The 144,179-nt window shown below is 43.0% G+C and overlaps 2 protein-coding genes across 6 annotated transcripts; one reads left to right on the forward strand and one right to left on the reverse strand.

The window, feature by feature from the left end:
* Positions 1-16,411: 16,411 nt before the first annotated feature.
* On the reverse strand, positions 16,412-21,575 carry DOK2 (docking protein 2). 2 transcript variants are annotated; one of them, XM_012435363.3, is made up of 5 exons: positions 21,228-21,575; positions 19,898-20,179; positions 19,580-19,667; positions 18,357-18,541; positions 16,412-17,473 (listed from the first exon to the last, which is right to left on the reverse strand). In XM_012435363.3, exons 1-5 carry the CDS (start codon positions 21,288-21,290, stop codon positions 16,856-16,858), a joined length of 1,236 nt encoding a protein of 411 aa, XP_012290786.1. In that variant the 5' UTR covers positions 21,291-21,575; the 3' UTR covers positions 16,412-16,855. The 2 variants fall into 2 exon arrangements, with proteins under 2 accessions (XP_012290786.1, XP_064224969.1); XM_064368899.1 differs by lacking the exons at positions 19,580-19,667; positions 21,228-21,575 and having other exon boundaries at positions 19,898-19,926.
* Positions 21,576-28,510: 6,935 nt separating this feature from the next.
* On the forward strand, positions 28,511-113,553 carry XPO7 (exportin 7). 4 transcript variants are annotated; one of them, XM_064368794.1, is made up of 28 exons: positions 28,511-28,637; positions 76,809-76,955; positions 79,089-79,182; positions 79,695-79,861; positions 81,372-81,464; positions 84,472-84,576; positions 86,153-86,318; positions 87,233-87,306; positions 88,910-89,029; positions 90,254-90,400; positions 91,212-91,384; positions 93,204-93,397; positions 94,155-94,260; positions 95,723-95,858; positions 96,364-96,437; positions 97,576-97,656; positions 98,617-98,680; positions 99,076-99,184; positions 100,115-100,221; positions 102,943-103,031; positions 103,757-103,864; positions 106,290-106,372; positions 106,626-106,840; positions 107,071-107,209; positions 108,516-108,676; positions 109,928-110,026; positions 110,603-110,730; positions 111,957-113,553. In XM_064368794.1, the coding sequence occupies exons 1-28, from the start codon at positions 28,620-28,622 to the stop codon at positions 112,048-112,050; spliced, it is 3,291 nt and encodes a 1,096-aa protein (XP_064224864.1). In that variant the 5' UTR covers positions 28,511-28,619; the 3' UTR covers positions 112,051-113,553. The 4 variants fall into 4 exon arrangements, with proteins under 4 accessions (XP_064224864.1, XP_021520790.1, XP_012290691.1 ...); XM_021665115.2 differs by having other exon boundaries at positions 81,372-81,437; XM_012435268.3 differs by lacking the exon at positions 28,511-28,637 and adding an exon at positions 75,858-75,970.
* The last annotated feature ends 30,626 nt before the right edge of the window (positions 113,554-144,179 follow it).

Below are 144,179 nucleotides of genomic sequence, written 5' to 3' on the forward strand. Positions count from 1 at the left end.
ACAGGGGCACTGGAGAATTGACAGGACTGTCAGGGAGCATGGAGGGTTCTGGGAGTGAGAAGAGCTCACACAGCTCAGGACCCTGCTCAGACAGGGGCCACTGGGCCACACCCTACCTTAGCCAGGAAGTCAGTTGACCCCAGCAGTCCACGTCATCTTCAAGGGTAAGAGCACTGACCCTAGAGCAAACTTCAGGGTTTGCAAATCCCTGCTCCCCACATACAAGCTGCATGACCTTGAATAAGTTGCTGAAGTGCCATGTTTCAGGCTCCCCATCTGAAAAATGGGGAAGTAAGCCAGGTGTGGTGGCTCAGGCCTGTAATCCCAACACTTTGGGAGGCTGAGGCGGGCGGATCACCTGAGGTCAGGAGTTTGAGACCAGCCTGACCAACATGGAGAAACCCTGTCTCTACTAAAAACACAAAATTAGCTGGGCATGGTGGCGCATGCCTGTAATCCCAGCTACTCGGGAGGCTGAGGCAGGAGAATCGCTTGAAACCAGGAGGCGGAGGTTGCAGTGAGCCAAGGTGGCATCATTGCAATTCAGACTGGGCAACAAGAGCAAAACTCTGTCTCAAAAAAAAAAAAAAAAGAAAAGAAAAGAAAGAAAAATGGGGAAGTAATAGCTATTACCCCTACCTCAAGGGGTTTTGGTGAAATTAGCCAGTTAACACATAGGATGAATTTAGAACAGTAAATGTCTGGCAGCATCAAATGCTCAGTAAGCAATTGCTATTGTTATTCTTTTACTAGAGCCACGGGGTGAGACTCTGGTTGGAGAGTCCTGGGGGCCAGGTTTCTGGTCCCCGCTCTGTAGCTGTGAGATCTGGAAAAATTCTCTTTCCTGCTCCAGGCCTGTTTTGCTATCAGTACAGAACGGGATTGGGGCAGATATCACTGGGATCCTTTTAGCCCTTCCCTTCCCTTGTCTAGTGCTATAGTCCCTTGACCCTGTGGGTTCTCATTAAGGACACTCCTGCGTCACCACCCCTGGGAAGCCTTCCTGGGTGCCCTGATAGAGTCAAGCCTCCTTCTTCTGGGCCCCACACCCCAGCACTGTGTCTGTGAGCCCCTGATCATCTAACACACCATACCTTGAATACCTCCCACCTCCCCACTAGATTCCTCCAGGCAGGGATACACCTCTATTTTGCCCAGGCTGAAAGTGCAGTGGTGAGATCTTGGCTCACCGCAACTTCCGCCTCCCAGGTTAGAGCAATTCTCCTGCCTCAGCCTCCCTAGTAGCTGGGACTACAGGCACGTGCCATCATGCCCAGTTAATTTTTTGTATTTTTAGTAGAGACGAGGTTTCACCGTTTTAGCCAGGATAGTCTTGATCTCCTGACCTGGTGATCCGCCTGCCTCGGCCTCCTCGGCTGGGATTACAGGCTTGAACCACCTCGCCCGGCTGCCTCTATTTTCTCCTCTGTCCCCTTTCCTGGAGAAGACCCTTGCCCTTCCCCAAAGAAGACCCTCAATAGTGGAATGAGGAAGGGAGAGAGGCCAGGCACCTTCTGAAACATACCCTTACCTACCAAGCCTGTACCCTTCCCACTCTAAATGCCTTCCGAAACTCCCACAGTCTATCATTTCCAGTCTGTCATTTCTTTATTCGGTCAATGATAGACTGGGTAAAGAAAATGTGGCACATATACACCATGGAATACTATGCTGCCATAAAAAAGGGTGAGTTCATGTCCTTTGCAGGGACATAGATGAAGCTGGAAACCATCCTTTCGCAAACTAACAAAGGAACAGAAAACCAAACACCATATGTTCTCACTCATAAGTGGGAGCTGAACAATGAGAACACGTGGACACAGGGAAGGGAACATCACACACTGGGGCCGTGTGTTGCTGGGGTCCTAGGGGAGGGGTAGCATTAGGAGAAATACCTGATGTAGATGATGGGTTGACGGCTGCAGCAAACCACCATGGCACGTGTATACCTATGTAACAAACCTGCACATTCTGCACATGTACCCCAAAACTTAAAGTATAAAAACAAACAAAAAAACAACATCCCAAGCCTCAACTTTCTGCTAGAAAGTGACCCAAGCCCTGCCACAAGGTTGTGCTTCTCTGTTCCCTCCTCATCTTGGTGTGAAACAAGAGAGCAATTGCCCAGAAATGAGCTGGGTAATAATCCATGTGTGGGAGCCAGCACTATGTTCCCCCGTAGTCTGGGCTGGTCCAGAACTTGCCAGCTGCACTCGCTCCCTCCTTCTGCTGGCCCAGGAAACATCTCCAGCTGGTGGTCTGCCAGGGGGCTGGCTCCCCACAGCCCACTCCACTGGGTTCCGAGAGTTCTCTGGCTGTTGGGGCATTGGGTGGAAGAAGGGAATGGGCAAACTCAGAGGGCAGGCCCCAGGGCACTCAAAGCTTCTGAGGGCCAGCAAGGACCCCCTTCAGTTCTGTGTCCTGGACACCTCGCCTACCTCACCCTAATCCTGGCACTTGCAGAGAAGAAAAGTCTCATCCTCCCCGGTAGCCAAGCCCGCAACCAGAAAGTCTGCTCCCTCCCCCAGTCATAACCTGTCCCTCCCCGTTGCTGTATTTTTCTCCGTAGCACTTACTGCCATCTGACATATCATAAATTTTATTTGTTTTTTGTGTATTGCCTTCCTTTCTCAAAAGAAAGTAAATTCCACAAGGGCAAAGGTTTTATTCTTTTTTTTCACTCTCTATCCCCAGGACCAAGAACACTGTTTAACGTTTCATTAGTACTTGATCAATATCAGTTGAATGAATGAAAAACTACATCTGTTGCCCTCAACCCAAACACACCACACACACACACACACACCACACACACACACACACACACACACACACACACACACACACACACATACACTGATTCTTCTATCCAGATCAAATTTCTGGCTGTTACCCATTTTCTACTGAAACGATAAAACTTGAGTTGTTGGCTGATAATGAACTTAAGGCATGACCACCACTTTATAGAGGTATTTGCATTTTACAAGGGAAGCCTTTAGAAATGATAAAATCTTTCTTGAGTCAGTGGAGTAAAGCTATAATGAGTGAATTATATGGGGAGGCTTTTGGGGAACCCTCTCCCCCCTGCTCAGAGTGCCTCAAAGCAGATCAGCACATAGGAGTCAGGCCCCCACATCACACAGCCACCAGCCACACCCCTCAGCCCAGTTCAGCTCTCCCTGATTCTTGGGAAGATGTATCAGCTGTCCTGACCACTGAAATCTCCACCTCACTCTCCTTCCCCAGCCTAGATCCTCCACAGAAGGACTTATTTTATCTTTGTCCCAGCAGTCAAGTGGGGCTGCTGAGCATGGACTTGGAACACTGGGAAGCATGGCTTTCTAGAGCAGGGATTCCCAGCTAGCGCCAGGGGTGGCCCAGTCCTCTGCCCCCAGAGGCCTCTGGCATTTCATGGAGGTGTTACTAGGCCTAGAATCTCAGGTGCCCACTTGGAAGAGCCAGGCAGCATACTGACACTCTGGGCATCAGACCCCGTAGCTTAGGACAGGATGATTAAGGATGAAGCAGGGGACTCTGCAGAGTGAAGGCCATCTGGGGATGATCGATGAAGTCATCGTTACCAAGCATCTAGCTTGTGCAAAGCATTTGGTTGGGGTCCAGGCAGAGGAACATCCCACAGCACAGGTCACCATATCCTACCCACATAGCCCTCATCAGCTCTGATCTGGTCAGAGTGTGGGCTGCTTTGGGGGAGCCAATCAAGAGGCTAGCCTTGAAGGCAGAGGGTGCTCTTCAGATTGTCCCTTTACTTTGGAAGGTCCCGTGTGCAAGTGGCAGTGAGACTTTTCCATCAGGGCCCCAGCCTGCTCAGCCAATTCTGTCCCTGCTTGGGAGTGTTCTGAGCAGGAGGAAGGGGTTCTCTGGAATGGGAAGCAGGGAGAGGACATTCTGAACAGATGCTGCTCCTGGGTCCAGACCTCCTGGAGCTGATGGCATGATGGGGCTGCCCCTTGAAGCACCCCCTCCTGGGGGCCAGAGGAAACCCCGAAGGCTCAAGGCAGCAGTGACCTCAGGGTGCCCACAGACACCAGCAATGACAAGACAGGGGATATTCGGATATGAACGCATCCAGACACTGCAATGAGAGCACACCCTCCCAACCCCACCTGCTCAGTGCTGCTGGGGCATACCTTCAGCGGCCAGCACATTTCGCTCTGATCACACAACTGCTCCCAAGGTCTTAGACAAAGCCTCCCCTGCAGTAGAGTCAGTAAGGAGGGTTTCTGGACTGTCCTAGAGTTAAGGTGAGGCTCCAGCCAGAACTGCTCTCTTCTGTGGGGGGCGGGGCAGCATATAATAGGCTCCAGGGAGCCCCTGTGCTCCCTTCCTGGCCCCTAAATGCAGCCCCTCCATCTAGATAGTCTCCATTGATCTGGAGATTTTGCAGACTGGTCAGTTCTCCATTCCATTGTTCTTGCAGCTCCAGTCCCCTCCTCCTCGGACCATCCATCATCTGTCCACCTGCCTAAATCACACCAGGGGTTGGAAGGGGCAGCCTCTTAAAGGAGCTGGGCCCAACCCTCGGGTGCCATATCAGCTGCCCACAAGTACCAAAGCCTCCCTCTGCCCTGGGACCTTTGCACTTGGTTCTGACGGTGCAGTCTCTGGAGAGCCCCAGAGGGAGCCGGCTGAGCTCACAGCAGGTGGATCTAAGGGTCTCTAGACTTTGTCCTCTCAGTGGGCCTGTCCTGTGTCCTATCCTCATTGTTCTCAGTCTGATGCCTCGTGGAAACTTCAATGACCCTGGAGATGTGAGTTGAGAAAAATGTAGACATTTGCTTGCCAGGCAGGACTCTGGAGGATAATCACGACTTATGATTCAACAGAGGTACACGACTTCCACTCTCATCCCAGGATCTTCTTTAAGCCATGTGACAACCCCATGAGGTCTACCTCATGTTTCTAACCCTATGTGACAGATGAAAGATCCCCGCTCAGAGCAGTGAGGTGACTTATCTAAGTCAGCGCAGCTGTCAGGGAAGAGTCCCTGGAGTTAGCTCTCTTGCCACTGCCCCTTGGAAGTCTTCAAATCACAAAGGAAGGAATCTCCCTGAGGGACAGTAAGAAGCAGCATGGCCAGCAGGCAGCCTGGCACACTGGGAAGAGCTTGCCCAAATCCCAGCTCAGCCATTTAGGAGCCCTGGCAGCCTGGGGCCAGTTATCCAGTTTCTGAGAACTCACTTTGCTCATCTGCAGAACACAGAGAGCATCCATGCCTTTCCAGAAAGGAACAAAGGAAAACGTGGGGTGTTCTGGATCTAAGAAGTCCTGTGCCCCAAGAGGGGCCAAGGCCACTGCACCCCCAGGAGGCCCCCCATGCCCAGTATTTGGGACAATGTGACATGCTGCAACAAAGCAGCCTCTGCAGCTAACTGTGGTTTCCATAAACAGAAGCTGCTGTTTCACTTCCTCCTGTAAGAGAGACCTCTGTGTCCATAACTCCCTTTGTAAAAGAAACAAAGGACAGGCACCGTGGCTCATGCCTATAATCCCAGCACTTTGGGAGGCAGAGACAGGCAGATCGCCTGAGGTCAGGAGTTCATGACCAGTCTGGCCAACATGGTGAAACTCCATCTCTATTAAAAATACAAAAATTAGCTGGGCTTGGTGGCAAATGCCTGTAATCAAAGCTATTCAGGAGGCTGAGGCAAGAAAATCACTTGAACCCAGGAGGCAGAGCTTCTAGTGAGCCAAGATCATGCCACTGCACGCCAGCCTGAATGACAGAGTAAGACTCCATCTAAAAAAACAAAAGAAAAAGGAAGAAAGAGGACCAGGCCAATGACTCAGAGGAGAGACAAGAAAGAAAGCTACATGAAGCGGGCAGGGCTCAGGTCAGGGATAATTCACACTTAGAGACAGCCGTTCCTGGTAGCTGAAGCAGGTGAACCCGGCTGGGACCCAGCCCAGTGGGGACAGGAGGGAGAAGAGGCAGCTGGACTGGGAGATGGCTCTAAGACCAGCTTCCCAGGAAGAATGAAGCCGGATTTTACAGCCACTTGCAGGCGCCGGCTAATGAAGGACCCCAGTCCATGAAAAGTGCCTCCCAGGTATTTGTGGCTGTCCCCAGGGCCTGGCTCTGTGTCTTCTGGCATTGGTGCCATCTCCACCAAGACCTCTGCTTCTCCACTTTTGTGTTCACTGGGTGCCACCAACACCCAAACTCTTGAGGCTGACAGTGCTTGGCATCCTGTGGCAAAGTGAGGAAATTGTCCCATTCTCTGCTCTGTTTCAACGTCGACTAGATGAATGCCCAAATGTGCAGTGAGTGTCCAAAGGCCTTAAGAGCTCTAAGTGAAAGAGGCATGTTGAGAGAGAAGTCCTAGAGGTAGATGTGCAGAGGTGACTCCACTGTGGTCTAATGGTGCCACCTGGACTAGGTCAGTGCACATCCTGTGCAGCTGTCCATGATATGCCAGTAGATACTACACCATCCTCAAAGTACCCCATCTACCTGACAGCTTGCTCTTTTGCCTTGGTCAAGTTTGTTGTGCTTGCCTAAGCCCTCATTATAAATGGCATCTCCTAAGTTTGCTCATTGCTCAAGCTGCATGAGCTTGCACAGAGAACCTGCAGTGCAGTCTCCTTCCTTCAGGGTCAGTTCTGTCCCAGGGAGCTCCTCTGTCCCTCATGCTACTGGACCCATCCTACCCTTTCTCTAGACATAGCTGACTCCCAGAAGTGAGCCCCACAAGGTTTAAGTTAAGACTTTGAACCTATATTTGCCACATTCCCTCTTGGCAAAATCATTTCTGCTGTCTTGCTATCCTGACAATTTCCCCCAAACGAAAGACAATAAAATTAATGGGAATTTTGAAGATCTTCTGATCCAGGCCTATCATTCTGCAGTTGGGAGAATAAGGCCCAGAGAGGGAAGAGACTTGCTGGACAGCCCATGGGCAGTTAGTGGCAGAGCTGGAATTAGAGCTCCTGGTTTTGTTCCCTGTCTAGTATCCATTGTCACAGACCTACCGAGGTTATGGGTTGATGAACAAACCAAGATGCCCAAGCACAGTGCCCTCTGTCCTACTGCTGGGCTCACCTGCCTTCCCCATCAAAGAAGTCAAAGACCAGCCTAGCCAACATGGTAAAAACCCATCTCGACTAAAAATCCAAAAATTAGCCGGGTGTGGTGGCAGGTGCCTGTAATCCCAGCTACTCGGGAGGCTGAGGCAGGAGAATCTGGAATTGAACCTGGGAGGTGGAGTGTGCAGTGAGCTGAGATTGCGCCACTGCACTCCAGCCTTGGGTGACCGAGCAAGACTCCGCCTCAAAAAAAAAAAAGTCAAAGGTGACTATTTTTTTAGGAGGCAGCTCTATTTTGTCTACTGGGGAACGGGGCCCTGTGCTGGGCCAGCCACGCCAGAAGTCAGGACCAAGAAAACGGAGATTGGCTGTCTGGAGGGTCTGACGATGACTGACGATCCAAATGTCCTGCAGGGCGGTGACCCAGTCTCTCCTGTAGGTTCAGGCTGGGTTTGCTGGGCGTGGCTGGTCAATTCGGCCCAAGTGGCCATGAGGGCCCCAGACACTGAATGTCTGGCTCTGGGCACCAGTTCTTACTTCCAGCAAGGCTCATCTCCAGCCTGCCAGGCTTGCCCACAAAAGCCTACTGAGTGCTCTGTGTCCAGTCCACCCTGGCTGGCCAAGCTTCTGTGAGCCCCCAACCTCTCCTCCATCCCCCCTCCCACCCCAGAGCCAGCCAGGTTCCCATTCTCTTTCCGCCAACAGTCTTTGAGAAAACCAAATTGTTTTCATTGCTTCTGGGCCATAATCCCCAGATTCAGACAAACCAATCTTTTTTTTTTCTTTTTTCTTTTTCTTTGTTTTTTTGGAGACAGAGTTTCGCTCTTGTCGCCCAGGCTGGAGTGGAATGGCCCAATCTCGGTTCACTGCAACCTCCACCTCCTAGGCTCAAGCCTCAGCTTCCCAAGTAGCTGGTATCATAGGCATGCACCACCACACCCAGCTAATTTGCATTTTTAGTATTGACTGGGTTTCACCATCTTGGCCAGGCTGGACTCAAACTCCTGACCTCAGGTGATCCAGCCGCCTCAGCCTCCCAAAGTGCTGTGATTACAGGCCTGAGCCACTGTGCCCGGCCAGACAAATGAATCTTGCAGGCAGCTTAGCAGGGCTACACCCTGGCTTCGGTAACTGCTCCAGCCACCTCTTGAGACTTCTCCTTGCCCTGTGGTCCAGCAGGGTCATCGTGTCCCAGCTGCCCTCCCTCGAGCCATTCCTAGATGAACCCTCATCACCATGGAACCTCTGGTTCCTTTGCTAGACCCTGCCTCTGGTTGTTTCTTCGTGTGTCCCACTCCCTCCCCTTCAACCAGACCCATCCCAGTTCACTTCTGCATCCCATCAGCCCTAAGCCTGTATGGCCTCGTGCATACTCATGGGCCAAGTGGTTCTTGTCTGTAGGTGGAAGCAGGAATCGGAGCCCAGAGTTGGCTGCTGGGGAAAGCTACCCCTCAGGGATCAAGGTCAATGGTAACATAGAAGGAGTTGACATCAGAGGAGGATGGAAAGGGAATAGGTCCTTCCAGCATGGGCAGCAAGGTAACCAGCAGGAAAAGAGCAGCTCAGTCTCAGCTGCCTGTAATTAACCGGGGCCCCATGCTCACTCCCCAGTGCATTTGCTCAGAGCCATGCAGTGGTGGCATTAGGGAGGGGAAGAAACCCTTGCTCAGTGATAGTGGCCCTTGCAGGAAGGTAGAACAGGGAATCAGAAATCTCCTTCCCTTTTGCTCTCCCCCATCTACATTAAAGGTCAAAAACCATTTCCCATTGGCCGGGCGTGGCGGCTCATGCCTGTAATCCCAGCACTTTGGGAGGCCGAGGTGGGCGGATCACCTGAGGTCACAGGTTTAAGACCAGCCTGGCCAACATGGTGAAACCCCGTCTCTACTAAAAATACAAAAATTAGCCGAGTGTAGTGGTTCATGCCTGTAGTCCAAGCTACGAGGGGATGCTGAGGCAGAAGTGCTTGAACGAGCGGAGGTTGTAGTGAGCTGAGATTGCGCCACCTCACTCCAGGCTGGGCAACAGAGTGAAAGACTCTGTCTAAAAAATAATAATAAAGAAAAAAAAACCTCCCTGTGGACGAAGGAAGCCCTGACATTGGTGACTGAGTCCGTTGCCTGAAGCACAACCATAAACAAATTCTCATAAAATGTAAAACACCTGAGAAGGATTCAGAAATTAACTTGGCCTCAGTTTCCAAAAGTACGAAAGTTACGTAAGGCTGGAGTGTTGTTAGGACTCTTTCCGGATCGGACATCATGCTGCTTGAAATCTCTGTGGTTAGGAGTTTCTCAGCCCCTGGGGCTCCCAGAAGGCCCCAGCCCACACAGGATGGCGAACGAGGTGAGGACATAGGCACAGGGAGAGAGGTGGGCATCAACGGAGGGAAGACAGGGCCCATACCCAGGGCTCTGTCTCTACCTCCATCTGCAGGCCTGGCTGCCAGGTTTTGAGAGCGCGCGCCAAGCAGCCCCCAACCGCAGCTCTAGCTCAGGGCCATTCTCACCCTCTGGGAGCCCTGGAGACCTCATTCATCCCAGTGATGCCTCACCCCACGGCATCTGCATTTAAAAAGAAGCCTGCTAGGAGAAGGAGGTGGGATTCTTGGCATGGGCAAAGGGTGTATTTCTGGAGAGGGAGTCCTCCCGAGGGCCACAACTCTTTACACACTGGAGATACCTGTGTAAAAGGCAAAGTGGGCTTCTTTTATTCTTCCAATCAAGAAACAGTTATGTGTGCCTACCTCGCACCAGGCGTTGTGTTAAGTGTTGGGAGTGGAACAATGGACCCGGTAAAGTACGAACCCTGCCCTTTGAACATTTGCAGTCTAGGGGGAGAGATGGCAAACTCCTGAATGTTCTCTTGGCTCCTTTCTGCCCACCTCCTCCCCAGCTTCCTCCTGAGTAGTTACTGTTCCCAGAGCTCCTCTGTGGCTGCAAGGCAGAGGCCCTGGGGGTCTGTATTGATCACACCAGTTGGTGAGCCCTGCCAAATGAACCATGTGCTCCTCCCAGCAAGGAGCCTACCTCTGCACCCGGATAAGCCACCTGCTGGGCCGTGTGTGGATGTAGCAGCTCAGATGAAAGGAGGAAAGCCCCCTGTGGCTGCCTGTTCTCCAGCCTTGCCTGAAGCCAAAGGTCTTCTAGTCTATGAAGCAGCTTCCTTTCACCGCTCTCCCATGTCTGGGCATAATAGGCCGCTGGAGCATTGCTCTGCCCAGGTGTGCAAATTCGCCCCCGCTCAAGACCCCCTGTCCAGCATCTGAAAGGCCATTCATGCTGCTCTCTTCACCTCTCCTGAAATACTCTTCTGCTTTTGTGCCTTCCTATCAAAAGCTTAGCTCCTTCCCAACCAAGTCCTTCCACCCGCAAAGCCTCAGTTCACCCTCCGAAGGCAAGGGCGTCTCTGCTCCCCTATGCCTCCATTGTCTTGTTGGTAAGACAGAGATGTCTTGCCTTGCCCGCCTGGCAGAGCTGTTGGAGGTGAAATTAGATCATGAATAATCTCGGAGCTCTGTGTGTGGCAGGCACTGTTCTCCGAGCTGGGCATTTATTCACTCATTTCATCCTCACCACAAGCCTCTGAGACACATATTATCATCATCTTCATCTTTCACATGTGCAAACAGATGCAGCTGCCCAGAGACACAGCTAGCAAGTTGCAGAAGCAGAATTTGGACCCAGATAGTCAGGCTACGGTCTGCGTGCTTAACAGTCCACACTCAACTGCCCCCAAAGCAGTTTGGAAACAGAAAGTGCTGTGTAAACTCAAGAACATTCTTATCCTAAATTCGGGTGTCCCCTAGCCAAGCACTAGGACCCCATCTCCCTCGCAAATCTATCGGAACCCAGTACTTCCCCATCTGTTCCCCTACCCCGCCCCCGACCAGCCATCTCTGGCCCAGGGATCCAGGAGCTAGGCTTAAGAAGAGAATTCTGACCAGGCGCGGTGGCTCACACCTGTAATCCCAGCACTTTGGGATGCCGAGGCGGACGGATTGCCTGAACTCAGGAGTTCGAGACCAGCCTGGGCAACATGGTGAAACCCCATCTCTACTAGAAAATACAAAAAATTAGCCGGGTGTGGGAGGCTGATGCTAGTGAATGGCTTGAGTTCAGGAGTATGGGACAAGCCTGGGCAACACGGCGAAACCCCATCTCTACAAAAAAATACAAAAAATTATATGGGTGTGTTTCATAGCTGAGTATGGTTGACAGGTCTGTCCTGTGGTCCCAGCTACTTGGGAGGCTGAGGTGGATGGTCACCTAAGCCCAGGAGGTCAAGGTTGCAGTGAGCCGAGATAACGCCACTGCACTCCAGCCTGGGTGACAAAGCGAGACCCCGTCTCAAAAAAATAAAAAACAGAGGGTTCCAGAGGCTGCAGGGAGGCAAAGAGGAGAGAAGCAGACTTGGCCAGGGCCTGGAGATTGATGGCTTCTGCTCCGTGCTGGCCAGCATAGGATCCGCCTGGGAGCTGAAGATGGGAGCAGGGCAATGATGAACAGCCTCCTGCCATGGGGAAGCCAGCTTGAGGCCTAATCAGATCAGATCCCCCCTCCCAGCTCCTCTGGCTCCTTTCCCTCCTCCTCCCAGCTCACCGACCTCCCACTCTTACTTCCCAGCCCTACCCAGCCTGAGGTCTCCAGCCACCCCAGTTGCTTTTATAAATGGCCCTCGCAGGCAGTGGGCACCTTGGCTAATTGAGTCAGCACCCAGGAGGCAGGAGGCAGGAGGCTGGTTAGCATCACAGCTCAAAGGCAGTGGCAGCAACCACTTGAGTGGAGTCGTCAGGGAGGAGCCTGCGGGAGCAGAGAGCGCCAAGGAGCTGGGCCCTTGTAGATTCTGAAGCTCCAGGGTGATAACTCACGGGGTGGGGATGGCGGGGCGGCCTGATCACCCACCCCCGGTCACAGGCTGACACCACAGACCACTGGCCAACATACACACACACACACAAACACACACACCATTCCTATGCTTTAGAAAAAGAAAATCCAAGGGGAGGCAAGAGAGGCAGAGAAGAAAAGGAGCGGGAAGAATGATGTTGTGTGCTGTACGTGCACACCTCTGTGCTAGCTGCCAGTCATGAAGCCATCCTTACCTGCCCCAGTGTCACCTCTGCATAATAATTAGCAAATCAAACCAGTTTCTAGGCGTCCTGGTCACAGCAAACCTTCTCATGGTGTCAACAGTTATCTGACTTCAGACTTCGGAGCCTTCAAGGGACCCTTCTGGGTGGATCAGTCACTTGCTATGATATTGTCATTTGAGGGCAGCTGATTCCTTACCTATGAATTTGTCCCTGGGCAGCCTGGTGGCTTAGAAGCCCTCCAAGGAGGCCAGCACAATGGCCCATGCCTATAATCCCAGCACTTTGGGAGGCTGAAGCAGGTGGTTCACGTAAAGTCAACAGTTCGAGCCCAGGCTGGCCAACATGGTGAAACCCTGTCTCTACTAAAAATACAAAAAATAAGCCCGGTGTGGTGGCAGGTGCCTGTAATCCCAGCTATTCCGGAGGCTGAGGCAGGAGAATCATTTGAACCCAGGAGGCGGAGGTTGCAGTGAGCCAAGATCATGCCATTGCACTCCAGCCTAGGCTACAAGAGAGAAACTCCATCTCAAAAAAAAAGGAAAAAAGAAAGAAACCCTCCCAGGAGGATCTGACCTCTGCATGTCTGTTTGAGGAGGGTGATCCCTCAAGCAAACTCCTTCATTCCTGCATTCAGTGAGCATCTGGTTGCCCACTCCACCCCGAAGGCCCCTCGAGGGTGGGGATGGGTCCGTGCGGCTCCCCAGCTCCTAGGTGAGGCTGGTCCATAATCAATGCTCCATGTCATTTGGGTTTCTGTTGTTTTTGCTTTTGACCAGGGCCTCACTCTGTCACCCAGGCTGCTGTGCAGTGGCTCAGTCACAGCTCTCTCTAGCCTCAACCTCCTGGACTCAAGCAATCCTCCCGCCTCAGCCTCCCTAGTAGCTGGGACAACAGACAAGCACCACCATACTCAGCTAATTTTTAAATTTTCTGGGGAGATAGAGTTTCCTCATTTTGTCTAGACTGGTCTCAAACTCCTAGGTTCAAGTAATCCTCCAGCCTCAGCCTCCCAAAGTGCTGAAATTACAGGCGTGAGCAGCCGTGCCTGGCCCGTGGCATTTGTTGAATGAAGGAAGGTACACATTGCAGATGGCCGTGGTGCACTTGAGGCCGGAGTGGCACTGACACCATTCTCCGGAGGGTGGCCCGCCCCTCAATCACATCTTCTGAGAGGGACCCTGATGGCATGATCAGCATTTTCTCAACAACTGTCTTAAGGACTTTCATTACCCCTCCCAACTTCCCCAAACACTACTTCCCCTGCCTCTCCAGCCCTCACGCCACCTTTCCCGAGGGCCCCAATCAACCACTTCCCCTTTTGAGGCACAGAGAGCAACAGAATGGAAGAACCCAAGTCCCTAGATCTGGAAAGTGACAAGAGAGGGGACGAGGGAGCAATGTTCAACTTAGGACCCCGCACTTCTTGGAGGCAGGGTCCACACATCTGGGAGTGGGATTCTGAGGCTCTGAAGGGACGCTCTGACACACAGAGTCCTCAAATTATCCCCAAGCCCTTCGGGTAGTAAATGGCTTCCTTCGGGCCAAGCCCCCGAGCCTGGCAGTGGCGAAGCTCCCAGTGGCCTTTTCCACAGGCTAACACTGCCCCCTGCCGGGCTGAGGCAGGACGGCCACTTCAAATGCCGCCTTAGGAAAACCGAAATGTGGCTGCCTTGCCAAAGAGAACCCCCAACTCCCACCGCTGGGCCGAAGAGGGGGAAGAGTAAAAGCCTTAAGGGCAGCGGGTCCTTCCAGCCTTCAGTGATCCTGAGGCTGGGAAGGGATGGTGCCGGGGGCAGCCCTTCTGCACAGACAGGAAGGCCGCCACTGGCTCTCCCCAGGCAGCTCATCCATTGCTCAAGTTCCTTCAACAAGGGAAAAGGCCACAGTGAGAAGAGAAACAGAGGCCACAGCACACCTGGGAGATGGACGTCCATGCCTAAGTCTATGCCCCTCTCCCTCCTGAGCGCTAGTTCTTCTGTCCAGCTCCAGGACTCGTCTTGCTGGATCAATGCCAGCCATCTCCCTCTCAACACATCAGAAACTAAGTTCATCTCGTTCTCAAGTCCCAAGTCTCAGGACCGGCACGGGGGCTCATGCCTATAATCTCAGCACTTTGGTAGCTGAGGAAGGCAGATCACTTGAGGTCAGGAGTTCGAGACCAGCCTGGGCAACATGGTGAAACCCTGTTTCTACTAAAAAAAAAATACAAAAATTAGCCGGCATGGTGGCTTACACCTGTAATCCCAGCACTTTGGGAGGCTGAGGCAGGGAGATCACCTGAGGTCAGAAGTTCAACACCAGCCTTGCCAGCATGGTGAAACCCCAGCTTAACTAAAAATACAAAAAATTAGCCAGATGTGGTTGGTGCACGCCTGTAGTCCCAGCTACTCCGGAGGCTGAGGTGGGAGAATCACTTGAACCCGGGAGGCAGAGATGGCAATGAGTCAAGATCGCACCACTGTACTCCAGCCTGGGCAACAGAGTGAGATTCTGTCTCAAGAGAAAAAAAAAACAAAAAACAAAAAAAAAAAACCAAGTCTCTCTAGAAACCCTCTTTCTCTGTGTTCCACATCGAGTATGAGTCCAAGAACTGCAGGGCTAGCTCTATACCATCTTTTGAATCCAGTCCTTTCTGAATTCTCCCTTCCTTCTTTTTTTTGAGCCAGGGTCTTGCTCTGTTGCCGAGGCTAAGTGATTCTCCAGCCTCAGTCTCCCAGGTAGCTGAGACTACAAGTATGCACCACCACACCTGGCTAAATTTGTTTTTATAGAGACAGGGTCTCACTATATTGCCCAGGTTGGTCTCAAATTCCTGGGCTCAAGTGATCCTCCCACTTTGGCCTCCCAAGTCGCTGGGATCACAGATGTGAGCCACTATGCCCAGATGAATTTCCCCTTTTCAGTTTAGTCCCAATCCACCCCTTCCTACCCCAAGTCCATCCTCCACAGGGCTATCGGGTTACTGTCCTAAAGCTCAGCTTTTATGGGACTCACTGTTCAAAAGCCTTGAGGCGTTCCACCTTTCCCTCTAATTAGGTACCAATTCCCCCTTAAGACAGTCAGAACCTGCCTTCCCAACTAGATTGTGTCACCTTCCCCGCGCTCTGGGAGTAGAACTCCGTCCTGAACGCGACACATCCGTACATCCCCGTGGTTTCACCCACACTCCCATCCCTAGCCAAGATGCTCCTTCACACCCCCGAATCTCCCTGGAACTCCTTCCCATCTGTAAACGCGCACCTGAAATGGTACCTTTGATATGAAGCCTTTCTTGTGCTCCCAGCAAATAGTTATCTCTCCGGCACTCACGGCCCTGTCTGGCCCCTTGTGGCACTCACACTCACTGTGAGACAGACACCTGCGCCCTGTCTCATCTCGTCCAGGCAGTCTACAGCCTCCCACAAACAGTGCCCATGCTTTCGGCAGACTACGCTGATAGCAGAAGTCCATGGACACACCCTGCCAGGAAAGCAGGTTTGATCAGAGGACCAAGCACAAGGACATAGGCTGACCTGCAGAGAAATGAGTGTGTGGGGGCCTGGGAGCCCAGGGCCAATGGGAATCACAGAGCTGGAAGGCTGCTCTGTGCCCACATGGTGCAACCCCCACATTTTACAAAGTTGTACACAAATCTCAGGGAAGGGAAAGAGCCTAGGACCACAGAGCAGGTGACGCCCAGTCCTGGTGTGTAAGAAGCTCCATCAATCCAATGCTTTCCTTTCTTGCAGTTCAGCTTTCCCCTGTTCCCCAGTGTTTCCCCTACCATTTCTCTGACGTTGACCTTATCCCAGCAAATGGGAGACATGCTTAAACACTGTTCTCAGGGTACCCTGACTTCTTTTTTTTTTTTTTTTTTGAGATGGAGTCTCGCGCTGTCACCCAGGCTGGAGTGTGATGGCACAGTCCCGGCTCACTGTAACCTCCGCCTTGCAGGTTCAAGCAATTCTCCTGCCTCTGCCTCCCAAGTAGCTAGGATTACAGACACCTGCCACCATGCCTGGCTAATTTTTTAGAGATGGGGTTTCACTATGTTGGCCAGGCCGGTCTTGAATGTGTGACTTCGTGATCCACCCAACTCAGCCTCCCAAAGTGCTGGAATTACGGGTGTGAGCCACCACACCTGGCCTGGGTACCCTGACTCCTATGGGCCTCTGTGAGATTACTGGAGCCCAGCCTAGGCCCCGGGGGCACCTTGCAGCTGGGAGAGGATGTCATCAAGAGTGGTCAGTTGGAGTCTTCACCCCCACAGCATTCATGCCACACAAAAAATGTTTCCAAAATGCTTTAATGCCACTGAGAAATCTGAAAGCTGAGGAAGCTGCCGCCACCCACCTGGGTGCCTGGGCCGGGGCTGTCCCTGAAGTGGCCATCAGCAGTCAGGAGGCCTGCACAGCCAAGCAGCTCAGGCAACTGCTGACATCCTTTTATCCTCTGCCCTAAATGCCCCAGGTTCCCCCTCAGCTGGGGAAAGAAAGAGGAGGAAGTGGAAAAAGAGTGGGAGGAGGGTGGGTCCTCCAGGGCACCCTTCCTGCTTTGGGATGGTGACTCACCCAGCAGGCCCTGGGAGAGGCAGTGTTTCAGCCCCAAGGAAGGCAGGCCAGGCCTCGGGCTCCAGAGAGGCAGAGGAGGGTCTTCTGATGCTGTGGCCATGAGGAGTCACCAGCAGAAGCCAGGGATGGGAGGTGGTGGGTCATCCCTCTGCTGCCTCTGTCACTACGGGCCTTTCTTAAGTACAACATTGTCATATTCGGTTCCTGGCTGCCAGCCAGAGGCAGAGAAATCCTGCCCAGCTGGGTGGACATGCTGGAGGCCACCAGCGTCCCTTTCAGCTGTTGCCTGCCTCCTCCAGGCCTCACCCTGGGGCTCCTGCGGGCTGTCATACAGGGACAGGGCAGCCACTCCCTCGGGCTCATCATATATGTGGTCGGGTCGAGGGGGCGGGGGCTCCTCAATGCTGTCGTACAGAGGGTCAGCCAAGAGCCGCGGAGGGACTGCCAAGATGCCCCTGAAGTTCTGTCCCAGGGAACGGGCCACCGCATCGAAGGGCACGGCATACTCCCCCTCCGGGCCCTGAGGCCGTGGAGCAGGCACCAGTGTGGTGGGTGAAGGCAGCGGCAGTGAGTCATGGGGCCGGGAGTAGGGGCTCTCAGGCCGGGGCAGTGCGGCGGGGATTGTGGCTGGCTGGGGTTGGGGTGCAGCGGGGGTGGCATTCTTCTGGGCAGAGATGGCCTCTTCCAGGGCCAAGAAGATCTCATTGCCTTGCCGGGTTTCAAACTCAAAGTTGCCCTCTCCAGAGGCGCAGCGCCGGCCTGCCTCGAAGGAAAAGGTTACCTAGGCCAGGGAGAAAGGAGGTTATCGGCCAGCTACAGGGCAGGGATGCTTTCTTTCTTTCTTTCTTTCTTTCTTTTTTTTTTTTTTTGAGATGGAGGGTCATTCTGTCACCAGGCTGAAGTACAGTGGTGTGATCTCAGCTCACTCTACCTCCTGGGTTCAAGTGATTCTCCTGCCTCAGCTTCCTGAGTAGCTGAGACTACAGGCATGCTCCACCATACCCGGCTAATTTTTGTATTTTTAGTAGAAACAGGGTTTTGGCATGTTGGTCAGGATGGTCTTGATCTCTTGACCACATGGTCTGCCCGCCTCAGCCTCCTAAAGTGCTGGGATTACAGGCTGAGCCCCCGCGCCTGACCCAGGGATGCCTTCTTAAACCCTATCTCTAACCCAAGCCCTGGGACCTCCAGCTTCCCTTCACCGGAACTGCTGGAGCCTCCTCTGCAAGCCCTCTGTGCTTTTCCCTACAAGCAGAGACTTGGCTCTCTCCTCTCCTGTCTCCAGGCCCTTCCTGCTCACTGCCCCCCATTCAAGGATGGAGCCAGGCACTAGTTCAGCCGCTGTTCACCCCTCCACGGTCTCTCCACCTCTTCTCATTCTCCTTCCTACTCCCTTCTCCTCCACTTCCACCACCTTGTCACTCTCCTCTTCTTTGCTTCACTCCGTCTCCCTCTCCTGGTCTCTCCCATCCCCTCGATGCTTCTCTTCCACTGGCCTTTATTCTCTGCCTTTGCTTCCTCCCGCCTCCTCCTCGCCACCATCCTCTCTACCTCTGATGGCTTCCTCGGACTCGTCTGGCCTCCTCTGCCTCTCCCTGATCACCCACTTTTATTTCGTAGCTTATCCTTTCTCCCAACCCAGCCCGATGCAGCTTCCCACTCACCTTGTCCCGCCCAAAGCGCCGCAGAAACCTGTAGGGCCAGTCGTATAGCTGGGTCCCTGGTTCAGGCCCACCCCACAGCTCCAGGGCACTCTCCCCCACGCGGAGGGTGTAGGACCCCCGCAGGTGGCACCTCTCGCTGGCTTCTGTAGATCTCATGGTCACAGCAAATTCCTTGCGGGGGCCAACTGGGGAGAAGAGAGAGAAGGCGGAAGCAGTTAATGGGCAAGAGCTGGGCTGCCTCACCACTGCCCCGTTCTAAATGAGTGTGCCAGAAGTTTTCTAGAAAGAATATTATCCACATACTCATGACCTCCTGTCTGGGTCTTGGAGGCTGAGCTGCTCTGTGCCAGGTCATACTCCCCAAAAGGCCAGGTACCTCCACCCCCTACCCTAGTAGGCCTCATGCCCCTACCCACATCCACCCCAACCTCATGCCCACATCCTTCCTGCCCCCTGTTGCCAGAGCCACAGTCTTGTCTTCCCCACCCCTTCTGTCACCCCAAACCAGTCACCTCCCCAATCCCTACGGTCAGAGCTGCAGGTGAAGCCTGGCCCTGCCCTCCCATTGCCAGGGCCCAGGGTGGTGGAGCTTAGATGGAAGGCAGTTGAAAGCTTCTTCTCCCTCCAGCAGCTCCTCAAAAGCAGCACCTGGGCCGGGTGCGGTGGCTCATGCCTGTAATCCCAGCACTTTGGGAGGCCGAGGTGGGTGGATCACCTGAGGTCAAGAGTTCAAGACCAGCCTCATGAACATGGTGAAGCCCCTGTCTCTACTAAAAACACAAAAAAATGAGCTGGGCGTGGTATGCACCTGAAATTCCAGCTACTCAGGAGGCTGAGGCAGGAGAATCACTTGAACCTGGGAGGTGGAGGTTGCAGTGAGCTGAGATTAGGCCATTGCACTCTGGCCTGGGGTACAAGAGCAAAACTCCACCTCAAAAATAAAAATAAAAAGGCAACACCTGGGCCCCTAGCCTTCCCCTCTCCCACCAGCAGGCCCTAGGTAAGATGGGATGAACCAAGGGAGAGACTCAAGGCAGGCCAGGCTCCCCTATGCTGGGCTGTACCCGGAAGTGAAGCAGAGAGGCTGATAAGGTGGCTGGCCCCAGCTGGGGGTAACCACAAGGCAGGAAGACTCCGGGCCAGCAGCTAGCTGGCCCACACCTCCTCTTCACCTCACCCTGGGGAGAGCGCCCGGAGACAGCAGGGCAGCCCCCGCCCCTCACCTGTGGCCGCGCAGCTGTACAATTCATTTTCCTCCATGCACGGCCGGCTCTGCTTTCCCTCTGGCCCCGAGAGCTCCTTCCTCTGCCCCTGGGAAGGAGGCCCCAGGTCTCACCACCTTCCCCGATCCCCAGGCCCCCCTCTGACCCAGGCCTCCTTGCAGGGCACCCCAGCCTGCTGGCTCTATCTGCGCACTGGGTTCAGGTCCCCCTCTCAAGGAAGCACCCTGACCTTGACTCCTCTAACACCTGCCCACAGGAAGCATCTAACACCCTGGCCTGCACGCCCCCTTGCCCCTTCTGCACCCCAGGGTGACTCACGGGGAAGGCCAGGAGGCAGATGGCCTGCACCCAGTCGCTGCGCTCCGCAGTGGGGGCCGCCAGCAGGTACAGGCGCTCCTTGGTCTCCAGGAAGAAGGCATTGGTGTCCCGGGGGCTGCTGGCCTCTCCGCCGGCCTCGGCCACCCGCAGGCAGTCATTGAGGCGAATGACCTTCCGGGCAGCCTCACCCCGACGTGGCTTCTCCGGGCCCTCCTGCAGCTCCAGCCGGGCCAAGGCGCAGTCTGACTCTCCATACAGTGCGGCCCCGAAGCGGCGCCATTTCTGAGCCAGAGGCGTGGGAGGCGAGGGCCCAGAGGGGGCCACCCAGAGACGGGGGGAGATCGTGACTCAAGGGGAGAAGAGGAACAGTGGGAGGGGGACCAGGGCAGCCACGGGAGATGGGGAGAGAGAGGTGAAGATCACAGGAGACCCAGGGAGGCAGAGAAGAGGACAGAGACTGCAGGAATCAGAAAATCGGAGATCAGCCGCCAGCCCTGAGAACGAGGTCCACGAGCAGGAGCACAGACTGCCCAGGCAGAAAGCAACACGGGAATAAGCCCAAAGCAAGCTGCAAGAAGCCAAACGGGCCAACCCCAGCGGACTCCAGTCCCAGGGAGGAAAGCCGGGCAGTGGCCAAAGCCCAGAGGAGGGAGTGAAGAGGGCAGCATGTGGCCTGGCCTGGAGACCACATTCTCCTTCTGTGCCAAGTCCTGAAGAAGGCCCCATACTCCAGCAATGTCTCTCCACCCTCCTGAACTTTGCTGCCTCACTGCTTGATAGGTTGGGCCATGAGAGAGAGACAGGTGTGCCCCTAGTGTTGGTCAGCTGGGGGATGAGGACTTCCTGGTTCAAGGAGGCCAGGGAAGGAGAGAGAGGATGGACAGCTGGCTGGGTCCCGGCCCCCAGAGGCCCCATGCATGAACACCAGCCACATGCACCCCACTAGAGTGGGGAAGGAACCACTCCCGTCATCCTAAACTGTCCCTCCAGCTGCCCTTCCCATTCCTTTCCAAGATGTCCTGTGAAAAGAAGCCAACACAGAGTAAAAGAGCAAAAGAGGCCAGAGATGAAGCCAGCACATCCCCCCTACCCCCACCCAGGGCAAACAGCCCTCAGCAAAGAGCACAGTTTGGGACCTGGTTGGGGCCTGGTTCAGGAGACAGCGTCTGGTAGGGAAAGAGCCCTCCCAAGGTTGAGCTTTGAGTCTGACTTGGTGGGTGCACAGTCACACCTATAAGGGTTTTGAATATGAAACTCTCTGCACCCCAGGAATTTCTAGCAGCCCTCCAGGCCCACCCCCTCCCCAGCCCCAGCCCAGCCTCACTCCTACCTTTCCAAACGTCTGCTGCTGCTGAAGATACAGGAAGCCCTGCTTCACTGCCCCGTCTCCCATCCTCTGACCATCTCGGAGCCCCTGGCTTCAGCTCTCTCCTTCACTACTGCCCTCTCCTCTGTCTTCTCAGCTGTGTGTTCCCCTTCTCTGAAGTTCATTTCCTCTCTGCCTAGAGTTTTCTACACTATTCTAGTCTGCTCGATGACGACAGGCTGATAGGCCCTGTGGTTTCTTCTGAGTGTGTGTGTGTGTTTTTTCTGAGTGAGTTTTATACTCAAGCTTCCTGCATTTCCAGTGAGTTACAGACAATTTCCAAAAATGCAAGTGCCAGCTCTTCAGTGAGCAACAATTCAGGTACAGAAGTTGGCACAGGGAGGCACCAGCAGAGAGGCTGGCCTGCTGGAACAGAGACCCAGAAACCAAATTAGACAGTGAAACCAACAGCAGAAGGGCCCCACCTCAAGCTGTATGCAAGTTGGAAGGGACAAACCACTAAGTTACATATAAGGAAACCGAGGCTGGGAAAGACTGAGGAACTTATCTGAGGCCACAAAACCAGGCTTCTCAACTCTAACAGGTGAACCACACACACGACATGGCACAGAGACACATAAGACAGCTCATGTGGGCCTAACCAGACACCACTTTCCCATACATACATACACACACACACACACACACACACACACACACACACAGAGAGAGAAGTGCCACCATTTAACTACATGGGAGCACTCCCTGCCTGCCAAGAGCGCACACTTACACCAACCCTGTAAAGATTGTAGAAACATGATCATCTCCGAGAAGTAACTGACTCCCCAAGTACACCTCAACTGCTAGATTTTTGCCTTCTTTCCAGCATTCTTGAGCATTAGAAAGGTGCTTAGGTTTCATCTGCAAATTATCTTAAGTTTCAATAGCAATCATTTTCATATATATTTTGAAAATGCCTCATAGTTGCCAAAAATGCTTCATAGCTCCCAAAGTTTCCAGGCCCACACTTTTATCAGCCACTCTATCCCTTGACAAAGGCAGGGCAGGTGTGAACACACTTATTTGCATCTTGCCTGAGGTCACAGAGCTAGTTCAGCGGCAGAGGAAGAAGGAGAGACCAGGGCTCCTGATTCAGCATTTTGCAGGCCCCTAAATGGAAGCCAGATCCATGCAAGAAGACCCATTGCTTTAGGGAAATCCAAGCTGCTCAGAGAAGTTTAGCTTAAAGCCAGATGGTTTAGAGAAGCAATCTGCATAGAGGCACGGTGCAGAAATGCTGGAAAAAACTGAGGCTCAGACCAGCAGTTCATTCTCTTGGAGTTCATTCCATAACAAGTGCTTATATACACAGGCCCATTTCCTCTCCCACAAGGGTTCAGTTACCCTGGCAAGGAGCGAGAGCACCGTGCACAGCTCAGGCCTGCTGTACATGCCGTGGAGCAAATCAGCTTGAAAAGATGAATGTCACGAGCTCTGCGAGGACAGGGCTGAGTCACTTCAAGCTCACCGCCCCCCACCCTGATGCCTGGGTTGGAAGAGGTTGATCTAAAGCTCAAGGGAGAACCAAGGATGCTGTTTTGGGAAAAGCACACCTTGGAAAGTGGGTAGTTGTATGGAAATGGGATGTGGCCTAATCTTCCTCTTTAGTCCATAAGGAGAGTCAACTCTGCCTGGGAGCTGCATGGTCTCTGGCTCAGGGAGTGAGAAGAGGAGGGCTTTAGGGCCACCCTGGGGGCTGCCAGAGCAGTGCCTTCCAAACTCTAACATGTAGATCTTGTTAAAAGTCCAGATTCTGGCCTGGATGTGGTGACTCACACCTGTAAATCCCAGCACTTTGGGAGACCGAGGCGGGCAGATCATGAGGTCAAGAGATCGGGACCATCCTGGCCAACATGGTGAAAACTCATATCTACTAAAAATACAAAAATTAGCTGGGTGTGGTGGCGCACGCCAGTTGTCCCAGCTACTCAGGAGGCTGAGGCAGAAGACTGCTTGAACCCGGGAGGCGGAGATTGCAGTGGGCTGGGATGGTGCTACTCCAGCCTGGCGACAGCAAAACTCCAACTGAAAAAAAAAAGTGCAGATTCCAATAAAGTAGGTCTGGAATGAGCCCTGAGATCCTACTGGTGGTGAGTGGGCCAAACCACACTGAATAGCAGAGAATGTCCCCTGCTACTCTGATCGCCTTCCCTGAAGGTAAAACAGACACATTCCACTCGGAACCACAGGGGGGCACCCCAGCTTACCAGATTACTTGAAAGCTATTTAAACCCAGAGGCCGGAACCCCAGGCAATCCAGACACCCTATGTCATCCCTTGCCTATGGAAGCTGGAGAAGTTCTCCAGTTGCCGTTGTCTGCAGAAGATAGGGCGGCAGAGCATATACCAAGAGTAACACCCTTGCAGTCCTTCTAGGCCCCTTCAACTGTCCCTAGCAGGATTTGTGGGGACCCTGAAGTAGAAGCAATAACCCCAGTACCTTCTGCCTAGCCACAGGGAAACCCTTTGAGCAGGAGCCCAGAGACATTGCTCCAAGACACAGAAGAAACGCAGAGAATTATATGCCCTGAGGATCCGCAGGCACCAGATGTGTAGAAAAAGCATTGTATGCCGGGCGCAGTGGCTCACGCCTGTAATCCCAGCACTTTGGGAGGCTGAGGCGGGCAGATCACCTAAGGTAAGGAGTTCAAGACCAGCCTGACCAACATGGTGAAACCCTGTCTCTACTAAAAATACAAAAATTAGCCAGGTGTGGTGGCAGGCACCTGTAATCCCAGCTACTCAGTAGGCTGAGGCAGGAGAATCGCTTGAACCCACGAGGCAGAGGTCGAACTGAGCCAAGATCGGGCCACTGCACTCCAGCCTAGGGGGACAAGAGCGAGACTTTGCCTCAGAAGAAAAAGCATTGTAAAGGAGTTTAGGATGCCTCTTGGCTTCCCTTTGTTTTTAAGGAAAGGAAGAGGCACTCCAAACCCCACCTGTGGCTCATTCTAAACCACTGGGACCCTGTCCTTTTCAATGGTTTCTCTCAGCAGGAGTCAGGAACCACAGCTCCAAGAACTTTGCAACTTTTTGTTACTATTATGCTGCAGTGATTAGCAACCCAATCCTAACATAAGAGGGCTTGGGACCTTGTCTTTGGGGCAAGAAAAGAAGAGGAGGCTGTGTCTGACTCCTTGGGCAGGCTTGGTGATTAGGTAACCCTCAAATGATATGCAGGTACAGAAGCTAGCTAAGGGGTAGCTCTGGGCACAAACAGGAAAGTAGGTACAGGACGGGCAGAGAAATGACGTGGCCCTGAGAAGGGTAAAGGACGGAGCGAAGAAATCAGTGAGCATGTATTCTGAAGGATCCCCTCCCTGCCCCTTCCATCCTCAGTAGTCCCTGACTGTGGGGGGAGGAGGACAATGCCAGTCTCTTGAGTTTCATTTGTAGCCCCTACCCTTTCTCCATTAAGTCTATCAGTTTTCTGCTAGGCGTGGTGGCTCACACCTGTAATCCCAGCACTTTGGGAAGCCAAGGTGGGTGGATCATGAGGTCAGGAGTTCAAGACCAGCCTGACCAACATGGTGAAACCCCGTCTCTACTAAAAAAATACAAAAATTAGCTGGGTGTGGTGGCACATGCCTGTAAACCCAGCTACTCAAGAGGCTGAGGCAGGAGAATTGCCTGAACCTGGGAGGCGGAGGTTTGAGCCAAGATCGTGCCACTGCACTCCAGTCTGGGCGACAGAGTGAGACTCCGTCTCAAAAAAAAAAAAAAAAAAAAAAAAATGTCTACCACTTTTCTCAGTACTAAGGAAAGGGAGAACCTAGTTCTAGAAACCCTCTGAGAGGAAGGGCCTGTAACATAATATAACATAATGTAATGTAACTTAAACATAATAATTATGTTACCTAACAGTAACATAATATTTAGAACACTTTATGTCTTCATATGAAACCCACGTGCACCCTGGAATGAGACACAAAGAAGCTAATATATTCCACAATTTTTAAAATTTATTTTATGTTTTGAGATGGAGTCTCACTCTGTCGTCCAGGCTGGAATGCAGTGGCACGATCTTGGCTCACTGCAACCCCCATCTCCTGGGTTCCAACCATTCTTCTGCCTCACCCTCCCGAGTAGCTGGGATTACAGGTGCGCACCACCATGCCCAGCTAATTTTTTTTTTTTTTTTTTTTTTGAGATGGAGTTTCACTCTTGTTGCCCAGGCTGGAGGGCAATGGCATGATCTCAGCTCACCACAACCTCCACCTCCCAGGTTCAAGCGATTTTCCTGCCTCAGCCTCCCGAGTAGCTGGGATCACAGGCATGCACCACTATGCCTGGCTAATATTGTATTTTTAGTAGGGACAGGGTTTCTCCATGTTGGTCAGGTTGGTCTCAAACTCCCACCCTCAGGTGATCTGCCCGCCTCAGCTTCCCAAATTGCTGGGATTACAGGTGTGAGCCACCTCGCCCAGCTAACTTTTTTTATTTTTAGTAAAGATGGGGTTTTACCATGTTGGCCAGGCTGGTCTTGAACTCCTGACCTCAAGTAATCCACCCACCTCAGCCTCCCAAAGTGCTGGGATTACAGGCGTGAGCCACCATGCCTGGCCTCAATGATTATTTATTGAGCATCTACTCTGTGCAGAGGTGCTAGGGATACAACATAAACAGAATCCTTGTTTACACTATATCTGCTTCTAGTTGAAGAGACTGACAAAGAGGAAATATGTAGTTTTGGATAGTGATCAATGCTGTGATAGCGATAGGCACAGGGGACAACTTTCAAGAGGGTGGTGAGAAAAGCTTCTCTGAGGAGGTGACAAGTGAGCTGAAAAGTCCTTGAGGAGAGTGAACCAGCCATTGCAAGATCTGAAGGAAAACCAAACCAGGCAGAAGGTACTGCAAGTGTAAAGCCCCTGAGGCAGGAAGACCCTGGCTTTGCAGAACTGCAAGGCCGGAATGACCACAGAACATTTTGCCAGCGGGGGCTTGGTACAGATGAGGTTGGCTCATATGTACCTCTCGGGCCACAGCAAGGATTCAGATTCTAAATGCAACGTGCGGCCACTTAAGGATTTTAAGTAGGAGTGTAAATTATCTGAATTATGATTTTAAAGCCACTGGCTAGGCCCAGTGGCTCACACCTGTAATCCCAGCACTTAGGGAGGCTGAGGCAAGCGGATAACCTGAGGTCAGGACTTCCAGACAAGCCTGGCCAACATGGTTAAACCCTGTCTCTACTAAAAATACAAAAATTAGCCGTGTGGTGCTGGGCGCACGTAATCTCAGCTACTGGGGAGGCTGAGGCAGGAGAATTGCTTTAATCGGGGAGGCAGAGGTTACAGTGAGCTGAGATTGCACCACGCACTCCAGCCTGGGTGACAGAGTGAGACTCCATCTCAAAATAAATAAATAAATGTTCTGCAGCCACCTATGTGGAAAATGGATTATCAAGAGGCAAGACAGGAATCAGGGAAATTAATTAGGAATCTGTTACCAGAGCACGGGAGAAATGTAATGGTAGCTTGGATCAAGGTGTTAACAGTGGAGATGGATGGAGAAGTGGTCATATTTGGGTATACATTAGATATAGATTCAACAGGACTTGGTGACTTGCACATTGGGGACTGATAAGACTTGAAGAATCAACTCTTGAGTGTGTATTTGGAGCAACTGGATGAATGGTGGTATCATTTACTGAGAAAGGGAAGACACAGGGAGAAACACGGGGAGGTTGGGATGCAGGGGTGGAGGGGAAGTGGGGGTGGACAGAAATTTGGGCCTGGCCCACCGTGAAACTGTTACCTCTACCCAGTCCAGTAGGGAATCCAAAGAATTTCCATTGCAATTGTGACTCTGAGAATATACCATTTCCCGATGCCAGGTTCAGAAAGCCACTGACCCCACCACCCTGCCTCTTTATACTTGAGAGCTAATGACTGGACACTAAAAGGTTTTTGGGAAAAACAAAAACCCAACATCTCAAAAGGTCTATCCTTGGTAGAAGCAACAGTCAAAAGCTCTGCCTCTTAAATCTTCTCTGAGTCAGCCTAATTGGAAGAGCTTAACTTGCATACAGAACCCTAACTGCAAGGAAGTCTGGGAAACGTAGTTTCCAGGTGCCCTACCTTTGCAAACCAGGAAGACCCACCAGGAGGACGGAAGTTGAAATGAATGCTGAGCACTGGTCCACCACATCCACGAAGGGTGTGTAATTCACTACCACCATCATTTGCATATGATGGTAGCCCCCAGTAAATACAAACTTCAAACAATCAATGCTCTCTGAATCCAGCTATGATCTAATCTGGGGGCCTTGAATGGAAGCCACAGTGGAATCCAAAAGAAAACGGGAACCGGCATTATCTAACAGATAATTCCTAGTGAGAAAGACTGGAATTGGCCTCAGCATACAGGGCTGACCTCATCTGACCCAGAGAGATGGCTTCCCCACTCATACCTCCACATGGCCGAGCCTAGGGGTCCTAACCACCAGCCCCGCCGCCTCTCCCAGCATCTGACCCCTCTCGGGTGACAGCCTAGAGTATTGGTGACGATAACAATGTTTTTGGGAGATAGGACTGTGTCTTCGTATGTTTTGATCATCACCGCTATTCGGTGCTTATTTCCATGAATGTTTATCAAGGACGAAAGGACAGAAATGAAAAACACGAGATCAACCACTGGGGTTGCTGGTGAAATACAGACCAGAGAGCAATGGCTCTGGTCCAGAAAGCGAGACAGACAGAAGCACAGATTTGGCCCCCGCTGAGAAGATGGCACTGGAAAGTAAGGAATCCCGCAGACAGCCTAGGTGGGGTAGGGGCGCGGACGCCCCGGAAGACCCCTCCTGGGTGTGGGGTCACCGTAGCCACACGGTGGGGTGGGGGTGGGAGGCGTCCAGGAGCGAGTCAACCGGGAAGACGGTTGGGAAGAGATGAAGCCACTGGGTGCAGGGGTCCCGGGGCGGGGACAGAACCCGGCCCCCATCCAGGAGTCCTCACCACGCAGACGAAAAGAAGGCAGCGCCAACTCCCACTCCAGCGGCCGCCAGCCGGAGCGAGCGCGGTCCCTTTAAAAACCATGTAAACAAAGCTTTGTTCCCCCAACCACCCCTCCTTCGCGCTTCCCCGGCCCGCTCCTTCCTCCCACCCGGCGTCTCCGGGCCGCTGACGTTGCCCGCGCCTTTACGCCGTCCCAGCGGTGCTGCGCATTCTCCAACCACGGCCCGGGCCACCTGGGCCTGCGCAACCGAGAGGCGCTACGCCACGAGCGTAGCGCGACGAGCCCCCAGCGCGCAGGCGCAGCGGCGACGGCGTCGGCGGCGGCGGCGGCAGCGGCCCCGGCCGAGGTGCGCGCTGGGGGGGAGGGGGGGCCGGAGAGGAGCATGAATGGAGCAAAATGGCGGATCATGTGCAGGTGAGAGGAGCCGCGGGGGGGAGGGGGCGGCCACGGAGAGCGGGGAGTGGAGTGGGGGGCTCACGCGGCCCACAAGGCGCCAACCGGCTCGGGGATCGCCAGGCCCGCGCCGCCGCCACTCGGGGCTCTGGAGCCGCCGCCCGTCCCGGAGCCACGGGGCCTTTCCCGCCTCCCGGGCCGGGGGCCTCCTCCGTCCCCTCCCACCCGGTCCCACGCCTCGCGCCCGGGGTGCAGGGGCAGGAGCTGGCATCCCAGCGCGCGCAGCCCTTAACGCTCGTCAGTCACTGTCTTCGCGCCCGGGGGAGGCCTCCGTCAAGTCCTCGGGACCCCCGCGCCCCACGGTGAAGCAAGGGGAACCCCCTTGCTGACTCTGTCCTGCGGGGGACGCCCCCATGACGCCCGCCATCCCTCAACAGATAACAAAAAGGAAACCTAGCTCTGATAAACCTCTCTCTCCGGAGTCTTTCCCGCCGCCTTCCTTTCACGCCCCCGAATACGAGAGACGCCCCCCCTCCCCCTCGCAACGCCGGCCTCCTTCTCCCTCCCACGGATGCGCCTCCGCTCCGACACACCAAATCGCACAGCCCGAAGGGCCGAGCTCCCCGGTCCTCCAAAATGGGTGCTGAGGCCTCGGCCCGCCTCCCCTCGCGTCCCCCTAGCCACAGTGAAGGAGTTGAGCACCCACACCTCCTATGAAACACGGGTTGGAGGGGGGTGTGTCTGAAATGAGAGATCCAGGGTTGGGTGCAGACGCTGCTCGGGAGGGGCTTGATTAGGCTCTAGAGCTGCCCCGAGCGTGCTCTGGGGCCAGGCCACTTGCCTTAAAGACAGGCACAGGCCCTAGAAAGGGGCAGCCCATACCGAACCCAGTAGCAGCTGGAGGACTGCAGGGTTAATTTCTTGCAAGCTAAAGTTTTTCCTATCTCTGCCGGAGATCTGATATTTTTATGACAGTTATTGATGCACATCCATTGTGGGGAACCTTCCAGTTTTCTAGGTAGCCAGCTGCACAGGTTTTGTGTTATTAAGTAAAAATTACAGGGCAAGAAGTGCCGCCTTTATACTCTGTGGCATCATTCCTCAAGTAAAAAGAATGATCTCATTCCTAATATGTCTACAAGAATCTGGAGTGGTGTGACTTCTGTCCCTTTCTTTGATTGGAGAGAAGGGACTAAATGAAACTTAATTTTCTGGCGAGAGATCAGTAGAGTAGATCTTCTTAGTGTGCGGGACAAGTTGTCAGCAAGAAACATAACCACAGATGAAAAAACCACGGGATTTGTGTTTTAAAGCCAGCATCCTGGCTTAATTCAGAAGTGGCAATAAAGGTTGATACAAGGTGACAATAATATTAGTGTAACACCATGAGTTTTATAGCAGCCATTTCTAAGAAAGGTGAGAGATTTTATGTGATTTTTAAAAATTTCCTGCATCTTGAAAGAATCAGTAGGCAGGAGTTACTTCTGTCATTTAAAGGAACAAAAACCAAAGCACAAGAATGATAATGAGATTTGCTTAAGGTAAGGCTAAGTGGCCCAAAGTCTTTGGAGTTCAGGTCCAGTGCGCTTCCTTGCTGGGGGTGGGAGGGTGTCTATGAGCATTCTGGAACAAGCTTTGAATAGATAGCCTTTCCGAACAATGGTCTGGAATGCAGAGGGAGTCTGTACTTTTATGAACATACATCGTGCTATTTGCTATTTCCTGTAAAGAAATATCTCTTAATGTGATCTCTCCCATATTTTTGAAGCAAAAAGGTTGTTATTCCTGTTAAAGTCAAGATGCATTAAAGCAATCTTCACAGCATTTGTTGCTCCAAGGAAGGTCTGTCTTATTTTTAGTAAGATGTTCTCCCACTCACCCAAAAATCTATGAAAGTAAGAATTTATTAGCTTTTCAAAACAAAGGGGAGCACGTTGATCAGTGTTTTATTTGTACTCTTTATTTACTTTTAAGAGCTGTAATCTGTTGGTCTAAATTAGTACTTGGTGGTCTTCATATCAACAGGGTTAGTTTGTGAGTGAATTTATTTCTCTTTAGGGGAGAATGGGATACTGCTTTTCTTTGTTAGACCACTAAGTGTTAATAATATGGGGCACTCACAGACTTTAAAGTGGTACTTTATTGTGGCAGAAAACCTTCCTTTGAAAAAGATACACCTTCCCTAGGTAGAATGAGTAAATAAAGGATTCATTAAAGACCAGTCGGCAATGCATTGGGAGAAGAGTGGGGGGGAGGGGATATTTTTCTCATAACACTGATCAAACGTGAAGTTTATAAAAGTGTCTTACAGATTCATGACAGTGATTATTTGAGAGTTGCATATGTAGAACTAAATAGTTGAGTCATTATGTATCTAGTGCTTTTCTGAACCACCAGGGTGAGCAGTTTTTTCATAATTGAGGCTGAGTGTCATATGATTCTCAGGCTCTCTCCGGCTGATGTCTTGGGTATCTCTCTTCTAAGGATATGTGTTTTATGAAGATTTCAGTGCTATAAAACTTTAGTAATGGGAAAATTATAATATTTGGTTTCCATTTTAGCTCTGTTGATGTCATAGGCAAGTCTGTAGAAGAGTGGCCTTAAGCAGCTCCTCGCTGTGATGGGTTTCTTATTCTTGGTCTTAGATGACCTTATCTAACTTTCACCCTGAAAACAGGGTGGTTACAAAGCTTTGCCTGGGAGAAAAAAAAATCAAACTTATTTGTGTTTAATTATCTTCAGTGCCCTTCCTTCCATTTTTTTTTTTTTTAAACATATCTAAAGTTAAATGAAGAGAAGGAGAATTCAGTATCTGAATAGGCAAGTTACTGTAAAGAGATGAAGACAACGCTCAGTGAACAGTCGTGATGCAAAAGATTAAGAAGAATCAGATGTTAACTTTAATAATGCTAGCTGGTGTTCAGGAGCTCTAGAGGAAAAGGAAGGAATATAATTTATACATCAAATATGCTATTTAATATGAATTATATTAACTATACTATAATGGAAACGAAGACTGATTCAGGATTTTCTTGGAATTACTATGTTGTGCTGAGTCTTATCCCAGATCCTAAAGTGTTATTCACTGGGCTCTGCATTATGACTATACTAGCAGAATGTACTATTTACAAAGAAGTCATAGTTTGTTTTAAATTCCAGGCACAGTAATTAAATATTGACTGCCAATGTAACTCTGGGGAGTTGTGAAGAATCATTACAGCTGTCAGGTTAAATTTTAGCAGGGTGCAAAAATTCGGCCTGATTATAGCAAAAGTGATGGTAGTTTTTTCAGCTTCTAAAAATATGCAAGGAAGTAAGTGCTATGGGTAGTCCATTTTGAGAAGGGAGTTCCATACAAGTTTTGAAAATTTTAAATAAAAAAAACAATAACTTTCCTCTTTTCCAGTTCATCTAATACCAGAATGCTTAGTGTGTGCAAGGCTCTTGCTGTGCTGGGCACTGCAGAGGATTCAGAATGAGAAAGACACTGGAGCCAGACTGCTGAAATGTCAAAATCTGATGCGGTCTTGTGGCAGGCTTCAGGAGCACACACATAGATACAAGAAAGAATACACTGATTTCAAAACATGCTACATCTGTGTTGGGTGATAAGAAATAACTGTATCCCCTCACCCACTCCCACCCTGATATACCTCTTTTGTGGGTTTATGTAAATCATACTTGTGTATTTTATTTCATTTTTTTTTACTCCTATTCAACACAACATTGAAAATGTCTGTATTTAAAACATATATATATATATTTACTTGATTACTCTGACTTCAGTATATTTCCTCTGAGAAGCCTTGAGAAAAATTAAGGGATGTATATGTACATGTGGGATCATTCAAACACGTAACACAATAAAACAAAATACAGTACAGTGATGGAAGAATCTCTAATTTAGAGAGAGGTGTAGAAAGAAATATCAGGAACATCTCTGTTCTATATCTTACGGAGAAATTAGCTTCCATTTGATTCAGAAATTGATGTTCATAACCACCAGCTGTATTTTCTTTTTTCTTGGTTGGGTTTTGAAAGCAATATTGTACCACAGTCTTTCAAGGTGGGAAAGTTGCCAATTTAAACCAATAAGCTAAATGTCTCTCTGTAGGTACAACTACTGAGGCTACTTTACCCACTTCAGTATGTGCAAGGAAGAGAGTATTTTGAAACTGCATCTTTTTTTTAAACACCTAACATTTATTATCTCACAGATTTTTCTCAGAGTTAGGAATCTGGGTGTGGCTTAACTAGATGGCTCTGGTTCAGGGTCTGTAATTTGCAGTCAAACTCTCAGCTGGGGCGGCGGGCTGCAGTCAATCTCAGGGCTTGACTTGAGGTTAAAGAATCTTCTTTCAGGTTTACTCATGTGGGCCTCGTCAGGCCTCAGTTCCTCACTGGCTTCAGTTCTTTACCACCTGGGCCTCTCCTAGTGCATCATATTTAAGGACTTCATTAAATTCCGTAATGATACATACTTGTATAAGTGACCTATCTTCGTTTTTTTTTTCCCCAAAAACTTTTGATTGAAATATGTACCTGTAGACAGATACAGAAATCGTTAAGTGTTCACCTTGATGAATTTTCACAAAATGAATACTCCTTCATAAACACCACCAAATCAAGCCAATTTTATCAGTGCCCCAGAAGCCCCCTGATACCTTCTCAGCAGCTACCGGTAGCCCACCACCCTACCCCACTAACCACTATCCTGTCATTTGATTTTTAAATCTGCTTTTAGAACTTACGCTGAGTAACTGGAGAGTTTTAGCTTCAAAGCCAGGGGGAGAAGCAGTACAGAGCAGTGATTATACAGCTTTGGGGGGATTTATTTCAGAATGTGATGGAAGCTATGTTGCTGCTCTCTCTGGTAGGGGTGGGGAGAATGTGTCTACACAAAATTGTACCTACAATTTTAGGCCATTCATAAACCTTGTAACTAGAGTTGAGAGATGGGCTCCTTTTTAGATGAAATGCTCACAGCATTTTATTGAGAAACTGATTTACAAGTATTTCTTTTTTGACTGATTTGAAAGGGTAGTTCAGGAACATGATAGGTGTTCCTGGAGAGTTACATGCAAACTGAATTTTTAAATAATTAAATTCTCGAGGATGATTAATAGTGAACACTTAAGCATCTGCTAATATCCAATTTTTGTTACTGTGCAGACACATAGAAAGAAATACAAGATATATTTATACAAGGACCTTACATTGAATTGAACATCATAACAGGCCTGGTCATTGAGTTGTGAATTTGTGAATTTGTAATGAGACTGGTTTTGTCAACATGTCCCTGAATGAGGGGGTGGTCACTACCCCATTATCTTTTTCCCTCATTCCAATACATCTGAAGAATACATTCATTCCTCACATTTATAATGACTCATTAACAGGAAATGCTCAATGGAATGGGATTGGTACCCAGGAGACATATCAAAATCTTGGGAAGGGAGAATTATAAAAAAAAAAAACCTAGATCCTAATATTTCTGTTATTTGCTTCAGTGGCTGTTCACCCCTTCAGACGTGTGTGTATGCACACAGGGACACACACACTCCTGACATAAAATGGGAAGGATTTGTTTAAGAGAAGGCAGAATTGGAAAGTTCATCCTAACATTAATTGATCTCCTTTAATGCTCACCAAAGCAAGGTAACATAGGTATAGAGATAATAGTAATGGAATTTTCCTTGAAATAAGCTGAAAGACCTGGTATCCCTGGAAGACTGGAGAACTCAATGTTGGAAGATTTAGATGATATTCATGGTGGTGGTGATTATTGTAAGACATACTGGAGTGTGACTTGGTTGGGCTTAGGGAAGGGGGGATGCCAGTATTAACTGAGTGTCTGTTATATGCCAGGCACCGTGCTAAGCCTTTTATAGTGTTATGCCATTTAATTGGGAAACTCGTTTGGTCTGTGAGCCTGGATTAAATGATCTGTGAAGTCCCTTGTACTTCAGGCATTCTGGATAGGATTTCCAGTTATTCTTCTTAGATTCTCTCCCCAGTATACCACCATGTTCTCAATTCATATGTACATATTTGTAAAGTTTCTTAAAATATTTATGCTCAAACTAGTATTTCCATTTTACCTATCTTATCTTCCTCTCCTTTACCCCCAGTTTCTTAAACTCCCAGAGTTTTTTTCTGTAAGATCTAGTCATCTGTAGCACTTCTTGCAAATTGAGCTCTTTTAATGACCCAAACAGTAACAAAAGAGGTCTCTTAGTTGGACAATAAGCAGTGAAAGACATTTCTTATGGGACAAGAAATTAACCTTATTAGTCAAATGTTGATGCTGGTAGGCTGAGAAATGATTCTCACTTAAAAGCCCCTGGGTTTTAAACCTCTCTTAGAAAAACATTTGTTAGATGAAAAAAATCAAAATATTTTACCCTGGAACACAAGGTTCCTCTGAAAACAAGCAAATAATTAAAATATCCCTTGTACTACTTCAGGAAATTGTAATCTATGACTGTGGTGGCCTTTTAGCTTTTAAGTATATGAACTTGTGTTGGACGCATGCTGATCTCATTGGTACTTTGCATAAGAAATTGTGATATTTAAAGTGTGCAGTCTCAGAAAGAATTGAGAGTTCTGCTACACATTTGCCCCAAAGTTTGAGTCAATATATGGTTTAAAGGGGTGTATTTAAGGCAAGAAAAGGGAAATGAAGGGTTTTCTTAGGATTTTTTCCAATTCTATTTAGAATTGTTTGCAAAATTTTGAAAGCATGTGTCATGAGTTTGGCAAAAATTATTTCAAAGTTTGGTTTTTTTTTAACCTCATTCACCTCCACTAACTCCTGAACTTGGTGCTTTATTTCTGTCTTCCAAAAAGACATTGCCTAAAATCAGTCATGAAATTTAACTTAACTCTAAGAACCTGTAACATAGTTTGCTCTGAAAAAGATCTGGGAAACATGATGTATATTTCACATATCTATACATGTTTACTCAGTTGAAAAAAAAAATCGTCTAAATTTTGTCCAGTATATAGCCACAAATTATTTAGGATATAATGTTTTGTGTTAGTAGTTGATATTTTTATCTTCAGCTTGTCATTGACCCATCTGAGGATCCCTGTGAGGTCTTGTCAAAAGCTAGTCTGGGGCATTCCCAAGAATTTTAAGGATTAAATAAAACTTACTGGAAAATGTGACCTTGTTTTCCTTAGTCTTAGTATTTTGAACTGATAATGTTCCAGAACTGAGCAACTTTCTTTAAGCCTTCATAAAACCAATATTAAATTGTTTTTAGGCCAATTGAACCTGAGCAACAGGGAGTATTTAAGGATAAGCCAGGCATGGGCACACATGCTTGTAGTCCCAACTACTGGGGAAGCTGAGCTGGGAGGATCACTTGGGTCCTGCAGTTCAAGTCCAGCCTGGGTAACATAGCAAGACCCCAATTCAAATAAAATAAGGACACTATCCCAAAGGTGTTACAAATGAAAATTTGTTGTAATGTAAAGGATTATTTACTAATTCTTGGAATTGTGCAGTTAGCCACACTCCAAACAGGGAGAGCAGAATGTTGTGAGCAGGAAGTTTTAATTTCACAGAATTCCTAAAACCTGTCCATTCAGAGCAGTTTGGTTTAGGTTACTATTTATGTACCCTGGACGTTGCCAGAGGCACATTTCACATCAACATTGATAGCATTTATTGGGTGAGACTTAAAAACTAACTTTTTTTTTTGAGACTAAGTTTTGCTCTTGTTGCTGAGGCTGGAGTGCAATGGTGCGATTTCGGCTCTCCACGATCTCCACCTCCCAGGTTCAAGCAAGTCTCCTGCCTCAGCCTCCTGAGTAGCTGAGATTACAGGCATGCACTACCATGCCCTGCTAATTTTTAGTAGATACGGGGTTTCTCCATGTTGGTCAGGCTGGTCTCGAACTCCTGACCTCAGGTGATCTGCCTGCCTCAGCCTCCCAAAGTGCTGGGATTACAGGCATGAATCACCACACCCAGCCAGCCCAACTTATCTATTCCCCCCATACCCGTCACCTCAAATGTAAACAGCACTCACGAAAGTGGATATTTGGTTCATAAAGATTGTTGTTGGGTAAATCTGATGCCAGTGGAATCAGATCTTTTCTTTTTACTCAAATTTTATATGTACGGTAAACTGCATCCATTTTAAGTATGCAAATTGACAGATACATACACGCGTGACTCCTTCACCGGGATCAAAATATGGAACATTTCCTTCTCTTTGCAGTCTGTCCCTCCCTCCCTCAGTTCTCAGCCCCACACAACCCTGTTTTGCTTTCTGTTGCTATAAATTAGTTTGCGTTTTCTGGAATTTTATAGAATGGACTTAGTTTTGTGACTTCCTTCACTCAGCACAGTGACTCTGAGATTCATTCTCATTGTTGCATAATAGCGGTGCTTGGTTACTTTTCATTGTTGACAAGTATTCCTTTGTATGAATATATTACATTGGATGTATCCATTCACTCTTCTGGAGACATTCAGGTTGTTCCCAGTTTTTAGTCCTTGTGAATAAAGGTGCTGTGAATATTCATATACCAGTCTTTGGATGTGTGGGGTTTTTTTGTTTGTTTGTTTGTTTGTTTGTTTGTTTGTTTTGAGACAGTCTTGTTCTGTCTCCTAGGCTGGAGTGCTGTGGCGCCATCTCGGCTCATTGCATCCTCTGCCTCACGGGTTCAAGTGATTCTCCTGCCTCAGCCTCCCTAGTAGCTGGGACTACACACGTATACCACCACACCTGGCTAATTTTTTGTATTTTTAGTAGAGATGGGTTTTCACTGTGTTAGCCAGGATGGTCTCAATCTCCTGACCTCCTGATCCGCCCACCACAGCCTCCCAAAGTGCTGGGATTACAGGCATGAGCCATCTCGCCTGGCTGTATATTTTTATTTCTCTTAAGTACCTGGGAGTAGAATGGCTGAGCCTTATTGTGTATATTTACGTTTTTTAAAGAAACTGTCAGTTTTCTAAGATGACTGCCTCGAGTTATTTCATAACTTCACCAGCATTTAGTATTGTCATTCTTTTGCCATTCTAGTAGGATCTTGTGTTTTCAGTTTGCACGTCTTTGATGATTAACATGTTGAGCGTCTCTTCACATGCTTTATAGCATTTGTATATCTCAGGCTTGCAAACCAGGCTGGTGTTTTTGGTCTGACAGCTTATTTTTGTATGGCTTGCACTCTGAGAATAGCTTTTACATTTTAAATCATTGAAAACATCTAAAATAATACTCCATGTTGCATGATAATTATATGAAATTCTGATTTCACTGTTCATAAATAAATTTTAATGGAACATGGATTCATCTATGTATCCTCCATGGCTATTTTTGTACCACAGTGCCAGAGTTGAATAGCTTTGTCAGATATTTTGGCCTAAAATACTTACTTTCTGGCCCTTTACAGAAAACATTTGCAGACTCCTGATAGATCATCTTTGGTGATGTATCCCTTCAAATCTGTTGCCTGACTTTGGGATATGTTTCTAACCCAAGCACAGTTTGACAGGAACCGCATCAGACTCTGAAATTACTTGATACATTTTGTTGGCTGTGGCATTCTGGGATCTCTACTCCATTGTCCAAAATGGTAACCACTAGCTACATGTCACTCTCTAATTTAATTTAAAATTAAGTTCTTCGGCCATACTAACCACATTTCAAGTGCTCAGTAGCCACATGAGGCTAGTTGCTACCATGTTGCATAGTGCTGATATAAAATATTTCCATTAACATGGAAATTCCTATTGGACAGTGCTACTCTAGAATAAACTTCCTGCTGAACCAAATGGATTAGAAGCAAAGTGGAGCATAGGTTATAGGATTGCTTTCCTGGATGTCAGTAAAAATAAGCTAGATTTTCTTCCTCTCAGATGTGTGTGAATGCAAATGGGTATATTCTGTTACCCACGTATGTTCTGTTCTCTTGGCCAAGTGATGAGAGGAAGCATTTAACTCATAAATTCAGAATTTGACTGATAGGAAATAAGTGTTTTAAGGGGAAAATACAAGTGTTAATGTATTACCTCCCAAAGCCTTTTGCAAAGAAAACTGCTTCTAAAATTCACACATGTTTGTAACTGTTTTACAGATGAGTTGGAGAATATGGAGGGAGATACTAAACCATGAAATCACTTTTTCCTGGTGCTAAGTCCTGATACACTAGCAATCCTGGTCTCTTCAGCTTCTGATTTTAAAATATTATTTACCATAAAGTTTTTAATAATAGCATGAGCTTTGAAAATAATTCAGAAATATTCTAAGTTGAAATGGCTAAGATAGCCTATTTTGAGATTGAATTTAAAGGGTATTTTTCACTGAAAACTGTTTTGTGTAACTGCACTGAGGGGCAGGCAAAACTGAATATAAAGAGTGAAGTAGAAGTCAATAAATCTGTGATTACATAGTCATTCTCTTTGGCAAAAATATTATATAATTATGAATTATTTTGTTCTTAACATAGAGATGTTTGTAAGTTTTTGGTGATTCATCACTTATGTCAATATCTTCCTAATCCATCCTAGAAATAAGTGTTTTGCTGAAGTAGGAATCTAAATATTTGCACTAGCTAACACTGAGAACGTGGAGGAAATATGTAATGAGTGGATGTTTTAGAGGCATCCAGAAAGATATGTTTTAAAACAACTTCTGCCATTTCTGGTTTTAAACATTGTTTTTGTCACATTCTCTAATTGACCACATGTATTTTGTATGCACCCTAAATGTTCACCTAGTGTATTGTTTAGAATAGTATCATCCTCCTGGTTATTTGGTGAGATCCACACATCAGTAAACATTCCCTCATTTGGCTGGTATTGTTTGGTCATGTACTGTGTGCCATTGTTAGGCAATGAGAATATAAATGAATAAAATACAGTGTCCATTTTCAAAGACCTGAATAGCTAGAAATATATACCAATAAGGGTTATAGAGGGAGATCAGTGATAGGACACGTCTCTGCATAGAGTATAAGACACACATGTCAGTCCTCCCTTGGAGATCCAGGAAAGCCTTCTTACAGTGGTGAATGAAGAAGACAGATCTGAAAAGGCCTGCTGTTCTCCAGGTTGATAAGAGCACATCAAGCAGAGTACCATAGATAAAGCTATATATATGTTCACATAACATTCCAGGAAAGCAAATATGTCTTCTGTTTAGGAAATCAGTGGAATCGTAGGAAGAGACCAGAGCATGACGTGCTTCTTGTATCAAAATAAGGAATTTGTACTGTGGTTGTGTAGTTGAAGGTTTTTAAGTAGAGTGACAGAATAATTACTGCAACAGGGATATAGGGAATTGATTGTTTGTTATCAAGTTGAATTAGAACCCACATTTTTTTCATAGTGAAATTCCATTTTAGTAGCCTTTAGATGTTGTAAATATGTCAGATGTTAGCTGCTGTGTTGCCCAGGCTGGAATGCAGTGGCGCAATCTCCGCTCACTGCAATCTCTGCCTCCTGGATTCAAACAGCTCTTCCACCTCAGCCTCCCAAGTAGCTGGGACTACAGGCATGCACCACCATGCCCAGCTCATTTTTGTATTTTTTGGTAGAGACAGGGTTTCACCGTGTTGGCCAGGTTGATCTCAAACCCCTGACCTCACGATCTCCTCACCTCAGCCTCCCAAAGTGCTGAGATTACAGATATGAACCACTATGCCCACTCCATGCCTACCTTATTTCTTATTCACTTATAGCAACTGCAAGACTTGAGTGAAACACTGATACGTTAGTCTGTTTTGTTTGCTGGAACAGCCTCAGATTCTGTTACCACTGACGAGAGTAAAATGTTTTTTGCAACCGGCAATGAAGTAGGCATGCATTTAATTTATTGGCATGCATTTAATTTATTGGCATGCATTTAATGCAAAAAAGAAGAGGTCTTAGTCTCAGGAGTTTGAATAAATCATGAAATATTGACTACTCTGGCCACCGATACCCCTTAAAGGTTTCTACCAATTCTACTTTATCTACCCTTAGTCTGTTTTGTCTCTCTATCCCATGTTTTAACTGTTGGAAAACCAGATTAGTTTTCCTTATCCTCTATCAACTGTTGTTTCAAGGGTATCCAGAAAAGACTTCTAAAAGACTTCTTTTTTTTTTTTTTGAGACAGTCTCGCTCTGTCGCCCAGGCTGGAGAACATTGGCGCAATCTCGGCTCACTGCAACCTCTGCCTCCTGGGTTCAAGCGATTCTCCTGCCTCAGCCTCCTGAGTAGCTGGGATTACAGGCACACGCTACCATGCCCGGCTAATTTTTGTATTTTTAGTAGAGACAGAGTTTTACCATGTTGGCCAGGCTGATCTCAAACAGTTGACCTCGTAATCTGCCCGCCTTGGCCTCCCAAAGTGTTGGGATTACAGGCGTGAGCCACCATGTCCGACCCAAGAGTTCTTTTTTTAAAGTCTTCTATTCTGTTAGAAGATTCTTTTATTTATTTATTTATTTATTTATTTATTTATTTATTTATTTTGAGACCGAGTCTTGCTCTTGTTGCCCAGGCTGGAGTGCCATGGTGCCAACTTGGCTCATTGCAACTTGCAACTCCGGAGTTCAAGCAATTCTCCTGCCTCAGCCTCCTGAGTAGCTGAGATTATAAATGCCCACCACCATGCCTGGCTTATTCTTGTATTTTTAGTAGAGATGGAGTTTCAACATGTTGGCCAGGCTGGTCTCGAACTCGTGATCTCGGGTGATCTGCCCGCCTTGGCCTCCCAAAGTGCTGGGATTACAGGCGTGAGCCACTGCATCCAACCAGAAGATTCTTTTAAATATGCTATTTGCCTAATCTTCCATATTTGCTGACTTGATTAATAAAAAGCATTTTTCATAGTTGATATAGCAGTGTGAACTTGAAAAGCAAATTGATATTTTACAAAACTGTTACGGGAAAATGATTTAGAATTCCAGAGAATAAGAAAACCAGCAATGTGTGGGACATGTATGTCAAAACTTCTTAAGAAACATTTACTTAATATTCCTTTTTACTTTTTTTTTTTTTTTTGGTCAGAGGGTGAATATGAAATCCTGAATTCTTTGCTTCTGTGAATCAAAGTTCCGGGTTCTAAGATTAAGTATTGTGATTGCTTTTATCTTTCTTCCCTTTAATGTTCTGTTTTGAATTTCTTATGCTTCTTTCTTGCTGAGTCTTCTAAAGGAGTACACACAGTGTTGAGGGTTTTCTTATGGGAAAAGAGATAAAGGGAGTGGAATAGCTTTCTTTTGAATTTTTATGCCAGTTAAAACTCTCTGTCCTCTTCCTTTGTGCCCTTATTTCATATCTCTTCTTTTATTATATCTAACTTTTAAATGTTTATATAATAATTGGATTATGAGTCAGTAGGCCAGAGGGGATGGATGCTAAATGTTAATGCACTCTAGCCGCTAGTCATACACTATAGGCTGTCCATTGTTTATACCTGTGATACCAAGGTGTATACATGAGTAAAGAAATAATACAAAATGGGGGCATTCAAGGGAAGTTGGCTGTAGTGTATATTTAACATTCACATTGACCTCTGTTAGAGAATCAAGGGTATGTTTCTACAGGCAAGAAAGTATTCATTGGCATGTGGTATACTGTAATAATTTACTGCCAGGATTATAGGCATACATTACATTCTAAGATTTTAGAACATGATGGAAATTTCCCTCTCCTTTTGCTGATTTTACAACGTTATTGTTGTTACTGTTGTTTGATAGGTAATATAGTAAAGTTTGAATATTTCTCTAATTTTACACTTCAAGGCTATATATATCATTAGTTTCCCGAGCATGTGTACAAGTCTGTTTAACATTGAAATATTACCCTAACTCTTGTTTTTAAACAGAGACAGTGTTATTCTTTTAACAGTGCAACATGTTTTATATTACATTTTATTTATGTGGTGGGTATATTAAGAAAGCATTGTTTTTATTTTTGGTTTTTTTTGGAGATGGAGTCTCACTCTGTCACTCACACTGGAGTGCAGTGGCACCATCCCGGCTCACTGCAAGTTCCACCTCCCCAGCTTCAAGAGATTTTCCTCCTCAGCCTACCCGGTAGCTGGGGTTACAGGCACGCGCCACCATGCCCAGATAATTTTTTTTTTTTTTTTGTATTTTTAGTAGAGATAGGGTTTCACCATGTTAGACAGGCTGATCTCGAACTCCTAACTTCAGGTGATCTGCACGCCTCAGCCTCCTAAAGTGCTGGGATTACAGGCTTGAGCTACCGCTCCTAGCCAGCATTGTTAAACTGGTTAACATTTCTCTACCAAGTCTACCCCTATTGTTTACCCATAGCTGAATATTTGTAATGTTTCACTTGTGAATGCAGTAATTTTACTGTGTGTCCATGGTATTCAGAATAGTACTGTTACCAGGTTAAGTGATACTAGAATCACATTGTTTTTAAGCTAGAAAAAAGAATCTTAGAGTGTGATTATGCAGTAAAAATAATTCATATACCGTTTTTATAGAAGGTAGCTAACTGTATATTGTTTGTTAGATATAATATATGAATTTTAACTTTTCCAACCATTAAAATCTTAATTTTGTTATGTTAGCATAATTAAAGAAAAAGTACAAGTAAACGTGCTTAAAGGTTAAACTAGAAAATGTTTTTTTCAATTGTATATTGCTATGGGGTAAATACTGTGCTATATACTAGAGATAAAGCAGAGAACAAAATAGGAATGTCCTTGTTTTCATAGTCCTTATAGATTCTTAGTAAATTATACCAATAATTATATTTATAAATTGCAATGAGTGCTGCGAAGAAAACCTTAATAAAATATTTTAAGACAGAGAACTGATTTCTTATTTTGGGGTGACAATATTAACAGAAAGAAGGGGACAGTGTACCAGACCAAAAGAAATGACATGTTGAAAGTTCCTGAGGTGAGAACGACCTGGAGGAACTGGAAGAAGACACCCTGACTGAAACTCAGGGAGCTAAGGAGGCAATGAGGCTCAAGAGATTAGTGAGAACTAGAATATGATGGATTGCTGTGCAGGCGTTCAAGCCAGATTTCCAGAGATTTGAGTCATTTATTGAAATACTCATTCCATAAATTAAGTAGAAAAAGCACGGAGTGAAACCTTGTGTAACATCTCGACCATGATTTTCAGTTGCAGGGCCTCCAGCAGGGTGGATTGTAACAGCAAAACAGTGAAAGTACACCGCAGAGCAGGTGGCGACATCTGTGTGATCAATGAAGAAAACACTTCATATGTTTTCAGTTTGGCTATTTGTTGGAATTAGGTCATGAGAAATGATAAAGTAAGGACATTTACATCGTATGTAGGCATGACCAAGACCAAAACCAACACTCCCTATTTGCATCAGGACATTCACAGAGGAGCTTTCATGCTTACCACTCTGGGTTTTTTAGTTCTCTTAGGTTTTGGCCCTAGCTGATTTTGCCTACTCTTTAGCCAGGCATCTAAAAGGACTTTTGTATTTAAATAGCAGCTGCAGATACTTGTGGCAGGAAGGTTCGATGCTAACTAGTTTGCCATATTGCTAGAACTAAAAGTCTCAACCTAGTTTACACAGTGTTTTCAAATGCATTATTTCTTTTGATTTTTATATCAAGGTGCAGGCTTCTTTCAGATGAACAAACTAATTGGAAATTAAAGTAATTTGGACATTTTGCCTAAAGTCCTATGAACAGTGAGGGTCAGAATTGAAACTCTAGTTTTAAGCTTCACGTTCAGGTATCTTTCCAGTACTTCCTCCTTTCTATTAAATACAGATAGTATTAACTCATGTATTTGGTGTGTGCATTAGTTTTCACTTGCTAGCTTGACCTTTTGCTTCTTTCTCATAGATAGGACTTTAAGAGGAATTTATTAGACCAAATTTGGGGGGAGCATTGCATTTTGAAGTAAGATCTAAATTTTAATTCATTTAATAGTAGTGTGACCTTGGGCAAATAACTTTAACCTTCAGAGCTTTAGTTTTCTTATATGTAAAATGGTGTTGGGCTTCCTACTAAAATTAAATTCATGGCCCTTCTCCTGCCCATGCAGAGTCCACATGAGGGGTAGCATGGGGCAAAATCAGTCTCTCTCTCTCTCTCTCTCTCTCTCTCTCTCTCTCTCTCTCTCTCTCTCTCTCTCTCCCCCCCCCCCACCCTCCCTCTCTCCCTCTCTCCCTCCCCCTCCCTCCCTCCTTCTCGCTCTCCCTCCCTCCCTCCCTCCCAGCTCTCTCTCTCCCCCTCTCTCTCTCCTGCAAATCCCACAGACTCGATCAGCTTTTCTTGTTTTTTTGGTGGTTGCCACTGTATATTTTTCTGTCCCTTGAGGTTTTCTTTTCTTAAAACCTTTTTGTGGAGTATTTCTCTCCAAAACAACCTCATTTTCCCCCATAATAGTTTTACTCCTAATCACTACCTGAAAGATCAACTGGGCGTAACAATTACAACAGTATTTATTGAGCTCTTGTCACATATCAGACATTTTGCTAAGTGCAAATTTCTATAGTCTCTAGTCTTTCAATGTCTGCTAACCCTACCTCTGTTAAAATCGCCTCAACCAACTGAATCAAGGTTTGATTGTGGGATGTTAATTTTTTTTTTAAGATCAGCACCCCCAAATGATTACAATTAGCAGCCATTTATAGATCACTGATAATTATTCTTTCTACCATGGCCTCTCTCTGTGTGTCCCAAGATAAAATCAATCAACAGAACAATTTTTCCCCTTTTGTTTAATAGTTGTAATTTGAATCTCATAATCTTCAGTCTTGCCCAGTATCCAGGTCACTAGATTTCTGCCCAATGTTACTATATGTATAAAATGATACATATTCTAAAGATAGTCTCAAAAGATTAATCTCCCAACTTTGATGAATCTTCAAATTTTGTGAAACCACAAAAGCAGCATTTCCTAAGTATTTTGTGGCTCATTGGTCTATCACCTATTGCACACAACAAGGATTATTTTTTCTTAAAAGTTGGAAACTACATATTGTATCTTTCTCTTAGAAATTCATAGTATATAGTAGTATACTAAAGACACTTAAGAGTTCCTCTGTTTAAAAATGATTTTACTTTGGTTAACTGGGCAGTTCCTAAACTGGAATTTTTTAAATCATATAATTCCCATTAGTGGCCAGTGTGAAACACTCACTACTCTGTAGGTAAAATTTTCTGGGGGTTTTTCTCTTCTTTTTTCATTTGAAAAAGAGGAATAATATATAGGGTGGTTTTTGAGGGTGAAATGAGAGTTGAGGGGGAAGCATTGTTGAGAGGTTAACTCAGCAACCTACTACTGACCTAAGTGCCTTGCTATTACATACTGGCCTTGCAAGATAAAAACTCACTCTGCTATCAACCTTTAGATCACTCTTGACAGACTCAGACTTTGACTAATCAAATCTGTGAGTTCCAAAATTATACCTTTTTTTTTGAAACTGAGTCGCCCAGGCTGGAGTGTAGTGGCATGATCTTGGCTCACTGCAACATCTGCCTCCCGAGTTCAAGCAATTCTCCTGCCTCAGCTTCCTGAGTAGCTGAGATTACAGGCATGCACCACCATGCCTGGCTAATTGTTGTATTTTTAGTAGAGATAGAGTTTCACCATGTTGTCAGGCTGGTCTCAAACTCCTTACCTTGTGATCTGCCCGCCTTGGCCTCCCAAAGTGGTGGGATTACAGATGAGAGCCACCACGCCTGGCCTATACCTTGTTTTTAATGCATAGCACAGTAAGAGGTCAAAAATGTCAAAACTGCCTATCTTCTGGAATTTTCAGCATGGCTAGAAAATGTTTAGAGTAACATATAATTTATATAATCATTGGTAGATAATGAATGACCACCATAGAGCATACACAAATACATATTAGTTGAATAAATGAGTCAAGTCTTATTTGGATGTGTTAAATGTATTTCCAAAACACACTTGAGTTCAGTCATTAGACTGTTTGCTTTTTAAAACGTCTTGGGGCTGGGCGAGGTGGCTCATACCTATAATCCCAGCACTTTGGGAGGCTGAGACAGGCAGATCACGAGGTCAAGAGATCGAGACCATCCTGGCCAATGTAGTGAAATCTCGTCTCTACTAAAATACAAAAATTAGCTGGGCGTGGTGACACATACCTGTAGTCCCAGATACTCAGGAGGCTGAGGCAGGAGGGTTGCTTGAACCTGGGAGGCAGAGGTTGCAACGAGCCGAGATCACGCCACTGCACTCCAGCCTGACGACAGAGCGAGACTCTCTCAAAAAAAAAAAAGAAAAACTAAAACAAACAAAAAAATCTTGATCTGTTATGTTTAAGCTGAAGCACTTTTAATATCTTATGGTAATAGTTACCAAGAAGATTGAACCTCTTAGTATTCATATAATAGGGAAGACTTTTAATTGATGTTGTGCTTGCAGACTCCACAGGAGCTGAGTTTAGTATACTTTTCAGACTGTGTCTAGTTTCCTAGGATTCTGAAGTAGCTCATGACTGTTTCCCTCTGTTCCCATCACTGCTCCTGTCACTGCAGTGTCCCCATTTACAACAGCTGCCATTTGTCAGCACAGGAAGGTATATTTCTTTTTGGAGTTAGTTCATTAATTATTAAAAGGTTCACTAAAATCACCATAAGCAGAAATTGAAGTACCCTGTACCAGCAAGGAAATCGGTACCTGATTCTTTATATCTTTGTTCCTCTTTTGTAAAAGCAATATATATTTGTTAAGCAGATATTATGTTCAAATTGATCATCAGCTTTTGCAAGTAGAAATGTTACATGAGTAAATGAGAATCTTCAAAGGTTTTGGAGTAATTTATAATGTAGATATAAATTTTGTATTAAACTCCCACTTTCATTAAACTTTTATTACTAAGGCTTCGAGAAATAACATACGGATAATATTGATGAGTCGGTTTTTTTCAGACTTTCTTAATATATAGCCCCTTTTTAAATGGCTAATGGTGTCTCACAAGCCCTCCAGTATTGATTTAAATTGTTTTGGTTTTAATGTAACATATTAACAAACATAAAAATAGATGTAAATTCCTCAGGCTTGTCTTCTCGTGCAACTATAAACTGATTTACAAATTGAAAACAAACCACAAAACCAATTACATTCAAATTAGCAACATATATTTAATATGTTAAATGATAATGTCTGTAATACTGACTGGTATACCATACTTTCTTTTCTTTTATATTTTTGTTAACATTTACATAACATGAAACTTAAAATTTGAAAGTTATGCAATTCATTGACTTCCAATACATTTGCAATTGTACAATCATTAGCACTACTGCCTAATTCAGAACATTTTCATCACCCCAAAAAGAAACCCTGTACCCATTAAGCAGTCACTGTAAGTTCCTTTTTGAGTTCAGTGTATCAGGACTGCTGGTATGCCATGTGATGACCCAGTTTTTTCACCATTTTTCTGTATTCAAGGCACTGAGAAACTCATTCATAATGTAGTTTGGCCTTCGCTTGATAGGATGCATCATTTACATATTAAGTTCACCTCTGCTTTTTTTTATTAGTCCTCAGTGATTAAATTATAACCACTTGACAGTAGTACACCCCTAAACAGGAATGTGAATACCAAAATCATGATGCAGTACTAGATATTAAGGTGATCAGCCAGATGATTCCAAATATCCCTTTTATTTATTTATTTTTTTTGAGGGAGTGTCACTGTCACCCAGGCTGGAGTGCAGTGGCACCATCTCGGCTCACTGCAACTTCCGCCTCCTGGGTTCTTGCAATTCTCCTGCCTCAGCCTCCCGAGTAGCTTGGACTACAGGCGCATGCTGCCACACCCAGCTAATTTTTTGTATTTTAGTAGAGAAGGGGTTTCACCATGTTGCTTAGGCTGGTCTCGAACTCCTGAGCTCAGGCAATCCGCCCGCCTCGGCCTCACAAAGTGCTGGGATTACAGGCGTGAGCCACCGTACCTGGCCAAATATCCTTATATTAACTTTTTAACAGTCATAGGAATGAAAATACATCATTAAAAAAAAATCTTACAGAGAACTCATGGAGCACTGAGACTGTCTCAAGATCCCAGATTGAGAAATGTTGCTATAAGTGATTCTTGAGATTTTATGTGTGCTGCTTAATGAAAATGAGGAGCCTGGGCATTTTAAGTCTCTTATTATACTTTTAAATGTTTAGGATAATTGCCCTTGTGTCTGAAAATTATCTTTTTGGGAAAGTCTTATTCATATCTCATTTGGTAACAACGAGATTTTATTTACGTAATTTTTTTTCACTGGGAATATGAAAAATACTCCCCTTCGGAAATTTCAAGTTGATAATAAAATGAAATAATTTCGTTTTTAGCTCTTCTATTCTTATTTTGTTCTTTATATATTCTTTGTATCTTAAAAATAGGTATAGGCTTTGCCTGTGGAATATACCCATTGTTTTCAAGCAATAACTTGGTTTTGGATTTTTTTTTTTTTTTTTTTGAGACGGAGTTTTGCTCTTGTTGCCTAGTCTGGAGTGCAGTGGTGCAATCTTGGCTCACCACAGTCTCTGCTTCCTGAGTTCAAGCAATTCTCATGCCTCAGGTTCCCGAGTAGCTGGGATTACAAGCATGCACCACCACGTCCAGCTAATTTTGTATTTTTAGTAGAGACAGGGTTTCTCCATGTTGGCCAGGCTGGTCTCAAGCTCCTGACCTCAGGTGATCCGCCTGCCCCAGCCGCCCAAAGCGCTGGGACTGCAGGCATGAGCCACTGTGCCCGGCCAGTAGTCAGGAATTTTGATCATCCTATATAGTCTTGCCGAAAACACTACTTGTATGTAATCATGCCTGAGGCGGGGTAGAACCTCAGTCTGATCCAATCTCTGAATCCATCTGTTTTCAGGAAATACCCAAAACAGAGGTACATGCTGAAGTATACCAAGCATATATAATCAGCATAACCTAAACCTAGGGAACTCTATATAGGTCAAACAGCCTGTGTTCTTCAATAGGTAAACTACAGTCATGCCTTGGTGTCTGTGGGGAATTGGTTCCAGGCCTCCCCATATATTTACTTCTGAGGCTGCTCAAGTCCCTGATAGAAAATGTATTAGTATTTGCATATAACGAGCGTATCTTCCTCTATGATTTTTTTTTTTTTTTTTTTTGAGACAAGGTCTTGTTTTGTCTTGCAGGTTGAAGTGCAGTGGCACAATCATGGCTCACTGCTGCGTTGACCACGCTACAACCTCACTCCCTGGACTCAAGCAATCCTCCCACCTCAGTCTCTCTAGAAGGTGGGACAACAGGCCCACGCCTGACTAGTTAAAAAAAATTTTTTTTTTTGGTAGAGATGGGGCTGGCCCTGTTGCCCAGGCTGGTCTCAAACACCTGGGCTCAAGCAACCCTCTCGCCTTGGCCTTCCAAAGTGTTAGGATTATAGGCATGAGCCACTGCACTCAGCCTCATATGCTTTAAATCATCTCTAGATTACTTATACTATCTAATACAGTGTAAATGTTATATAAATAGTTGTTATATTGTTTAGGTAATACTGACAGAAAAACAATCTATACATGTTCAGTACTGATAGACAAAATTTTGTTTTCCAAATACTTTCAATCCACGGTTGGTTGAGTCCATGGGTACTGAACCCATAGATACAGAAGGCCAACTATATAAGGAAGTGAAAGGGATGCTGGAGAAACCTATGGGTTAAACTGAGACCTAAAAGGTGTTTTGGGTTTTTTTTGTTTTTGTTTTTTTTTTTTGCAGACTATCTTCTAGGCTTAAGTGATCCTCCCGCCTCAGCCTCCCAAGTACTAGCTGGGACTACTGGCGTGTGTGTCACCACGCCCAGTGAATTTTTAAAATTTTTTATGTTGTTGTTGAGTCGAGGTCTCAGGATGTTGCCTAGGCTACCTTTTTTATGGAAAATAAATAAACTGATATCTAGGGAAGGAAGCACACATAGATGGTAAAACCATAAAAAGAAAATGGTGGCTGGGCGCAGTGGCTCATGCCTGTAATCCCAGCACTTTGGGAGGCTGAAGTGGGTGGATTACGATGTCAGGAGTTCGAGACCAGCGTGGCCAACATGGTGAAATCCCGTCTCTACTAAATTGGCTGGGCATGGTGACACGTGCCTGTAGTCCCAACTCCTTGGGAGGTTGAGGCAGGAGAATTGCTTAAACCTGGGAGGCAGAGGTTATGGTGAACCGAGATTGCGCCACTGCACCCCAGCCTGGGCAACAGAGCGAGACTGCATCTCAAAAAGAAAAAAAAGAAAATGGTAAAGAAGTGGTTACCATAAAAGTCGGTAATGGTTACTTACAAGGGAGGGTGTTAATGTTTGATATAAGGCACATGGAAAGGGCTTCTAAGGTAGGTGGGCAAAGTTCTGATCCTCGACTTGAATAATGTTCTTATTAATATGCCCTTATAATACCATTGGTCATACATTGCAATATTGGAGTAGATACACAGATAGCAAATAGTATTCCTAAGTAAATAAGATGAATCAGATCATTTGTAAGTCCTACTGTGTGTAAAGTGGAGCAGGACTCCCGGGGGAAGATTTTCATCATATCTCAAACTTTTTGGTCTCAGGGTCTTTTTACACTTTTTAATATTTTCAAGGACCTCGAAGAACTTTTATGTGGCTTACAGCTAAAATATTTACTGTAGAAATTAAAACAATTTTTAGAATATGTGATTCATTTAAAATAACCATCTTAAACCCATTATAGACATTATTGTGAAAATTTTCAGGACAAAGCACAAAATTTTAGAGCATTTTTAAAATAATTTTTTGTAAATTTCTTTTATATCTGCCTTATTAGAGTATAGCTGGATTCTCATAGTTACTTCTGCATTCAGACCATTTGTGATACATTGTTTCAGTTGAAGTGTGTGATAAAAATGCTGTCTCAACATAGATACATAGTTGGAAAGGGGAGGAGTGTTTTACTAGCCTTTTAGTTAATTGTGGATGTTCTTCAATGCTTCTTCAACAAGTGAGAGTTTTGTAAAGGTTAATTGCAATTTGGAATCTGAAACCATATCTGAACTTTCCTTACTCTTACATGAAAACCCCTTCATATGCAGCAGAAGTGTTTATTTGTACTTCCTATTTTGACACATGGAATAGTACAAAGATGTGTCCTCAAGTTGAGATTTAGTAAAAATAATAAGTTTTCTGCTTCTTTATGGAGGGCAGTCTTACATGAAACTGGCTGGGTTTTTGTTTTAAATGAGTGTGTGGCAGTGAAGAATATAATGACTCCCGGTACACTTTGATACCACTGCTTTAGTTTGTGCTAAAGTACCAGCTGTTTTATCCACCATCACCTCTGTAGCCTTGGTGCACTGTTTGTGCAAATGTCAGTACAGCAGAGTGTATAAATAATGTCTTGGTATTGCTATGAAAATAGCTTAGCTCTTACAGACCGTCTTAGTTTCAGTAACCCCCAGGAGCCCATGGATCACATTTGGGAACCAGTGAACTAGAGAACTTCATATATTCTCACTGGTTGTTATATTCAGCACTCTTGGGTTAATTTTTTAGATAGATGAAAATAACTTCTTGGATTTTTAAGGAATTGGCACACAATTTGGCTTTCCCTGGCTTGTCAAGAATTAAGAACTTGATATTTTATGGCAGTTCCTTTTGGATGTCATGAATTGAATAAAATATTTAGGACTGGTGTTAGGATGCTATGGTGATTGACAGTATGTTTCAAAATATTCTAATTCACATAATCTGAGAAATGTATTGCCCCCTTTTATTCTTTGGATTACTGTAACTGAATACATTTCTCTCACAAGTGTTTCTTGCCATAATTTATTTGAAGAAATTTAGATTTAAGGATATAAAAGCAGATTTTGATAGTATTAAAGGGTGAGTCATTTTGTTAAACCCATAAAACATTCCTTTTTTCCTTCCTTTGAGAGTAACTAAATACAGAATCCTATTTCTTCCTTCCTATTTTCCCACTAGTGAGGGTAGGGCTAAGATGAGAATTCTCATTTTCTTGCCCAGCTATCTCACACATTTGAAAGATATCCTACTATTAAAAGAATAGTTATTTACTGACTGCTTGCTGTATGTTCAACACTGTTGAATATCATGGGAAGATAAGTTATAATCTTATTAAACAGTCAAAGAGAAAAAGGCAGGATATGGTTAAAGTATTTAGAAAGTATATTGCTGAATTCAAAGTTGTGCTAGAGTAGTATGGTCTAAATATTCAGAAAAGCTTTATGAAGGATTTAAGACAAGCTAATAATGTTTGAAGAAAAGGGAAATGCTATAGACAAAATGTATCTGGATTTCAACAAAGCATTTGATAAAATCTCTCTGAATACCCTCATAGACATTAGGTAATTGACTATAATGTAAAATGTAATACAGTCTCAAATATTCGTTGAGTCATTGAGTAACTAGTTGAATGGCCATACCCAAGAGTGGTAATCAGTGAATCATTGACAGCTAGGAACAAGGACCAGGGCCCAGGACTCTGATCATGAGCTTGTCCTAATTTTTCCTGATAAAAATTTTTTTATCAATAACTTAGGTAAGGACATTCATTCAGTATGCCTTTATTGAGTACCTTCTGTGAGTTATACATTCCACATGCCATCAAAACTAGAAAACAAGGGCCAAGCACAGTGGCTCACTCCTGTAATCTCAGCACTTTGGGAGGCCTAGGCCAGCAGATCACCTGAAGTCAGGAGTTTGAGACCAGCCTGGCCAACATGGTAAAACCCCATCACTACTAAAAATACAAAAATTAGCCTGGCATGGTGGCGCACACCTGTAATCCCAGCTACTCGGGAGGCTGAGACTGGATAATCACTTGAAGCCGAGAGGCAGAGGTTGCAGTGAGCCGAGATCACACCACTGCACTCCAAGCCTAGATGACAGAGCAAGACTCTGTCTCAAAAAATAATAATAATAATAATAAGGAATATTCTATCCTTTAATCTCAAAGGAATTGTCCTTTAATCTCTAATCTCAAAACCCATAGAAAACTGCTAGAATAGAAATCTAACATGCTGGGCATAGACAGAGGGGGTAGATTATTTAATAAGAGCTAGAAAGACATCTAAATTAGACTAGAACAGATCTCCAAATCTGACAAGATAAAATTTTGTACAGATAAATATAAATGCAAGATCCTACAGGTAGCTACGGAAAAACCACATAGGTATAAAATGGGAAAGATATAGTTTAACAACATGTTTGAGAAAAAATAGGTCTTCTGAAATTGTTAACATGTGGCACGTATGTTATCTGAAAATCCTCCTATACAACACCCAGAAATGCTTAGTAAATAAAATATTGAAACAAATCCTTTTAAATACATAGTCAACCTTACTCAAAGTAAGGAAAATCCCTTGGGAGCAAAAATGAGTAAGAATTCTATTTCCTATTGTATGGCAAACCAATTACCCTAAAGTGCCTTATCACTAATATAAGTAGATGCTCTTTACATTTGAATAAGTCTCCTTTTTTAATCCATTGACAAGCTTGTAAGAAATAAGAAATCTCAATATCCCCTACTCCCATTAATTAACTTAAATGAACCTATTTAAACTGGAGTGTTGGGAATAATGAAGTCAAAATTGCTGTAGAGTCAAATACCGAAATGTAATGCTTATGCCCTCTGCAAGATGAGGAAGCTGAAGCTGAGACTTGAGGACCCTAGAAAGTAACTTGGAGTTGTTAACTCTCCATAGGCAATAGCAGAAACAGGAAAATGGAGGTACTCAGGATTTCCATAGATTTATGTCAACATATTATGAGCTTATAAACAAAAACTACCATGCACACATGTATCTGCATGGAAAAAGCCACCATAGATGAGATTCAGCACAAACTGTAAGTAGCAGGTTTAGGTTACCCCACCCTCCCACACTTACACATCAGATACTGACTTCAGATACTGGAAAATCATCAGATACAGAATTTAAAATAAGTTACATATTAAATGCTTAACAAAATAATATTTAAAAGGAAAAATAAGCAACTAAAAAGTGACCATCAAAAGTAACAAGGCATACTTGAAAAAGAATCAAATCAAAGTTTAAAATATAATAGTTGAAATTTAAAACTCCATGAATAGCATATTATGTAAAGTGGAAGAAAGAGAACTAGAAGATCCGAAGATACTGTTCAGATTACAGCATAGGGCAACAAAGGACATAATTAAAAGACATGGAGGGTAGGCTATCACTAAATAACTAGAAAGAGAATGGAGGAGAGGCTTTTCTAGAACTCAAAACAAAACAAAACAAAACAAAACATGAATTTAAGCTAAAGGAGTTACAAATGTACAAAACAGGATTTTTTTTTTTTTTTTTTTTTTTTTTAAAGACAGAATCTTGCTCTGTTACCCAGGCTAGAGTACAGTAGTGCGATCTTAGCTTACTGCAACCTCTGCCTTCTGGGTTCAAGCAATTCTCAAAACAGGATAAATGTTTAAAACTCATACCTTAACACTTTATAGTAAAGCCACAATTTTTTTTTTTTTTTTTTTTTTTTGAGACGGAATTTCGCTCTTGTTACCCAGGCTGGAGTGCAATGGCGTGATCTCGGCTCACCGCAACCTCCGCCTCCTGGGTTCAGGCAGTTCTCCTGCCTCAGCCTGCTGAGTAGCTGGGATTACAGGCACGCGCCACCATGCCCAGCTAATTTTTTGTATTTTTAGTAGAGACGGGGTTTCACCATGTTGACCAGGATGGTCTCGATCTCTTGACCTCGTGATCCACCCGCCTCCGCCTCCCAAAGTGCTGGAATTACAGGTGTGAGCCACCGTGCCCGGCCCAAAGCCACAAATATTAAAGAGAAAACATCGTATCAGAAAGAAGGCATCACCTGCAGAGTACAGGCAGATAAAGACATCTCAACAGCAAGCTGGAAGTCAAAAGCGAGAAATGAATGTCAACCTAGTATTGTGTACCCAACACAATTATCTTTCAAGAATGAGGGCACTAAAAGTCATTTTTAGATAAACACAAACTGAGTTTACCGCCAGCACATCTTTACTTATGGAACTTCCATAAGGGATAGTCTTAAAGAAGGAAAATGCCATAGAAGTGTTTGGTTATAGAAGAAGTAAAGATAACCAAAGAAATTGGTAAGCATAGGTAAATCTAAACATTGTATGACATAATAGTACTGTCTAATTTTTAGGGCTACAGAGAGGAATCCAAAATAAGGGACAGTAACAGTATAACACAGGAGAGAACTGATTTAAGTTTATCTTCTAAGGTTACTGTTACTCAGGAGGCAAGGGATAAGATACTGCCTAATTTTTGATTTTTTTTTTTTCTTGAGATGAAGTCTTGCTCTATCTCCAGGCTGGAGGGCAGTGGCATGATCTCAGCCCACTGCAGCCTCCGCCTGCTGGGTTCAAGCGATTCTCATGCCTCAGCCTCCCGAGTAGTTGGAATTACAAGCGTGCACTACCATGCCCAGCTAATTTTTGTATTTTTAGTAGAGATGGGGTTTCACCATATTGGCCAGGGTGGTCTTGGTCTCCTGACCTCTTGATCCGCCTGCCTCAGCCTCCCAAAGTGCTGGGATTACAGGTCGAGCCACTGCGCCAAGCCTGGACTTTTTTTTTAGAATGTGTGATAACTAATACTAGGGAGAAAAATGGAATTCAAAAACAAGCAAACAATATTTTTAAAAAAGAAAAATTAGACAAGATTGCACAAAGAAAGAAGGGACAGGAGTCTGAGGTATATTAGTAATCACAAATATTAAGTAACCTCAAAATGAAAAGCCAGTTTGCGTGAATTGAAAATAATACTATAAAGTAAATTAAACCTTACCAGTACCATCACCACTACCCCTGCAACATAGAAACACATCATATACAACGCTTAACAGGCTTTTTGATCTTAAGGTGAAAACAAAAGAAACAAAGTTCTTAAAGATAATTTAAAAGAAGATGCTTATGACTTTAGGATAGGAAAAGATTTCTCCAACAGGGCAAGCAAAATACTAATCATAAAGGAAAATAATAATAAATTAGGCTGTGTTAAAATTAAGAATGTATGTACATCAAAAGATGACTATACGAGGGAAAAAGCAGTCTACAAAGTAGGAGGAAAGATTTATAACACATTCTGACAGAGGCCTTTAGGGATCACAAGAGTCACTAAATAACAAAAGATTCAGCTCCTCGAGTTGTATGTGCTTTTGCAAAATAGCTTCAGAATATATACAGTAAAAAGTGATAGAACTATAGGATAAAACTACAAAAAAAAAAAAAAAAAAACCTTAGCAGGCCTGAAAGCCCAGAGGAAGAAGGAGCACAGTAGATTTGAAAACCAGAGAGACCAGAGGATTCTTATTGAAGAGTAACGGGAGAGTAAGTTTAGAATAGATGAATTCCAAGTCAGATTACTTACCAAATTTGTAATAGGTCTTAACTCTCATATATCGACCTAAAAGTGAAACCGAATCCTTAATTAGAAGCCGAATGCAGATTTCAGTGTGCACTCATGCACTGAATAGTGACATTTTGATCAACGATGGGCCACATATATAATGTATTTTAAAAATTCCTGTTGCGTAGTAACATAGCCATTGTAGTACCACATTACTTTAAACATACCTGCTTAAATATGTTTGGATACACAAAGACCATTGTGTTAGAGTTGCCTAAGGTATTCAGTACACTAACACTCAGTACAGGTTTGTAGCCTAGGAGCAGTAAGCTATACCATATAGCTTAGGGGTATTGCAGGTATGCCATCTAGGTTTGTGTAAGTACACTGATGTTCACACAGCAGTGAAATTGCCTAAGGCTGCATTTCTCAGAATGAATCCCCATCATTAAGCAAGGCATGACTATACTCTAAAGGATTTGTAAAATGTTTTTATGTACTGGGTTGACCCACAGAAAATTGTCATTTTTACAGGTCAAAAATATTTGGATATTTGGCATTTTCATGTGGTTCAACCTAATATAAGATGAATAGTTGAGCTTTTCTAGTTTTGTTATTTTTAAATTCACCCTTCTCCAGAAAAATAAATATTGAGAGGCCAGAATTCAGCATTCTATCAAAAGCATCTATGCCAGAATCTTCCTGAATTCATTTAACATTTTACACACCAGAAGGCATCACAGGTTTTAAGAATGACACATTCCCAGACTAGAGAGATGTGATATTATTTCATAGAAACCATTTGGTTCCTTCAAGGATCCTTTAAAAAGTCACCCTAAAGAGCATGGCTACTGAATGTGTAGACTCATCCATAGTTGTTTGAATCGTTACCAGGAAATGTGCCTCTCAGTCTGTGGGCTTCTGGCAGCAATCGCAAGTTATGGGCCCTGAGAGGAGAGCAGATGAAAGTTTCCACAAATCAACTTAGTTTTCTAAAGGTTTGCTAATCTCTCTGTTCAAATGATAACCCTGCTTCTAGTTTCTGTTTTACTGTTGAATCACATTTTTCAGAAAAATCTCATGAACTGACGCATTAGTTCCAGAAATTAACATTGTAGGTAAAATTGTTTATTCTTACTCTGTGAAGTTTAATTTCTGCATTTTACTTACCCTAGGAAGTAATTTTACTTCCAAGGGTAGCACAAGTGTTGGGGATTCTGTTGTTGCTCTGCTAGCTGTCAAAATACTGACCCAGACATCCTTAGCCCATTGCCTGCCTAGAGGCAGTTGCCCACATAGCTGCTCTTCTCTCAAGCCTACATACTGATAGCATGGCTCTGGTAACTCTTAATTCTTACTATGTGTGATACTTCTCCCATTATTGCCATTCAGATGGAACTTCTTTTTATGCATTAGTAGTGTCAGGGTAGTTACAGAAAGGGTTAGCATTTAAGATTAAAGTTAAAAAGCAATGTGGTGGGGGAAGAAATTTCAAGAGTGATATGGTGAACACTATAGGAGCATTACCTATAGTGTTAAAGGCCACGTGCTTCATGACTTTCTTTCCCCTATGTAACAACAAAGGCATGGCAGCCACTGCTCTCTGCCAGGAGTCAGGTGAAGCTCAGACATGCCCAGGCTGTTTTTTATGTTGTTGCTGTTGTTTGTTTTTGAGGTAGAGTCTCGCTCTGTCACCCAGGCTGGAGTGCAGTGACACAGTCTTGGCTCACTGCACCCTCCACTTCCCAGGTTCAAGTGATTCTCCTGCCTTAGCCTCCCGTGTAGCTGGAATTACAGGGGCACACCACCCAGCTACTTTTTGTATTTTTAGTAGAGACAGGGTTTACCATATTGGCCAGGCTGGTCTTGAACTCCTGACCTCAGGTGATCTGCCTGCCTCAGCTTCCCAAAGTGCTAGGATTACAGGCATGAGCCACTGCACTCAGCCCCAGGCTATGTTTTTTTTAATTTTATTTTTGAGGCAGAGTTTTGCTCTGTCGTCCAGGCTGGAAGTGCAGTGGTGCATTCTTGGCTCACTGCAACCTCCAACTCCCTGGTTCAAGTGATTCTCCTGCCTCAGCCTCCCGAGTAGCTGGGATTACAGGCACCACCACCACGCCCAGCAAATTTTTTTGTATTTTTAGTAAAGACGGGGTTTCACCATGTTGGCCAGGATGGTCTTGATCTCCTGACCTCATGATCCGCCCACCTCTGCCTCCCAAAGTGCTGGGATTACAGGCGTGAGCCACCCCACCCGCCCCAGGCTGTGTTTTTAAAAAGCACTTGGCCTCAATGTTTTCAGTCTCGAGCTCATATATTATTCGGTTCCGAACTTGAGTGAACACTGTTGGTCATTTTTGGTAGAGATTTGCAGGTAGGCATTTAATGTATTGCAGTTTGGGAAATCTTTTACGTTTCTGAAGAAATTTGTGGGTAGTTGTAAGGACTTAGCTTTAAACCTAATCACCAAAGCAGGAACAGAGATTTAAGTCCCAAGATAAATTTTTAAGGTCGTTCTTAATCTTACTTGTTTCATAGACATTCAAGGACATTTTCAAAGAAACACTTACCTGAGGATTTAATTAGCTTTAGTGCCGTTCATTGATGGAATATTTTATATTCCTAAACTTACAGGAGCTAGTTTTTGTTATTCTGAAGAAAACAAAATGAGAATTATTCTCTCCATCAAATGAGTGAGATTTGTTGGTGAGGTTATGTTGTTGACATGTTTAGGTTGCATCATGTCTGTTTTGGGGAACATAAATGGTATTTTCACTTAAGCAGCTAGACTGTCAAATTAGTTTCAAGTTATCTTTATTAGTCTATAAATAATATTACATGGATGAATTCAAATTGAGATATCTTACAACAGATGATTGTTAATTTAACTTTAAAAGAGTTCTATGAATTAAAAACATATAGTATATACACATATATTCCTATTAGTTTTTCAGAAGCCTTTCCTTGAATTAATTTATGTAAAATTTGTATTTGCCTTTTACATCTTAAAAAATGAAACTACCAATGGGATTTCGATATTCTACCATAAATTTATATAGAAAATGAGGTGAATATAGAGTACCTAGGGCCTGCCACGGTGGCTCATGCCCATAATCCAGCACTTTGAGAGGTTGAGATGGGTGGATCACTTGAGACCAGGAGTTTGAGACCAGCCTGGCCAACATAACAAAACCTTGACTCTACTAAAAATAAAAAGATTAGCTGGACTTGGTAGTGCATGCCTGTAATCCCAGGGAGGCTGAGGCACAAGAATCGCTTGAACCCAGCATGCAGAGGCTGGGATGAGCCAAGATCACACCACTGTACTCCAGCCTGGGTGACAGAGCAAGACTCCATCTCAGAGTAAGTAAATAAATAATGTACCTAGCACAGGGATCAGCACGTAGTTGGTACTCAGCAAACTGGCAATCTTTCCCTTTTGAGGACATGGTGGGCATTATCCAGAGAGAATCCTTGTTAGGTGACATAGGTAGATATGCTCACATATTTGACTAAGTATCTCACCTTCGAAAACTTTGGGCTCTTGTTTTTTTTCTTTTTAACCTATGAGACCTGCCTTAATTACCCCATTTAATACTGCAACCTGCGCCTCTCTATACCCACATATATTCTTAGTCTTCCTTACTCTTCTGTTTTTTTCATAGTATTTATCACCTGCTAACATACCCTATAATTTATTATAATATGTTTAGTCAACCATTTAGAATTGTGCTTGGCACAAAGAGACTCAGATATTTGTTGTTGTATGGATTCTGTTTCCCATGTAATGGAATAGAAACATTCAAGAGTTAGGGGACTTCTGAGTCACATAAATAGTTTAGAGCAGAACTGCACATAAAACTACCAGTTAAAACCCTTTTCTGATTTGCACGTTCAGTAGCCTGCTTTTCTGCCCATTTTGTTTGAATATTATTGCATGTTGTCAGCATCTGGTCATATTTAGAAGACCCAATAGCCATGTAGGTGTGTTGTCAACTGTTTTGTTATGGTCTCCAACTATTGCTAAGGATTTTCAGAGCCTCGTGTTCTCAGCTCAGTATTTCGGAAAATTCTTGCTGAAGAGTATTTATGGTACTGGAATTTACATTAAAGTCTTACATTAATTATAAGTTGTATGGCTGTCAGTCCTGATGCTGTCTCTACAGTGTGAATCCCTAGAAGTGATGGAGACACAGCAGTTCAAGATAGGAGAGATTGGTGATAACCAGCCCAGACTCAGCAAATTTCAGTGAAAATCCAGTTACCATCCCCACATGGTGGAAAAATGTCTCTTTGGCGTTAATGACCTGTTCAGCGGTTGTCAACTTCTCTCCTTTCCTAGGATGGCCTGCCTTCTTCCTTTGGGAAACTTTGGCTTAAAAAACATGCCACTTTAGGATGTGAGGGATGGTAAAATACCTATAGTCATTTCCTGCAACAAGCTTATAAGTGAAAACTATTAGGAATGTTCAAAAATAAATGTATTGATATGTTGCACACTGACTTTTTTGTTACACAGTTTGCTAGGTAGATGTGTAGCAACAAAACTGCTGCAGGTTACTATCAACCCTGTTCTTCAGGTGAATGAGTGTTGTACGCTTTTTTTTTCTAATGGAAGCAAATGCTTGATTGAGCTGCAGGAAAATGTTTTTAACTGTTTTCAACTTTGAAGTATGTCAGAATTGTATTCAGAATTTTGAAAGGAGGGTAGAACTCCAGAGTTGCTATGCAAAATAAGAGACCCATACAGCAAACTAAAGTATACTTTGCTGACCTATCTATAGAGACATATGTTTGGATGGGTGGTGGGCAATAATTTAGAAAAGTAACAGTAGGTTATTTATTATGAGTATTACTTTGAACTGGCTTTATAAACCTAACTAATTGAAGGACTTTCTTCTATATAGATCCTCTAGCAGAAAAATATTTTATACCACATAGGTACAGTATGAATTCTAATTTAGAATGGCAGAGAGCCACACTCAGTACATTGGCTTTGACAATGAATGTCAGAACTGTAACACCCGTGTTTTCAGCTAGAGAATTATAACCATTCTACTGCCCCGTCAGGTATTAGGGAGTTGGGTATGAAAGCGAAGCTGTAAAATGTCATGTTTTAGTATTACACATTTATTAGTAAACCAGCCAGTGTTAAGATAATACTCTGAAATAATAGAACTTCTTAAACTGTCAAATTCGATGTTTTCACTAGACTTTATTTTTAGAACAGTTTTAGATTTATGGAAAAATTGAGCAGAAAGTACAGAGTTCTCACATACCCTGTTATGACCCCCATTAACAGCTTGCCATTGGCATGGTATATTAATAGTTGATGAGCCAATATTGATACATTATTAACAACTAAAGGCCGCTCAGTGTTGTACTCTGTGGGTTTTGACAAAGATACAGTGACATGTATCTACAATTATAGTATAATACAGAACAGTTTCACTGCCTTAGACATCCCTTGTGCTCTGCCTCTTCATCCTTCCCTCCCTCCCTCTGTGACCACCATTCCTCCCCGCGGCAAACTCCCTGCTCTTGCTGCTATCTCTATAGTTGTGCCTTTTCCATAATGTCAAATAGTAGTTGGAATCATCCAATGATGTAGCCTTTCAGATTGGCTTTTTAAACTTAGCAATATGCATTTAACTTCCTCTATGTCTTTTTGTAGCCAAGTTTGGTAATTATGAATAAAGTGCTATAAACATTTGTGTACAGGTTTTTGTGTAGACATAAGTTTTCAAGTCATTTGGGTAAATACCAAGGACCGCAATTGCTGGATCATATGGTAAGAGTATGTTTAGTTTTGTGAGAAACTGCCAAACTGTCTTGTAAAGTGGCTGTACCATTTTGCATTCTCACCAAACAGTTCCTGTTGTTCCACATCTTTGCCAGCATCGGGTGTTGTAAACGTTTTGGGTTTTAGCCATTCTAATAGGTGTGTAGTAGTATCTCACCGTTATTTTAATTTGCAATTTCTTGTTGATAGATGATGTAAACCATCTTTTCATATGCTTATTTGCCATCTGTATATCTTTGGTGAGGTGTCTGGTCAGATCTTTTGACTATTTTTTTAGTTGGGTTTTCTTATTGTTGAGTTTTAAGTGTTCTTTGTATATTTTGGGGATCAGTCCTATATCAGATTTTTGTGAATGAATGTTTTCTCTCATTCAGTAACTAGCCTTTTCATTTTCTTAAGCAAATTAGATTCTGTTTGTAAATGCAATTTCTATCCTGGAGATTGTAAGAACTAGTAATGTAATACAGAAAAAAGATGGGGACTGAGGAATCCAAAGATTGCTGAAGATCCTTGATGTTCTCTGGGTCAGTTTATGTATTTGGCCAGCCTAATAATATACCTAGGTATAATTGCTTGAATCTGAAATCCTTTTTATCTCGTCATTGCAAAACATAATGATGGAGCTTATTGTTTGGTGGCCTCAGAGAATTGGTGATTGTGTGTTTCTGATTGCTTCCTTTGCTCTATTATATGTAATACAGTGTGTAAATGGAAGTTTTAATAGGATTATTCACAAAATACACCCAATAATCTGGTTTGAATATTGTATCAAATAGATACTAAAAACATGAAATAATAAATGTGGGCCAGGCACAGCGGCTCATGCCTGTAATCCCAGCACTTTGGGAGGCTGAGGCAGGTGGATTATGAGGTCAGGTCACAAGACCAGCCTAACCAACATGGTGAAAACCCGTCTCTACTAAATATACAAAAATTAGCCAGTGTGGTGACACATGCCTGTAATCCCAGCTACTCAGGAGACTGAGGCAGGAGAATTGCTTGAACCTGGCAGGTGGAGGTTACGGTGAGCTGAGATTGCGCATTGCATTCCAGCCTGGGCGACAAAGCAAGACTCTGTCTAAAAATAAATAAATAAATAATAATAAATGTGCACTGGCCCAACAGTGTCACTCTGCAGTAAAGCTTACATAAGAACTCCAACAAATAGCCCTTGGAAATCAGAACTTAATGAAGTGAGTTTATACAACTCTTTCTCATATTTTGACTCCTTTAATATCAGGCAGTAGGCTATAATTTCCAGAACTTTAGAAGTCAATTGTTTGACCTTGCTTACTGTGTGATAAACATCACTATTTATAAGGAAAAAAATTGACAATCTCAAGACAGTTATCACATCGATTTAAGTTATTTGAGATGTTGGTTAACATTCTTAGGAGTATTGAGCTATTATAGGATTGTTCTCCCAGCATGGGAGATAAATAAACTGCTTATAAAAATGTAGTTTCTAGGGAAATGGTAATATAGCAGAAAAGTTTATTTACATATGTGGTTGTTTCACACTGCAAATTTGGGTTCTCAAATAGCTGGGTATTGGCATCCTTTCTTCAAGTGATCTGACTGGCCTGTATAATCTTTTATACTCAGCCATTTTCATAGCGGAATGCATTGTTTTGGTCTTTTAATATTGTCCATGCAGAATCAAGTTCCATGAAAGGCATTAAACAACCTTCCTTTTTATAAAGAAGTAAGTGAAGGTGGCAAAAGCCAGGCTTATGGGTTTTTTTTTCCTCCTTATCAGAACTCAACTGCCTCTTGTCTTTGGAACATTTGTTAAAAATGATTGTGCATCTTTGTAGAAAAACTTTCCAAATTTAAAATACAGTGGTTATTTTGTCAATTGAGGGCTTTTCTGTACACTAAACTTCAACCTGGATTAAGATTAAATCTTAAATGAGAATTCTCATCCAGGTATTCTGTTCTCAGGTCAAAGTGGGCAGTGGTGGCACAGATCTTGGTGATAATTCTGTGAATATGATTTGTCCCTTAAGCCACAGTGGTTGAATAAGGCCTGGTTGCTCTTTTTTTGTTTGTTTTTGAGACGGAGTCTCGTCTGTTGCTCAGGCTGGAGTGCAGTGGCATGATCTCAGATCACTGAAACCTCTGCCTTCCGGATTTAAGCAGTTCCCTGCCTTAGCCTCCCAAATAGCTGGGATTACAGGTGCCCGCCACCACGCCTGGCTAATTTTTGTAATTTCAGTAGAGACAGGGTTTCACCATCTTGGCCAGGCTGATCTTGAACTCCTGACCTTGTGATCTACCTGCCTCGGCCTCCCAAAGTCCTGGGGTAACAGGCGCGAGCCACTGCACTTGGCCAGGCCTGGTTGCTCTTCATGGCCAGCTCACAATTGTTGCCCTGAGATTTCCCTTCACCATCCTTTTAGGGGTTTCCTTGAAATCCCTCTTCTCTGTTGGGTTTCATAGGATCAGCATGACCATAAAACTCGTGTCTCATATTCTGTGTTTACCTTATTTTCTTTTTTGACACACAGTCTTGCTCTGTCTCCCAGACTGGAATGGAATGGTGTGATCTTGGGTCACTGCAACCTCCACCTCCCAGGTTCAAGCGATTCACCCAGCCTTCAGAGTAGCTGGGATTACAGGTGCCCACCACCACGCCCGACTGATGTTCGTATTTTTAGTAGAGACAAGTTTCACCATGTTGGCCAGACTGATCTCAAACTCCTGCTCTAGGTGATTCACCTGCCTCAGCCTCCCAAAGTGCTGGGATTACACGTGTGAGCCACCATGCCCAGCCCATGCTTACCTTTTTATGGAATTACACTTACTTTGGTGTGAAATATATTCCTCAGTAGCTCTTAGAAAAGGGGAGCATGGAAGATAGATTTTTGTGGCTTTTTTTTTTTTTTTTAAGATGGAGTTTCACTATGATGACCAGGCTGGTCTTGAACTCCTGACCTCAGGTGATCCACCCATCTCGGCCTCCCAAAGTGCTAGGATTACAGGCGTGAGCCACTGCGCCCGGCCAATTTTTGTGGCCTTAAACTCCCAAAGATAGTTTTGTTCTATTCATATGTGATTCCATCCTTGGCTGAGTATAGCCTTCTATGCTGGAGCTTTTTCTTTAGAGGATTTCGCAGAAATTGTTCTGTTGGCTTCTTGTTTCCAGTGTTGCTTTTGTGATGTCCAGAGCCATCTGATTCCTGATCCTGTTGTTTTGTTTTGTGTGTGTTTCTCTGTCTGCTAAAAGCAGCTTATAGAATCTTCTCTTTGTCATCAGGTTTCTGAGGTTTCACAGTAGTGAGGTTGACTTTCATGTGTTCTGCTCGCATTAGGTGGACACTTTCAGTCTGGCAGCTTATGTTCTTCAGTTCTAGGAAGTTATTTGAAATTATTTTGTTGATAACTTCCTTTCCTTCACCATTCTCTGTTCTCTATGTAACTCCTGTTAATTGGATGTTAGACCTATTGAACTGGGCCTCTGATTTTTTTAAACTTTGCTCATTCCATCTTAGTCCTTTTGCTCTGTTTGCGAAATTTTAACTTTATTTTCCCACCTTTCTTTTTTTTTTTTTTTTGATATGGAGTCTTGCTTTGTTGCCCAGACTGGAGTGCAGTGGTGCAATCTCAGCTTACTGCAACCTCCACCTCCCAGGTTCAAGCGATTCTCCTGCCTCAGCCTCCTGAGTAGCTGGGGCTACAGGTGCCTACCACCATGCCCAGCTAAGTTTTGTATTTTTATTAGAGATAGGGTTTCACCATATTGGCCAGGCTGGCCTCGAACTCCTGACCTCGTGATCCACCCGCCTCAGCCTCCCAACATGCTGAGATTACAGACGTGAGTCACCACGCCTGGCCTTTCCCACCTCTCAATAGAATATTTTGTCTCTGTCATCATGTGTTTATTTTCTAACATCTCTATATGTTCTTTGAATGTTTTTTTTTTAGAGCATCCTATTCCACATCTTTCATCTTTTGTTTTTGTGGTCAAGTTTTCTTCTCCCTATATAGTTTTACTTGTTCCAGATTGCTTTCTGCTTGTTTAGCTGTCTGTCTTCCATGTTAAAGGCTTTCTTCAGATTATAATACTTGATTATTTGCTCATGATCAAGATTAAGAGAATACAAAGCTGACTGGAAGCTCTGAAAGCATGGTGAGGCTTGTCTGCTGAGGCATCACAAGAGGGTGATCGGGTGTGCAGTTTGTGGGGTAACCCACATATTAGTGTATCTGCAACTTTTTGCTTTGTAACTCATGAGATTCTCAGGGGAAAATCTTCTAAACTCCTACCTAAAGAGTGTATCTACATACTGAAATTTCTGTGTGGAACCCAGTGAGGGAGGACTGAGCGGCCTCCTGCTTCGTCAGCCTATTTGCTACAGGGTGCCCATAGCTTCAGATGTGCTTTTGACTGGCTTGATTTCTCCCGGTCTGAAGACAAGGACAGTTACTGAGAGGCGTACAGTGAAGAGGACTATCTGGGAATCTAACTTCTCAGATACTTTCACCCTGTTTCTCCTTGTTTGGGCCACCCCACTTCACCATAACATCTGAGTAGGTAGCATAAATGAGGTTTGTTTTCAGCTTTCCTCACTGCTAGCTAGGGATTTGGTTTTCTTAGGTCATCTAAGTCAGTTAACATTGATTTTTTTTTTTTGGATTCTAAAATTACGTTGTTCCTTTTCCTTTCTTCCCTATCTGTCCTTTGGGATCTTGAGGGTTTAGGGGTTTTCTTTTGTTTTCAATACCTTTAGTACTTTAGTTGAGTTTTGGAAGGGAACAAAATTAGATATGTGATCGATCTCCCATTTTAAATAAGAAGTTCCTTTGGAAGCTTTAAGAGACTTACCCAAATGTTAAGACATTCTTATGAAGCGCCTACTGTGTGCCAGACAGTCTTGTACTTTCCATTTCCATCCTGTGCATGCACTGTGCTCTAGTACTAAAGTTATAGTACTAAAGTCATAGTATATGCATAATTAATACAAATGGTGATTTAAGAAAACATTTGAGACACAGACATTAATATGGAAATTATATCGGCTAATAAATACTTCTATTTGAACAAATCCCCTTAAAGAGTGGCATTAAATATAGTTACATGGGGAAGTATGTACTGAATCCCACCCAGTGATGCCAGAAATGGAACTGATCCTCATTATTCCTGTTGTCATGTTCTAGAAAGTCGCCAAGAACACCGAATTAGGAAATACTGACGCATTGCTCCTTGGGGAAATATAGGGTTAGATTCAGACCAGCCTCTGGTCACAACATTTGCATCAAACAAGCAATATACAACCTTGTTTTATTTGTGTTTTTGTTTAAAGATACTTTATTTAATACATGTTGTTGATTTATTAACATTAATGACCAAAAGCACAATAACTCGTGCCTGAATTATTTAACACACACAATTTTGCTGTAAGGTACATCATAGCCTTCTTGAAGTTAGGAGCTAGACATAGACAGCACTTCAGCACTCTGTGGGCCATTTTAAGCAGTGGAATTACCAACAAAAAGCACAAAACTGCAAGAAACATGGCAGTTAAAAAAAAAAAAAAACCATAAAGGACCTTACACTTGCTTACAGTGTGAAAGCTGAAACAAGAAGGCAAAGCAAGGCCTGCATGGTTGCTCACACCTGTAATTCCAGCACTTTGGGAGGCTGAGGTGGGTGGATCACCTGAGGTCAGGAGTTCAAGGCCAGCCTGGCCAACAGTGGGAAGCCCTGTCTCTACTAAAAATAGAAAAACGAGCTGGGCGTGGGAGGCTGAGGCAGCAGAATCACTTGAACCCGGGAGACAGAGGTTGCAGTGAGCCGAGTTCGCACCACTGTACTCCAGCCTGGGTGACAGAGCAAGACTGTCTCAAAAAAAAAAAAAAGAAGGGAAAGCATGGCAGTGTTCAGCCTCAGCTGGGAACGTGTAAGTCAGGTGACTCAAATTGTTGACCACTCTGTCCATGTGCGTGAATGACTGCGGAAGCGCCCTGAGCAAATATTGATTTGATAGTTACATTTTAGTGAGTAGTTGAATTCACAAAAACAGGATCTTGGAATAATGAGGATGAATTATATATTTTATCCCCAGTCCTCCTGGCCCTACAGGGAAAGGGCATTTATAATCCCCTTAAAAGAAACTGCAGATTTTGTGTGCTTTTATGCAAGCAATATAAAAGCTGCTATTCTCCAGAGTTTTGGGTAGCCAGTAGAATCGATAATAGCCAGTAATGGTTAGCAATTTACACACATTACTTCATTGACTTTTACAACCTTGCGAAGTGGGTGTTATTTGTGTGTAAAAGAAGGGAACATGTTTGAATGATTTGAGTAACTTAATCATGCTCCTACAGTAGATGAAGGAGTAGGGATTTGTCTGCCACCTAAAATCTTAACCATTACTCTGTATTGAATCAACTTCAAAAGAAACCTTATTCCTGCTACTAGGTAACAGAAGTTGTTTTGTGGGTAATGATCCTATGCTACAATCACAGGGACGTGAGTGTTACCCAATTTATTTTTTAAAATGTCATTCTCACATTAAAAACAAATTGTCCTAATCATCGTTTTCATGATCATTTTAATATTTGTCTACTTGGAATTCTGATTCACTAATATAGTTAAAATACGAAAGATAGTATATTACAATCAAAGAATTTTAGAACTGGAAGTGTCTTTTAAAAATTATGTAATAAAAGCTGGGTGCAGTGGCTCACGCCTGTAATCCCAGCACTTTAGGAGGCAGAGGTGGGTGGATCACGAGGTCAGGGGTTCGAGACCAGCCTAACCAATATGGTGAAGCCCCGTCTCTACTTAAAAATATAAAAATCAGCCAGGCATGGTGGCATGTACCTGTAATCCCAGCTACTTGGGAGGCTGAGGCAGGAGAATCACTTGAACCTGGGAGGCGGAGGTTGCAGTAAGCTGAGAGCACGTCATTGCACTCCAGCTTGGGCGACACAGGGAAACTCTGTCTCTCACACACACACACAAATATATATATATTTACATATAAGAAAGTAAAGTTCCTGGAAGTTAACTCACCCAGGTCACACATTTAGGTAGTAAGACCCAGTATCTAACGATCCAGTATCAATTGAACTCTTTTTCTCTAAGTTTTATGTAGCTCTTTATGTTTAACCAAATTTTGTGAAGCAGTGGTACCCAAAGTTAAACCCAAATCTGTTGTTGTCCTATCACGCACACTACTTTTTAAGTTTGACCTTCTGGAATGAACCACTGATAAGAGAGACAAAATTGTAGGAGAGCAAGGGGAGACAACAGTTGTTTACAGAGGAGCCGTGGGGAACTAGAGAGAGCCTGCCCAGGAAAGCACTCCCTCTGTGCCCTTCAAAATGCAGGCCCAGTGTTTTCAGAGCTCTAATTTTTCATAGGAAGCTGGAAAACCAGATAGTATGAAATATTGTCAACTGTGTCACTTTAAAACCACAGTGCAAGACAAAAATCAAAAATCAGTATGGGCCAGTTTTAGGCTCCCAGATTGAAACCTCTCCTTTAGAGGATTCACCTTGTACTGCAGCTTTCATTCTTCTGCACTATTAGTGTGTAATGACACTTAAGTGACAACTTAAGTGAATTATTTTGGGTTAAACTTATAAGTCGGTGACTAGGTTCAGTATGGCTATTTACTTCATGAAATAATTTGTTTACATGTGTTTTGGCCACGTATTACCTACAACGCAAAGATCATCTGTGTTTATTACAAGTTAGAATTGATTAGTATTTTGAAATTAAATGTAGAATTTTGCAGTCTCATATGGTAGCAGACTTGCCATCCTTATCTCATGCACGCCAGGCTCTGGCATAGCCTTATCACTGCGGAAAACATGTATTTTATCTTGTTTTACCGCAGTAGACGTACACAGCATCTGCAACCAAAAACTGTTACTCACTCTCTTAGCCTTACCTTAGTTCTTCCCAAGAAACTAATGGGAGTCATGGTTATAAAAGCATTAAGTTTTGTAAAACTGGAACATTCTGAATCTAAAGTGCAGTTGTAGGTTGTTGATGAAAACTTCTTTCCATTAGTATTAAAAAGTAATCGATGACAATAAGTAACTAGAGAATTTGGTGGCATTCATCCATACATACAGAAAAATGAATTATAAATATACAAATAATTAAAATATGCAAATTAGAAATTCACAAACTCAGTGAATTTTCATAAACTGCACATGCCTGGGTAACCAGCACACAAATTAAGAAATGAAACACCCATACTACTATTGATGGGTATTTGGCTTTTTGTTTGGGAACTATTACGTTTAGTGCTGCCGTGAGTAAGCTTGGTACGCATCTCCACTGGATGTATATCTAGGAATGGAGTAGCTGGGTCATAGGGGGTGTTCTCTTCTTCCTCTTCCTCTTCTTCCTCTTCTTATTCTTCCTCTTCTTCCTTTTCTTCTTTGTCCTCTTCCTCTTCTTCCCTTTCTTCCTCTTCCCCTTCTTCCTCTTCTTCTTCTTCTTCTTTCTTCTTTCTTCTTCGACAAGGTCTCACAGTCACCCCAGCTGGAGTACTGTGGCATGATCACAGCTCACTGCAGTCTTGACTTTCCAGAATTGGGCAATCCTCCTTTCTCAGCCTCTTGAATACTTAGGATGACAGAGTCACCACTACCATACCCAGCTAATTTTTTGTTGTTATTTGTAGAGACGGGGTTTCCCTATATTGCCCAGGCTGATCTTGAACTCCTGGGCTCAAGCAATCCTCCCACCTCAGCCTCCCAAAGTGCTGGGATTATAGGTGTGAGCCACTGTGTACAGCCTCCATATGTGTACCTTTATACTGCCAGTTTTCTAATGTATTTGAATCAATTCAAGCTATACTAGCAACACATGAGTTCTAGTTGTTCCACATGCTTGATCTTGGCTTTTTCATTTTAGTCATTTGTTTTATTTCGTTTTGAGACAAAGTCTCACTCTGTTGCCAGACGGGAGTGCAGTGGCAAGGTCTTGGCTCACTGCAACCTCCGTTGCCTGGGTTCAAGCAATTCTCCTGCCTCAGCCTCCTGAGTAGCTGGGACTACAGACATGTGCCACCACATTCAGCTAATTTTTATACTTGTAGTAGAGACGGGGTTGCGTCATGTTGGCCAAGCGGTCTGGAACTCCTGAAGTCATATGATCTGCCCATCTCAGCCTCCCAAAGTGCTGGAATTACAGGCATGAGTCACCACTCTTGGCCTCATTTTAGTCATTCTAGTGGCTATCTCATCCTGGTTTGAATTTACATTTCCTAATGAGTATTGAGGTTGCAAACCTTTTCATTTGCTTATTGACTGCTTGGCTTATTCTCTTGTAAAGTACATAAAGAAGTATTTGGCACTGACGTGGTAAACTTTTTCCTTAAACTGAGTTTTAAAAATAAATAGTGTGCATTTATAAACATTCTTATTCAAAGAGCAAGCAAGTTTGCCCTGTGAACTCTACTGCAGTAAATAACTTTTGAGAAATCTGCTGATACATCTATAAACCAAGATGACTTTGGCCACCATGATTGCCTTTCATATAAATTTATAAACAAGAAGAAACCTTGAATGTTCTTTTCAGGCCACTAAAGCTACCAGCATTGGTAAGAAAAAAGAAAATAGAATTAGTAATAAATGCAAGCGTTGTTTTTTAGCCTTGAGAATAGCTTTTTGTCTTTTTGGTTTTATGAATTGTTTTATGAATTCTGATTAGTAACAGAATAAGCTATTAATTAGTAAAATATTACTAATGTGAAGAGTTAATTTAGGAAAAAAATGTAGCATAAATTGCCCTTTTAAAAAATGCTTATCTTTACAGTTGTTAGGATTTTTTTTCTGCTTACAGAGGAATGCAATCTAGGAGTGGAATAGCTGGGTCATAGGGTGTTCTTTTCTTCTTTTTTGGTCAGAATTTCCAGAGTTACAGAAGTTCAAATTTATCATATTCTCACCTCCCAGAGACAATTAAATTTGATTTGTATTAATCCAGATTTTCTTCTATAAAGTTACTAACATGCGTCACAAATGATAATATACTCTACATACTGTTTTGCCATTTGCCTTCTAACAATAATTGTTGTTACTAAATTTTTATTATCTGTGATAATTGGTTACTCAATTATTGACTGTAAGAATGCCTTATTAAATAGATAAAAATGTAATTTGTATGTCAATTTTATTAACCTTCTAGGTCCTTAAAATGGTTCATTTTCTGGCAAGGTTCAGTATAAATATTTTAATTTACTCAACATACTGTTTCCCAGTACACACAAAAAAAATTGCAACTGAGGGGGGTGTAAGTGAAAAGGGTGAAAGTGGCGTGGGTTTCCGCAGTTCTTTTTATATTTGTGGCATTTGAATTATGATAATTCAGCTACAAAATTGGTAAATCTACTCTAAGTTCATTAGAATGTCTCTGGATTGTGCCTACACTTTGTAATATGATGGCAGCCTCTCCTTATCTTAGGTGGCCGGGTGGCAGTCAGGTTAAGGATGTGCTCTTCAGAACACCTGCAGATCTGACTGGTCACCCAAGGATTATGCTTGTGTCTAGTTCAGTACTCAAGTTTTACTGGGAATGTCATTGAGTTTTTACTAAAAGCATGAATCCTAGTCTCTGATTGGAAATCTCCATGTGGATTTTTTTTAAGCAGTGAGGCTAATTTAAAAGTATAACCACTGGGCTATTTAAAGAGCAATATTATACGAATAAAGTAAAATCTAAGGTATTCTGCTTTGTGAAGTAGTATAATGTCTAATGTGCAAACAAAATCTTGATTTTCCCCTAATTTAGTGGCAACTTGTCAGGCAAATCATTATATTCTAAGGTCTGTAATCTCAACAAATCTCATCTTATATTGAAATAAGAATAACTGAGCTGCATTTTCTCTACCCAAGTTGAATAAACTGTATAATACTGGTGTTGCTAGATATTAAAGAAGATGCATTCTTTTAATACCTTCATTGTAATTATGTTGGTGAAATCGGTCTGTTTCTAGGTTTGGGAATTAATCCTCTTGAGTTTCTTATACTAAAAAGCAGTACTTTGCTAGCTGAAGATCACCTTCCGCTTTTATAGAGCATTTCACCAAATATGCTTTGTATTCCAGCAAGAACAGGCAGAAGTTTTTCCATGGAGTATAGGCAATTTTTCAGGAACGGAAAATAGACATTCTTCTCTGGAGGATTTTCTCTGACCAAAGTGGCATCACAGAATAGATATCCTTAATGAGAACTGGCGAATAGGCAAACATTGGATATAGATGTTATCATGCAAAGGAGTGTGCTGTGGTGTATTGTTTGCCACCCTTAATGTGAAGTACTAGTTTTCATAGCTAATCAAATAATGGTAGGATAAATTATTTTATGCTAGGGTAAAAAAGAAAAAAAAGGTGATTCAAAAGAACCTAACCATTAGATTTGTTTTGGAAACACTGGTAACCAAAGGAGCATAAATGCTAATGTCTCAGTCTTCTCTCCTTCATCAGTAGTGTGGGCAATCCAAATAAAATGACCCTGTTTTTCAGATGTTTCCACTAATTGTTTGGGAAAACAAAATTGTTTCCCATTTGTTCTTCTGGGAACAAAAAAATGGAGCTGTCTTTCTTCAAACTGTGTAAATGGTCAAATTGCATTTTTGTTTTTTAAACAGTCTTGTTTCCTGAGCTTAGAACTCATTACCAGACTTACCCTGCAGTATGTTTTGTCTGCTAAATTAAAGCAAATCAAAACAAAACAACAACAAAACGCCCGCTGTAACCTGCATTTAGGTTTTTAGCAGTAAGGAATTACCTGTGACAGATGCTTAGCCATTGTCATGTGAACAACTTTGTTGTAATAAACATAAACGAGAGTTGCAGTGGGGGAACCATGCGAACTGATTGATCACACTTTAAGGAGAGTCATTTACCATAAGCACCAGGACTGTTTAGGGAGAAGGTTCAGGATGTTGAAAAGCTTAAAAGTGTGTGATGGCTGTGGAGGTTCAGAGGCTGCTGCGACTCCCCAGTACCTGATGCCAGGTTTTATAGCAGCTTACATTTTAGTTACAGTGGCTTTCTCTTGATGTCTCTCGTGTTACCTATTTTCCTAAATAATTTTTTTCTTTTAAGGGTATCATCATGTAGGAGTGGGGAAAAACAGACTTCAATGTTGAAGCAAAATTTTGTGAAGGAGATTTAATGCCTTGCTTAGGAATATGAGTGGTTATAATTAAACTGATTCAGTGTTCAATAGGGTCTTGAGCAGTGCTGCCAAGGATAAAAATGGCTTTTGCATGTATTTTATGGAATGTATGTAATTAGCCTTATCTTCTACTTGTGTTCATAAGCCATGTGAATAAACTCTGGTACTACTTGTAGAACTTTATTGCTTGACATCTGACTTTGCAATTGCAGTTTTCTCTGTGCTTTCGAATTGAAGAATATTTTAAGCGGAATCCCTGGAAGTCAGAGAGAAACAAGTTAAATATAAGCCTAATCAAAATCTGAAGATGTTTTGGAAAATGGTTTGTTTTGTTTTCAGGGCAAGGTTTTTTTGTTCTTTCAGGGGCTCTCTGAAGTGAGACTGATGATCTTAGGGTGTCAATATTCATCGTTCTTGTTTCCTTGAGTGTGGGAAATTTATTAACCAGGTTGAGTAAAATATGAATCCTGCCCTAAGGACTTTCCTACATAGTGGAAAAGCTGTGATTTATAAAGACACAGTGTAATGAACTCAAGTGATAATGAAAAGCCTTGGGCAGACTGGCTGTGTAATATATTTAAGCAATTTACACAGGTTAGTTTGTTTAATTATTTTTGTTCTTGTCAGAATTGTCCTTTCTAATAGTAGGATCCCTCAAACTGTGCTTGCTGCTGGTGAAAGTAGGCTCCAATTTTTTCTTAAAGTCCAAACCATTCCTTTAAAGGTTAACAGATGTTTACTCTCCACTTAAGTCAGTGAAAGGTGATATTTAAGTATAGTCTTAACTAGTTACTTTCCTCTTTGCCTTTAAACACTGCATTAAGTGCAAGTATATATGCATCCCTGTGGGTTTTTGACCAAAGCACACACCCATACCCCTTCCTGCCTCCCTGGAACTGGTTCAAGATTTGGAAAGAAGAGTTTGCTTATGGGTGTTTCCGTTGTCTTATCTCTGAGTGAGCATATGCTAGGGTTGAATTTATTTTGACCCTTTCATTTTAAATTTGGAACCGAAGTAAGAGTTTAAAGTGCAACAGAAGAGAGTCTGCTGAACTTTAGACATGAGGGATCCAGGGAGGAAGGTGCGTAAATACATCCTGAAGCTTTCTCTAGAGGTTTTCTCATACAGGTGACTGTTTTTACACATGTACATTATTGTAAACTAATAACACTACTCAAAGGAATATTTAAAGCTATATGAAAATGTATGGGGCACTTATACCATGTTTATGTGTTTAGTTTTAGTAGCTGTGCCTCTAGTATTTCACACTTCTTACATTAATAGCAGAATAAGTAAATTCTGAATTTTTATTTGAAAGCCTTTTAGGAAAGCTTAGACTGGGTATTTGCAAGGGGAAAAATGTATCATGTGTGATTGATCTTCAAGGGAATGATAAAGTATATAGGTATTTTCTTTTTTTTTTTTTTTTTTTTTTTTTTTTTGAGACGGAGTTTCGCTCTTGATACCCAGGCTGGAGCGCAATGGCACGATCTCGGCTCACCGCAATCTCCGCCTCCTGTGTTCAGGCAATTCTCCTGCCTCAGCCTCCTGAGTAGCTGGGATTACAGGCACGCGCCACCGTGCCCAGCTAATTTTTTGTATTAGTAGAGACGGGGTTTCACCATGTTGACCAGGATGGTCTCGATCTCTTGACCTCGTGATCCACCCTCCTCGGCCTCCCAAAGTGCTGGGATTACAGGCTTGAGCCACCGCGCCCGGCCTATATAGGTATTTTCTATAGCATCAAATAAAGAGATCTATAAATGGTTATTAGGTAAAGGTTACCCAAGTCCTCCTCAGAGTTCAGAATCAATTGTTTCTTTACTGATGATTATTTATGTTTGTTTGTTAATTTTAAGTACAGTTGCTTGCATTTATAGTGGGCTGAACTGATTTCTTCCGTGACTGATCTTTTCCAGAGCCTGGCCCAACTAGAGAATCTGTGCAAACAGCTGTATGAAACCACAGATACAACCACTCGACTCCAGGCAGAGAAAGCCTTGGTTGAATTTACCAACAGCCCTGATTGCCTGAGCAAGTGCCAGCTACTCCTCGAAAGAGGAAGTGTGCGTAAGATCTGAAAATCCTAAAGGATAACGGGCGCTTAGGAAACTTTATTCTGGTTCTCTGTGTAGGGATGGCTTGGGATAGCTTCTGTTCCCTTATTTTTCTAGGTGTCCCTGACTTATTTTCACTTTTAAAAAGCACCGTAGCTGCCAGGTTGGGAAAATGGCCATACATATAGCCTCATCAAGAAAATCTCTTTGAACATGTATTTCTATTCTGTAATTTTTCATCTTAAATTTCCAGAACTTGTTTTCTGCTTTTACATTTAAGTGCCACATCCTATCCTTTACAGAATAAGATAGGGTTGTAGATAAATGACCTTTTTAATCCTAAGTCCTAGTACAAGATCCTCAGTCTTCTCTGTGTTTTGCATCCTCTCTGCCATGGCTACTGTTTATTGCCTTACAAGTCCAGGAAAAGTGACCTTGACAGTGAAATTACAGGAGATTGTAGGATTTTAAATGGGATTAGAACCTCCTCCAGCTTAAAAGTGGCATTGCAGTGATCAAAATAATGTTTCTAATGAGGTTTAGTTTGATACAAATCACTATCTTTGGCAAAATGGCCACAGTCCTACGAAAAGGCATCATGAGAGGCAGATCCCAACCAGACTTAAGCAGCAAGCACTGGGCTTCTTTCAACAAAGTGGCAACGTGAAATGCAGTCCTCATATTTTTCCTAATGCTCAAACAGCTTCCTAGTTGTGCTTACCTATATTACCCTCTTTCACATATGAAAGGGAAAACACCAAGAAAAGGCACATATATTAGTCCTCATTCTTGTATGTGTGGAAAAGATGAAAATAGGAAAGATCGTGCCATGTGGTATTCTGAACAACAGTAATCCCCAAAGAACTGGTTAATCATAATTTGCTTTCCAAAAAGTAGCCTTAAGACTGCAACAAAATGTAAAAAAATGAAAGTTAATTAGTAGAGAGGATACAATTCTAGGTGACTTAATTTTTTATTATTTATTAATATTATATTGTTTATACAATAAATAGAACAAATTATAATTGGTTGAAATTATCACTTAGAGGCGGAGGGATGTGACTTTTCCCCCACATATCCGAATGATACAAAGTCATGGTCAGAGATTGTGTGGTGGTCTAAGTTTTATGCATGTAGTGTTTCGTATATTTCTCTTAAATCACTTGGTGTTTAGATTGATGTACTTGTATTTGTCCTGTGGGAGATGCCCAGCTTGCTCTGCCAGTGGACTCCTGCTGGAGCAACAGTATAGTCTCTCTTACCACTAATCTTAAATGTTTATACCTTGTGGTATTATGTAATACTAACATAAATGGATAGCCTGAAGGACTACCATCTTTTTATTTTATTTGTTTATTTATTTTTATTATTTTTATTTTTTTAAGACAGGGTTTCACCGTGTTGGTCAGGCTGGTCTTGAACTCCCGATCTCAGGTGATCTGCCCGCCTTGGCCTCCAAAGTGCTTGGATTACAGGCGTGAGCCACCATGCCTGGCCAGGACTACCATCTTCAGGACTTTCTGTTTCATAGAAAATTGTCCTTGACCCTTGATTAAAATATTTTAATAGTCTGAGCCTGTTCCTGTTTTATGGCATTATATTATAATACAGCCACATGGAGGAATTCTTCCATGCCTCCTTATGCATTGTGATCGAGTGGAATGCTTTGATTCTCCATAAGTTTCAGACTTGTTAAAGCAACATTTGAGAATGTGGTAAACCTATTCTATTGCTTAATACTTCTTTTTTTTCCTAATATCATGCCATGAAATATCATTATACAGATACTGAGGGGAGATTTCTTGGTTTAAATGAGGGGAGAGATTTTTTTTCCAATCTCTTTCTGAAAAGATGCCCTCTAGTGTCTGTCCCTCAGAGTGAAGCAGATATTTGTATTAGATTCAGATTGATCATGCTGTTCACTTTTATCTTGCCTGTTGTTCATTGTTGAAGTCAGCTAAATAAACTTATGCTGTGTGGTTCATTTTTCCTCAGAGCGATAGACCCTCTAAAATCCAGAGGATCAAGTATGCCTAAACTGATTGCCTTTTCTTGAATCTGAGCACAGATCTCCAAGTAAAAAAATCTTGTGACTGGCTTGCCGAATACAATTTTAAGTCTTTTTTCCCTCTCTTTTCACAGTCCTCTTACTCCCAGTTACTGGCAGCTACATGCCTTACCAAGCTTGTATCACGCACAAACAACCCCCTGCCATTGGAACAGCGAATAGATATTCGTAAGTGGAGAATTTTCTGTTCTGTCTTGAAGAAAATAGTTTGTTTAGTGATGCACTAGTAATAGTCAAGTGTATGTGTTTGTTCAATGACATGCTGAGATTGCTAACCATACAGAATGTCTAGAATCCAATTTGTTTCCAGAATTTTGAGCTTATGAAAGTGAAGGGCCCAACACAATTAATTCTACATAAAGCTCTTTACTGCCACTAATAACTAAGAAAAACATTGTTAACAATTTTGAATTCTATGTAGACCACATTATTTAGTTACCCAGGGGTAGAGTCAAGGCCACTATACTGCAAATTCTTCATGTGACAAAATAAAATTCTGAATTAGGACACCTACTAATCTTAAATTTGAGGTCTCAGTAGCAGAAATAATTAAGACAGTTTGTGTTAAATAGTCTACATTTATAATTTCTTGGCCATTTAGCATGTCTAAAGATACACGCCCTTCTCTGGCAGAGCTTTCTGTTACATGGATTGGTTTTTGTTTGTGTTTTTTTTAATAGGGAACTATGTGCTCAATTACCTTGCCACTCGGCCAAAGTTGGCTACTTTCGTGACACAAGCACTTATTCAATTATATGCCAGAATCACAAAACTGGGCTGGTTTGACTGTCAGAAGGATGACTATGTCTTCAGAAATGCAATCACAGACGTCACAAGATTTTTACAGGTACCGTGTATATATTTGATGTAATGGAAATGGGAGAACCAGCATGTGTACACACACACACACACACACACACACACACACACACTCTTACATGCTTATTTACCTTTTAGACATGATACAAAATGGAATTATTTGATATATTCTCTTCTGCATGTTTTTACCCTTAATATGTCTTGGCAGTGTTTGCATGTTGGCAAAAACAACCCATGTCTCATCCTTTCAAATTCCTATATATTTACTTTCTTTCTTTCTTTCTTTTTTTGACTGTTAAATTAATACTTCAATGAATAGCCCAGTACATATATTTTGAATAAGTATGTTTGTAGTGTCAATTCCTAACCTTGGAAAGATATTTCCAAGTTATCCTCAAAAAAGCTATACAGCATGCCCTTCGTAATGATGGTTTGGTCAACAGTAGATCACATACACAACAGCGGTCCCATAAAATTATAATGGAGCTGACGAAGGAGCCTAGTGACATTAAGCTGTCTTAATGTTGTAGCACAATTTTTTTATTAAGGAAATTTAGTGTAGTTTAAATGTACATATTTATAAAATCTATAGTGGTGTACAGCAATGTCCTAGGCCTTCACATTTACCCACTGCTCTCTCACTGACTCACCTAGAACAACTTCCAATCCTGCAAGCTCTGTTCACAGTGAGTGCCCTATACAGGTGTAGCTTTTAACAAAAAATATTTTATACTGTATTTTTACTTTATCTTTGCTATGTTTAGATACTAGGACAGTCACTTGCTGTACAAGTTTGTGCCTAGGAACAATAGCCTATACCATATAGCCTAGGTGGTAGTAGACTGTACCATTAGATTTATGTAAGTACACTCTGTGATGTTAGCACAACAATGAAATTCCCTAATAACACATTTCTTAGGACATGTCACTATTATTAAATGACTCATGAGTGTATCTACTTTATACTTACATCAAGAGTTTATAAGAGGACCTGCTTTCCTATACCTCAGCCCTGGAAGCTAAACTTCAATTTTTCCAATTTAATAGGTTAAAAAAATTGGTATCACATTGTTTGGGTTATGAGTGAGACTGGACAAATTTTCAGATATGTATTTGTTGCTTATATTTGTTTTTCTGTGAACTTCTGTTTATATCTTAAGCACATTTCCTTAGATGCTTTGCGTTTTGCTTATTGTTGTATACAGTCTCTTTGTAAAGTGTGTTGCTTACTTGTCATTTAGTTTAGTAAATGTGTTTTGCAGTTTATCTTTTTTAAATGTATATGCTATAATGCTTATGGGAATTTTTTTAATGTAAAGGTTTTAAATTTTGATGAAGTCAGATTTGTGAGTCTTCCTTTGTGGTAACAGGTTTTATGTCTGGCAAAACAACAGTTTTAAACTATGATTCCTTGCTGCCTTGTCTAGGCAGTTTCATTACGGACACAGGAACCCATCATTCAAAAGTATGAGTGTGTTCCAGATGCCAAAACCAGGCACACATGACAACTCTTTCTACCCTATGCTTTTTTTACCCAGGATAGTGTTGAATACTGCATCATTGGCGTCACAATTTTATCTCAGCTAACCAATGAAATTAATCAAGTAAGTGCTACAGCCTTCCTCATTGAAGTAAGTGCCATATTTTTTCTCAGTATTGATGTTTTCTGCTGTGTGTGGGATGATCTTTTTTGGCAGTTGTGTGCTTTTGCGGTAAGTGATTAATGCCCTTTTGAAACAAAATAGTTCCATTGGGTTTTCCTCTGTAAGTGCAACTCACCTCACTTTTTGTCCTGTTCCCCTTCTGTCTTCAGGATTTCTTTCCCCTTGCACGCTTTTTTTGTTGGTATTAATTTTCATTATAGAGATAAAAGCAATCAAAATCATAACGAAATACTGCCTTGCCCATGAAAGAGAATGACTTCAAAGAAGGGGCTGGGCGCTGTGGCTCACACCTGTAATCCCAGCACTTTGGGAGGTAGAGGCGGGTGGATCATGAGGTCAGTAGTTCGAAAGCAGCCTGACCAACATAGCGAAACCCTGTCTCTACTAAAAATGCACAAAATTAGCTGGACGTGGTGGCGGCCACCTGTAATTGCAGATACTGAGGAGACTGAGACAGTAGAATCTCTTGAACCCAGGAGGTGGAGGTTGCAGTGAGCCGAGATGTCACCATACTCCAGCCTGGGCAACAGAGTGAGACTCTTTCTCCAAAAAAGAAAAAAAGAACCATAGAGGTGGACCTTTTGTGTGCCCCTTTTGCTCCTCTATACCTTTAATTTTTTAAATAGTCATTGATGTGACAGAGGACTACAGAGGAAACACCAGTGGCTTTCTTTTGCTCTGGCTATATTTTAGTCATTTACTTCTATGCAGCTAAAATTTTGTGATCATAGAATAGACCCATATCAATATTAGTTATAACATCTTACCCTTAAGTTGGCAGCATATTAATTATATTAGCATTACTGTTGCTGTTGCTCATAATTATGCAGACATTTTTATTAAGCTTGAGAAATCTTAACTGTGAGTTGATCCTATTTCAAATGTGTTAGCTTAAAGCCTGTGAAAATCGGGAGTCCATGTTGTGTTCTCTAGCCATGTGCAATCCCCATTGTGATCTGTAATTACCAAAATAATAAGCTTACACTATTGAGTGATTACTGTTAACCACCGTTCTAAGCACTTACAGTAAATAATTTTATTCTCAGAACAGTCATATGAGGTAGGTACTGTGGTTATCCCATTTTATGGATCAGGAAATTGAGGCACATAAAGGTGAAATTATTTGCCTAAGGTTTCACAAGCAACAGTGTGTGAATCGAACCCAGATAGTCTTATTCTAGGGCTTGTGTTCTTAACAACTAATGTACTATTTAACCACCCTTACCTTCACAGTAGAAGAGCAGATGCATTAACTGAGGATAGAGAGTGTGGGCTTAATCTTTTCCCCTTTGAAGCTTGGCCCCACATAGTACATCAATTTATATATATATAAAACTTTTTCAAGATTTTACTTTTCTTGAGAAAATGATGAAATTGTGTAGAGCATTTAGTGTGTAGTCATTCTCTGCATTATGATCAGTATAACAGATTATATGATATATAATTAGCAATACCTTTATTATCTAAGACACATGATAACACAGTGACAGAAGCAAGAATTAGAGAATATTTTCAGCCTTTAAATCATTTGAATTTTCCATTGTTTTATGGTTGTCATATTCAAAAAAGAAAGTATATTTCTGTCACTATTCTTACCTATAACCTAGAAATAAAATTAAGGAAGACTTGATTGTCAGTAATCTTGCTGCTTTACACTTTAATGTGGCAAAAACAAAACGAGTCTCCTCTTGGATGAATTAATCAGTAAATAGGAGCGATTTAAGCTTTCAGTAAGTGGTTAGACTGAAAATACTCCTGACAACCTTGAAATTATTCCACATATTGAGTACCTACTGTGTGTTAGAACTAGGAGCATACTAAAGAAGTAAAAGATTTAGTTCTTTCCAGGTGCAGTGGCTTATGCCTATAATCCTAGCACTTCGTGAGGCTGAAGCGGGCGGATCACGAGGTCGGGAGTTTGAGACCAGCCTGACCAACATGGTGAAACCCCATCTCTACTAAAAATACAAAAATTAACCGGGCATGGTGGCGCATGCCTGTAATTCCAGCTACTCAGGAGGCTGAGGCAGGAGAATCACTTGAACCCAGGAGGCAGAGGTTGCAGTGAGCCGAGATCATGCCATTGCACTCCAGCCTGGGCGACAGAGTGAGACGCCGTCCCAAAGAAAAAAGATTTAGTTCTTAGCCACAAAAACATTTATAATTTAGCTGAAAAGACAAGAACAGCGAAATAAGTAAGAGACCAATACAACCATTTAAATTGTTTTCACTTCTGGTGTATAGGCAATATGTTGAAATAGGTTAAAAAAGGAGGTGAATATTACAGGCTGTCATTCGGAAATTCTGCAGCAACTTCAGCTTTGAGGGTTTTTTGAGTTTTGTTTACCAAAATCAAAGCCTGTTACTCTGTCTGTGGGTGTTTAAGAGACAGGATCTCACTCTGCTGCCCAGGCTGGAGTGCAGTGGTGCAATCGTAGCTCACTGCAACTATGAATGCCTGGGCTCAAGGCCCTCCTGAGTAGCTGGGACTTACAGGCATGCACCACCACACCAATTTTTTTTTTTTTTTTTTTTTTAAGTTTTTAGAGGTAGTTGGGAGTCTCACTGTGTCTGCTCATGGGCTCAAATGATCCTCCTGTCTCAACCTCCCAAAGTTCTAGGATTACAGGGGTGAGTCACCATGCCTGGCCCATTAAGTCACAGTACAACATGAAAGTAATGTCTGCTGACAATTTAGGTTTTATCTCCCTGAATATAGAGGAAAATAAGAATTTGCAGCAGAGATATCCATCCTTTTGTTTTCCCTCTGTAAGCTAGAAAGAAAGGATATCCTGGCTATTAGCAGTTTATATCCTCCATCCTTTCACTAGATATGGTTTCACAATAATTTAAATGTCAAAAATGTATTTTATGTTTATGTTGCTCTTACTGGAAATCCTAGCTTATTTGAAGTCTGCATGAAAAAGTCTTTTTTTTGCAATTAATTCTTTGCATTGGTTTCTTCTTTGCACAGGCAGACACCACTCATCCTTTAACCAAGCACAGAAAAATAGCCTCCTCTTTTCGCGATTCATCATTATTTGATATCTTCACACTTTCCTGCAACTTACTAAAACAGGTGAGCATGTATTTTGGGTCATGTTTCCCAGTTTCTTTTGAAAGAATGAGAATGGATGGGAACTTGTTAAAATGTCAGCTTTTAACTGACACTATGAGAATATACACATCTCTTTAATCATCATCTCTTACATAAGACTCATAGAGGTGTTGAAGGAACTGGTCAGAGTGACCACTGAGGTTGGAGAAATGATGGTCACTTTTGTGTTTCAGATCAATTCCCCTAGGTAAAGAGCAGTGAGTGAATGCTTATCCCATACTCCTTGTCTTAAAGGAATCTAGTTTGCTTAACTCAGAGTTTGAAGTTCTGTTGTTGTTTTTATAACCACATAAAATCTTTCTACATGGTGTGAAAGCATGTTAGTTTTACAGTGTTTGGATTCTTAGTGCTCTGTAAGCAGGTTCAGACTACATTGTTAGCATACAGAAACCAGGCTGGTTCCCCTGCCCCCTGCTGAGTTAAAAGCAGCACATAAACAAGCAACATCTGTAAGGAAAAGTAGATTTTGAATTTTTAACATCCATTTAGATTTAATAACCTGGAGGGTAGACAGTATCACATAAGGAAATTACCTGTGTTAAAGTCGAAAGTTGGTGTTTCAGTTCATTTATTGATAGAGCTGAACTGAGAAAGAAGTGTTAAGCTGAGAGTTCCACACAGTTGCAACCCAGCTTGGATACTTTGTCCTATAGAAAACTAAATAGGGTTCGCCCCTGGCTTTTTGTTCATTTTTGTGGTTTTGTTCTCATTTTCCAACATTTCCCAGTTTTAGTTTTAGAAGCCAGTTTGTATTCTTTCTGTTATTCCAGTTAATGGTATTCATCTTTTTCCTCAATTACATAGTTTTACCTTAGAATTCCCAAATAATCCTCGGGTTAAGCAAAGCTGCCTGGCAAAAGCTGTTGCACCCCCTGGAGGGGAAAAGGTTTTGAGAAAACTAAGGATTGAATTCTTACTGATACCATCAGGAACAAATAATTAGCCAGCCAGTCATGGAGGCTCAGCTAGTATAATCTTGCAATGGGACAGGCACAGTAGCTGTGGACAGTACTCACCTGTAGTCTGTAGGTACATTGCAGATGAGTAAATAAAATTCAGTGATGATTTTAATTCTGGTTCGAAAGATTTTTGGTGATGGTGGCGGTGAAAAAGAGGAAAGAAAGTGTGGCAGGGTATTAAGCGTCCTCAGAGCTCCCTCCACAGTTTAATCCCATTTCTGTCTAGAAATAACTAGGATCTCACATGCCAGTAAAATGACCACAGTAGCCATATTGCCTCAGAATTCTCTGTGGCCATTATGTCTACATTGTGTGAGGAATAAGTGTTAAAAAGAGGCTTTCTTTAAATACCAGCTTCATGTTTTTATAGTAAACATATTTTCATAGTATATAAGGAACCAGGTATTTTCATAGTAACATTAAGGTGATAGAAGTACCATGTCTTTGGAGAGAAGGGGACATTTTACTGTGCTGAAATACAGCCCTCCTTTTCTGGCTTAATAGCCTCGTCGAGTCTGGGAGCAAGCTGGGAGGAGATGAGTGATTTTTGGGGGCTCGTTATGTGGTAATTTTTACAGGCTTCAGGAAAGAATCTAAACTTGAATGATGAAAGTCAGCATGGCTTGCTCATGCAACTGCTCAAGCTCACTCATAACTGCCTCAACTTTGACTTCATCGGCACTTCAACTGATGAGTCCTCAGATGACCTGTGTACAGTGCAGATTCCCACCAGCTGGAGATCAGGTAACAGAACTTCCTCCATCTCAAAGGCTGTCACTCCCCTACAGAGTGTCTGTAGGATGATCTAAAGAACTCGTATGTATTCTGAGGGAGAACTGAGAAAAAATTCTGACTTTTTTTTTTTTAAAGACAGGATCTCACTCTGTCACCTAGGCTGGGGTGCAGTGGCACGATCACAGCTCACTGCAGCCTCAACCTCCTGGGCTCAAGCAGTCTTCCCATCTCAGCCTCCCAAATAGCTAGAACTATAGGCACATGCCACCACACCCAGCTAATTTTATTTATTTATGTTTTGTAGAAGTGGGGGTCTCACTATGTTGCCCAAGCTCGTCTTGAACTCCTGGGCTCAAGTGATCCTCCCACCTTGGCCTCCCAGTGCTAGGACTACAGGTGTGAGCCGCCGTGCCCGGCCAGTCACATCTGTTTTATAATATGGGGAAGGTTGTTGAAGTAATAGACCTCCAGGGTCAAAGAACTTTTAAAATTGCTGATTAATAATAGATATGTATTTCACCTTCTTGCATTAACTGCCTAGAGACTTCTTTAATCTATTTAGGGTAGTATCTATCTTTAAAAATAAAATCAAACAGAACAACTTGTTATTATGTTTGTCTTTATGTTCCAGAAGGATAAAAGTTTTAAATTATTTTTATGGACAGAGGTGTTTGGATTGCCTTAAATTCTCTGAGAATCGAAAGGAAGAATCTATTTCTTAGAGAAGCTAATAGTACTTTCAAAAAGAGAAAAGAAAAAAGAAAACCAAAAAGCCCCTATTTGCTTGTCACTTCCAAATGAAATAAATATTCTGTAAGCTAAGTAGGCAGAAGGATATGCTCCCTGATGTATAGTGCCGGAAGAATGCCAGCAGCAGTGTGCATACCTAATAAAGTGATGTCTTTTGTCTTTTTCTTCCCCAGCATTCTTAGATTCTTCAACTCTGCAGCTGTTTTTTGACCTGTATCATTCCATCCCTCCTTCATTTTCACCTCTGGTGAGTCAGGACCACTGTTTCTTAATGCAAACCTATTTCTAGAAGATAACAATGGTGAATGAGCCTTATGTTCATTTGTTTTATAAAATTATAGAAGTAAAGCATAGAAATACTAAGCTAGTTATCTAGTCTTTTGAGATTAAGCTTGTAGCCTAAAGGTTCTAGCCATAAAGTCTTAATTATTTTTAAATTATTCCTGTTTAAAGGCCAGTTCCTGCAGATGGTCAAGCTCTTCTGGGTCTCATCTTGTTCTGACTTTATGCTCTTCCTCAAATATCCACGGGTTAGCACATGGGGATTCACCTAATACTGTCTAGTTGAACTATTAAGTTTGTCCTGGCTCAGAAAACCCCTCAGGCGTACATTAGATTGTGATAAATGGAATCTGTGATGGGAAGGCTAATTTGCATACTTACCGTGAATAACATTTGAAAGCTATTGGGAATGATGTATTTCTCCTTTAAAGCCATAATTAACCTAAAATTTCAAAATTCATTCAGGTTCTAAAATACTATTAGTCTGGTATTTTGGGTTGTTGGTGTAAAATACTGGGTGGTGTTGTACACAAAATATATAAAGAAAACAGTGACGTAATGAGTGGTGTGCATAGTATTTGTGCAGTAGAGGACTTTTCTGGTCATTGTAGCACTTCTCCAAATTAATATAGACCTTCGTTTTAGCCGAAACATGATTCAGTGTTGTTGGGTGTATCGTTAAGGTTACTTCAAGAAAAGGTGGCACAGTCAAGAGGGATGATTAAGAAAGGACTGCTTACAAAGGTGTGAGTAAAATTAAGCGACACCAACATGGAGTGGCGGTGCATGCCCCTGGGGTTGGCAGTAGAGGAGAGCCTCAAAGGGCAAGTGAAGGAAACCTGGAGAGAGCTGAAGCGGTGTTGTAGAGGAGGGCTGGACAAGAACTACAGCCATCAGTAGAGAAACTGCTGGATGGTCATAGCCAGCTGGATGGTTGGAAGAGGAGTACCTCGTTCCTTCTACCCTCTGAGCTTCTGCTGGTACTTTCCATTGGTTGAAGCTAACTAGAAGCCAGAGGGCAAGGGAGCTTGGCTGCTGTCCTCAACAGAGGTCAGCCTCCTAGGGAACAAGGCGGGGTGGAGAAGGGTCGAAAGTAGATCTAGAGGGGCAGACAGAGAGTATAAATATCTATAAATATCTAACACAGCAAGAACAGGGAAATGTCTTCAAGGGTAAAGCTGCTTTTTTTTTAGGGCCCAGGTATGCTATGCTTCTTTTATCATGTAGTGAAATAAGCACATCATATCTGCATGTCAAACTCAGATTAGCCAAGAAAAATAAATGTAAAACTTTAAAGTATAAATTGCTTGGTATTTTCATGGGTGAAATATATATCTTAGCAAGAACAAAGATGCCGTTGGAGTGGTTAAAGGGAATTTGTACCTAAGAAAATTTCCAAATTCTGAATTTAATGAGCTGCTATGGTCCGCTTGGATCTGTGCCGTTTTCTTTTTCTAAAATAATGTTTCAGATATTTTAAAGAAGAATATTGTAGGAGGGGGAACGTTTCTGGTGAAAATATCTGTACAATCTTTAAACATTGTGTTTGGGTTTTCCCCTGCATTTAGGTATTATCCTGCTTGGTACAGATTGCCTCAGTCAGAAGATCCCTGTTTAACAACGCAGAGAGGGCCAAGTTTCTCTCTCATCTTGTAGATGGTGTTAAACGAATACTGGAAAATCCACAGGTAAGTTTTTCTGAGAATGTACATACGTATAGAATTACTGTATGCCCAGTTGTTATGAGTCAGAAGGAAATCCATCCCGAGGCCCAGTAAACAATTCAGTCTGTTGTTCTTCAGGGAAGATTGATGTGAATCTCTATTTGTAGGCCAATTCTGAGAGTATTTGCCCAAAAGAGGAGCTCATGTCCTCCAGCTTCAGAAATGTAGGCATTACGGGAAAGAATCACTTTTTTATAAGGGAATAAGGGAGAAGCTACTCATTTTTCCCCTCAAGAAATTCCTACCATTTGCTTTTTGATTTTGTTTACCTTTTTAAAAAAATGTTTATTGGTAACCTAAGTGTATAGGGCTGCTTTTAGGTGAGAAGGAAGATAATATCTTTCAAATGTTCATGTCATAATTCGATTCCCCTTTTTGTCTTGAAGTCCCAGTGATTCAGCATTTTTTGAAAGTATCACTTCTCTACACTAGAAGAAAATTAAAAAGCAGTTTATTTTAAAATATACTCAGTTTTGTCCTTTTTAAAATTCATTCCTTCATTCAACAAATTATATCGAGTACCTACTCTGTGCCAGGGATACACTGGTGAACAAAATAAGGTCTATGCCTGCATCTGCTAACAGAGGAAGACATATACCAGGAAACATACAATTAAATATACTGGTAGAATAAATTTTAAAAATCTATGATATTTGTTATAACTGTATCATATAAAAAACATACGAGTAAATTACAGTAAGTGATATAACTATATGAAACATTTGTATAACTTTGCTAACTATAGGTTATTTGTGCTTAATGATCAGTTTGACAGATGTAGGATGAAAATTTCATTAGATTTCCTTTGATTGGTAACAATCAATAAGCAAACAAGCCAGTCACATTTTAGACTGTGCCCACTTCTGCCGTAATGAGCTTTACAGCCTCAGTGTGTTCCTTCTAGGCTTCTGTTTCAAACCTTGTCCATTGAGGCTAATCATCTCATCTCATCTCATGGGATAATTATTGAGAACATATCAGATGATAAATGTTACTGTCCCTTTTTAAAGTGACTTTTAAAAAAATTATTTCTGAATATTATACAGATGTATCATTCTGAATCATGACCTGTAGCCCAGAAGTTAAAAAGTAGATTTTACCCCTTCCCCCATGGCATCCCAAGTATACATCATTCAAGTATTGGTGAGTCATATTTTACATTTTATTTTTCTCCTGTGCTATTGCCAGAGTTTGTCAGACCCAAACAATTACCATGAGTTTTGCAGACTACTGGCCCGATTGAAGAGTAACTATCAATTGGGAGAATTGGTAAAGGTGGAAAACTACCCTGAAGTCATCCGATTGATAGCCAACTTCACAGTGACCAGCCTACAGGTTTGTCTTTGATTGCTTGTGTCTTCCTTCCTAAATACTGGAATCTCTTCTCTTGCTCGTTGGTTTTAACCATGTAAGAATATATGTATTTTTTCTTGGCAAAGGTAAAAAGTATAGCCCTACAGAGTAGTTACTATTGTGGCCTGTGAATTTACATTTATACAAGTACAAGGATTGTGGGGAGAGGAACATGTGGGAATTACTAGGATAATATTTATACTCACACCAGAGAGAATTCCCTCATAGTCACCCCAGAAAAGCCAAGGCTGGAACAGGGAGCCAGACAGAAGAGTAAAAAGAAAGTTAATTCCCTCTCTTTTTTTAGTAGTATAATAAAGGACAATGGGTCTCAAATTTTATGGCTTGTATCACAATCATCTGGGAGACTGATGAAAAAATACAGGTTGTTGAGTCTTACCCTGTAATTTCTTGTTATAAGGGAATAAGGAAGATGCTACTCATTTTTCCCCCAGAAAGTTGTGTTCACTAGGTCCATGGTAGAGCCCTGGTGTTTCTAATAACTTCTTCAGGTGATTCTCATGCATACTAATGGTTGAGAGTCATGTACATATGGCTTTCCTTGTGGTATAAGGCTTACGCAGCCAGCATAGAGCACCTCTTCTCATTAGATGCTTAATCTCTGAAATACTAATAAACACATTAAACTAGTTGCCTTACACAGAACAACCCCCACAAAAGTCTATCCTCTTTTTTAAAAAAAGAAAAAAGTCTTTATTTTCTGTGTCGACGGTGTAAGACTACTGTATAGGGAAATGAAAAATATGCCTTCTGCTTTTCTACTTTTCTTTAGCACTGGGAATTTGCCCCAAATAGTGTGCACTATCTTCTGAGCCTGTGGCAGCGGCTGGCAGCCTCTGTGCCGTATGTCAAAGCCACAGAGCCCCACATGCTGGAAACTTACACTCCTGAGGTCACCAAAGCCTACATCACATCCCGGTTGGAATCTGTGCACATCATACTGAGGTAAGGAAACTTAGCCTCATTCATTCCTCCACCAGTGGCCTGGTGTCACACTTCCTAGAGATCACACACCCCACTGGCATAAAGGTACTCGATGGGTGTCTCATTGGAGCTCCTACTGTTCATGGTTCTTTTTCCTTGTCAGCAGAGTAGCATGAGAGCATAAAGCCTGATAGGATAGTCTTGTCTCTTGAACGTTCATATCCTACTCATATTCCCCCTTTCAACTGTCCATAGCAATAGCTTCGAATACAGAGTATATTCATATAATGTTTGTCCTTGCCACTGTTTTTCTTTAAATGTGAGAAACATTTATAAGATATAGATGATAAGAATTATAATGTGTAACTTATAGGTACTTAATGTGAACTCCTAAAGAAATAAGTGGATAAAGATTATACAATCTAGTTATCAACTCTAAGTTCAGAGCTAGAGGACATAAGAATTCTGTCATTGATCACTGATTGCATTACATTTACACGTGGTTTCTGTCTACATTCACTTAACTGAACCAGAAACCCGTATCTAAAGAAACGTCAAGCCCCTTCAGAAATGACCTATATTAAATGAGGTTATCCCTGTTTAGGTAGCTTTCTTGTGTATTTTTTTCATTGGCTGTTTTTCAAGAGCATTTACTTGGAGTCTGAGGGTCTGGGGCCTTTTAAAGTTGGATTCTTAATTTGCTTAGCTCCAAGTGCATTGAAAAGTCACGGGTTATAGTCTTAACTGTTTATGACTTGAATCAGTTCAAAATCTGAGTATTCATGAAGTTCACTGGCAAGCCTTGTTCTTTCACCTCCATAGCTTCACCTCTTGAGGATTCAGCCGCTTCAGTGAGGCATCATTGGGGAGTGGTTATGTGTTTGTAGGCTCTGGGCCTGGATAGCCAGTTAGTAGCTGTGTACTCTTGGGCAAGTTTCTCCATTTCTGTATTTGTAAAATTAAAATAATAGCCTACCTCTTAAGGTTCTTACAAGGATTAAATTAATATGACCTGGTACAGTATGTAGCACATGGTAAGCACTCAGCTAGTTATAGTGCTGCTGTTGACATTATACTACAGTGTAACAACAGAACAGCTCCTCATTGGACAAGATGTTACAATCTAGGAGACGTCAGATAAGGCAAGACCTAGTACAGGTCCACAGTGGCTTCTTTCCAATTCCAAAGTCTAAGATGTGACAAAAGAAATTTCCTCATCAGTTTGGCATCAGAATTAACTTGTTTACAGAACTGGACAGGAGTTGGTATGAGACTATATATATAGACTTTTTAAAATCCTACATAGGATGACCATTTATAATATTCATACGTTTTGCTACAGGAACATTGAATTTGATGTGCCACAAAGCCCGCCAAGGGTTTTATGTGATACAGTAGAAGCATCGTACTGCCTTCCACCAATATGAACATTTCTGAATTCCATGACACATCTAGCCACAATGACCTCCCACACAGGACTGTGTACTTGTCCCACAGTTTACTGTAGTCAAGAGCAAGCAAAAAACTAAGAGTCAAGAGATCAGAGAGGTGAGAAGGGCAAGACTTTGAGGTTGAAGGCAGAAAAACATTAAGAGATGAGAATTCAGCTTGTAAGATTTGACACCAACAAGCAGAATATACCTAAGGGAGACTGATGCTAGGGCGAAGACATCAGCCTTCTGACTTATTAAATATTCTTCCTTGGGAAAAAGTAATGTTGGGATGTAGGCCTCTACAGTTGGAAATGGTGGCTAAAATGAAGAAGTCAGAGAGCTGATATATTGGGGAAACCAGTAGGCATATTTTAAGAGCGCTGCCTTCCTTCTTCCCTTGGGAGTAGAGATGGCCTGGAAGATCCCCTGGAGGATACGGGACTGGTCCAGCAGCAGTTGGACCAACTGTCCACCATTGGGCGTTGTGAGTACGAGAAGACGTGTGCACTCCTCGTGCAGTTGTTTGACCAGTCAGCCCAGTCCTACCAGGAGCTGCTACAGAGTGCCAGCGCAAGCCCAATGGACATTGCAGTGCAGGAGGGTGAGTGTGCAGACTGCCGGGAACTCTAGACCTGTGATGAGATGGTCTCCATTACCCCTTCACTCATTGCCACCTCTTTCCTACCTGCCCGCAAAAGGATTCTTTCATCATCAGTTACCTCCATATCCACAAGAATCTTTACGAATGAATGAATAAATCCCTCAAGGTACTAGGGAAGAAGAACTGAAATCACATCTGCAATGAGACTTTGTTTTAAGAGATGAGGTCTTGCTATGTTGCCCACTCAGGCCTTGCACTTCTAGGCTCAAGTGATCCTCCTGCCTCAGCCTCCCGAAGTAACTGGGACTACAGGCATGTGCCACCACACCTGGCTCCTGTCTGCTTTTTAATCCCCCACAGCACAGCTGGGACCCAGCTGAGAGTTTTATGACTGCTAAATAAAGGCCCAGGGGAAACAGGGAGATAAGTTCAGATAGTAACCTGGACTTCCTGTTTTCACCGGGCCTGGCTGGTGTTTTTAACATGGCAACATGCCCAGCTTGGGGTGTTTTTAACTCTAAGGAAGTACTACACTCTAAAAATAATGGCCTTGTCTGATACAGGAACGTTGATTAACTAACGAATTTCCCCCTTAGTATTGCCCTTACCAAAGCAGAAAAGTAACCATTCTCTGTAAGAAAAGTGAGGCTTTATGGTTTCACCATAGTGTTCTTAAGATTAAGGAAGTTTAGAGTGAGAAGTGTCTTCACAAAACTATCACTGGAGGTGACACTAATGGGTCTGTCTCCTGCTGCAGGAAGGCTGACATGGTTGGTTTACATTATTGGAGCAGTGATTGGTGGCCGGGTTTCTTTTGCCAGCACTGATGAGCAAGACGCCATGGATGGTGAGCTTGTCTGTCGGTAAGTGCTCCCACAGAAGCTCTCCACTCCACCTCGCTGGCACTTCTCCACTCCCCAATAGGGTCCTCTCCACCTACAGAACATAATCTTAAGATGCTAACTGCCTGAGACACAGCTTTCAAGCCTTTTATAAGTGCTGCAAGAACTCTGCCTATGATCTTTACTTTAAAAAAAAAAACCAGCAATAATTTAGCAAGGAAATAATGGATACAGAATTAGGAAAACTAAAGCAGAGATTCTCTGTTAGATCTGTTTAAGGACAATATCTCAGAGTTAGTAAAACATGCACTGCTTTTGCAATCCCAAAATAAGTCTAAAAGGAAATTGTGGTTTTTTAAAGTTCACCAAAGATGGAGTTTATAATAGAGTTCCTACAGCCTTCCAAATGTCTTGGCCATACACTTGTCCACCTACAGGATTTTAACTTATTTTGCATCTGTGCAATTCTCATTTTATCAAAACCTTTTTTTTTTTTTGGAGATGGAGTCTTGCTGTGTCGCCTAGGCCAGAGTGCAGTGGCACTATCTTGGCTCACTGCAACCTCTGCCTCCCGGGTTCAAGCGATTCTCCTGCCTCAGCCTCCGAAGCAGCTAGAATTATAGGTGCATGTCTCCATGTCTGACTAAATTTTGTGTTTTTAGTAGAGACGGTGTTTTGCCGTGTTGGCCAGGCGGGTCCCTGACCTCAGGTGATCCACCTGCCTCAGCCTCCCAAAGTGCTGGGATTACAAGCATGAGCCACCATGCCCGGCGTTCAATATATGTATCTTCTGAAAATCCTCATTTGTCTCTTTGCACCCCCATTTTGTTTATCAGATGCCCATTTGCCCAGAGGTGCCTTAATCCTGACAAAAGTCTCCGTAGCATTTTCCCACTGGTGTTTTTTGAAGAGTTGAGCAAAGCTTTAATAAGAATGAAATCTAATGCCTTTCTGATTCTGCAGCCTCTTTATGACAGACTCTGTGTCATACTATAAATTTAGTTTAAACAATGTCTTGCAGACTGGTTCTCAGTTTGAGTGTAGAAACACAGTGATTGAGTCTCATTCACTCATGGTATGTCACAAATAGCCATTCCCACACTCAGATGTTAAATGACTCACTTATTATGACATCCATATTCTCATTCACTCGCCTGCATTCCAATATCCTTTATTTTGGGGAGAGGGTACAGAGAAAAGGGATGAAGCCACAGTCAGCATTTCTGCTATTAATCCCTGGAAGTGTTACCTACCTGTGAACATCATCCTTTATGTGTCTCCATTCCTTTCATGGCTCTGTGAGGAAGAAAAGATCGAAAACTCCCGGTCTAGTCCTGTCTCCCTCATTTATATAGATGAACTTGGCTGCAGGAAATTGCTTTACCCAAGTACAGGCATACACAACCATGTCACGATAGCTTGTGTTGTCTAGAGTAACCAGGATGTCCTGCTGTTGAGAGAATGGTTGCTCCTCTTCCTCCAGGGTGCTCCAACTGATGAACCTAACAGATTCTCGTCTGGCCCAGGCGGGTAATGAGAAGCTAGAGTTGGCCATGCTGAGCTTTTTTGAACAGTTTCGTAAGATCTACATTGGGGACCAAGTGCAGAAATCCTCTAAGGTAATGGCCTCTCAGTTGGCTCCCCTTAGTTCTCACTTCTTACTTGTGGGATTGCTGATGGAGGGAAACAGTTGCTTATAATTCACATAACCTCCAGATTTCAGGTAATACGACAGTCCAAATGTTTTCTCTTAGTCTTTAAATTCTGGGAGATTCGTCAAAGAATTGGGCCCATTTCTCAAGTGCTCCATATACTTAACAAATGGCCAGTCCAAGCATCTGTTGTTCTCCCACAAATGGGCAATTCTTAGTCTCCATATGTGAATTAATATTCAGAACAGCAGAAGATTTTGGCTTTTTGTAATTTCAGATTTGAAAGGGACTAGTAAGATTGCTCAGCATCTGTCCAATAATACTTAAAAACTAGCTATCCCTTCAGTAAATTCTTCTCTGGGATTCTTGTTCATTTTCTTCCACATCTTACCCCCGAGTGTGGACAAAAATAGTACCAGGGTGTGATTGTTCTAATTCGTGTGTTCTGGTTACTTTCTCTTCTTAACACCAGCTCTACCGCCGACTCTCAGAAGTTCTGGGCTTGAATGATGAGACCATGGTCTTAAGTGTCTTCATAGGAAAAATGTAAGTGTTTCAGCTTGCCATCAGCAAGAATCCTTTGCAGTCCTGTTGGAACTGTAAAATGTGATCTTGGCATTGTGCTGCCAGTGCCTGGTATTGCAGCATTGATCGTTTGCGTCAGAAAATTGTGCATTTGAGTGTGTGACAAGCTGTGCTTAGAGATACGGCCCGGCCCCAGAGCATTCCAGGCTTGTACAGGCAAGGATTTAATTTTGTTCTTGCAGAATCTCCTCTTTAGCCTCTGGAATCACAGGTGAAACCCTGTCATGTCATTAGCAAAACAGACCTCCACCCCAGTAATTCCTGCTCAGCCTCTCACCCAATTGCTGTGCTCCAGGGATGCCCAGCATAGGCATTCACTTTCTGTTGCTGATTTTCTCTAGTTATCCCCCCGAAGGGGAAAGCACCACTTTAAAATGGGCTTATTCCTCCCAGGAAACATCACACCCTCTAAGAGTCTTGAGTTTCCAAAATCTACTGCTGCTGTTTGAACTGTCTTCAGAGTTGGAGCTCCTGATTGGCCCTTTTTTGGTTTTTTTACGTTATACCCCTTTGGTTACATTTTCCCCTTTTTAGGAGCTCAGTTTATTAAAGCACACACTAGGAGCCAAATATATTACCCAGGGCTGTGTGCAAAGTGACATTTTGCCTCCTATCAATTGTTCCAACCCTAAACACTCATATCCATGAGCTGGTTAATAATTTAAGATGGAAAAAGCAAAGGAGGTCTAAAGGACTCTGCCAGCCAAGAATCCAGAAGCAAGGGCTACTAGAATTCTGCAGCTGACAGTGGATGGTGCAGGTGCAGAATTATATACGTCTGCCTGTTATCACTGCCGCAGAAATCTCTTACCCTTGCTGCAGAAATCAGCCCTGGAGTGCCCCAGAATTCCAAGGGCCTGGGTATGGGCCAGTGTAGCTTTGGAACCAAGTAGTGAAGATTATCTGAAGGATAATTTTTCTAGTCAACCAAATGTAAGTACGGAGATTTCCTACCCATCTTTTTTTGTGGTCGTGATGTCTGTGAATTGGTGGTGCAGATGCGTGGTGATATTTGATGAATGACTTTCTTCTGCTCCCAGCCCTCAAGGAAACCAGCAAATCAAAAGGGTCTCCTTTTTTTTTTCTTTTTGTTCTCCAGCATTACCAACTTGAAGTACTGGGGCCGTTGTGAACCAATCACCTCCAAGACACTACAGCTTCTCAATGACCTCTCCATTGGATATCCTTTTCTAAGCTAGCTTCTGTGCACAAGGGAAACTGGCATGCCACAGTCTTAGAATCACGCCTCCTGCTCCTTCCACTTCAGTTTAGCTTTAGCATGCACTCACGTATCTTCCATTTTCCTAGGAGTCACATAACGCCAGTGCCCACGCAGAATATAGGAATAATTTCAGGCCCCAAAAATAAGCCAACGCCCAACCTGAAAGTTTAGTACAGATTTATCCCTATTCCTTAGTTCCACAAGTACATAGAAGCCCATCTCACAGGTACACAGTCTGTGTGATCAAGGTTTTAGTATCTTTAGTAGAGACAAAGTCCCTCTTAGGTTGTCCCATCAGCTGGTTCATAGAAACATCCTGATTCCAAGCTTTGTGATAAAAGTAATGACTATACTTCCTCTTGACTTGAACTAGGTTTGCTATAAAGTTTGAATTGCTCTAGGGCAGCTTTTCAAAACCAGGGGTCTGCAAGAAGGGTATAAACTCTGTAAAATTATTACAGTGACTGTTTTTCTCACTTCTCCAAATACTGTATTTAGCTAATGCCATTCTAAATAGGAGAGAAGTTCATTCATTATACACAATACACAATATATACACATTCATTATACACAGTATAGGCATATACACAATATATGCCTCTTATGCAGGGCTTTAGGGCCTAATTCTCTCTGGGAACCCCTGCTGAGAGAAGTCCTCTTAGGATATTCATGATAATTGGGGAACCTGCTGGTTTTATCTATTTTCTTACAGCTAGGAGTTTGATACAGGTGTTTTCTTATTGATTAAATAGTGCTTAGAAGAGAATGCATTTTTCCATATTTGGCAGTGATATCTTCAAGTGGTTTTTTAAAAAATAAGATATTTGGGTAAACTGTCCTTTATTCTGAAGAACTTCCATCTGTCCTAGAGTCTGAGTCTGCTTCATACTTTCCTTGACCTTCTTCCTTTGTCTTTACGTACAGTAGCGTAAGGAAGCTAGTGAAGCTTAGTGCGGTACAGTTCATGCTGAACAATCACACGGTGAGTGATTTTATTTTTTTTCCTGGCCCTCTTACCACATACACATACACTTTCTCAACACATAAAGGAGATATTTAAATGGAGGTCCCTGGTGTTGCTACTTGGCTGATTCCCACCACACTGCCAGATTACACTCACTGTCATCAGAGTGGCTCTTTGAGATCCAGATGATCTGAGTTATGGTGAAGTCACCTACTGCTACGCATACTGCAGATAAATTAGTGGTAGTAACAACAGTACGCCCCCTTCAAAAAAAAAAACAAAATCTTCAGATCCTCAAGGAATGACTGCATAGCCATTGCCTTGAAAGGGCTCAGTAATTCTCTGATTACTGGCTTGCATTCTGCCTCTAACTCATGTTTTTACCATTTAACTTGTTTTCTTTTTTTCAATAGAGCGAGCACTTTTCATTTTTGGGTATTAACAATCAGTCCAACCTGACAGACATGCGGTGTCGGACTACCTTCTACACAGCACTTGGGCGTCTCCTCATGGTGGATTTAGGTACCGTAAGAAATCCTAGTGGCTCATGAAGTCATCTGGCACTATTCTAAATTTTTATTTGAGGACAGAAAACTAGATGGGGGAAGGCTTTTCTGTTATTTCAACAGTAACAAAACTATCTGAAATAACAGTCTGATTTCACCAAGAACAGATCATGCTGTCAAGGTCCTTGTAACTGGAAGAGAATAACAATCTGCTTCTGAAGTTTTTATCTGATATGCAGTGGCTTTAAAATTCTCTTCATATTTCTTGGGTGTTAAATAAGGGAATTGAGATTCCTAAATGTATCTTGTTGGCCAGATAACTTCTCCACTCCATAGTGAGGTGTAAACCCACTTGAAACGGTCAACAAAACTTTTTATTATCCAGTTTTCTAGCACAGATGAGCCAGAAGGGCTTAATAACTTCTGTAGCACTAATGGTGACACTAGCAGTTTTAGGTCAATTAATAACTAAAGCTCAATGGTATTACTCTAATTTTGAGCTGTTTAAATTTAACCCTACTAAAATGACATGAAACTTTCTAGGTTTATGAAAGGTGATCTTAAATTGTGAATGAAGCCTCCGTACCCATTTGAAGTTTGAGTCTCATCTAGTTCTCACACACCAGCTTCAGTCCTTTCTCCACTAACTCTAATTCTCACCAAATCAAAATAAATAACGTAGTACCTTATACACATATGAATCTCTGATACTGTGGCTCAGTGTCAACAAACCTAGCCTAGACTAGGTGATTTCTGTCATTTTCTAGTTTAATAATTCTGTTTCTATATTAACGTTATTCTTAAATTGCTACTAATACTTGTTGGGATAATAAAGGGACCCCCTTGAGTTCTCCTGGGTCTGCTCATCTTTCATTCCGTCTTCCCATGTATGCACAGCTTTGAATTCTTGGTATTGGGGTCACACCCTGGGATGTTTCTTTTACAGGAGAGGATGAAGATCAGTATGAGCAGTTCATGCTGCCACTCACAGCAGCATTTGAGGCTGTGGCCCAGATGTTTAGCACCAATAGTTTCAATGAGCAGGAGGCAAAGGTGAGTGAGTCTTTCACCCAGTAATTAATCATCTTCTGGTTTAGGGCAGTCCCCAGTAGAAAATAGTGCTTGACTATAAACTATCCACTGCCTTAGCTTTTTTATTTAATATCTTGAACTTCTGGGGTTTGGAATTGCAGAACCAGTATAGATTTGTAAACTTTTATTTTTATATGGCATTGTATTTACTTAAGTAGCTCTTAGGTTTTTTTTAATCTAAGCTTTCAAATTTATTAACATAAAATTGTTTACAGTTTTCTTACTGCCTTTTTAATCTCAGTTTTATCCCAAGTAGCTGGGATTACAGGCATGTGCCACCATGCCTGGCTAATTTTGTATTTTTAGTAGAGACAGGGTTTCTTCATGTTGGTCAGGCTGGTCTCAAACTCCCAACCTCAAGTGATCCACCCACTTTGGCCTCTCAAAGTGCTGAGATTACAGGCGTGAGCCACCGCACCTGGCCATGTTTTCTTAAAATTGTGGTAAAAACCAAAATTTACCATCTTTAACATTTTTACAGGTACAGTTTACTGATGTTAAGTCTTTCTTTTTTTGAGACAGAGTCTTGCTCTGTTGCCCAGGCTGGAGTGCAATGGTGCCATCTCAGCCCACTGCAACCTCTGCCTCCCGGGTTCAAGCAATTCTTCTGCCTCAGCTGCCCGAGTAGCTGGGATTATAGGCGTGTGCCACCACGCCCAGCTATTTTTTTGTATTTTTAGTAGAGAGGAGGTTTCACCATGTTGGCCAGGCTGGTCTCAAACTCCTGACCTCTGGTGATCTGCCTGCCTTGGCCTCCCAAAATGCTGGGATTACAGGTGTGAGCCACCACGCCTGGCCAATGTTAAGTATTTTTACATTGTTGTGAAATAAATCTTCAGACTCCACAATTTTAATATGGAACATTTTTGTTATTTTGTTCTTTGTGGTTTCTAATTTCCATTGAGATTTCTTCTTTGACACGTGAGTCATTTAGAAAGGTTTAAGAATTTCCATATATATCAGTTTTTGTTTTTGTTAGAGACAGAGTCTCACTCTATTGCCCAGGCTGGAGTACAGTGGCATGATCATAGCTCACTACAAACCTTGAACTCCTGGGCTCAAGCAGTCCTCCTGCCTCAGCCTCCCATGTAGCTGGGATTAATGTCCAGTGAATTTTCATATATATGGAATTTTAAGTTAGTTCTTGTTTTCTAGCTGTTAGAATTGTCATTTCTTGATTGTTGCTTTTCTCATCTTTTTACTTTATACATACTATTCTCTTGACTTGTATAGATCTCTGTGTCAAAATTAGAAGACACTGGGATGTTACTATTGGTAGGACTTTTTACAGTATTCCCCAGGACACCAATGCTGAATGGTAGACCTACCAAATAGCCAGGGTATTGCCAGAAAAAAATGCCAGGCTTTACCTAACTTTCTAAAGTTCTCCTTTTTCATCTTTAGCCTTTTCTTTTTCCATCTACAAATCAGCAGTGTAGACGCAGAGCAACACCACTTAATACAACTCTCTCTCCCCTTTATATTTGTGTTTTAGAGTCTGAGATAGGTACCATTCAAAGCTTCGGTTATTGTGGAACATATTGGCAACTTTAGGCTAGAGTGTCAACCAATATCAAGGATTTAGGGATATCAGTGAATATCAGCCCTTTTCCCATCATATGGTATTAGTTTCATACAAAGCAAGTAAAATTAACCAAAAGAACCACCTTGGTAATGGACTACAACTGTCACCCACTTCTTAGTCATGTCCCATGTGGTCTTTTAAGAGATTGACAAAGTCTTGGACTAGAGTACTGAGCTTGTGATATCAGCTTGAGAACTGTTTGCTTACAAGCAGGCTGTTAACGGAAGTGCTGACGTTTTTGCCAAATGTGTCGAGATCTGCAAATGTGCCACCTTCTTGAGCATATTGATGACTACTAGATTTTGTTGTTGTTGTTCTTGTTGTTTTGTCTTCACGTTTGGAGACAAACCCCAAACTACAATTTTTAAAGCAGTTTTACTGCTGTTCATGTCGCAAGTAAAAGTTCTATTGAGAGAATGAGTATTGGATTTGGGGTCTTGGTGCAATGTATGAGTCCTGCTCTGGGCCCTCCTGCTACCTAGCAACATGACTGTGGGCAAGGTTTTTGTCCTCTTTAGTCCTCAGTCTCTTTTTCTGTAAACGGAGAGTACAGATTCAACATAGACTCATCTAGATGGCCCACGCAAAGGGGGAGGCACTGTGTGGACTCCCCTTTGTCTTCCTCCTGGCAGAGCTTGTATCTGACTTCCTTTAGGGTATAAACCATTAGGGTACATATGGCTCTTCTACCTCTTCTTCTTTGGGACTTCTGGTTTTCTTTTTTGCCTTTTTCTGGCTTTTTGAGTGGGTTTCTTTGCCATGCGCATGTGTGTATGTGTGTGTGTGTCTGTATCTCTCTCCCTGGGTGGGCTCAAAACTTTTTCACTTTTTACATATGATGTATTACTTCAATATCTTAAAACTTTGTCAACCTCTATTTTTGCTACGAACCAGGAACCTATTTTCTTGGCATAACAAACTTCAAAGCTAATTTTTCAAGTGAAAATATCCCATTCTAGCATGGAAGAGACTGAATCAGAATATTTGAAAGGAGTATTTGTTGAACTGTAAGAGGAAGAGCTTGATGATGTGTGGAATCCTTATCAGACTGTTTTTTCTTTTCTTCTATTTTAACATGTTTTTGCCTTCTACTACAGCGAACTCTAGTTGGCCTAGTAAGAGACCTGAGAGGGATCGCTTTTGCTTTCAATGCCAAGACCAGCTTCATGATGCTCTTTGAATGGATGTATCCTAACTCTGACTAGGAACACACCTACAGCAAGCCTTAACTGAAGTGTAATTGGGTGATGGGGTCAAGAGAGGGTGTGCGGGGAAGGGAAGGGGTAGTGAGGCAGAGAAGATGAAGAGCTACCCAGAAGGCCTGCATGTGTTCTGGAAGCCACCATTTCACAGTGGTCTAATGACAGACATAAGGTTGTCTGAGGTTAGAACATGAATGAGGTGGTCTCCCAGTTTCTCTTTTGGATCTCAAATATAAATGCCTGTGGAACTATATACCACTGTAGAACTGTTGATTTTGCTATATTTAGAGAGATGTTTCAGTCTAAGGAGAAAAAAATAATAACAGTTTTTACAAATTAGGAAGTCTAAGTTTACTGACTCCCTAACCTTGTGCAGATTATGTCAAATCCAGGTGCCTCTTTCTGTAATAGTTATATAAAGAAAATGAGCTGATCCCCTGTCATACTGTGGAAGGGGTAAGAGGATAAATAACAATCTGAAATACATCATGCTCTTTAGAAGAAAGTATTACTAGATGCCTTTTACAGGTTAAAGAACACAAAATCACTTTAGCGTCTTCTGGTTAGAAAGACTCCAACATTAGCAAGCAAGAGACTGGAACTTAAAGAACTGTAGTTTGACAGTTTGTGCTTGACTAGTGCTAAAAACCTATTTTAAATTCTGTACGTTTCTTGAATAGGAAATCCTTCCTTAGCTTCTCATTTACAGATATCCATCCTATATGCCAATTCTCCAACGGGCAATTGAGCTTTGGTACCATGATCCAGCCTGTACCACACCTGTACTCAAGCTGATGGCTGAATTAGTTCACAATAGGTAAGCAAGAGGCAGAGCTTCCAAGGTTACAGCTGCCCTGTTATCTGAGAGAATTTGTTGTATCTAGTGCTTTGGGCAGATTGTGGGAGATGAGAAGATTTACTGCTGCATTTTAAAATTTGAAAAGTTTTTGTGTATGTTTTTGTTTGAAAGAACAGTATTCCTAACTACACAAAATCATAGCCAACTGCAGGAAATAAGTCACTTTTAAAGAGTCTCCATCAGGGCACAGTGGCTCACACCTGTAATCCCAGCCCTTTGGGAGGCCGAGATGGGCAGATCGCTTGAGTGCAGTAGTTCAAGATCAGCCTGGGCAAGATGGTGAAACCCACCTCTGCAAAAAATTAGTCAGGCCTGGTGGCATATACCTGTAGTCCAGCTACTCAGGAGGCTGAGGAGGGAAGATCACTTTGGCCTGGGAGGCAGAGGATACATTGAGGCCAAGATTAAGCCATTGCACTCCAGCCTGGGTGACAGAGTAAGACCCTGTCTCAAAAAAAAAGTAAAATAAAAAGAATCTCCAGATGTCCATTCTTAGGAGAAGTAAATTTGGCAACCAAGATTCTGATTTCCTGCTCACGGATATAAAGGTTAACATTTGGTAATGGTGCCTTGTCACATTTCATGGTTAGAGATGTTGAGAAGGATATGATAGGTATCAGAATAGCTTTATCTTCACTGTCTCCATGAAACCTTTTATAACCACAGTGATTACAAATAGTTCTTTCTTTGTCGAATTATTAGGTCCAGAATAGAAGATGTCATTGTACACCTTATTTCACTCACACTGTTAGGCTCTGATGTGCTATGCTTAGCTATCTGCCAGAGATGGGTAAATTATAAAACTCATGTGTACTACTTAAGTTTATATCTTATGCTAGTTTATAAGAACAATTAAAAGGACTTAGAAGATTTAAAAAAAAAAGGAATACTCTTTCTTAAGAAAGGTATTTATTAAGCAGGTTGTGGCAGAAGCAATAAAAATTTACTTTTAAAAAGTCAGAATGATTTTCCAAACACCAAATTAAGGATAGTAAAAAAGAAAAATCTAGCACGCTTTCCCAGAATTTCAGATACGTGCAGTGGTCTCTCATGGCAGTCCTGAGACAGTAAGTTTTAAAACGACCTTAGGGGGTGGGTAATAATACTCAAAGAAGCTATAACCTCCCAGGAGGCTTATATTCAGGAGTTATTCATTTATCAAGTAGTTACTTGAGATCACTTGCTCTTTGCCCAGCCTTCGTAGCCACTATGCCAGACAAAATCTCTACCCTCTTTGATGTTACAAATGGTGAGGAAGACACAATAAAAACAAGTATGGAAGATCTTTCCAGACAGTGATTAAGTGCCATGAAAAAAAAAATAAAGCAGTAAAATAGAGGAGAATTAAAGGACAGGAGGGTCAGGGAAGACCTCTCTGAGAAGGTAATATTAATTAGGATCTAAATGACAAGAAAGATTCTGGTAGCCCTGCAAAGATAAGGGATGTTCTAAACAGAAAACCACTGCAAGAGTCCTGAGATAGGATAAGCTTGCTGGGACTTGTGGCACGAGTCTGGTGGATGGGGGAGGCTGTGGGAGCAGGGTCAGACCAGTGAGCAGAGAGCCAGATCATCTAGCGTCTTAGCACAGCAGTAGTGAGGAGTGGGCATTTATTCTCATTGCAGTGGGAAGCCGCTAGAGTGTTTTCAGCAAGGGATTAAAATGATCTCATTTAAGTTATTTAAAGGCTACCATGTGAAGAATGGGACTGAAGGCAGGTAAGAGTAGGAGCAGAGAGACTGTAAGGGAGAGGTGGATTCGGGCTGTATTTTAGTTAGATGTTGATGGATTCAGTGTTGGGGGTAGGAAAGAGGAAGTAGGAAGGACTCTAGGCTTTTCAGGTCTTACCAACTTGTGTCTAATGAAGCTTATCAAAATCTGGAGCAGACAAAAGAGAAGATGATTGTTAGAAATGTTTACCTTTTCTGTCCGGCTTCTTTTAGACCATTCCAATTCCCTTTGCATCCTTTCTTCATATAAAATAGTAACAGTGCCTTTGCCCCTCCCTCAGATGCCACTGAAGCCATAAAGGTCCATGCAGACTAATGGCTGAAGGGCTCTGAGTTAGTATCAAGAGGTGACTGGTAGAAAGTATACTTTAATCAGATAAAATTGAGATTTTTAAGACAGTAATTTTATCTGCTGCCTTTTTTCTTTTAAATGTTTTTAATTTGAGCAGCAGAATCTGAATCTAGCATGTTGGTCTTCCAGATAGAAACTACATTATTGGTTAAATATCTGTAACTTGGTTATTCTCTTATTAGAATAGGCAAGCTACTTGTTTTAATGTAAATGCAGGCTCACCCAAGGTATGAGAGCCTCAAGTACCCTAGTCTTCCAAGAAAACAGTCTGACTTTTTCTCTTCCTGTGCTCTCTGCTCAGATCCCAGCGACTCCAGTTTGATGTCTCTTCCCCCAATGGCATCTTACTCTTCCGAGAAACCAGCAAGATGATAACAATGTATGGTAAGTGTGTCAGAGAATCATGCCTCTCGAAGTTAATTCTAGCTCAGTCACCACAATGTAAGCAGCATGTGGGTCTCCAGCCAGCCCTGGCAAGAGCCAGGACAGCATTCCTATCGTATGCTAATACCTGTGCATTAGAGTGCCACCTGTCACCAGGGGCCTGCTGGAATTTGTATGCCTTTGGAGTAGAAAGGGTGATATAAACGAGCACTTCTAATGTAGTTGAATAAACATATATGACATGTCTACTCAGGCAATCGCATCCTGACACTAGGAGAGGTCCCAAAGGATCAGGTCTATGCTCTGAAGCTCAAGGGCATCTCCATCTGCTTCTCCATGCTGAAGGCTGCTCTCAGTGGGAGTTACGTCAATTTCGGAGTCTTTCGTCTCTATGGAGATGATGCCCTGGACAATGCTTTGCAGACCTTCATCAAGCTGCTCCTCTCTATTCCCCACAGTGATCTCTTGGTAAGCCTTACGCTGCATTGCCAGAATCTTGTTCCTCATCACATTTAGCCTTTTTCACCTGAGACCATGATAGAACATTGCTCTTGAAAAACTATATAAGCTAGCTCTTTTCTGCTATAACTAAGTCTTTTGTTTTCCCAACTGAAAGGAGCTAAGCTATTAAGATCGTCTCCCTGCATGTTGGAGTGCATAGTGCCTAAGCTGATTTTCTTCCTCCTCCTCTCCCACAGGATTACCCCAAGCTCAGCCAGTCTTATTATTCACTACTGGAAGTCCTGACCCAGGACCATATGAACTTTATTGCAAGCCTGGAACCTCATGTCATCATGTATATTCTCTCTTCCATTTCTGAAGGACTTACTGCTCTTGGTAAGCACGTGGGTGGGGTGGGTAAGTTCGTGGGTTTTTTTTTTTTTTTTTTTTTTACCACTTAACAGAAAGAGAAGCTTTAGAGATAAGCAGGAGCAAATCTGGAGATCATGAAGGGGGCCCATAAGCCGTATTAGGCTGTTTGAACTCTGTCCTGAGGGCCGTGGAAGCTGGGGAAAGGTTTCACACAGCTAGCTCCATAAGTTTTTTCATCCTAGTCTGTATGGTTCCTGTCAATCAGTTTGTTTATAGGTAATAGGTGTATGTAATAGGTGTATATGTTTGGAGAATGAAACACATTTTTATATTAGGCTGAGCAAAACCTAAGTAGGAGGATTAAGTCAGCTGCCAAATAGTGATGATATATTGCAAATACTGATAGACGACTTTTGGATTATCAACTGTGGTGAATTATCCATGCCTCTGTGCCATTTTGATACACATTCACTTCCATTTCCGCTATTCCATCAGAGTGCATAGCCATATGTAGTACAGTCCAGTCAAGGTATCAGCCCTTGCTTTGGAAGACTGTTGTCTTATAAATAGAGGGACCTTTGCATAAACCATCAGTCCCGTAGGAATCAGAATTGCTTACTCTTTTAAGGGTTCATCCCTTAGTCTTTTGGGCTCACCTCATCAGAGTTCTGTTCACAGGTTGTGCTGTACTGTTCCTTTTGTAAAGATGCATAGATGAGTCTGCAGCTCCCCCCAGAGATGCGCTGGAGATAAACACATAATACAGCACAGCCCATTCTAACAAACCATAAACATTCATAGGCTACATCAGTCTTGGTTTAAGGACATCCTGCAGGTAACTCAGAGCATAGGCTCCTACCCCAGGCTTCTTGGATTCCAATCACAGCTTTTGCAGTTACTGGCAGTTGATCCTTAGGCTGATGCATAACCTCTCCAAATTCTGGTTTCCTCATGTGTACAACAGAAAACCTGCTTCGTGGAGTTCTTGGGAGGATAAATTAGATAATACCCATAAAGTACTTAGAACAGTATCTGGCACAACAGATAAACTGTCATTTTGTGTGCGGCAGAAGATGTACATCAACACATTGAGACAGTAATTTCGGTATTCTTTATTTATTTATATCTATTACCAATACTCACTTTCAAACTTAGAAATTGAGCCCAGCTGTACAATGAGGGTAAGCTGTTAACAAGGAGTCCTCCTGAGCAATGGCCTTGGCTGAATTGGCCATAGGACCCTAGTGGATCTCAGCCAAAGACAGTCCATATTTGCCAAGGTCACCTTCAGCAGCTCTGTCCTACTCCTACCTTTCTTTCTTTCTTGCAGACACCATGGTATGCACAGGCTGCTGCTCCTGCCTGGACCACATAGTGACATACCTCTTCAAGCAGCTGTCACGTAGCACCAAGAAGAGGACCACACCCCTGAACCAGGAGAGCGACCGCTTTCTGCACATCATGCAGCAGCATCCAGAGATGATCCAGCAGGTAAGAAAGTGGAGGCTTAGGAGGCAGTGATGGAGTGTCTGACAGAGGAAGGACCTCTGCAAGACAGGGGAGGCCACACATGATTAACCTAACATCTCATCAGGTTCCTGCTGCTGAGATGAAGTTCGTTTCTTCAAATTGCAGTGGATTTTGAGTTTGCCAAGTAATCACTGGATATAGAAAATCTGAAAAAAAAATCAGGTTCTGGATTATTATTCTGACTGTCACAGCGACCCCTGTGCCCTGGAACTATCATCTCATAAGCACTATCCTGTTTTCTGTGAAAATTACTTTGCTCACCCACTGCAATAAATAGAGCAAGAGTTAGCAGCATCCAGCTTTCCAAAGGCCCGTGCTCTTGTTTACAAAACAGGAACGTAAATGCACGACAAGGAAATAACTGGCCACAGAGATCAACTATATGCTTGCCCTTATTTTATTTGTATGCAATGAAAATAAAACTTGAAATAACTTAAAGAAATACATACTAGATAAAAATAGGTAAGAAAATGGGATCAGTAATTATTGAGATTTTAACCAATCTTACCTTTGTCCACACTGTTCTCTAAAGAAGCAGTGACATGGCCAGGCGCGTAATCCCAGCACTTTGGGAGGCCAAGATGGGTGGATCACGAGGTCAGGAGATCGAGACTATCCTGACTAACACGGTGAAACCCCATCTCTACTAAAAATATAAAAAAATTAGCTGAGCATGGTGGCACAGGCCTGTAACCTCAGCTCTTCAGGAGGCTGAGGCAGGAGAATTGCTGGAACCCAGGAGGCAGAGGTTGCAGTGAGCCAAAATTGCGCCACTGCACTCCAGCCTGGGCGACAGAGTGAGACTCCATCTAAAAAAAACTAAATGGCAGTGACGGGCAGTGAAATAATTCAGAACTCCATCACATCCAAACTGTCAACTCCAAGTACCTGGAAGGGATCATGCAAGGTGGTTTTGCCTACTGTAATTTTGTTTATGTGACCCCATCCCATTCCCCACAAGTCAGGGTGAACTGGAAAGATCCATTTGTAAGTGAAATTATCAAACCAATTTTAAGAACAGGAAAGGAAATGAGTATCTTAGAAGAAAAGGTTACCTTGAAATAGAAGACTCAGATGAAGCTTCACAAACTATTTGTCAGACTTACCCTACACAGAAAAGGCCTTCAGTCTAATATACTCCTGTATTTGGAATCTGTCGTTTTATCTTGGGTAGCCGTACATAGGTCATTGCCTCAAATTCTCCATTTTCAGATGCTGTCCACGGTGCTGAACATCATCATCTTTGAAGACTGTAGGAACCAGTGGTCTATGTCCCGACCCCTACTTGGCTTGATATTACTTAATGAAAAGGTGAGAGAGTGAGCTCCCTGGTGCCAACCCAGAAGACCACGCACTTACTATCACCAGGCACTGAGAGAAATGTGTATAGAAACACTCCAGGATGGTGAAACAGGGAAAATGGGTCATTTACTGAGCATGTCCCATTCGTGTTTTCAGTATCACATAATCACTTAATTGTTAGAAGTCAGCATGTGTGGTAGCTCACAGACACAGGGTAAAGGAGTGTTTCCACCCCAGGCGATAAGAAAAACCTTTTAAGGAGGTAAGGTACCTGGGTATCAGAGGGCCTAAGACCTAAGTTCCATTGCTAGCTCTGCCATAAACAAGCCTTGAGATTCCTATAAAAGAAAGGGCTGGTTACATGACCCTTTTAAAGTGCTTTACAAATTAAAAATTCTTGATTTTTTTAGTAAGATGAAGACATAGTATTCTGGAAGGACTTGCCTGAATTTTTTTTAAGTGTCCAATTTTAGTAGATATTCCATTACTCCTTAGAGAAGAACATTTTTCATCCCTGACAGTGATGGAGGGCTAATCTGCCTTTCCCTGCGTCTCTTACCTTCTGTTCCACTCCTTGCCCCACAGTATTTTTCTGACCTAAGGAACAGTATCGTGAACAGCCAGCCACCGGAGAAGCAGCAGGCCATGCATCTCTGTTTTGAGAACTTGATGGAAGGCATCGAACGAAATCTTCTTACGAAAAACAGAGACAGGTGAGTATAGAGTGTCCTGCCTAGAAATCTCAGACAGTTGTTATTTTTCACATCAACGAAACAGGAAGTTCCTTTAAAGTCTTTGTTTATCTGTGTTTGGAGGCCATCTAAAGCAGTGCTATCCAATAGAAAAGCGAGCCATTTTAAACAGGCAAAATTCATTTTAATAATATACTTTATTTAACCCACTGTATCCAAAATATTGTATCAATGTGTAATCAGTATTTTTAAATTGTGGGTTTTCACATTCTTTTTATTGTACTACATTTTCAAAATCCTGTACACTTTTCATACTTTTTTTTTTTTTTGAGATGGAGTCTTGCTCTGTCACCAGGCTGGCGTGCAGTGTCCCAATCTCAGCTCACTGCAACCTCTGCCTGCTGGGTTCAAGCGATTCTTCTGCCTCAGCCTCCTGAGTAGCTGGGACCACAGGCACGTGCCACCATGCCCGGCTAATTTTTTTGTATTTATTTTTAGTAGAGGCGAGTTCCACCGTGGCCAGGATGGTCTCAATCTCTTGACCTCGTGATCTGCCCGCCTCGGCCTCCCAAAGTGCTGGGATTACAGGCGTGAGCCACCGCACCCGGCCTAATTCATACATTTTCATCAGAAATACTTGATCTGTATTTAGATTTCATAAATTTACAGTTGACAAAGTAGATTCCAATACCCAGATTGTTTCAAACAGCTAGGGATTTTCCAGTAACTGCATTATCTAGGCTTGACAATTTTTAAATTTTTTTTAATTTAAAATAAGGCATTTTAATTTAAAATTAAGATGCAGTTGAGGAGCTGAATGTTAACTGTATTCAATTTGGAATCATTTCCTCAGTCACACTGGCCCTAATTTAGGTACTCAGTAGCCGTGTGTGGTTGGCAGGCACCCTATTGGACAGCACGGCACTACACCAACTGGTCTTGCTGCATTAAGAAATGAAACGGCGTCATTCACTTACTGCCTCACTTTGTGAGGGTAATTTCCTACCTCTGTCAGTGAAATTTTTCTGCTGCCATGAGCCCAAGGTAGCCCTCAGGGCCCCAGACTTCACCAGATCTCTAGGCCAACTTTCCCTTAGAGTCTTAAGACTGAGATTAACTGATCTTTGAAACAGAAACAGAACCCATCAATTCATACATTGTACTTCCCGTGCTTAAAAAATATATATATAAGCAAATACCTTTCCCTCACACCCTCCTCCCCCAACCCACATGCATCCTCTCTGCAGGTTCACCCAGAACCTGTCAGCATTCCGTCGAGAAGTCAACGACTCGATGAAGAATTCCACTTATGGCATGAATAGCAATGACATGATGAGCTGACACCTCCTTGGACTCTACCTGTACAGAGCAGCGTCCCTTTGGTTTGGCCCAGAGGGGCGAACAATTGCAAGGGAGAGGGCCTGGCTGATCCTGGCTCCTTCCTCCAGGGGTGTGGGGAAAATGGCAAAGGTCAACTAGCTACTTCCCCAGGGAATAGGGGTGTGAGTGCACTCATTGGGGGGGCAGGGCGCTGCTGGTTCCTGGGGGACTGGGTGGGAAGGGTGGTGGGAGGAGATAAGAAACACAAACAGACTCCAGCCCCTCCTCCTGGGGCCACCCAAGTGGGGCGATCCCCTAGTGTCCTGCCACAACCTGCCTTGTATAAACATGTACATTTTTTCATAACATTTTGAACAAGGTTTATATTGACTCAAGTTTAAAAACAAAAAGTGTGACTGAAAAATTTTTACAGAGTCTAGTGCACCAATGCTGATGTGAGGGGTTGTGTATGCGAGTGAAGAAAATGTGTATTCTGGTGGCCTGAAGCTTTACTGGACAAGGATGTGTGAGAGTGCAGAGATATATTTAGTGACACAGTAGAGAGGCAAAAAAAGAAAAGAAAAAAAAAAGCTAAAATTCCAAATGTATATTTTTTCGTATTGCCCTGTCCTCACCCAGAAATGATCACTTCCTGTTACTGTATTAACCCTTGTTATTAGGAACTCTAAGCCATGCCAGAACACCATCCCTCCCTTTGGACCGTATAGGTTCTGCCCTGGGTCCCTGGCCCCTTGCAGTGACAAATAACTCCAGCTAAAAGTGTTTGGTGTTCTTATCTCCATCCTCTTTCCCACTTTGCTTACCCTTATCCTCAGACAGATGCCTCTTGCTTTTAAAAGTTGGATTTAACGACATGTTGTAGGGTTCTTGGTATCTGTGAAGATAGAGACCAGAGAGAAGGAAGTGAGCCCACTGCTCTCCTATGGGGCAATGTGGGCAAGTCCACCAGAGGCCCTGCTGTGTGTGGCCAATAGATTTCAGTCTTCCCCAGCCCTCGAGGCAGTGTGTGTGGATGTGTGCGTGTGGATATTTATATATGTACGCTGCACTCATGAATGTATGAACTGGAGGAAGTTACTACAGTGGGGGGTTCTTAATAACAAGGTCTACCTAGCATGAAGTATTTAACATTCTCCCACCCCTTAAAAATAAACATTTTTATAAAATGAAAACCATAATGTTTTGAATATTAAAAGAAATTAACCTACAGAGGAAAATTAATGGAGAAAGCTATTTGCCTTGTACTTTTTCCACAATTGTTGCTGCTAGTTGTACACATCTCTAGTTCAGCTCTTGCCCACAGGACACTCATCAATTAGGTTTTATTTTTATTTCTCTCCTCTACCCCCAGAAACAAGCCTGTTAATTTTTTTCCCTTCTCCTCTGGCGACTGTGTGATGAATCCTTTCTTGCGTGATCAGGTTGCGGATAGACTTGTAAGGGTGTTTGCTGCATACAGTGTAAGCATTGTGACCGCCAATAAACTTCAATGGTTTCTACTGACCTGGCTTCAGCAATCATGTCCAGTGTGTGTCCAAGGACATGTCTCACTCAAAACATGTGATGTGTGAGGCATTCTTAAAAAGCCGGTAAATGACGGGCCCCTCCACCTGATCAAATTATTAACTTGTTTCTCATTGCACTCAGTTTCTTCTAATAGCATGATATGGTTGATTTATCTCTCTCAACAAAACCAATCACATGCTGTTGTCCACAGTTATAAAGTGGAAGCCACTCTACCTCTCTATTAGCTTTCAGATAATAACATGGCTACGAGCAGACAGGTAGTAATTGAAGAAAGCCCGGTTGTGTTAATGTTCTGACATCAGCTTCTCTGATGCGGGCTGGGTTTCCTTCATTAGACCATGACAGGTTCAAGGGTAAATGTTATCCCCATGGAATACTTTGCAGACCTCACAGGTCAGACTTACCAAATGAGGAACACTTGTTAAGAGAGACAACTTCTAACCCCTGCACTATGTATTCAGAGTACCTGAGTATGAGGGAACTTCATTGCCAGAAACACAGGAAAGCATTAAGTTAGACAGGTATGTGTGTCTTAGTGTAGATGTTCATCCCATGACTCTCAGGCGCCAGGGTGGCATTCTCGTCTGCTTATGTACACGTACTACTACCTTTGAGTTTCAGCCTTCTGGGAACTGCTAATAGCTGCCTCAGTCCTCAGTTACTTCAAAGGCAAAAAGTTGCGTTCTGATGGCTACAAGGCAAATGGAGTTGATTCGTCTTAGCTAAATTCCATCTCTAAGCCTAGCAAATATTAAATGGTGAGTTTTCATTAATATGCATACACTTCTGACATGTCCCTGGGACCTGGAATTCTGATTCTATAGTTAAGTGACACAAAAATAACTTTGTCATGTATACTTGAAGGGGAGTCCCCTCTCCCCACCTATTTTGAGGTGCTAATTAATCAGCAAAACTCCAGACCCCTCCCTTCCCTTCCACAAAAATAATTTCAGAGGCAAGAAACTCACCGAAGATGGGGCTAGTGCAGTCCAGTCACAAGGTGCCATGATTAAAATCCTCCACGGCTTCACCAGACTTCAAACAGTGAGGCTGTTCCCTCCTTTGCTGACAATTAAGAGGGGGCACCAAATCACCTTTTGGTCAAAAATGGCCAGTTAGCATTTTCATATGATTCAACCTAGTAAGTGTGAAAATTGGTTATCTTCAGATTTTGGTTTCCCCAGAAATCGAGACTTTTCAGTCAAAAAGTGAATTTCTAGGATTATTCCTAGGCACTGTGTCCATCTAGTCAAGGGTCTAGTGTTTCCTGACACAAACTGTACCTTACATTAAAAATGCCTAAATTCTTTACTATAGATTATTAAATTGTGTTTGTATATGTTTTGTGGGCTCAGCCCATATAAGGGTTATCTGTTCCCACTAACATGTAAATCAGACAAAGGAAGAAAGGATTTGGCCTAGGATTGCCATTTTAAGTTTTTTAATTTTAAGAAATAATTACTTTGGGCAGAAGTGCCCATTTTCTAATGACACTTGACAACCTACGAAATAAGTTTTTCATGACAACCTACGAAATAAGTTTTTCATTCTCTAAAACATTGGCTTAAGGGACTTTCTCCCCTCCCGCCCCCCCAACTTCTCCCCCCACTGGAAAAAATGTTTTAGTACCTTTTGAAATTTCAACTAAGTACCTCAACAGATCACTTTCCAAAATATCTATGCTTGTGGGGTAACATGAATTAAATCTAGAAAGCCAGAAAAACTCCCTGTCTTCTTTGCCACAAGCCAACCCTAGCCCAAGATTTTTGGCTAGATATACAAATTTAGATTGACGTATAATGCTGCCAAAACTGTCAATGCCAAAGCCAAAAAGAGGAAAGGCAGTTACAGGGATCCTGTAAAAGCCACAAGCTTGATGATTAGGCCTTGAAAAAGTGTTTGAAAGGATAAAAATGTGTTCATCAGCCATAATTAGATACTAGGACATGTCTAAGCAGATTCTTGCCTCTAGCTTGTCTTCTGGGTCCATTACATTTATCTTGGGTGTCTTTACCCTGAACTCACTGGTTAGCTACCACTGTGGTGCTTTTCAGGAAGGGTGGATCAACTAAAGGAATCAGCTGCCAGACAATGGGACATGGGGGCTGTCGAGGTAGAGGATGAAATTAAGTTTGGAAAATTACTCCCCTTCCTCAGAAAACCCTCTTGTTCTCAGGACAGCCTGACTGCTACCCTTTGCCATCTGTTCATCAAATACTTACTCAGCATCTGTTATGGGCCAAATATCTTTTTGATGGTCAGCAATGGAAAAGGAACCTCAAAAACAGAAAAAGTCACTCACAAGCAAATTTATTTCCATTCTTCTGTTTTATGATCACCTAGTAACAAACTGACTCTAAAACATAGTAAACATTACTACAAAAGCACCATGCCCAACAATTGCTTTAATTCTATATGATAGCCATGAAGACATATGGCCTAAAAGAATGGCAAGTGGAAAATGTCTCTTAACCCTTGCTATTGAATCACAAAGTAATCAAGTCAGAACCTCTGAATTCAAGGTGTGGAGGACAAGACTCATAGGATACAGACTATCTAATGGACAGTTGATCTAGCCTTATGTAAAGCTCAGAATGTCCAATGTAGAGTCTGACAGGTACTCCCTACAGCTAGTAAAAGGGTGGGAGGATGTAAAAGCGGTGGTCTCAAAGTGAGGAAACCCAAACCTCTTCCCAGCTGACCATACTGTGTAATGAAGGTAAAGCATCCTCTCAAGGCCAAATTCAACTGGAAAATGGTTGAGAGTGCCAACTAAGATGATGGAAACAAAACCACTTTTAAGTTTAGGAGAATAGAAGACCGTTATTTCATTAGGAAGGAAGCTAGGTACCTATCCTTTAACACCTTGCAGTCCAGGGCATGTGTCACAAGTTAAAATCTTTATCAGCTAAGCTGCGAACGCTGCAGCAGAACTCATAACATTCAACTATGCTGATGCAACCGCCATCTCTGCCTCCACATCCTACCTCCAGGCTTTGCTGGTCTGCAGAACCCTCTTCCCAGTCTAAATTTACATGCCCTTTGCTCGCCTACCCTTTTCTAGACCCCAAATTGGACCCAGTATCTCTCAAGTCTCTCCTTACTGTGCCAGTTCCTAAGAGCCTTAGGGGGCACCTACTCTTCTGTTTGGTGTGCTCCTGACCCCAATCTGCCTGTCCCAGTAGCCAACGTGTGCTCCTTACGAGCCGCGGCCAAACCACGGTGTCATGACCAGAGACAAGGATGTGCAGTTTCTGGAGCATGGACAGTAAGGAGAGTGATGGAACTAATTTGGGTAAAGCCTCTGCAGAGAGACGCCAGGCTGGTTTATGCGGGTTAAACTGCAATGAAAAGAGCAAAAGCTGGTGACCCCAATCGGCCTGCACCCTATGAAGGAAAGGGAGAGTTCACACCCGACCCGGCCCGACCTCCGAGACTAGCATCGTGGCCCGGGAAGTAATTTAGCGCGTTTCTTCCGCCGGGAGGCGCCACCGCGCCCCCTTGGCGTCTGCGCACTCAGGTCCGTGCTCTCTGTTCCGGCTCTAGCCCCGCCTTCGCTGCCGCCACCACCGCGCGCAGGCGCAGTCCGGATTTGGTCCCACCCTGGGCAGCTTGCGTTGCGGCTAGGGGAGCGAGGTCTTAATTGCTTTGCGGGAGCTTTCTTGGGGGTGGCCTGAGCTGGGATCCTAGGGCCCTTGGATTCGCACTGCTCTGTGTGCCTGACAGAGGTTTGAGTTCACACGCCCCACAGTGCTAATCAGCGGCGCTGTTCCCGGGCTGGGTGCAGCGGCTAAGGACAAGGTCCCTGCTCGGAGGAACGCAGTGGCGTGGGCAGACCCCGAAAGAGACAGTCATCACACACACCCTCCCCAGGGTACAAGGGAGGGCACGCAGGCGCAGCCCACGCAGGGCCTGAATGCAGGGGAGAGCACTCGGGGCTGCAGAAGTGACGTGGCTGCGGGAAGGTGCAGCCCGGTGTGTGTGTGTGTGTGTGTGTGTGTGTGTGTGTGTGTGTGTGTGTGTGTGTGTGTGTGTGTGTGTGTGTGTGTGTGTGTGTGTGTGTGTGTGTGTGTGTGTGTGTGTGTGTGTGTGTGTGTGTGTGTGTGTGTGTGTGTGTGTGTGTGTGTGTGTGTGTGTGTGTGTGTGTGTGTGTGTGTGTGTGTGTGTGTGTGTGTGTGTGTGTGTGTGTGTGTGTGTGTGTGTGTGTGTGTGTGTGTGTGTGTGTGTGTGTGTGTGTGTGTGTGTGTGTGTGTGTGTGTGTGTGTGTGTGTGTGTGTGTGTGTGTGTGTGTGTGTGTGTGTGTGTGTGTGTGTGTGTGTGTGTGTGTGTGTGTGTGTGTGTGTGTGTGTGTGTGTGTGTGTGTGTGTGTGTGTGTGTGTGTGTGTGTGTGTGTGTGTGTGTGTGTGTGTGTGTGTGTGTGTGTGTGTGTGTGTGTGTGTGTGTGTGTGTGTGTGTGTGTGTGTGTGTGTGTGTGTGTGTGTGTGTGTGTGTGTGTGTGTGTGTGTGTGTGTGTGTGTGTGTGTGTGTGTGTGTGTGTGTGTGTGTGTGTGTGTGTGTGTGTGTGTGTGTGTGTGTGTGTGTGTGTGTGTGTGTGTGTGTGTGTGTGTGTGTGTGTGTGTGTGTGTGTGTGTGTGTGTGTGTGTGTGTGTGTGTGTGTGTGTGTGTGTGTGTGTGTGTGTGTGTGTGTGTGTGTGTGTGTGTGTGTGTGTGTGTGTGTGTGTGTATGAGGGCTAGGCACAGGAGCTCGGGATTTGATCCTAAAAGCTCTGTTTCCAAACCCCACTTGACAAAGCAGCCTGGTGACCAGTCTTTGTTTAGCCCACCAACTAGTGAGGAATTCAGACCTGGACCAAGACAAGGGCTCCAGGAGAGTTGAGAGATGTTAGGATATGAGGGCTTTGTGATCAGTAGATTTTGGAGTAAGGAGGAATCTAGTATGATTCCCAGGTTCCAGGATAGACCGGCAACTGAGTAAGAAAGAGGGAGTGTGGAGCAGTTTGGGGATGAGGGCGCCAGGCTGAGTGATCCCTGAATAAGACTCTCATTCAGAGACTTCCCTGCTCTTGCAGGCAGAGCGCTGGGGAGATTGCTACAGAACAAAATGCCAGTCCCACAAAAACTCAGAAAATAGTAGAAAGGGGGCCAGGAATGGTGGCTCATGCCTGTAATCCCAGCACTTTGGGAGGCCGAGGCAGGAGGATCTCTGGAGCCCAGGAGTTCAAGACCAGCCTGGTCAACATGGGGAGACCTCGTCTCTATTTTTCAAAATAAATAGTAGAAGAGGGAACATTTCCCATCTCACTTTGAAATAAGCAGTTTCGGCCACAGATGTTCGCTCACACTTGTAATCCCAGCACTTTGAGAGACTGATGCGGGCAGATCATCTGAGGTGTCAAGAGTTTGAGACCAGCCTGGCCAACATGGCAAAACCCCGTCTCTACTAAAAATACAAAAATTAGCCAGGCCTGGTGGCATACACCTGTAATCCCAGCTACCCAAGAGGCTGAGGCAGGAGACCCCCTGAAACCCCAGAGGCAGAGGCTGCAGTGAGCCAAGATTGTACCACTGCACTCCAGCATGGGCGACAGAGCAGGACTCCATCTCAAAAAAAAAAAAAAAAAGAAAGAAAAGAAAAAGAAAAAGAAAAACAGAAATAAGCAGTTTCCAAATACCAAAACCACAGACATCAAAGAGAAAAACAACACCTTTTTAGACCACTATCCTTTATGAACATAGATGCAAAACTCTTTGACAAAATACAATCAAGTCAAATCCAACAGTATATGAAAAAAGTGGCTAGGCACAGTGGCTCACACCTGTAACCCCAGCACTTTGGGAGGCTGACATGGGAGGATGTCTTGAGTCTGGGAGATGGAGACCAGTCTAGGCAACATAGTAAGACCCCATCCCTACAAAAAATGAACAACACTCATGGGCATGTTGGCACTTGCCTGTGGTTCCAGCTACTCCGGAGGCTGAAGTGGGAGGATCATTTGAGCCCAGGAGGCCAAGGTTGCAGTGAGCTGTGATCCTTACACTGTACTTCAACCTGGGTGACAGAGGAAGATCCTATCTCAAAACCAAAAACACGGTGGGCGAGGGGGAAGGGGAGGCATATAAAATAACCAGTGGAATTGATCCTAGGAACACAAGGTTGGTTTTTTTTTTTTTAAATCAGTAAATGTAATCAACCACATAAAAGTAATGGATCATCTCAGTGACAAAACTTAATATCCATTCATAATTTAAAAAAAGGTCAGCAAACTAGGAATAGAAAACATTCTTAATCCAGTAAAAGACATTTATGAAAAGCCAGCCATTTACAACATAAAGGTGAAAGATTGACTGATTCTCCTAAGATTATGAATAAGCCAAGGTTACCCATTCTCACCACTTCTATTCAGCTTTGTGCCAGAGACTCTAACCAGAGCAATAAGGCATAAAAAAGAAAAGGCACACAGGTCAGAAAGGAATAAGTAAAACTGTCTTTATTCACAGATGTCATGCTTTGAAGGTGTGAAAAGGCTATTGTAACAAGGGAATTTAGCAAAATCACAGAAGGTCAACATACCAAAAATGTTATTTCTGTATACCAATGGTAAACAATTACAAGGCGAAAATTTAAAATATGTACCTGAATCTTAGCTGAGAATTTGTTTTGTTTTTTGAGACGGAGTTTTGCCCTTGTTGCCCAGGTTGGATTGCAATGACAATCTTGGCTCACCACAACCTCAGCCTCCTGGGTTCAAGCGATTCTCTTGCCTCAGCCTCCCAAGTAGCTGGGATTACAGGCATGTACCACCACGCCCAGCTAATTTTGTATTTTTTAGTAGAGATGGGGTTTTGCCATGTTGGTAAGGCTGGTCTCAAACTCCCAACCTCAGGTGATACTCCTGCCTCAGCCTCCCAAATTGCTGGGATTACAAGTGTGAGCCACTGGGCCGGGCCTAGCTGAGAATATTTTTTAATATAAATAAATAAATGAGTAAAATATATGCCATTTGCTGTGGGATCCAAAAACATGAAATATATAAGAATAAATGTAACAAGATATGTGCCATATCTGTACACTAAAATCTATACAACATTGCTGAGGAAAATTAAAGACTGTAATTGGTTTTAACATGTTTGTGGATTGGATGATTCCAATTTGTGATGTCAAATCCCAATAAAAATCCCAAGAGATTTTTTTGTAGCAACAAGCTGAGTCTTGCATTTGTATGAAAATACAAAGAATCTGAAATAACCAAAACATTTTTGAAATAGAAAAAGAATCCTCACTCATGCTATCTAATTTCAAAGTTTACTATAAAGAATCAAGACAGTGTGGCACTGGCACTGGGATACACAGAGATCAGTGGACCAGAATAAAGTCCAAAAATAGAACAACATATATGGTTAATTGACTTTCAACAAAGATGTCAAAGTAATTCAGTAGGAAAAGATTTTCTCTTCCAAAAATGGTACTGGAGGAACTGGATATGCAGTTTAGGGGAAAAATGAACTCTGATCCTTATCTCACACCATACACACAAGTTAATTCAAAATGTGTGATAGATATAAAAGCTAAAAGATTTCAACGAGAGAACTTAAAAACAAAACAAAAACAAGAAACTTTTATTACCTTGGGTTAAGCCAAGATGTCTTAAGACACCAAAAGCATGAGCCATAAAAGAAAAAAAAAAAAGGATGTCAAAATTCAAATTTTCTGCTCTTTAAAAGACACTATTTTAAAAATGAAACAGCAAGCCACAGATTGGAATATAAAAAAATCTTTGAAATACATATATTGGACACAAAACAGGTATCCAGTAAATATAAAAAAAGAAGGGCCAGGTGCAATAGCTCATGCCTGTAATCCTAGGACTTAGAGAGGCCAAGGTAGGAGGATCCCTTGAGCTCAGGAGATCAAGACCAGCCTGGGCAATATAGTGAGACCTAATCTCTACAAAATAATAATAATAATAATTAGGTAATAGCCAAGCATGGTGGTGCATTGCCATAATCCCAGCTTTTGGGAGGCTGAAGTGGGAGGATCATTTGAGCCAGGGAGGCAGAGCCTCCAGTAAGCCATGATGGTACCACAGCTCTGCAGCCTGGGCAACAGAGCAAGACCTGGTCTTTAAAGAAAAAAGAAAAAAAAAAAGAAAGCACCGGGAACAGTGGCTCATGCCTATAATCCCAACAATTCGGGAGGCCGAGGCAGGTGGATCACGAGGTCAAGAGATTGGACCATCCTGGTCAACAAGGTGAAACCCCGTCTCTACTAAAAATACAAAAATTAGCTGGACATGGTGGCATCCACCTGTAGTCCCAGCTACTGGGGAGGCTGAGGCAGGAGAATTGCTTGAACCCAGGAGGAGGAGGTTGCGGTGAGCCGAGATCGCGCCATTGCACCCCAGCATGGGTAACAAGAGCGAAACTCCATCTAAAAAAAAAACAGAAGAAGAAGAAGAAGAAAAGAAGAGGAACAAGAAAGAAATATTAACAGGAATAACCCAACATTAAAATGGAAAAAATAATTGAACATACATTTTGTAAAATACAAATGACCAGTAATCACATTGAAAAGCAGCTCAAAATCACGTGTCACCAAGAAAATGCAAATAAAAACCACAATGAAATGCCATTATACATCCACTAAAATGGCTAGAATTAAGAACAGTGAATGCCAACCGTTGGCAAAGATGTAGAACAATTAGAATTCTTAGACACTGTATGTAGAAATGTTCAATAGTACAGCATAGCCAGCTGTGGGGGCGCATGCCTGTAGTCCCAGCTACAAGGGAGGCTGAGGTAAGATCACCTGAGCCCAGGGAGGTCGAGGCTACAGTGAACCATGATCATGCCACTGCACTCCAGCCTGGGCAGCAGAGTGAGAATCTGTGTCAAATATTAAAAATAAAAGGGTACAGTATATCAAAGTAGTTTTGTAGTTTCATATAAAACCTTAACATATGTTTACCATATATCCAGCAATTCCACTCCTAGATGTTTACCCAAGAAAAGTTAAAATGTACACACAAAGGCTTGCTCTCGAATATTCATAGGCATTTTATTCACAATTGTTTAACACTGGAAACTTCCCAAATGTTCACCAACAAATCTATCTGTCAGGGACTTACTGCAAAGAATTGTCTCATGTGATTATCAGGACTGACCAGGAGAGTCTGTAATCTGTAGGGCAGGCTATCAGGAAGAGCAGCTTGGAAGCTAGAGAGGAGCTGAAGCTCAGTCCCTAGGCAGGACTTCAAGAAAACCTCACTTCTGTTCCTGAGGTCGATTACCTTGATCGCAACACATAGATTAATATTTTCTTGAATAACTGGGTTGATAGACTGGTCATGTTGACACATAACACTAATGGGCAGACGGCTAGATAGACCAATTGTGGAATACTCCTCAGCCAAAAACAAATACTGATACAAGCACCAATATAGATGAATAAATCTCAAACACATTTTGCTCATCAACAAAAGGCAGACAGAAAGACCCTGTAGGATTCTGCTTATGTGAAGTTCTAGAACAGGCCATACTAATCTGTAATGTCAGAAAGCAGATTACCATTTACCTAATTCCAGTTAGGTATGGCAGGGGGCGGGGCAGGGGGGCAATGACTGCAAAGAGAAACAAGGAAAGTGGGAAGGGAGGATGCAAATTACATCTTGACTGTGGTGATGCTACATGGGTGTATACATTTATCACAACTCATCAAACTACACACTTAAAATGAACACAGTTTTGTGGGTTTTTTACACAGAGTCTCACTGTCACATAGGCTGGAGTGCAGTGGTGTGACCACAGCTCACTGCAGCCTCAAACTCCCAAGCTCAAGTGATCCTCCCATCTCAGCTCCCAAGTAGCTAGGACTACAGGTGCGTGTCACAACACCTGGCTAATCTTTTTTCATTTTTTTTTTCATTTTTTTTTTTGAGACGGAATTTCGCTCTTGTTACCCAGGCTGGAGTGCAATGGCGCGATCTCGGCTCACCGCAACCTCCACCTCCTGGGGTTCAGGCAATTCTCCTGCCTCAGCCTCCTGAGTAGCTGGGATCACAGGCACGCGCCATCATGTTCAGCTAATTTTTTGTATTTTTAGTAAAGACGGGGTTTCACCATGTTGACCGGGATGGTCTCGATCTCTTGACCTCGTGATCCACCCGCCTCGGCCTCCCAAAGTAATTTTTTTTTTTTTTTTTTTGGACAGGAGCTGAAGCTGCTGTATGTATTGCCCAGGCTGGTCTTGAAACTCCTGACCTTAAGCTGTCATCCTGTCTACTGGGAACACAGGTGTGAGCCATTGTGCCGTCCAAGTGCAGTATTTTTAATGTAAATTATTTTTCAACAAAGTTAATTTGAAAAGAAAAAGCTAATTTCTGCACAGCAGAAGTCCTGCTCTTGTCAAAGAGATAGATCCAGTTCCTCTGGCACTATTTTAGAAAAGACCACCCAGGCCAGTGCAGTGATCCATGCCTGCAGGCCCAGCACTTTGGGAGGCTGAGGCAGGCAAATTACTTGAGGCCAAGAATTTGAGACCAGCCTGCCCAACATGGCTGTACTAAAAATATAAACAATTAATGGCGTGGTGGTGCATGCCTGTAACCTCAGTTACTCAGGGGGCTGAGGCACGATAATCACTTGAACCTGGGAGGCAAAAGTTGCAGTGAGCCAAGATCATACCATTGCACTGCAACCTGCGGAAGAGAGTGAGACTCGGTCTCAAAAAAGAAAAAAGAAAAAAAAATGGACAAGACCTAGATATTTTTCCAAAAAGACAAACAGCCAATAGGTGTATGAAAAGACGCTTCAACATCACTAACCATCAGAGATGCAAATCAAATCACAATGAGGTCATCTCACACCTGTTAGGACCGCTATTTTAGAAAAACAATGGGCCAAGTACCATAGCTCACACCTGTAATCCCACCACTTTGAGAGGCTGAGGCACGTGGACCACCTGAGATAAGGAGTTCCAGACCAGCCTGACCAATATGGTGAAATCCCATCTCTAAACACAAAAATTAGCTGGACATGGTGGCTGGTGCCTGTAATCCCAGCTGTTCAGGAGGCTGAGGCAGGAAAACTGCTTGAACCTGGGAGGCAGAGATTGCAGTGAGCCAAGATCGCACCACTGCACTCCAGCCTGGGTGACAGAGAGAGGCTCTGTCTAAAAAAAAAAAAAAAAAAAGTAGCTCACACTTCTAATCCCAGCATCCCAGCATGTTGAGAAGCCAAGGCAAGAGGATCACTTGAGCTCAGGAGTTAAAGACCAACCTAGGCAACATAGTGAGACCCCAACTATAACAAAAAAAAGTCAAGAAATTAGCTGGGCACAGCGATGCATACCTATAGTCCTAGCTATTCAGAAAGTTGAGGCAGGAAGATCACTTGAGCCCAGGAGGTCAAGGCTGCAGTGAGCCATGATCATGCCACCACACTCCAGCCTGGGCTCCAGAGGAGGACCCTGTCTCAAAAAAACAAAAGAGGGCCGGGTGCGGTGGCTCACGCCTATAATCCCAGCACTTTGGGAGGCCGAGTTGGGTGGATCACGAGGTCAAGAGATCAAGACCATCCTGGTCAACAAGGTGAAACCCCGTCTCTACTAAAAAACACAAAAATTAGCTGGGCATGGTGGCGCATGCCTATAGTCGTAGCTACTCAGGAGTCTGAGGCAGGGGAATTGCTTGAACCCAGGAGGCGGAGGTTTCAGTGAGCTGAGATCTCACCATGGCACTCCAGCCTGGGTAAGAAGAGCGAAACTCCGTCTCAAAAAAAAAAAAAAAAACACAAAAGAAAACAATTATTGAGGATGTGGAGAAACAGGAACATTTCTACATGCTTGGTCGAAATGTAAAATGGTACAACTACTAAGAAAAAAGAGTATGGAGGTTTCTCAACAAATTAAAAATAGAAGCCAGGCATGGTGGCTCATACCTGTAATCCTAGTGCTTTGGGAGGCCAAGATGGGAGGATTACTTGAGGCCAGGAAGTCAAGACCAGCCTGGAAAACATAGCAAGACCCTGTCTGTAAAAAAAAAAAAAAAAAAAAAAAAAAAAAACCGGAGGATCCAAGATGGCTGATTAGGAGCAGCTCAGGATTGCAGCTCCCAGCAAAAGCACACAGGGTATGTGGACACCACATTTCCCAATGGATTTTTACTGCCCACAGACCAGGAGATTCCCAGGTGGAGGAGCCCCATGGGTCACCACCATGGCTGCTTTGGCCGGCGTGGCAGGTCTCCGCACAAAATACACGGGTCCGGGAGCCATTTCAGCTGGCGATTGAAGCTCTTGGGAGACAGAGTCACCCATTCAACTGATAAAAGGGGGACTGAAACAGGGAGCCAGGCCAGGAGATTCATGGGCAAAAAAGCACCACGAATCTCCACGCGGCTGTGTCAACTGGCGCAGTGGTTCACCGCACAGGAAATCTCAAAGTTCTGGGCACATTTTCAACTGGAATGCCTTGGAGATAGTCACCTGCTCAAATGAAAAAAAGGGGACTCAAACATGGAGCCAGGCCAGGAGATTCCCCGGGCAAAAAAGTGCCATGAGCCCCCAGTGTGGCTGTTTCAGCCAGCTCAGCGGGTCTCTGCACAAAATCTCACACAAATCCGGGTGCCTTTTCAACTGGCAACTGGAATGCCTGGGAGACAGAGTTGCCCATTCAACTGAAAAAAAGGGGACTGAAATAGGGAGCTAGGCAAGGAGATTCCCCAGTGAAAAAGCACCATGAGTCTCCAGTGGCTGTTTCACCCAGCACAGTGGGTCTACACATAAGAAATCACACAAATCCAGGAGCTGTTTCAACTAGTGACTGGGACACCTGGGAGACAGAGTTGCCTGTTCAACTAAAAAACAAAGGAGGGGTCTGAGGCAGGGAGCTATGTAATCAGGCTCAGCTGATCCCACTCCAACACAAAATAGCCATCCGAAATGCTCTGAATTGAGAGTTTCACAGCAAGCATAGCTGAATCCGGGACAGTTCAGCTCTGTAGGGGAGGGGCATCCACCATAACTGAGGCAGTCCACCACTACAGAGGTAGTCCACCATTACAGAGGCAGCCTGTCATTACAGAGAGAGTCGGCCATTACAGAGGTGGGCCGCCATTGCCGAGGCACTTCTAACTATACCCCTATAAACAGGACTTCAGGGAAGTTCACATGGCAGCTGGGTGGAGCCTACAGCAGCTCAGCAAAGCCTCTGCAGGCAGACTGTGACTAGGTTGCCTCCTCGCTGGGCAGGGAAGCCCAGAAAAAAGCCAGCAGCATGACAGAAACTTGTAAATAAAGCCCTAACTCCCTGGGACAGAATACCTGGGAGAAAAAAAAGGCATTTATGAGTTTTGCTGCAGCAGACTTAAACGTACCTGCCAAGCAGCTCTGAATGGAACAACAGAGCTCACAGTTCAGCACTTGTGCTCCTCTAAAGGACAGGCTGTCTCCTCAAGCAGCTCCCTGACCCCTGTATGTCCAAAGAGTCACCTCATAAAGGAGAGCTGAGACTGACATCTGGCAGGTACCCTTATGGGACAAACATAGCAGAAGAAGAAACTGGCAGCAACCCTTACTGTTCTACAGCCACTGCAGGTGATCCCCGGACAAGCAGGGCCTGGAGTGGACCTAAGCAGTCCTACAGCAGAGAGGCCTGAATGTTAGAAGGAAAACTAAGAAACAGAAAGAAATAACTTCATCATCAACAAACTGGACGTCCACTCAGAGATCCCATCTGAAAGTCAACAACTACAGAGACGATAGGTAGATAAATCTACAAAGATGGGAAGAAACTAGCACAAAAAGGATTAAAACACCCAAAACAAGAATGCCTCTGCTCCTCCAAGGGATCACAACTCCTCACCAGCAAGGGAACAAGGCTGGATGGAGAATGAGTCTGATGAATTGACAGAAACAGGCTTCAGAAGGTAGGTAATAAGAAACTTCTCTGAGCTAAAAAGAACATGCTCTAACCGAAAGCAAAGAAACTAAGAACCTTGAAAAAAGAATTGAGGAAATGCTAACAAGAATAAACACCTTAGAGGGGAACATAAGTGAATTGATGGAGCTGAAAAACAACATGAGAACTTTGCGAAGCATACACAAGTTTCAATAGCCTAATTGACCAAGCAGAAGAAAGGATATCAGAGGTTGAAGACCAACTCAATGAAATAAAATGAGAAGGCAAGATTAGAGAAAAAAGGGTAAAAAGAAATGCACAAAGTTTCCAAGAAATATGGAACTATGTGGAAAGACCTAATCTACATTTCATAGGTGTACCTGAATGTGACAGAGAAAATGAATCCAAGGTGGAAAATACTCTTCAGGATATCATCCAGGAAAACTTCCCCAACCTAGCAAGGCAGGCCAATATTCAAGTCCAGGAAATACAGAGAACAACACAAAGATCTTCTTCAGGAACAGCAACCCCAAGGCACATAATTTTCAGATTCACGAGGATTGAAATGAAGGAGAGGATGCTAAGGGCAGCCAGAGAAAAAGGTCGGGTTACCCACAAAGGGAAGAACATCAGACTCACAGAAGAAACCCTACAAGCAAGAAGAGAGTGGGGGCCAATATTCAACATCCTTAAAGAAAAGAACTTTCAACCCAGAATCTCATATCCAGCCAAACTAAGCTTCGTAAGTGAAGAAGAAATAAAATCCTTTACAAACAAGCAATTACTCAGAGATTTCATCACCACCAGGCCTGCTTTACAAGAGATCCTGAAAGAAGCACTAAACATAGAAAGGAATAACCAGGACCAGCCACTCCAAGAACATACCAAATGCTAAAGAGCACCGACACAATGAAGAAACTGCATCGACTAATGGGCAGAACAGCCAGCTAGCATCAAAATGGCAGGATCAAATCCACACATAACAGTATTAACCCTAAATGTAAATGGGCTAAATGCCCCAATCAAAAGACAGAGACGGGCAAATTGGATAAAAAGCCAAAACCCATCGGTGTGCTCTATCCAGGAAACCCATCTCACATGCAAGGATACACAAAGGCTCAAAATAAAGGGATGAAGGAAAATTTACCAAGCAAATGGAGGAGAAAAAAAGCAGCAATTGCAATTCTAGTCTCTGATAAAATAGACTTTAAACCAATAAAGATCAAAAGAGATAAATAAGGACATTACATAATGGTAAAAGGATCAATACAACAAGAAGAGCTAACGATCCTAAATATATACGCACCCAATACAGGAGCACCCAGATACATAAGGCAAGTTCTTAATGACTTACAAAGAGACTTAGACTCCCATACAATAATAGTGGGAGACTTTAACACCCCACTGTCCATAGTAGACAGATCGACGAGACAGAAAATTGGCAAGGATATCCAGGACTTGGACTCAGACCTGGCCCAAGCAAACCTAATAGACATTTACAGAACTCTCCACTCCAAATCCACAGAATATACATTCTTCTCAGCACCACATCACACCTACTCTAAAATTGACCACATAATTGGAAGTAAATCACTCCTCAGCAAATGCAAAAGAACGGAAATCATAACAAACAGTGTCTCAGACCACAGTGCAATCAAGTCAGAACTCAGAATTTGGAAACTAACTGACAACCGCACAGCTTCATGGAAACTGAACAACCGACTCTTGAATGTTGACTGGATAAACAATGAAATGAAGGCAGAAATAAAGATGTTCTTCGAAACCAACAAGAACAAAGACACAACATACCAGAATCTCTGGGATACATTTAAAACGGTGTCTAGAAGAAAATATATAGCAATAAATGCCCACATGAGAAGCAAGGAGAGATCTAAAATCGACATCCTATCATCAATATTGAACGAGCTAGAGGAGCAAGATCAAAAAAACTCAAAACCTAGCAGAAGACAAGAAATAACTGAGATCAGAGCAGAACTGAAGGAGAAAGACACAAAAAACCCTTCAAAAAAAAAAAAAAATATATATATATATCTCCAGGAGCTGGTTTTTCAAAAAGATCAACAAAATAGACAGACCACTAGCCCAATTAATAAAAAAGAAGAGAGAGAAAAATCAAATACATGCAATAAGAAACGATAAAGGGGATAGCACCACAAATTCCACAGAAATTCAAACAATCATCAGAGAGTATTACAAACAACTCTACGCACATAAACTAGTAAACCTGGAAGAAATGGATAAATTCCTGGACACTTGCACCTCCCAAGCCTAAACCAGAAAGAAGCTGAAACCCTGAATAGACCAACAATGAGGGCTGAAGTTGAGGCAGCAATTAAGAGCCTACCACCCAAAAAAAGCCCAGGTCCAGATGGGTTCACAGCCGAATCCTACCAGACATACAAAGAGGAACTGGTACCATTCCTTCTGAAACTATTCCAAACAATCCAAAAACAGGGAATCCTTCCCAAATCATTTCATGAGACCGACATCATCCTGATACCAAAACCCGGCAGATACTCAGCAAGAAAAGAAAACTTCAGGCCAATATCCACGATGAACATAGATGCAAAAATCTTCAATAAAATACTGGCAAGCCGATTGCAACAGCACATCAAAAAGCTTATCCATCACGATCAAGTAGGCTTCATCCCGGGGATGCAAGGCTGGTTCAACATATACAAGTCTATAAACATAATTGGCCACATAAACAGAACCAAAGACAAAAAACACATGATTATCTCAATTGATGCAGAGAAGGCTTTTGACTAAATTCAACGGCCCTTTATGCTAAAAACCCTTAATAAACTAGGTATTGAAGGAACGTATCTCAGAATAATAAAAGCTATTTATGACAAACCAACAGCCAATATCATACTGAATGTGCAAAACATTTGAGGCATTCCCCTTGAAATCTGGCACTAGACAAGGATGCCCTCTCTCACCACTCCTATTCAATATAGTACTGGAAGTTCTAGCCAGAGCAATCAGGCAAGGAAAAGAAATAAAGGGCATTCAATTAGGAAAGGAGGAAGTCGAATTGTCTCTATTTGCAGACGACATGATTGTATATCTAGAAGACCCCATCATCTCAGCCCAAAATCTCCTGAAACTGGTAAGCAACTTCAGCAAAGTCTCAGGATACAAAATCAATGTGCAAAAATCACAAGCATTCCTATACACCAATAACAGACTTAAAGAGAGCCAAATCAAGAACGAACTGCCATTCACAATTGCTACAAAGAGAATAAAATACCTAGGAATACAACTAACAAAGAACGTAAAGGACCTCTTCAAGGAGAACTACAAACCACTGCTCAACGAAATAGGAGAGGACACAAACAGATGGAGAAACACTCCATGCTCATGGTTAGGAAGAATCAATATCATGAAAATGGCCATACTGCCCAAAGTAATTTACAGATTCAACGCCATCCCCATCAAGCTGCCAATGACCACCTTCACAGAACTGGAAAAAACCACCTTAAACTTCATATGGAAACAAAAGAGAGCCCACGTAGCCAAGTCAATTCCAAACAAAAAGAAGAAAGCTGGAGGCATCACACTAGCAGACTTCAAACTATACTACAAGGCTACAGTAATCAAAACAGCATGGTACTGGTACCAAAACAGAGATACAGACCAATGGAACAGAACAGAGGCCTCGGAGGCAGCACCACATATCTACAATCATCTGATCTTTGACAAACCTGACAAAAACAAGCCATGGGGAAAGGATTCCTGTTTAATAAATGGTGTTGGGAAAACTGGCTAGCCATGTGCAGAAAGCAGAAACTGGACCCCTTCCTGACACCTTACACTAAAATTAATTCCAGATGGATTAAAGACTTAAACATAAGACCTAACGCCATAAAAACCCTAGAAGAAAACCTAGGCAAAACCATTCAGGACATAGCCATAGGCAAGGACTTTATGACCAAAACACCAAAAGCATTGGTAACAAAAGTCGAAATAGACAAATGGGACCTAATCAAACTCCACAGCTTCTGCACGGCTAAAGAAACAGTCATTAGAGTGAATCGGCAACCAACAGAATAGGAAAAATTTTTTGCAATCTACCCATCTGACAAAGGGCTAATATCCAGAATCTACAAAGAACTAAAACAGATTTACAAGAAAAAAAACAAGCCCATTCAAAAGCGGGCCAAGAATATGAACAGACACTTTTCAAAAGAAGACATACATGAGGCCAACAAACATATGAAAAAATGCTCATCATCACTGGTCATTAGAGAAATGCGAATCAAAATTACATTGAGATACCATCTCATGCCAGTTAGAATGGCGATCATTAAAAAATCTGGAGACAACAGATGCTGGAGAGGATGTGGAGAAATAGGAACACTTTTACACTGTTGGTGGGAGTGTAAATTAGTTCAAATATTGTGGAAGACAGTGTGGCGATTCCTCAAGGACCTAGAAATAGAAATTCCATTAGACCCAGCAATCACATTACTGGGTATATATCCAAAGGATTATAAATCGTTCTACTATAAGGACACATGCACACGAATGTTCACTGTAGCACTGTTTACAATAGCAAAGACTTGGAACCAACCCAAATGCCATCGATGATAGGCTGGACAGGGAAAATGTGGTACATATACACCATGGAATCCTATGCAGCCATAAAAAATGGTGAGTTTGTGTCCTTTGTAGGGACACGGATGAACCTGGAAACCATCATTCTCAGCAAACTGACACAAGAACACAAAATCAAACAGCACATGTTCTCACTCATAGGCGGGTGTTGAACAATGAGAACACATGGACACAGGGAGGGGAGCATCACACACTGGGGTCTGTCGGGGGGAAATACGGGAGGGACAGAGGAGGGTGGGGAGTTGGGGAGAGATAGCATGGGGAGAAATGCCAGATATAGGTGATGGAGAGGAAGGCAGCAAATCACACTGCCATGTGTGTACCTATGCCACAATCTTGCATGTTCTTCATGTGTACCCCAAAACCTAAAATGCAGTAAAAAAAAAAAATTAGCCAGACATGTTGGTGCACACCTGTAGTCCTAGCTAAATGGGAAGCTGAGGTGGGAGGATCGCTTAAGCCTAGGAGTTCAAGGCTGCAGTAAGCTATAATCACACTGCACTACAGTCTGAGTGACAGAGTGAAATATTGTCTCAGAAAGCAAGAAAATTAAAAATGGAACTACCTATGTTCCAGGAATCCCACTCCTGACCATATATCCAAATGAACTGAATCAGAATCTCAAAGGGATATCTGCACTCTTGTGTTCATGACAGCATTATTCACAATAGCCAAGATATGAAAACAGCTTAAATGCCCACTCATGGATGTGTGGATATAGAAAATAGTATATACATACAATGGTGTATTATTTAGCCTTGAAAAAGAAGGCAATTCTGTCATTTAGGACAACATGACTGGACCTGGAGGGCATGATGTTTAATGAAATAAGCCAGACACAGACAAACATGCATGATCTCACTCACGTGGCATCTAAAAACTAACGAGAGCAAGGAATGGTTGCCAGGGGCTGGGACGAGAGGAAAACAGGGAGGCTATGGTCAAAGGGTACGAAGTTTCAGTTCTGCAAGATTAATCTGGAGTCCTCTATGCAACGCAGTGCTGAGAGCAAACAATATCGTACTGTATACTTGCTATCTGCTAACATGATAGATCTTATATTAAGTGTTCTTAATTTAAAAAAACACAGGCCAGGCATGGTCGCTCCCACCTGTAATCCCAGCACTTTGGGAGGCCAAGGTGGGCAGATTACGAGGTCAGGAGATCGAGACCATCCTGGCCAACACAGTGAAACCCCGTCTCTTCTAAAATACAAAAAAAATAGCTGGGCATGGTGGCATGTGCCTGTAGTCCTGGCTATTCAGGAGGCTGAGGCAGGGGAATCACTTAAACCTGGGTGGCAGAGGGTGCCATGAGCTGAGATCATGCCACTGCACTGCAGCCTGGGTGACAGAGCAAGACTCCATCCACCCCCCCACCCCAAAAAAATACAGGTCTATCATACCTCATTAAGGTGATTTTTCTTTAAAAATCCATGAACTTTATATATGGATGAAAAGTTTCTTAGGTAGAATTGCAGGGTAAGAATACCGAGAGACAAAAACCATATAATCATCTCAATAAATGCAGAAAAAGCATTTGATAAAAGTCAACATCCCTTTGTGATAAAAACAAGTTATGCGTACAAGTAATATGCCTTAACATAATAAAGGTCATATATGACAAACCCATAGCTAACATCATACTGAATGGGAGAAAGCTGAAAGCCTTTCCTCTAAGAAGTGGAGCAAGACAAGGATGCCCACCTTCACCAGTCTTATTCAACACCATACTATAAGTACTAGCCAGAACAACCAGGTAAGAGAAATAAAAAGCATCTAAATTGGAAGAGAAGAGGCCACATGCAATGGCTCATGCTTGTAATCCCAGCACTTTGGGAGACCAACGCAGGCAGATCACTTGAGGTCAAGAGTTTAAGACCGGGCCGGGCGCGGTGGCTCACACCTGTAATCTCAGCACTTTGGGAGGCCGAGGCGGGTGGATCACGAGGTCAAGAGATCGAGACCATCCTGGTCAACATGGTGAAACCCCGTCTCTACTAAAAGTACAAAAAATTAGCTGGGCATGGTGGCGCGTGCCTGTAATCCCAGCTACCTCAGGAGGCTGAGGCAGGAGAATTGCCTGAACCCAGGAGGCGGAGATTGCAGTGAGCCGAGATCGCGCCATTGCACTCCAGCCTGGGTAACAAGAGCGAAACTCCATCTCAAAGAAAAAAAAGAGAGTTTAAGACCAACCTGGCCAACATGGTGAAAACCCACCTCTATTAAAAATACAGAAATTAGCCAGGCATGGTGCTGGGCACCTGTAATACCAGCTATTCAGGAGGTTGGGGAAGGAGGTTAGCTGGAACCCAGAAGGCAGAGTTTGCAGTGAGCCAAGATCGTGCCACTGCACTCCAGCCTGGGCATCAGAGCAAGATTGTCTCAAAATAAAATAATAAAAAGAAGTTATAAAAGAAATAAAATTGTCTCTCTTTGCAAACACGATCCTATATATAGAAAAGCCAAAACAATCCACTGAAAAACTCCTAGAACAGATAAAAGAAATTCCATGAAGTTGCAAGATACAGAAATCAACATATGAAAATCAGTAGCATTTCTGTACACCAATAATAAAATAGAAAAGCAATCAGAAAATAATCCCATTTATAAGAGCTACACAAAATGAAGTCCCAAGGCATAAAATTTAACCAAGGAAGTGAAGGACCTCTACAACAAAAACTACAGAACATTGATGAAGAAAACTGGAGAGGATACAAACAATGCAAAGACATCCCATGCTCATGGATTGGAAAAATTAATATTGTTAAAATGGCCATACTAGGGCTAGGCATGATGATTCATGCCTTTAACTGCAGCACTTTGGGAGGCCTAGGAGGGAGGATCACTTGAGCCTAGGAGTTCAAGACAAACCTGAGCAACATACCGGGATGCTACAAAACAATTTTAAAAATTAGCCAGGCATGGCAGCACACACCTGTAGTCCCAGCTATTCAAAAGGCTGAGGCAGGAAGATCACTTGAGCCCAGGAGTTCAAGGTTACAGTGAGCTATGATTGTAACCCTGCACTGCAGCCTGGGCAACAGAGCAAGACCCTGCCTCAAAAATAAATAAATAAATAAATAAAATTTTAAAGAAATAAATTTAAAAGGCCATACTACACAAAGCAATCTACAGATTTAGGGCAATCCCTATCAAAATACCAACAACATTCTTCACAGAACAGAAAAGACAATCCTACAATTTGTATAGAATCACTAAAGACCTTAAATAGCCAAAGCAATACTGAGCAAAAAGAATAGAGCTGAAGGCATCATCCTACCTGGCTTCAAAATATACTACAGGCCAGGCAAGTGGCTCATACTTGTAAGTGGCTCATACTTTTGGAGGCCAACGTGGATGGATCACTTGAGCAGAGGAGTTTGAGACCAGCCTGGACAACATGGAGAAACCCCATCTCTATTAAAAAAAAAAAAAAAAAAAAAAAAAAAAAAACTAGAGGGATCCAAGATGGCTGATTAGGAGCAGGTCAGGATCGCAGCTCCCAGTGAAAGCGCGGAGGGTGAGCGGACACTGCATTTTCAGACGGATTTTTATTGCACATAGATCAGGAGATTCCCAGGCGGAGGAGCCCCACAGGTTGCCAGCGCAGTTGTTTTGGCCAGCGCGGCTGTTTTGCCGGTGCCCCGGCGTGGTGGTTCTCCATAAACAATACACGGGTCCGAGTGGCATTTTAGCTGGCGATTGAAGCTCTGGGAAGGCAGAGTCACCCATTCATCTGATTAAAAAGGGGACTGAATCAGAGAGCCAGACCAGGAGATTCCCGGGCAAAAAAAGGGCCATAAATCTCAGCGCCGCTGTTTCAGCCGACGCAGTGGGTCACCGCACGGGAAATCACACATATCCCGGTGCCTTTTCAACAGGCGACTGGAACACCTGGGAGAGAGTTGACCGTTCAACTAAAAAAAAAAAAAAAAAAAAAAAGAAGTCTCTGAGGCAGGGAGCCAGGTGATCAGGCTCAGCTGGTCCCACCCCCAAAGAACAACAGCAATCGGAAACACTCTGGATTGAGAGTTTCACAGCAAGCACAGCTGAACCTGGGACAGTCCCGCTATGTGGGGGAGAGGCATCTGCCATAACCGAGGCAGTCCGCCACTACGGAGATAGTTTGCGATTGCCGAGGCAGCCCGCCATTGCCGAGGCAGCCCACCATTAGAGACAGTCCGCAATTACAGAGGTGGGCCGCCATTGTCGAGGCAGTTCTAACTACACCCTTATAAACAGGACTGCAGGGAAGTTTACACGGCAGCTGGGCGGAGCCCACAGCAGCTCAGCAAAGCCTCTGCGGGCAGACAGTGACTAGGCTGCCTCCTTGCTGGGCAGGGCAGCCCTGAAAAAAAGCCAGCAGCACAACAGAAACTCATAAATAAAGCCCTAACTCCCTGGGGACACAGCAACTGGGAAAAAAAAAGGGGGGGTGGGTTTATGAGTTTTGCTGCAGCAGACGTAAACGTACCAGCCCAGCAGCTCTGAATGGACAACAGAGATCACAGTTCAGCACTTGAACTCCTCTAAAGGACAGACTGTCTCCTCAAGCAGCTCCCTGACCCCCATATGTCCAAAGAGTCACCTCATAAAGGAGAGCTCAGACTGACATCTGGCGGGTATCCTTCTGGGACAAAGATAGCAGAAGAAGAAACTGGCAGCAACCCTTACTGTTATGCAGCCACTGCAGGTGATCCCCAGGCAAGCAGGGCCTGGAGTGGACCTCAGCAGTCCTATAGCAGAGGGGCCTGAATGTTAGAAGGGAAACTAAGAAACAGAAAGAAATAACTTCATCCTCAACAAACTGGACGTCCACTCAAAGACCCAATCTGAAAGTCAACAACTACAAAGACAACAGGTGGATAAATCCACAAAGATGGGAAGAAACCAGTGCAAAAAGATGAAAATACCCAAAACCAGAACACCTCTCCTCCTACAAGGATCACAACTCTTCACCAGCAAGGGAACAAGGCTGGATGGAGAATGACTCTGATGAATTGACAGAAACAGGCTTCAGAAAGTAGGTAATAAGAAACTTCTCTGAGCTAAAAAGAACATGTTCTAACCGAATGCAAAGAAACTAAGAACCTTGAAAAAAGGTTTGACGAAATGCTAACAAGAATAAACAGTTTAGAGAGGAATATAAGCGAATTGATGGAGCTGAAAAACACAACACGAGAACTTCGTGAAGCATACACAAGTTTCAATAGCCAAATTGACCAAGCAGAAGAAAGGATATCAGAGGTTCAGAAAGGATATCAGAAGATCAACTCAATGAAATAAAATGAGAAGGCAAGATTAGAGAAAAAAGGGTAAAAAGAAATGAACAAAGTCTCCAAGAAATATGGGACTATGTGAAAAGACCTAATCTACCTTTGATAGGTGTACCTGAATGTGACAGAGAGAATGAATCCTAGCTAGAAAACACTCTTCAGGATACCATCCAGGAAAACTTCCCCAACCTAGCAAGGCAGGCCAATATTCAAGTCCAGGAAATACAGAGAGCACCACAAAGATATTCCTCGGGAAGAGCAACCCCAAGGCACATAATTTTCAGATTCACCACGGTTGAAATGAAGGAGAAGATGCTAAGGGCAGCCAGAGAGAAAGGTCATGTTACCCACAAAGAAAAGCCCATCAGACTCACAGAAGATCTCTCAGCAGAAACCCTACAAGCCAGAAGAGAGTGGCTTTAGGATATTCAACATCCTTAAAGAAAAGAACTTTCAACCCAGAATCTCATATCCAGCCAAACTAAGCTTCATAAGCAAAGAAGAAATAAAATCCTTTACAAACAAGCAATTACTCAGAGATTTCATCATCACCAGGCCTGCTTTACAAGAGGTCCTGAAAGAAGCACTAAACATAGAAAGGAATAACCAGGACCAGCCACTCCAAAAACATACCAAATCCTAAAGAGCACCGACACAATGAAGAAACTGCATCAACTAATGGGCAGAACAGCCAGCTAGCATCAAAATGGCAGGATCAAATCCACACATAACAGTATTAACCCTAAATGTAAATGGGCTAAATGCCCAAATCAAAAGACACAGATGGGCAAATTGGATAAAAAGCCAAAACCCATCGGTGTGCTCTATCCAGGAAACCCATCTCACATGCAAGGATACACAAAGGCTCAAACTAAAGGGATGAAGGAAGATTTACCAAGCAAATGGAGAGGAAAAAAGGCAGGAGATGCAATTCTAGTCTCTGACAAAATAGACTTTAAACCAACGAAGATCATAAGAGATAAAGAAGGACATTACATAATGGTAAAAGGATCAATACAACAAGAAGAGCTAACGATCCTAAATATATACGCACCCAATACAGGAGCACCCAGATACATAAGGCAAGTTCTTAATGACTTACAAAGAGACTTAGACTCCCATACAATAATAGTGGGAGACTTTAACACCCCACTGTCCATAGTAGACAGATCGACGAGACAGAAAATTGGCAAGGATATCCAGGACTTGGACTCAGACCTGGCCCAAGCAAACCTAATAGACATTTACAGAACTCTCCACTCCAAATCCACAGAATATACATTCTTCTCAGCACCACATCACACCTACTCTAAAACTGACCACATAATTGGAAGTAAATCACTCCTCAGCAAATGCAAAAGAACGGAAATCATAACAAACAGTGTCTCAGACCACAGTGCAATCAAGTCAGAACTCAGAATTTGGAAACTAACTGACAACCGCACAGCTTCATGGAAACTGAACAACCGACTCTTGAATGTTGACTGGATAAACAATGAAATGAAGGCAGAAATAAAGATGTTCTTCGAAACCAACAAGAACAAAGACACAACATACCAGAATCTCTGGGATACATTTAAAACGGTGTCTAGAAGAAAATATATAGCAATAAATGCCCACATGAGAAGCAAGGAGAGATCTAAAATCGACACCCTATCATCAATATTGAACGAGCTAGAGGAGCAAGATCAAAAAAACTCAAAACCTAGCAGAAGACAAGAAATAACTGAGATCAGAGCAGAACTGAAGGAGAAAGAGACACAAAAAACCCTTCAAAAAAAAAAAAAAAAATATATATATATATATATATATCCAGGAGCTGGTTTTTCAAAAAGATCAACAAAATAGACAGACCACTAGCCCAATTAATAAAAAAGAAGAGAGAGAAAAATCAAATACATGCAATAAAAAACGATAAAGGGGATAGCACCACAAATTCCACAGAAATTCAAACAATCATCAGAGAGTATTACAAACAACTCTACGCACATAAACTAGTAAACCTGGAAGAAATGGATAAATTCCTGGACACTTGCACCTCCCAAGCCTAAACCAGAAAGAAGCTGAAACCCTGAATAGACCAACAACGAGGGCTGAAGTTGAGGCAGCAATTAAGAGCCTACCACCCAAAAAAAGCCCAGGTCCAGATGGGTTCACAGCCAAATCCTACCAGACATACAAAGAGGAACTGGTACCATTCCTTCTGAAACTATTCCAAACAATCCAAAAACAGGGAATCCTTCCCAAATCATTTCATGAGACCGACATCAGTCTGATACCAAAACCCGGCAGATACTCAGCAAGAAAAGAAAACTTCAGGCCAATATCCACGATGAACATAGATGCAAAAATCTTCAATAAAATACTGGCAAGCCGATTGCAACAGCACATCAAAAAGCTTATCCATCACGATCAAGTAGGCTTCATCCCGGGGATGCAAAGCTGGTTCAACATATACAAGTCTATAAACATAATTGGCCACATAAACAGAACCAAAGACAAAAACCACATGATTATCTCAATTGATGCAGAGAAGGCCTTTGACAAAATTCAACGGCCCTTTATGCTAAAAACCCTCAATAAACTAGGTATCGATGGAACGTATCTCAGAATAATAAAAGCTATTTACTACAAACCAACAGTCAATATCATACTGAATGTGCAAAACATTTGAGGCATTCCCTTTGAAATCTGGCACTAGACAAGGATGCCCTCTCTCACCACTCCTATTCAATATAGTACTGGAAGTTCTAGCCAGAGCAATCAGGCAAGGAAAAGAAATAAAGGGCATTCAATTAGGAAAGGAGGAAGTCGAATTGTCTCTATTTGCAGACGACATGATTGTATATCTAGAAGACCCCATCATCTCAGCCCAAAATCTCCTGAAACTGGTAAGCAACTTCAGCAAAGTCTCAGGATACAAAATCAATGTGCAAAAATCACAAGCATTCCTATACACCAATAACAGACTTAAAGAGAGCCAAATCAAGAACGAACTGCCATTCACAATTGCTACAAAGAGAATAAAATACCTAGGAATACAACTAACAAAGAACGTAAAGGACCTCTTCAAGGAGAACTACAAACCACTGCTCAACGAAATAGGAGAGGACACAAACAGATGGAGAAACACTCCATGCTCATGGTTAGGAAGAATCAATATCATGAAAATGGCCATACTGCCCAAAGTAATTTACAGATTCAACGCCATCCCCATCAAGCTGCCAATGACCACCTTCACAGAACTGGAAAAAACCACCTTAAACTTCATATGGAAACAAAAGAGAGCCCACGTAGCCAAGTCAATTCCAAACAAAAAGAAGAAAGCTGGAGGCATCACACTAGCAGACTTCAAACTATACTACAAGGCTACAGTAATCAAAACAGCATGGTACTGGTACCAAAACAGAGATACAGACCAATGGAACAGAACAGAGGCCTCGGAGGCAGCACCACATATCTACAATCATCTGATCTTTGACAAACCTGACAAAAACAAGCCATGGGGAAAGGATTCCTGTTTAATAAATGGTGTTGGGAAAACTGGCTAGCCATGTGCAGAAAGCAGAAACTGGACCCCTTCCTGACACCTTACACTAAAATTAATTCCAGATGGATTAAAGACTTAAACATAAGACCTAACGCCATAAAAACCCTAGAAGAAAACCTAGGCAAAACCATTCAGGACATAGCCATAGGCAAGGACTTTATGACCAAAACACCAAAAGCATTGGTAACAAAAGTCGAAATAGACAAATGGGACCTAATCAAACTCCACAGCTTCTGCACGGCAAAAGAAACAGTCATTAGAGTGAATCGGCAACCAACAGAATAGGAAAAATTTTTTACAATCTACCCATCTGACAAAGGGCTAATATCCAGAATCTACAAAGAACTAAAACAGATTTACAAGAAAAAAAACAAGCCCATTCAAAAGCGGGCCAAGAATATGAACAGACACTTTTCAAAAGAAGACATACATGAGGCCAACAAACATATGAAAAAATGCTCATCATCACTGGTCATTAGAGAAATGCGAATCAAAACTACATTGAGATACCATCTCATGCCAGTTAGAATGGCGATCATTAAAAAATCTGGAGACAACAGATGCTGGAGAGGATGTGGAGAAATAGGAACACTTTTACACTGTTGGTGGGAGTGTAAATTAGTTCAAATATTGTGGAAGACAGTGTGGCGATTCCTCAAGGACCTAGAAATAGAAATTCCATTAGACCCAGCAATCACATTACTGGGTATATATCCAAAGGATTATAAATCATTCTACTATAAGGACACACGCACACGAATGTTCACTGTAGCACTGTTTACAATAGCAAAGACTTGGAACCAACCCAAATGCCATCGATGATAGGCTGGACAGGGAAAATGTGGTACATATACACCATGGAATCCTATGCAGCCATAAAAAATGGTGAGTTTGTGTCCTTTGTAGGGACACGGATGAACCTGGAAACCATCATTCTCAGCAAACTGACACAAGAACACAAAATCAAACAGCACATGTTCTCACTCATAGGCGGGTGTTGAACAATGAGAACACATGGACACAGGGAGGGGAGCATCACACACTGGGGTCTGTCGGGGGGAAATACGGGAGGGACAGAGGAGGGTGGGGAGTTGGGGAGAGATAGCATGGGGAGAAATGCCAGATATAGGTGATGGAGAGGAAGGCAGCAAATCACACTGCCATGTGTGTACCTATGCCACAATCTTGCATGTTCTTCATGTGTACCCCAAAACCTAAAATGCAGTAAAAAAAAAAATTAGCCAGACATGTTGGTGCACACCTGTAGTCCTAGCTAAATGGGAAGCTGAGGTGGGAGGATCGCTTAAGCCTAGGAGTTCAAGGCTGCAGTAAGCTATAATCACACTGCACTACAGTCTGAGTGACAGAGTGAAATATTGTCTCAGAAAGCAAGAAAATTAAAAATGGAACTACCTATGTTCCAGGAATCCCACTCCTGACCATATATCCAAATGAACTGAATCAGAATCTCAAAGGGATATCTGCACTCTTGTGTTCATGACAGCATTATTCACAATAGCCAAGATATGAAAACAGCTTAAATGCCCACTCATGGATGTGTGGATATAGAAAATAGTATATACATACAATGGTGTATTATTTAGCCTTGAAAAAGAAGGCAATTCTGTCATTTAGGACAACATGACTGGACCTGGAGGGCATGATGTTTAATGAAATAAGCCAGACACAGACAAACATGCATGATCTCACTCACGTGGCATCTAAAAACTAACGAGAGCAAGGAATGGTTGCCAGGGGCTGGGACGAGAGGAAAACAGGGAGGCTATGGTCAAAGGGTACGAAGTTTCAGTTCTGCAAGATTAATCTGGAGTCCTCTATGCAACGCAGTGCTGAGAGCAAACAATATCGTACTGTATACTTGCTATCTGCTAACATGATAGATCTTATATTAAGTGTTCTTAATTTAAAAAAACACAGGCCAGGCATGGTCGCTCCCACCTGTAATCCCAGCACTTTGGGAGGCCAAGGTGGGCAGATTACGAGGTCAGGAGATCGAGACCATCCTGGCCAACACAGTGAAACCCCGTCTCTTCTAAAATACAAAAAAAATAGCTGGGCATGGTGGCATGTGCCTGTAGTCCTGGCTATTCAGGAGGCTGAGGCAGGGGAATCACTTAAACCTGGGTGGCAGAGGGTGCCATGAGCTGAGATCATGCCACTGCACTGCAGCCTGGGTGACAGAGCAAGACTCCATCCACCCCCCCACCCCAAAAAAATACAGGTCTATCATACCTCATTAAGGTGATTTTTCTTTAAAAATCCATGAACTTTATATATGGATGAAAAGTTTCTTAGGTAGAATTGCAGGGTAAGAATACCGAGAGACAAAAACCATATAATCATCTCAATAAATGCAGAAAAAGCATTTGATAAAAGTCAACATCCCTTTGTGATAAAAACAAGTTATGCGTACAAGTAATATGCCTTAACATAATAAAGGTCATATATGACAAACCCATAGCTAACATCATACTGAATGGGAGAAAGCTGAAAGCCTTTCCTCTAAGAAGTGGAGCAAGACAAGGATGCCCACCTTCACCAGTCTTATTCAACACCATACTATAAGTACTAGCCAGAACAACCAGGTAAGAGAAATAAAAAGCATCTAAATTGGAAGAGAAGAGGCCACATGCAATGGCTCATGCTTGTAATCCCAGCACTTTGGGAGACCAACGCAGGCAGATCACTTGAGGTCAAGAGTTTAAGACCGGGCCGGGCGCGGTGGCTCACACCTGTAATCTCAGCACTTTGGGAGGCCGAGGCGGGTGGATCACGAGGTCAAGAGATCGAGACCATCCTGGTCAACATGGTGAAACCCCGTCTCTACTAAAAGTACAAAAAATTAGCTGGGCATGGTGGCGCGTGCCTGTAATCCCAGCTACCTCAGGAGGCTGAGGCAGGAGAATTGCCTGAACCCAGGAGGCGGAGATTGCAGTGAGCCGAGATCGCGCCATTGCACTCCAGCCTGGGTAACAAGAGCAAAACTCCATCTCAAAGAAAAAAAAGAGAGTTTAAGACCAACCTGGCCAACATGGTGAAAACCCACCTCTATTAAAAATACAGAAATTAGCCAGGCATGGTGCTGGGCACCTGTAATACCAGCTATTCAGGAGGTTGGGGAAGGAGGTTAGCTGGAACCCAGAAGGCAGAGTTTGCAGTGAGCCAAGATCGTGCCACTGCACTCCAGCCTGGGCATCAGAGCAAGATTGTCTCAAAAT

Source organism: Aotus nancymaae, unplaced genomic scaffold (genome assembly GCF_030222135.1).
Source record: "Aotus nancymaae isolate 86718 unplaced genomic scaffold, 86718_ANA_hifiasm-v0.15.2.pri h1tg000079l, whole genome shotgun sequence".
NCBI classification, from domain to species: Eukaryota; Metazoa; Chordata; class Mammalia; order Primates; family Aotidae; genus Aotus; species Aotus nancymaae.

Coding starts and splice junctions, on each gene's coding strand:
- XPO7 (XM_012435268.3), top strand. CDS start 75,950: ATGAGGGATCCAGGGAGGAAG. Junction 106,841..107,070: donor TTCCCCACAGTGATCTCTTG/GTAAGCCTTACG, acceptor CCTCTCCCACAG/GATTACCCCAAGCTCAGCCA. Junction 110,731..111,956: donor CTTACGAAAAACAGAGACAG/GTGAGTATAGAG, acceptor TCCTCTCTGCAG/GTTCACCCAGAACCTGTCAG.
- DOK2 (XM_012435363.3), bottom strand. CDS start 21,290: ATGGGAGACGGGGCAGTGAAGCAGGGCTTCCTGTATCTTCAGCAGCAG. Junction 20,180..21,227: donor AGCAGCAGACGTTTGGAAAG/GTAGGAGTGAGG, acceptor CCTCTGGCTCAG/AAATGGCGCCGCTTCGGGGC. Junction 18,542..19,579: donor GTACAGCTGCGCGGCCACAG/GTGAGGGGCGGG, acceptor TCTTCTCCCCAG/TTGGCCCCCGCAAGGAATTT.